We start from the raw sequence: 144,179 nt of genomic DNA, 5'->3' as shown, positions 1-144,179 counted from the left end.
GATTTAAGACACTTTTCTGAAATGTTGGTTCCACTTTGACCTGAAGCTTCAGGTGAGTTGCATGACTCACACACATAAAACAAACAGGCGCAAACACACGTGTGACTCGATCAGGAGGTGGTTTCACAGGGCAACAATGAATGAATCAGGGCATCATAGATACCGTAGCTTCTTCAATTCTTATAGTTATGAAACCGTGAAGTTGTGTTACCATGGTTATGGCAAAATCGGTCAATCCCAATGACACCAATGTAGATTTACAACTGTTTGCCAGAGGATGTACTGCACTATATCTGGGTAGGAAATCCTTAACTGACAACAGAGATCCATCCTGAACAAAAAGCTTAAGTGGTATTATTTAAAGCTAGAGAGTCTATGCGTATACTAATAATAATACTTCAGGATTAAAGTTGTAAACAATTACAAATTTGGTCATGTTTCTGTGGTCTAAATTGCAATGCAGACACCTTGCTTTATCTTCAGCAAAAGTTCACTTTTTCTATCCTCGCTAACCTTTTTTCTGCTCTGCAGCAGCAATTATTAGATGCAAAAAAAAAAATAAACCCACAGCATCATTTTGGGGGTTATCTCACAGAAACCTGCATCTATTTTTATGCAATTTGCTCCCAGCTTCTTTTAATCAGCGCAACCATGTGTCCATCATGGCAATGTGACAACGGAACAGGAATATTAACGTTTTTCTGCACATAAATAGATTCACTGAATTATTCTTCCAAAGCAGGAAGAATGAGTTCATCATTTTTTTTAGGTTTATTCTCAACTTTGGAAACAGCGGTTGAGAAAACTGGAGCTTTCAATCATACATCAACAGATGTGGAATTGTACTTACATTAGATTACAGTCATTTAGCAGACGCTTTTATCCAAAGCGACTTACAATTCATATTCTATCACATTTCTACTCCGTAGGCACAGCTACTTCACTTCGGTCCTTAAAATGCTCCGAAAAAAAGGTTCCATAACAGCAACTAAATGAGTTGGTTTTCTCAAAATTATTCTATTTATGTGGTCATAATTTGTGACCCAGAAGATTTACTTTATTTTTGCTCTGTCAATACAAAGTACAATATAGGCAACTAAACAACTGTTTCAAATTCGATTGCCATAGAATATAACTTATATAACAACGAATATTTGTTTTAAGCGTCTCTTCAAGTTTTAGAAATTTGACCTTTAAGAAAAGGTTATCACAATTCACAGGAATTAAATGTGATGCAATCTGGCAGGTGGGGTCTCTTTCTGAACCCACTGGAATCAAATCAAAGACAAACAAATACAGGGCAAAATAAGTCCTGATCAAGCAAAACTGTTAAAGCTAGATATACATATAGAACATATCTATATTTGATTTAAATGGCGGTGTGGTGAAAGTTACCTTTAACAACCGCGCAGCAGAAGGCTTTATGCCTAACGGCGGTACCGCATCGTGGTCGCAGGCTGCACGGTGTTAACCTGAGGATAAATGTGACCTTGGGCACTTGCCCTTGGCCGGTGAAATGAGGTGTGTGAGTTATGACTGGCGGTGAGGCTATATCAGATGACCTGGGAAATAATGACATTCACTGGGCAAACTCTCTCTCTCCCCCCTGAATTGTAAGAAAACGTGTAAGCCATTGTTTTACTGCTTAATATTTTGTTGGAGATAAGAAAGTAGCGATAACCCCAACCCAGTGTTGTCAATCACTACATGCACAAATAAATTGTGTTTAAAAGATATAAACTGACATATATAAATATATATGCTACTTTGGCTCTGATGCAGCCGACTGTCTTTGTCTGTGGTAACTACTCTGTAGCTTCACTCGGCTGTATCTGACTGGTTACACGTCACTTGTTATAGACCATTAACACCACTGAAGGCTACTGTGCCACAGAAGGTCAAGGACGAATGCAGAATGGAGCTGCTCCGGTGAGCGAGCGGAGTGGTGTTTCTAACGTTAGGCAGTTACATTAAACATTAACACACAATTAACCGTTTGAAATTTAACCGACAACAAGTATTTTTGGCCGCTTAATGCTCTCAGTTAAAAACTGTTGAAAGAAATATAATTTTTTTTTACAGTTGCAGCATTTATTCACTTACAAATAAAATGTACACATACTGTACTGCCACGTTCTCAACTATAACGTTAGTGCTAACTTCACACTCATCGCCACAAACTCTGTTAGAGCGGGACACTCATAGAGTCCCTATCTGCTGTTAATAACCGAATGTAACTTCCATTGTAGGAGTACAAGTACTGCAAAAAGAGGAAGAGGCAGTGAGACGGTACCTGGACCCGGGCAAGCAGTGGGATCCTTAACAACCTGATTAAAGGCATTGTGTTTGTTGTGTTATGTTTAATGTTAGGCTTTCAACAGATTGCAGGAGCCTGATTGAGATAAAGAGTTAGATAGAGAAAATCAAACAGAATGCAGCAGCTGACTGTAAATGAATATGGGTTCATAAAGATCTCATTTGTATTTCATGTTTGACTTTGATGGCCCTCTGGCTTCTAAAATATGCACATCAAGCGGGGAACATCTGAATAGCTCATAATGATGTCAAAATGTACGGCTCCATTGTTTAGACTGGAGAGGTCTCCTTTGGGCAGCGCACAATAAAACACACCAAGAGGTCAGTGAAACCCTGACGATGTTTGGTTTCTCAGTGCCTCGTACTTTTCTTCTGCTAACATAAAGCCCTGGATCCATCAAGGAAAGATATACATACTTTATGTCCTTTAAATATTAAGCAATTAGGCTCTCAATGTATGACTTTGTACCATGTAGGATATTACTTCTGAGATTAAATTAATCATTTCTCACAAATCCTTTAACTGTCAGGGTTAGAGATCTCCTTCTCACCCTGGCTTCATGTCCTGTTAACGCCTGCTTATTTAAGTCCAAGGAGAGATTTTACAGTGAAAACATCAAACTTTACTTCGAGGGGCGTTGACAGTATGACAGCAGTTTGCCACCTTCGCCTTACTCATACCTTTTTTTCTTCCAGCTATCAAGAGTAGTTATGAACTGTCACCTGATTCAAAGAGAGTGTCAGAATTTAGCCGGAACAGAGCTTAATGGACCTCAAGCTTTCATTTTAATGTACTCGTGGCACAAAGTTATTCTCTTACACTCAAAATCCAATCCTGCTTCTCCATACTTATTTGAAGTACTCGTCAATGCTTAAGTCAATTAATTTCACCAAAGGATTTTATTTTTTTCCTGCAAAGTGATCTCGGCGTACTTTTGATGGCTGTTCACCAGGACTTGTGTTTGCTGTTAGCTGTGTTCATGAGAGCCCACCCACAAGTCCCCGAGTATGTAGCAGATTGTGCTAGTTTGTTTTTTGGTGTCTGCATGTTGTGGCGACCCGCCGCGGGTCAGCAAGGTGGCCGACCTGCACTGATGTGCTCCAGACCAGACACAGCTGTGCAAATATTGAGCCAGGCCAAGCTGAGGCATGGCCAGAACCCATCACTGGGGCTGCGTGCTCTGGCAATCGGGTTGTTTGACTAGCGGCTCGGCAGTATTTTCCAACCACATGCCTCCTTACTTCCTCGTCTTTTGTTCTCCAGACACCACAGTGCATCACATCTTGGGCATTTTGTTTTTGTGGTGACATACACGTTTGTTGACATGCGCATGCGAACACAATCACTCAAGAACTCAATTCTCACACCGCAGGACCCCTCTACAAAATAGACAATTTGATTTAGGAGCACCTTCCTGCATTCATTTGCATTATTTTGCTTTTAATCCCGATGTAACTACATCATGCTTAACAATACATAAATTACATTAATATCACTTGGGTTATGCAAAAAAAGAGATGTTGACAAAGAAACTTTCCAATACGTGCATTAATTAGCATAATTAAGGACCTCGTTACCATAACGTTTTATGATTAATACATCATGGTGATTATGGCAGAACAGTAGGCAGCTGAAGTGTCTCTCTCTCTTTTCACTGTTTTAGGTTGTGATCTGAATGGAGTTAAAGGATTTCAAAACTAGACTTTCATGAATAATTTCGGGTTTTTACAACAGACAACTCATAATTAGGCCAACCGTGTGTTTTTTTTTCCGGCGCTGATACTCGCAGAGCACAGTGACTGGGGAAATGCATTTACCCCAATCCCATCTTTTTTGGGAAAATGTTTCATTTTCACCCTGTGACTTGACCAGTTGGCTTGGTGCATCCTGTTATACCGAGCCTCGGAGCATCCACTGGTGGTCTGCGAATGCGGGCGCATGATGGAATGCCATTATCAGCTCTGCAAAGCAATTTGGACTGTGCAAGAAGACGCAGCACAGGCTTTGGTAGATGTTTGTTACATAAAGCAGAGAGTGACAAGAAAACAACAGATACAAGCCTATTTTACTCCCCAGTCTGTCAGCGATGTGTCATGCTCTATCCTCTGCACTGTTGTCATGGCAAATGAAGACTCAAACATCTGAAGTGATGGCGTGTCTGGAATGGCAGGCGATGGGCACTGAGTCAGACTGTTGTGTAAAAAAACGAGTACTAGGACCAATTTACAATATGATGGTTCTTCAGTGTCTACTCGTCTGCTGAACTACTATTACAGATGGGCTCTATTCAAACAGAGACAGCAAAGCTGAAATTATAGAGACACGAACAAAATCCGGTTGACAGGCTTCTTTGACCCTTTGACAACAGACCAATGTAAAACAGATCTAAAAACACTGAAACACTTTGGCGAGAGCATTCATTTCACTCACTCGTTCACTTATGTCGTTCGTTTCCTCGCATTGTAGGAGCGCGATGACGTCTTTACCTTGCGTGCGGAGCATAACTTAATTAAACTATTAACGCCTTTGCATGCTGCTCATATAAATGATCATATGTGTTCTTATTATGCTTTTTTTTTTTCGTTTTTACATCCAGAATTGTTCATGGAAAATGTATGTAGATACAAGTGTTTCCCACAGAATATGACTATGATGGGTGAACCTCGGGCTCAAGAATATTCTGTACAAATTAAATGCATCAATCTGGTGCACTTTCAGGTTAGAATTAAAAGAATAATATGAATAACTTTGTTTTGTGCTCTTGTTATAGCAGGACTGGAATGTATTAGGATACTACTGTATTAGTAAGTAGTATAGCTTAGGTATTCATTATAAAAAAAGTAGTTCAAATTAGCTCCACCTTCCCCAGCTGCAACATTAAATGACGAGCACATTAATGCATCATTAATTATAATCCAATAATACAGGCCTACCGTAAATATATCATTGAAAACAAGCCATTCTGCATCTTTTACTTTTGGTACTGTAAGTATATTTGGATGCTAACACTTTTGTACTTTTATTCCAGTAACATTTTTAATGAGGGACTTCGACTTGAAACAGAGTATTTTTACACTGTGCTCCAGTAAATAATTCAATCATAAAGCCGCAAAGTTAGGGCGAGAGGTGGCGGAGCCGTGGGCCACTTTCACTCTTGGAGCCAAACTGGAGCTGGTCACTGCACAGCGCTGCGGAGGAAACGCGCCTGCAGAGCGAGAGCCAGCCAGCCCACCCGCTGACAAGTGTGAAAAAGCCTGGGTAGTTAATGGGAAACACTGAGATACTCCAAGAAACGAATAACAATGTAGAAACAGGGAAGATATTTCTTTTGCAGATGAAACTATCAAAACTGCTTTGCACTCTGCTCATAAAAATGAGCATATCTCAAAAAATAAATGAATACTTCAAATACCTTTGGAGTGTTCATGTTTCTACATTTAGAAATATATTTGGATCAGTATGTGTTGTTTCTACTTCGTAAAATGTGTCAGATTAGTGGATCTTGTCTTATTGATGACAATTTCAATACTTGGTTAGGTTGTACATATTTTAGGGAAAGGAAGCATTTGAAGATACAATAGGCAAAAATACCAATGTAGGCACAGAGTTCAACAGCAATCACTTATTCTTTTATGCAATTCAGTTCTGCATTAAACACATATGATAACAGGTCAACACACAGGCAAAGGTATGTTCTGAGTAGGTGAGCAGGTGAGCTGGAGACCGGTTGACGTTTATCTGCACGTGATCTGCTGCTCAGGGCCCCGTGCTTCAATGACATGAGGCAATTTATGCTGCCTTGACAAAAAATGTCTATGGATTTTGATTAAAAACAGGGGGAAGTGTAAGAATATGGAGAGCAGCTCTATTGTAACATCTTTAATTTGGATTTCAGGGCTAGCATCTTTTCCTTTGTTTCAATGTTCTCGGTCAATTAGATTTTTTGGAGGACGATTAATCTTTAAGAATAATTAACTAATCAATAAAACAGTTGGTGGACGAATCGAAAGAAAGTGAGTTGTTAGTGGTAGCCCTATACTTGTGTTTTGTTTTGAGGTTGATGTACTGATGTGGGTCACACACACTTAAAAGAAGCATCTTTTTTTTATATCAAACTGTCGTAGTCTTGATTTTTGAAAGCACCGTCTAACTACAAAGGGAGTCCAGATTTATCTGACTGACTGGATTAATTGATCAAAAGGTACCCATGTGGGATAATACAGAAAATTGATGATACCATACATTTAGATGCATCAAGAATCGTTGTGCGCGCGAATCGAGGCCAGTGAAGATTCCCACCTCTACTAAATATATCTCAGTAGTGTCTTGACAGGAGCTGTAAGTAACTGATGGACAATTATTTCAGAAAAAGGATTTTCTATACTCGGCACTGATTGAATGCATAACTCCCCGACACTGTAGGTCATGAAAGGCTGGGCTCTGACTGAGCAGTACATGTGGGTCTCTTTGAAAGAGACCAGTGCCTGATACAATATTCATCACGCAAGATTCATTTTTACGAAACTGATAGAGCCTGAGGTGTATTGCTCCAGATTCCTAATGACCTCAGTAGAAACCTGCAAATGCGATGCATGTTCACCGGATAATTCGGATGGCACCAAAAGTCGAAGCTCCCTTTGACAGCTGCTGTAGATGCGCTGTGGTGAAGGGAATTGGGCTGCTTTGATATTCAGAGTATCTCAGTGAAGGAAAATACTATCCTGAAAATGAGGTACTACTATTTGCTATCTGTTCTATTTGCTAATTACATGAAACGACAGAGTAAAGAACATTTGTCCATAACTCTAATTTATTGGGCGATTGTGAGTGATAATTGTGAATCAACACGCGGCCAACCAGATCGCGCCAAAACACTATTACCTGGTTTCTAGACCATTATCAATAAACAGTCAAAAACACCATCTGCACTTGCCGCGAATGGCGCCAGTTCTCATCTAAGTTGCATTTGTTTTTGAAAGCCATAAAAAGGAAAATTATTGCGGGTTCTGGAAAATGCCATCTGTTTGATGCTTCTGTCACTATAGTTTGCCTGTTGCCACTGGAGCTGCTCACCGAGCTGCGACGAAAGTGATAGCTCATACAAGAGTTTATGTCTTATGAAGAAAATGTGACGGCCTCGCCAGATTGCAATCATATTACCTTAGTTAAAGGTGAAGCATCTGAGAAACTGACCGTTATCACTCTTTCGACATTATCCAATTTGTAGGAAGCACTAGAATATCGGATCACCTTGTTTTATTGGGGTGAAACAGATATCCCATTAACATATGCCCGTTTTCTACTGAGGCTAAGTCGGGGCAATTAAAGCATCTTGATGAATGAAATCCCAATCCGTATCATATTACGTCTGGGAAATAACAATCCTATTACTTAGTAACAACTCTCATAAAATTTTATTGAAGCCCCTACAATTTTCAAAAGCTGCGGTTTAGTTTTTTCCTTTACCTGGGTTCAGGGACAACAGATAACAGTTTTCCCCTGCTCAACATGTAAACAGAAAATGATTAAATCTCCTGTTTGTTTGAGGGCAGACATGATGTGATTGCAATAAAGTCATGAAAACTACATGTGTCGGCGCTCTGCCTACACCGAGGAGTCCTGATTGATGACATTTATATGTGTTTGGATAAGAGCACGTATCCCAGCCCTGGATCCATCAAGGCAAAATACGATCCCGTCTTTGCAAATTGATTATTCATCACCTTAATTAGTCAGATGAGACCAGCCTGTATCCCCAAAATGTTGGGGATTCACTCAGATATTAGCTACAGGTTGTGAATCTCTCTCTCGCCGTATTCCAGAGTTTGGAAACGCTTAGTCAGCCTGCGGGGGGGGGGAAAGGGCTTTCATTTAAATAATCCTCCTGTGAATGGCTATATAAGCGTTCAAATGCATTAGAGTCTGAACACAGGCAGGGGCTATTTACTGGATGGCCGATCAGGTGAGCTGTTACAGCGTGTATGTGCATGTGTGTGTATAGGCCCGCCTCCGTTGGTTTGTTTGATTATTTAACTGCTGCATATTTAAGCATAATGATCCACATTATTGGCTAAAGAGTCCATACTCGTTCACCTTCAACCGGCACAATGTTAAACTCACTGTAATGTTATCACATCTGGGCGCTGGCCTTTTCATCGGCTCTAAACCCTCTTTGTCCAAATCCCTCTGCCCATATCCCTTTGTTATAACAGGCACTAATGCGACAAACTGATTAAGCACTATTAACTTGCAAATGAGTTCTTTTGTTCTAAACTTTATCCTCATCAGCTTTGTCCATTTAAACAGCCTTTGTCCAACCACAAGAAAAAGAACGATCGCAGTCAGTGATGTTGCTAAATTGTCCACTTCATGCTTCAAGTATGTCTGTATGAATAGTGCACAAAATCATTGAGAATAAAGTGCCGTTTTTTTTTGGCATCTTCCCATGCTAATGCATTTGAAAATCCAGATTGGATTGAAAGGTCTGCACTGCATTACCATACAACAATAGCATAGCATTGACAATAATAAAAGCAGACGCGCCGTTCACTGTTGATCGAGCACGCCTCTCTGGCAAGTGGATTTTCATACAACATGGAAATTAAAAGAAAGCCGGCATGAAAAACATGTCTCACATGAAGTATGAAAACAGATGCTGAAACGTGTTTTCTTTGCAGACTATAACATGCAACAACACGGGTCGGATTCTGCTGAGAAGCTTGAGGAAGAGGTTTACACAAAGGAGACTAAATTTGTAGACAAATAAAAAGCTTGACTTCCCAAAATAATCCCGTAGACAAGACAAAGAAAATACTTTGATTATCCCCAGGAAGTGCTGTTTGGAGATATTTAAAGTAAAAATATTCAAACATCTTTGATGGAGCACCTGCTAACTAGTCTGGTGTGTTAGTATAGGAGGCTGTACGTATATAGCTCAATCTAATGACGCTTAAAGGGGATCTAAGCTATACTTCAGGGGCCCGTTTCACCAGGGCAGACTTTTGCCAGATAGATGTCGAACTTCTTCCGTTGCACAAAGCCATTTAGTTCTTGACTATCTAAAGCAGGACTATGGCACAATGAACTGTGTAAATTAAGACTTTTTTTAAAATAAAAATCATGTCCGACCACTCAAAGTGTTTGTCTCTTGGACGAATTACAACAGCTACAAGAACATTTTACTTAGGAATTTCAGTGAAGAGTGTAACAATAGAAACTAGAAAATAAAACTTGATATGGAAAAAATTTGGAGCGACAGTGAACAGTGTCAATCCCACTGTGACGGGAGCATCAAAGACGCTAAAAAAAAAGAAAAGCTCATAAGGAGGAATCCTAAAACAAGAGGAGGCCCACAGGAAACAGAAATAGTGCTGAAGATATACGGCAGGCAATCGCCTCTTTTTTTAGGGGATAAACGGTGGATGGGAGAGAAGGTTTAAGTGGGGTCAACAGCCCTACAGCAGCCCACCGATTCAGGGAGAAAATGAAGGAAATGACAACCAATAACATCATGCCAATAATGTCTCCGGTGATTGTTTTGGTGACGTCAGTCAGAAGGAGCCAAAAAGAGAGATGCGGAGACCGAGTCGGCTGCTGCTGGTCCCAGAGCAGAGGTCCCTTCAGCGTCAGAGGGAACTACTGCAACTCTGCAACTCTGTCCATGGCGCTGAACAACTAAAAGCTAAATCTTCAAGTTGAAGAAAGAACATTGCTCCAGCAAGATAAATGGCAGTTGGAGACACAGTTAATGGAAGAGTGAATAATACCTTGAAGTCTCCAGTAAATTCAAGTTAAAACTTTCCTCAATTACTGAGACTGCGGTGCTTATTTATTTGTGTCACGTTATTCTGCTAGTGCTCAACTGCTCCCTGTTATTAGGGTTTTAATTGGGTAATTCTTTTTTTCATGTATTTATTCATCAGGATGATCTATTGAATGCACCTTATACATGTAGGCCTAAGTATATTATTGTTTTGTGAGAAAGCTCAAATGTTTTCTTGTAACACCTGAGTTTAGAAAGAGAATGTACTATTACAATATTATTTGTGACGTTGTGTGCTACTGACTGAATGGACAGGACAGGCGGGAAACCCTGAGGCTCAGTGTCATGTCGTTTCTTGTTGCGTTTTCAGGCAGAGAAAAGTCTGTCAACAAACATCTGTCATACATATCGACCAGTTCCATTCTGCCCCTCTTCTATGTTCTCCATAGTTTAATTATGACGTTCATCTTTGATATCTTCCGGGTCACGAAAACCGGAGAGCCCTGATTAATGAAGTAAACAACTTTGATTATAGCTGCAGCATTAATATGAAAAAAAAGTAAAAATTAGGTATTATTTCACGCATTGTAGTTCCTGTAATGTTCAGGAAGGGACTAAGGAGCCATCGCCTCAGAGGGTAATCAATGATCAGGATCACAGACAGACTGTTTAAAGCTGTGATATCCCTCTCATGCCTGGATCCTGACGGCAGGTTGGTTTGGAGACGTATTGTGGGCTCACTCGAATGTGCCCTCGGTACCCTGTGTTCAACCTGTGACACTGAAGATACGTCGAGACCCACAGCGTCACCAACACTTAGGAAAACTCGCTGTTCCACAAAAATCCCAATGCAGTGAAAACCTGCAGTACAGCCGGGATGCTGTGGCTCTGTCCGTGATTGTTACCATGGTTACATGGGGCTTTGGTAAGGTGAGTCATTTTTTTTGGCTTGAAATTAGTCATTATATTAGTCTCTCTGTCTCTCTCTCTCCATCACTCTCTCAACAGCTATATATAGATATATATGTACAGTCCATTCGTCGGTTGCATTATTTACTGTGCAGTAGAGGATGTTTTCCTTGAAATGATGCACTGTGTTTAGAGCAGCATGTAAATGTTCAATGAACTGAGTAGGAAAATGTGTCTGCACAGCCCTGATAATATCAAAACATTGCAGTGGCCAACACTCTTAACAGATTATATGGTAATGTTATAATTGTTGCCCTATCTGGAATATGCTTTTTAATCTCTATTAGACACAGTGTGTGTTTCCAGGATATGAATAGCATCAAGTCACATCCATTGTGCAACAGAGAATCAGTGTCGCCTGAAAGCCCTATGAGCTCCAGATCATTCTGAACTTCTAAATGTAATTAGTTGAGTGTTAAGGAAGGAATCTTTTGCCTTGACGAGAGTGGCTGACAACAAATCAGATGGTGTTGTCTTAAAAAAAGCCTGAGAGAGAGGTGCAATATTCTGTCCAACAAAGACCTGAATAATTGAAGGAGAAGAAAGCCACAGCAAAGTAAAGGCCGAAACATGGTAGCTGTCACTTACAATCATCTAAATGGATGCTAAATGTCACAACTGGGCTTGTAGTTGGAAAGAGAAACGGCCTTGTTTGTCTTAATCCAAGCCAATCTCGATGAGGAAGTGTCTTGGATACCGCCTCTTACCTGAGGTGCCCTTCATTCCAGTAGGACGCCTGTCCGCTTAGCCTGAGTGGCTGCTCGCTAAGTGCAATCCGTGCAGCTGTCTCTGGTATGTTAGTTTGTCAGGGGTAAGGAGAGCAGCCGCATTCAGACAATAAAAACCTGTTTTCGCATGCTTCCTCAGATAACAGCGCAGCTTCTCGGAGCGGACTGCTCCACATCACTGGCACAGCCTTGACATCATTCAGATAAGAGTGTTCTGCCCATGAAGCTAATGTTTGTAAATCTCAGCTCGACTTTTTTTTCCTTCTATATAAAGGCATTCCTCATGAACAGTGATACCACAGGTTGACAGTTTAATGTAACCCAACAATGAGACCCTCGGCTAATATTCAATTTCTGTTGAAAATGTAGATAATGTGATAAAAGACATTTCAACGAACATTATATTGACGTTGTACTCGTGCGGCATGCCGTAGACTACGATGACAAGTGGATGTTACGACAGGGAAAAAAAAATGTATTCACTACTGATTTTCAATACGCTTTGACATTTATTGTTCGCTTAGTTTACTGTAATAACTACATGCGGTCATCTACGCAGTGCACTGCTTGCTTGATTACATTCTCCCAAACCAATGAATATCCCTGTCAAACAGTAATGCATCTATTCATCTGGAGGGCAAAGGTCAGGATTTTAATTCAGTTCTTGAGACCTCACCACATTAGGCCGTGTTGTTTTATGGAGGTGCAGGAAAGTAACAGAATCAAAGCTCCGCCCCAACCTGAGGCGACCGAAACACATTTTGAAACATTGATCATAATGCATATAGGCTGTCGTCGGTATTGATGGATCAATTTTTACGGGAATGGTCACAGATTGCAGGCAACGGGGCTAACGCGGAGCCAGTGAGACCTGGTTGAATGCGTGCAGACGTGACTCATTGGTTGCCTCAGGCGGCAGATCTGCCACATGAGTTGAGCACTGGCACGACAAGGCAGGCACGAAGAGATGCGGTTCCCGGTCTGAAGACTCAACAATCAGAGGTGTCGGGCTGAGGATGTTCCTTGTGGATGGGGAGAGAACCATTTCTAACTAGTATTTAAGCGTGTGTTTCTAGCCGCAATGTCTCTATTCAGTATGCATCACAACACGGTGAACAGCACCACGGGTTACAGATGAATAGAGGTAATTACCTTTTTTCTGAGATACATTTTAGAAGCATCTGCACCTCGTGTTTCCTGGAGCTGAGAGTGACTTTAAGAAAAGGAATAAATATGAAAGTGTCTCCTTTGGATTGTGCCATGATGACACACGTTACAACCAGTCAGTTTGATGGGAAGGTAATTATTATCGCCGATCAATCAGGCAACACAATAGTCTCTATTGTAATACAATTGGTCAATGTGCATTTGAAAGCAATAAAGATGCCACGGGAAACACCAGGTGATATAAAGCCTCTGCTTTTGTAATGCTACAAAACAAAAAGGTCAACGCCGTGGTGGAAAAGGCAGGGGATTAAAGTCAGTAGTAAAGTCATTCTGTGGCGACCGTGACTGTTTAATCATTGAGAGACATTAATCAAACGACAGACTAACCTTCATTACTGCTAGTGTGGTGATACACACCCCTCAAGACAGTTTATATATATATATAAATATCAGACAATCCTTTTAATTAATCAGTTAGAAGTGTTTAAAATTTGAATCATAATCTGCATTTAAATACAACTGCCGATGAGACAAACAGACCAAAAGATGAACACACTTAAGGGACCATGAACAATGATGCGAGTGACAAAATATAGAGAGTAATATGCAAATAAAATGATACGCTATTCCTACACGGGCCTTCAGAATTCTCCCAGAGTCCATAACAATCAACTGATAAAATGTCAGGGACTGAAAGTTGCTAGATGGCTGCAGGTTTCTACATTTGTAGACTTTGGATAATTTAAGGCATGTCTCGTGCTGCAGTTTGACACGCAGTATCTTGTGTGTCCCCTTCAGCACCTCTGGAGTGTAGATAACCCGGCTGCTGAGCAACGACACATCAGCTTTCATCAAGCTTGACATGAATTCCAAAGTTTCACGTCTCACTTTGTCTGCGAGTCGGAGCATTGGCATGGGGCATGTTGTTTCATTTACAGTGTATGTCACTAAAAATAAGAATTTTAAATCCAAGATCATTTTTCCGTCTGACATTGTTTATACAATAGAAACCTTCGCTACGAGGGTCTGTGGAACAGAGCCGGATGGCTGCCGGACCCTGGTTGGAGATAGCCGATGCTACGCTATGACTGGCCAGTCTGCGTTGGAGCGGGCGGGACTTTGCGAAGGGTCAATTCGATTTGTAGCCGCGAAAGAGCAGCCATCGCCAGGATTCTGCCGGAATAACTGATCCGACCACGACCTTCACAAACCTATGAACTCCAGCATCCAAGGTTTAGAGACACGCGAAAGTCTTTGCGTTAACAGTACAGCGAAGCTTCAACCTAAAGAGGATGTCGGGGTGGTGAAGGGAGCTGCAGTAGCGTGCAGTGATGTAATAAATATATCAGGAGAGTCAAACATTGTGTGCCATGTGCACCTGTTAGGGGTGCGTGTACCACGCTCGGCTCTCAGACTTTTCGATCTGCATCTAGAACAGTGGTTCCCAAAGTGGGCGTTTTATGGATGAGCCAAAGGTGCCAAAAAGCATTTTAGTTTATTCGTGCATTGTATGTTGTAATTTGTACACCAGAAAGGTCATGTGCATGTTTGTTGTGTTGGTGGTAGTAAGCATGGGGTTTTATCTCTGTGAAAGGCTCCCATGGTTTAAATAATGTATGGGTACGACTGAACTAGAAGCATACATGGCTCACAATACAAAACAATAATGACCCCGGTAAATGTTTAACGACATGTTTTGCTGTGATTCAGTTTGTCAGTTTGATATGATTGAAATCAGCTGCGATTATGAATTCATTCAGGGCTGATTTAAAGGATTTTTGTAATACCAGTTCAGGAATTTAATCATCAGTTTCGAGAAACAAAACAATGAAAAAAGACATTTCAGTTTTCATTTCAAGCACTGAAACTCCAGAAAATAAAGGCCTCACCAGCAGTAGGAGCAGCAGGCGATGATTCGGTACACTGGGTAACTTTTTAGTCATCTAAGGAGAAAATCGTCACTGAAATGTTGCCGACTGAGAATCATCTACCTTGTTTACAAGGTCAGTGCCATCCCTCCGAATGTGGCACTTTCAACAATAACATATGAGCATGTGGTGTAAATAAAACGGCTCATGACTTCAGTTATTGCCTTCAACGGGCAGGAGTTCTGAGTCAGGGTGTTGGAAGTAGCGTAGCCTGCCAATGCTAGCATTACACGACTCAGGTTGACTGCTGCTGCTGGTAGTTTTAACTTCCTGCCTTCTGCATGCTCCTATTAGAACACATCTCAGTCATCCAGTATGCAATAGCTCTCCTGGTTGAACTCTGCAATGGGACTTCTGACGTTACACAGAAGCAACGGGACCTTAAAAAGTCCACTGTTGATTCAATGAACAAATAGATATCATGATTCTAGTTCACGCCATTTGTGTTCTTCCGTCTAATCCTAATGTAAAACAAGCATTCAGCACACCCAAAATGTTTGGCCGTGGACAGGATTGCTACTTTACTGTAATTAATTAAATCAACACTCTTTCAGTTGCTTTCTTTTCAGACTTTGAGCTCGGTGATACATCACCAGTCCCACAGCGGCCCCTAAACATTCCCATGAGCTATCCCGCTGGATAAATGTCCCGACGTCCACCAATTTCAACATTCCTAATTTTGAAAGCCCGCCAGTGTTTGTCAATAAAAAAAAAATAATAATGGCATTATGTAAATGGTTTACAGTTAATAAATGGGACCCTGTTTTATACGTCTTGCGTGTTTACGTGTCGTGACCTACCTGCATGCTGCGTATGTGAAAGTAAATCCTCATAATGACTGCATATCATGGCATGCTCATAAACATGGCATGAAGCGAAGGGGGTAATATGAGTGATGGCTGTTGTTCAAGGACATATCCATGATCATCTAAGCATAATGCCCCCAGTACTCCAAATAATCTCTTCTATTAGTGCGGTCATATGGCTGGAGCGTGTACAGTCATGGATCTTTAACTCAGCTATTGTAGGTTTAGCCTTTTTTTTTTTCCCCCTCCTATACTGTATACATCGCCTTGAGCTCAGCATTCCCTGCTCTCCGTCTCTCGCTATCTGTCGTCAACGGCAAAAGCAAACAGAGGTTAAATAGATCATCCATCCGACCAGCGAGGCGACAGACCCCGAGGTCCATTGTTTCATACAACACGGTTTTTCAAGAAACCAAACAGATGTTTTATGTAAAGGAGAAAAAAAAAGGGGAATTAATTGCTCCAAGCCAACAGAAATTTCCCAAACGCTGGCCTGATAATAGGGCACCCGTCATCATTAGGATTGATGGCACCAATTTATTATTAATGATTCGTAAAATGAGATCCAGTAGACCCCATTTTAAATACATTTTCCATTACGGAGAAGCTGACGAGCAACACTGCTGATTTCGCCACCAAAGCCTTTCACTGTCTCCCTTTCTCCCTCTGAAATACAGTATCCCTACTTCACCCGGCGCAACGTCTCACTTTGGTAATGCTTGGATTGTCCCAAATTGAAAGCATTTGTTTTAAAGCTGAGAGGTGAATGTCAACCCCCACCTGTCACAGTACCGGGATATTGAGGTGTTTTATTTTGTTTTAAGCCACTGGATACAAATGTCTTACAGTAAATTCAAACAGATATTCTCTTTCCCCCGAAATGTCCGCCATTGGCCTCAGTCTGCAGCCATCTGCTGCGGTATGAATACAATCAAATTGTCATCATTGCAACTAGTCATACAGTACAAATCCAGATGGCATTTGCATAATGATTCCGAATATCCAAATTTCCTTTTCTTAAAAAAAAAAAGAAAGACAAAAGTAGTGATGAAATCAAGGTGTAATACAGCAGACGGTGCAGATTAGTGCATGCACTGTAGTGTTACTATAACATCTGTCTGAAATAGTTGTGCGACAGTATCGAATGGGTCTTTCACGCCAGCTACAAAGTAATTGCAATCTAAATGGATACAAAATTAGGGACAGACAAAACCACCTAAACTTGCTGAGGCAGTTGCAGTTGATTTCAATACAGACAGCATTTAAACCGCCTGTGGGGCCACGATGAATTATTTCACAGACTCCCAAACCCGACATCTACCTTCTTACAGTAGATAAAGCTTCCTCTCCAAAAATACCATTAGCGACGCCTAGAGTGCGCTTAATAATTGATGAATGGAGCATCCGTGATAATTAAGAGTTAAGTGAGCGCATGTGTAGGTGTGCGCGTGCACTGCAGGGCCCTGTGCTTGCGTGCTATCGTTGTTTCTCCATCCACAGTTGGAGTCCATGTACACACTTGTGGTTGCACTCGCGTCGAATAGGTGGCGATTCCTGTTGAGCTGTGGAAACAGCACTGTAAGATCCTGGTGGCTTGCCACTTATCCTCCTTTACACTCACGCTGATGTAAAGGGGAGTTCTAGGAAGCCATTTCTCCAAATGACTAATCTTCCTGGCAGTAAAGGGTGCTGCCTTTCTGGGCTCAAAGCTGATAGAGATGTATCACTTTTTGAATGTTGTGAATTCCCTGCAGCAGCAAGACGTTTACAGCAAATGTGGTGGAATTCTGTTACATATGCAAATAATGCAAACTAGCCACAGACATCACACACACACACTCACATGGGTATTAATGCAAGATGACAGTAGATAAGTGTTGAATTGGGAGTTTATACCAGATGAGCTCAACACCTCAGCATAACATGTCACCAAATGGTAGTTGTGCTCATAAAATAATCATTCTTGCTGAAGCACAAGTGGCGTTTGTTTAATTAAAAACTCTTTGGCAGTCTTTGGCATCTTGAAAACAAAATATTATTCTTGTTATACTTAAGGCCAGTCACCATTCTCAAGTCTAGCAATCTAATTAATGAACTTGTCAAAAATGCTTTGCAGGCCTGTTGTTAATGAGCTAATGATGGCGAGGCCGTCAACACTACAAATGCTGCGAGCCACTGTGCTCTGAACGATCGTTCAAGTCACAAGTCACAAGTCTACTGCCCCCGTTTCTTTTAACGGCGTTACGGCGGTTCCTTGAAATGTCTTCCTTTTGATTTTCAGAATTTAAGGTAACACATTTCGCTCATGGCGCCGTGGTTATTGTAAATGTAGGTCGTCTGTAGGTGCTCAGAGACTTGTCACACAAGCATCACTTTGCTGCGGTCGTCAATGTTTTCTCGAGCAGATGCACTTGATTTAGATGTTGGGAACACCAACTCGGAGTTATCAATTTCCGACTTGCAATGGATGGCAGCAAAACACCAAAGATATTTTAAATAAGTGCTGACCAGAACATTTCTACAGTGCTAGTTGAGAGTGGAACACAGTGGGAATAATATTTAATCTATATCATTTATATATATATATATATATATATATATATATATATATATATATATGTAAGACAATTTGAAATGTCACAGCAGAAAAAGCACATGTTTACAATAACAATGATTGCCATGAATTTGCTTTAGCTACTTTGGTTTCTGGGTCCTTTCCTTGTGCTCGCTGGCATGTTCAAAAACATATGAAAGTTTGAATGTATAGGCTCGGCAGCACCCTTTACCGAAAATACATTCCTGAGTGCGTGGTTACATTTCATATTCACAAGAGGATATACCACCCGGCAAAGGCTGTGTTCAGACCACCATTAGTACTGCATAGGAATAATGTCGGCATCTCATTCACTCAAGGAGGAGGAAAAGTAGATCATGCTGCAACAACGCACATGCGAGCACACACTGCAGGCAGAAAGAGGGGTGTACAGTTTACGCATGCACTTATGCTCAACTATTTACAAGTACAAATGTGTATTTTGTCCTCATTCTCCCTGTAAAATGCAAGTACAGAGAACTTGTTTACATCTGTACAATAGCCTCCTTCCATTATTCATTTTGTGTGACTCACTGTTTGCCTGGTATTGTGCTCACTGTCACAGTGCCTTGGCTCACTGTGACGCTTGAATGAAATAAAGGGGCCGTTGGTAATGTTATTAGCAACATCTGTGCTTTTCCCACTATGACAATGTCATAATGCCTGCTCTTGAAAACAGGTACATTCATCTACAGCTGCTTGTAAAAGCACTATTGTGTCGTGGTTCGAGTATGAAAAGAAAAAGTTGAATTTGATAGCTGAACATGCACAGTGTAGGATTCTGCCTTACTATCCTGACATGCCCTCTGCTGAGAAAAACGCTGGTGTGAATGCTGTCTCACACCTTTGCCTCTTGTAAAACCTCTGTATGACAATTTCTCTGGGCCAGACACATCTTACGTCCGACTGTATTTGAAACGTGACGCATCAATAATAACCTCGTGAATGATACGCAACAAAGTAGAAAGCCACCCGCTCTTGTGGGCCAGTTTAAGATTCAAATATTCCACAGATTCAGATCGTACTGTTCAGGCTCAACTAAATCCTTTTTAAATTCAGATGCATTCCTGTACATCTCAATACAGTCCTGAGGGTGTGAGACAGCTCATTCACTCAATGCAGAGTGAAAGTAAAAGCTTACTTTGTAACTTGAATGGCTTAATTCTACTGTTTACCTGGTGATTGTTGCAACAGAGGATGAATTGATTGTTGCTGTGAGAACTTTTCAGAGCTGCAAAGTCCCTCCAGATGGTGTTATAGGAAGCTGTGCAGTGTTGTGCTCTCTGATAAGCCTTGAAACTAAAACTGAATCTAACACTCAAGCAGCTTTCCTGGACTGTATTTCATTACCCAACTGACACTACACACCCCGCCCAACGCAGCCCCCTGTGTTTTTCTAACCCAGGGCTGTTTTCAGTCTAAACGCACAGTAAATACTCACTGATTCATTGATTTTCTTTTTTTTTTAGCAACATCCCAACTTCAAGCTCACATCGCTTACAGGTATGATGGTAATTCTGTGAAATGTGACAGTAAACGTCTTACTCGCCGCAGCTTTAACTGTAGCACCACAACGATGCTGTCCCCTGCCACACACACACACACACACACACACACACACACCAAAATAAATGGGGATTACCAAATAAAGGCAATCAACTTCACAAATCAGCCGTTCCTCGTGCATTGAGGTGCGCTCGAAGTGAGTGACAGGCATAAATAGAAACAGGGCATCCAACAAAAGTTAAGGTCAGAACCGTGCTGAGTCACATACTGCCAGTGATTTGTTGATAAAAGAAAAAAAAAATAGAAAATACCAGGGTCCCGGTGTAATTAGGTGAACCATTTGTTTTTGAAATTGACAAATGTCTGAGAAATAAAATTGTATTTAATGTTTTATTTTTTGTAGGTATAACTTGATGATGTTATTTTTGAAGTTGCTGAGAATTGACAAATACTAAAAGCTTAAAATGTGTTTATTTGTGAAAGTTCAGCATGAACAAATGTTAACTTTTGCCTCCGTTTGTTATCATTATTGCGATCAGTTGATGTGATTTTTTTAAACATAAAAACATAATCTTGAACTGGCATAACTCTGCTTTCATGCCATAATCTGCCACAGCGCCTTTGTTGTGCACTGGGGACTGGAGTAGAACCTGAACGTAGCACCGCTATCGAGGATCCATTTTGGAAGATTTACACCCCTAATTAGGACCACAGTTCACTGAAAAGTAGATAATTGAAAATCCAGTACCTTCCTCAATACCCTATAGACAAACAATGCCAATCGGGTTTGCATTCAAGCATGTACTGAGAGTTAAATTGGAAATGTTACTTCCTCACACAAACAGATGTTCCCCTCGTTTAGCAGGCAGAAACAGCGGTCTACACTATATGCATGCGCATATCCTCAAATATTTACTTGCAAATACAAATGTGTCTTATCTTTTCTCCTCACTCTCCCGGGATTTTACATCTGTGCAGTAGCCTCCTTCCATTATTCATTGTGTGTGATTCATTGTGTTGGTCTGCCTGAGAAATGGAATGCATGAATTCAAAACACACTCAGTTCTGTACCGTGTAATTAGAGTGTATTATGCACTTAACTGAAATTTGAATAATACAATGCAAATCACATTTCTTTGAGACTTTTAAGGGAGGACACTTTACTTTTCACTTACACCCACTGAGACAGTTGCAGGGAATCAAAAATGAAAGGGGGGGGGGGGGGGGGGTCTTCCACTGAAAATCCCATTAGGAGGGTCTGGCCCTCTTCTTTTGACTCAGCTGTTAGCCTGGTAGCACTCTGTACACGCCACATGATGTGTCGGGCTAATCGCTAAAGAACAGCTGCAACTGTTCTGCAATGATGAAAATACACACCCCATGATGCTGACCTCAATGGGCTTTTAAGTCCTAAAAGCAAACCATCATCTACCCAAAATGCTCATCTCCCCTAATAGTTATTTTAACTGCAGTTTATATATAAAAGCGACTGACTTGAACTGTCGGAGGGTTTTGATTAAAACGCTTCTCTCAGTTTCACTTCCCATGCAGTCATAGCAGAAGGCAGACAGTAATCGTCTTTCATAATTCAAGCCTCATAAGTCCTAAATTGAATCTCTGAGATGCATTTCTCCTAATGTAATCCCGATTTATTGAATTACATATCTGCTTTGGATTTATTATTTGCACTAGTCACACGCATCTGAGTTTTTATTTCATAGAAAGCACAGAGGACCTTCAATGGGCTGGCCATTGAGTTACAATGGTAAACTAACATGGGCTACATAAAATACTGGACTATCAAGTACTCAACAAGTAACAAGTGAAAGTAAGGTATGTGCCAGGGCTTGATCAGGTTCCCAATAAGGAGGCTGTTCAAACTTGAGAGGAATGAAATATTGGCTGCACATAACTGAGACTGTGCAGCAGCCTTTTTACTGAAGCACGGAACAATTGATGGCAATATGAACACATTTTAATGAGTCTGATGATCACTGGAATTCAAAGCTAATATGATCGAGTATCACAACAAAATGCAGCTTTGGGAAATGTGAGGCAGACGAGCCAATGCCAAGAATTCCACATTAATCGGTGTATGAAATTAAATTATGGATTGGATTTTTTATTTTTTGGATTGGATTTCTAACCAGACGGAGAACATGCTATGAATGCCCGTGTCTAAAAAACCTTGACTTTTCTTCGTCTACTTTTTAGTCTGTTTACTTCCGACTCCTCTCGGACTACGAAGAATCTACCAGAAACGTATAAAAGGGCTCATATTCACAACTCACCTGTATGATATTAAAAAGGTTTACACTTGAATTTTAATTCCTGTTAAATGTGAAGATGTTTTACCAAGTTAAGTACTTTTACGTATTTATTTCAACACATTCAACATGGCAATTTTATACACGGATCGTCAATGTTGCGTTGTGTAACAAAAACTTGCAATTAATTGTAATCAATTAATGCTGCGAGATAACACTGTGGCACTAAAAGGTGATGTGAAAGCACCGTGCCATTAATCCAAATGAAATGCCCGACTAAAGAAAAGGTATAACACTGTATAAGATACTGTCTGCATAAGACTGACGCGGCACAGCCATAATGACATGACACCTGTAATGGACATGACGATCCACTGTAGTCGAGGTCAAGGAAATTATTCATTAGACAATTATAATGATCTCATGACAGCCAATGTCAGGACCAGCCACATATGACATTTGAAGTCCTGATGTAACGTTAATAACACATACAGCTAAAAATAATTAGGCCTGCTGTGGCATAATTGACCGAATGACACTAAATGACAACAGTCAAACATTTATAGACTCCTGCATGTCCGTGACAGGTGCCATGTCATGGTTATGCCGGTGTCGGGTGGGTCTTATGCACACCGCTTCAAAGGGAAACCAAGAATAGATAATTTATTCATATTATGCTAGCTGCAGGATGGTCTACAGTTTAGGGTACAACAGAGGACAGACTCACCAGTACGACTGCAGGAAACATTAGGAGGTTTGTAATCAGACCTTTCTTTCTTAAATAGCTTTATATTTTCAGGAGAATATGTAGTTGGTTTATTAAAACACAAAGGAGTATACAGGAACAGGAGGATTAGAGACGGGCCAGTAAGTGCTGGTATTATTGAGGGTAACTTCCATATTATTTAACCTCGATGCTATTTTCCCATGTTTGTCTTTTTGTCCCATTTCCTGTTTAGCACCCGGCAGCAGATGCAATATAATGGCATCGGGCAGTTGCACACCGATATTTGCATCCACTAAAAGTTATTGTTTTTGCCACTGATAGGCTGAGATTGTTATTATAAGTGTGTGGCGACATTATGTAAATGACCCTCAGGAGAAATAAAACATCTTTCTTATTGTTCGCTTTCCGTTTTTATTTGTGTCAAGTGGCGAAAAGGCAACCGTGTAAACATGAGTGACAGTAGGACAGAGCAGTGCCCCGGGACACCGGTGATCGGCGATACACGACCCAGCTGTTTGAGTCGGTATCGGCCCGATAGGCAATATCAGTGTAGGCGCATCCCGAACCACAGAGACTCTGAAAGCTTTGGGAACCAGCGCCAGGAACTTCCAGAACACTTTATCATATATGTCGCTTCCTGGGAGAGGCGCTGGAAACGGGCTATAAATAGCTTGGGTGGAACAGGGTCAAGAACACAAGTGGATGACTTCATCTTGCTAATTGCAACACTGATTGCATCTTCTGTCATCATAATATAGAATGACATTTTAGGTGGAGGTTCATGGACATGGAGATGCCATGCAGGGACTTGTTACATCCACATTACACTGATAAAAGGGACTTTTTGGACCTGTAATTATTACCTTGATTATTTGTTTAAATTCTACAAGAAATAAGCATTTTTTTAGTGCTTTTGTAATTCGGGGGGGGGGGGGGGGGATCACCATGGTGAAGTGAGACACACAAAGCGCTCTCATGTGCATCCCTTATACACACACACACACACATACACACACACACACACACACACACACACAGGCACACAGATAAGGTGTGTTCAAACTGTTTATCAGAGGTATTGGTTTAAATTGACTCTCATTTAAGAGGCTGTAGTTTGCCGCTCAATAGTACATTATACTGGGAAGACTACTGTATTAATTGTTTCAACAAGGTGGATCACCATGATCATGGGTTTTTTTATCGTTTTTTTTTCTCGATCAAAGAGGAGTTCAGAAGAATAATTAAAAATGTTGGATATTTCTAGACATTTAATGATTATTTACACTCAAAGCAAGGGAAGGATTCATTTAGAAGACTATTATTGATTGTGGGGAATAAAAGGCTTTTGTTTGATTTCTGAAATCATCTTCTACAAAAACAATACGATTATTGTTCTGGCAGAATTTGAAATAATGTAAATCAACATCTGACGATGTTAAACCTACATGTTCCATTCTTTGACTCTTTTCTTTGTGGCAATTTCTTTTCAACCTTTTTCTATTTGTGCAGAACCAACTGTGTCTGCTGAGAGCTGTAGTTTATTATCAAGATCTACACGGTCATCAGCTGAGTAACTGTTAGGTGGAGGAGTATTCACCACATGTGCAAAATGTAGCTATCGCTTCAATGTCAGGGTCATTTTATGTAAAAAGAGATTTTGCTAAAGCAGAAATAAGCAAATACAGTCCCATTGAGTATAAACTGTGCAGCTCTAATGTCCACAGCTAAGAATCTGAAAGGGGGCAAATTCACATAAAGAGAAGGTGAAATTAAAAGAGAAAACAGAGGCAATTCGGCATTCTTTTCTTTCCCGTGTCTGCTGGAGTACAAAAAGCTACAATTTGGAAAAGAAAGCCAACAAATCAAATACAAAGAAAGGCCATGCAGGGAGATTCAACCATTAATGAAAAACTCAAGAGGAGCGGTATAATATTTAAAAACTGTGACCTTCAGGTTTTGGTCTTCCCAGCAGAAGAACTGACTGAGTCAAACAAGGATACTAGCTCGTGTTCCGTCAACATCTTTGAAGTGAGACCCATGCTATTCTTTAGTCGAGGTACTCGTGTGTAAAACAATGTGTCTGGACGAAAGGAGTGAACTACGACCAGTAGTCGACAAGACCAGCCAAATGCACAACATCAGGAACAGGATTGATGATCTCAGAGGTAAATAATGTACTTTGTACTCATCTCAAGAGGTAAATACGAATAAAAGTCCTGCATTCATTATCTTAGTTAAGTATGTTATTATCAGCAAAATGTACTTTAAGTACCGAAAGTAAAAGCAGGCGTAAAATGTTACCTGTTAGTGTTTTACTATTATACCTGATGTTTCAGGATACATGTTATTACTGTATTAACGTGTATGCTGCATGTTTTTAACTCCTTTATATACTGTTGGTTCGTTAAATCTACAGCAATGCATCATATTCTATAAGATCATCCTATCTTTGAAGTGTAAGTACAGCACAATATTTACCTCTGAGATGGAGTGGAGTAGTGTTTAGTAATCATTTAGTAAATGTGCGGGGCCTCAACACACATGGATTTAATTTGTGCTCGCAGATTTTGACATTGATTTGCCTTCACAGTTGGGATGACCTTGGATGGGGGCCCGTGCAGCCCCCCTTTACATGATGGCTTTGTGTCATGTTGGAGGCCTGAGAAGGACGCGCATCTGGCTTTATCTCCTGAAGGCTATAGAGGCCAACATGTATTTGCCTGTGTGTCTCTGCAGTGTATAAGAGCTACCACCCAGTTGCTCTTATACACATTTTGAGAAATAAAACTACGGTTCCAACAAAATGTGTAATATGGTGAAAAAGAAACCCATAACAAAAACTAAAATATTTAATTTAATTTTTTTAAATACTTGACACATCTCAATTCGGTTGTTTCAAGGGCTCCAGATGGAAATATTGGACTTTAAAAAAAATTTGAATTATATTTTCGGTTAGTTTGTTTGTTTGGGGTCCAAACTATGACACTAGAAACGACAGTTTATAGCTTAGCTTCCGAGCCGGTACTCCTGTCTGCTTCTCCAAACTGGGACCGTGCAGACCACCATCTACGGTACTGTAGGTAATACGCTGACTATGGATTAGGATGTATGTGGATGCATATGCATGTAGCAACGTCACCAGGCAGAAGCCTCTGTCGGCCACGTGGTTTTTAGAAGAGCTTACGAAAATAGAATTTTGGCACTAAAACATGCGTACTTTGACCAACATTTTTATGTTTAAATCAGCCAAAATTCAAATCATTAGAACCCCATGATCCAAATAAAAAGGTCCCGCCACAAAAAAATCAAAGGGTGCTAATTTGCGCAACCATGATGACGTGATGATTGCCCCCACGTTGGAGGGACCGTTTTCAGCTCTAAGTGACCAAACTGGGAGCCAGTGAGCCGGTCACAGAAGCAGGGACTCACGTGGAGATGGGTCTTTGAAGGGATATTTCCTCCCACACTTCTGAGAGCTGGCCAAGAAGCTTACACCTACAGTCCTGACATACATCAAGGAGGTGAAGCACTTCTGGGACAAATCCTGCACACCGCAGGAATCCATCAAAGGGCTGGAGTCCATCATCTTTTATATCCTTCCCAATGTTCAATTAAACATTCTTTAATTTAAATCATGGGATACTTTGATGTATAAAGACGCCGTCATCCTGCCTCAATCAAACATCATACATTTTTAAATATTATAGTTCACTGTATAACTGTAAAACTGCTACTGGTATTTGTATAGTAATTGTGAGAAACTAGTTATTCTGGGAGGGTTTTTTTCAGATTTTATTTGATTGTGTCTGGTTTTGGCTGGTTCGCTTTAAAAGGACATCTGCGTCAACAAAGCGTCTTGTATTAATTATATATTACAGTACAATATCAATGTGAACATCTCAAGCTGCAAAACGACTTAAGCGATGCACTATTTGAAGATCAATATGTCTCTGTATATAATACGGTCAGTGAGAAGTGTGACCAGGCGCCTCATGGCTGACTTCCTTCATTGGGAGAGAGCGCGTCTTTAGGCAGCGTTGCAACACCTAGCAGTGCAACATCGCCTACTATGGCATGTTTTCTTTAGTCCATCTCCGTGATGGAGATTTCCCTTTTACCGCCTCCTCCTCATCGATCGTCTTGCTGAAGCAACACTTTTTTTTTTCCCCCATGTTTGTATCGAACCTTTTACCCTCTTTATTTCAGTGACACTATACGACCCTCAGGGGAGACGGCATTCAAAGCGCTCGTTAGTTTTAATCTCATTCCTCGGCTTGAGCAAGTTCCTTCATTTCCGCTGCTGACGGTGTGAAAAAGATTTTCCTTCGTTGGTTCTCCGATGACTAAAATCTCAGATTTTGTAAAGTTCTTCATGCTCATTGTCCATTTTCACGAACGCACGCCCCATTTACGCACAATGTGGCGTTCATCACGTGTGCTGATTATTTACACAGCGATCTGGAGTTAGAGGCGTTTTCTGAATCTCACGTGGCCAATGAAGCAAGAGAAAGTTAAGATAAGAATATGAGAATATGTTCTTGCGTGAGGCCCAATGTCTCTCAATCCCTTGATTGCGCCACATTGGCCCGATCCTGAAGCTCTGAGAGAATCCCCCACTGCTGCTCTAAATAATGGACACAAAGGGGAAAGCTCTTTGCACAGGTGATGGAGAAGCTGGGAGGACCGCATGTAGTGAGTTTGTCCTGCGCAACCTCTCACTACTCACTGCGCCGAAGATATTAAACAAACATTCTTTCTGTAGTTTTCAGCAAGCTCTTTATTGTGTGCAGTGATGTCTGACAAATTTGAATTTCAAATCAGCATCCTTTTGAAGATGGGGGGAAAAAAAAAATCCTCTTACATTTGAAATAAGTGGATATGCGTGGCGGGGTGCACTACAGTGATTTCCTGTGGTCAGACAGCCACACTGGGTCAAACATGTACGCACAGGATCAGCTCTGAAAGTGGATACTGATTACAGGCTCCTGTCCGGCTGGAGACATCTCCATCTGATTGCACCCTTGTCTAATAGAGCTAGTTTCAGACGCAGTGGCCTCCAAATGAAACACAAGAGTAAAGGTATGAAAGCTGCATAGTACAGACCTGATTCCAGCTCCTCTGACATGACCACAGATGCTTCTGGGAGGTAAAGAGCTCTCTGCGGGACAGAGGTCATTCTATGTGCACGTCTCTCTCCTCTCTTTGTGTGTTCTCTTTACCTGCTCGTCAGGCACGATGAGAGGCTCAGAGTGAGAGTGGACAGGGAGTTTCTGTGGGTATGTTACTGCTGACTTTGTCCGAATGTCCCTCACGAGTTGTATTCAGCTGTATTGTTGAGCACCGACAAGTTGAAAGACAAAGAGAAATGGAAGCGTAAAGCGTAAAAGAGGTATCCAAATTAGAAGGTAACACTTTAAAACTCAAAAAAAAAAGATCTAAAGTGAAAATGAAAAAGAAGAAATGTCTGGTGATACAATGGGCAGGTAATAACAGGCTCAGGATTGCTGCATTCGGATTCATAATACACTCTGATTTTTCCGCAATCTGACAGAAGGCACTCCTGACCCGAGATGTTCAAAGAGTGATTTAGAGTCAGCGGAGGAAGTGTGCATGAGAGCACATATTAAGTAGCAGCTCAAATGTCACCGTCACCGAGGAGCAACCAATTTAGCATGCAGACGCCTTGTCTCAGTCCCCGTCTACTGAGGACAGAGGCAGAGAGACGAGCTCAAAGATAGTATACGCAGAGACAATCAAGGGCAAAAAAACAATGTCTGTAGGGCAAGCGACCCCGTGTACATCGCTCTCCCAGGAGCTTTCTCAGCCTCCCAGAGGGTTTCCCAATCTGTAAGCATGGCTGGGCTCTGCCTGTCCTCGGGGGGGTGTGTGTGTATGAGGCCCCTCCTGCTGCTGTACAAATACTCATCCGCAGACTGCGGCCCATTTAGAGTCGCAGCCAGAAGAGCAGTGATTCTATTACAAAACAAAGTTGACAATACCGTGTTATCGCTGCGTGTCGCCAGCGGCGCGTCGTGTGCACCGTTTGACGGCCGCCACCGCCGCCGCCACCGCCCGTTTGAAGTGAGGACTTAATATTTGCACGTGCGGCCTGAGTGAGGAGGAGTGCATTGGAGTGCTATCTAGGAGTACAGCTCAGCAGAATAAACCGCACTCAGGTTTCCACACAGAGCTCTCGTGATTAGATTCTCCAAAGGCCTCGCTAGAGCTAACACTCGTGAGGATAAGCCTTTGCATGGCGGGACATGTACAGTGTGTGTGGGCGTGTGCGTGCGTTTGTGTTTGCGGGGCGGGGAGGAGGTGGGTGATGATGGCGGGGGTCATACACCTCACCTGGCGAGCATGTAATATTGTTGTCAAGGCCACAGACACCTCCACAGAGCACACGGCGCTCAGAGGAGATGAAGGCTGACGCGTCTCATCCGCCATTTCTAAGAAGATTATTTCTCCTCTGTATTGAACTCTTCCTGTGAGCTTGTTGAGCCCACACCGCCAGCACACAGGGCGCGGACTGCAAGTAATGGTAATCTGGAAAATTCATCACAAAAGGTTGGAATGTCACAGTCGATATTAAATGGAAGCCTATCCAGTGCCCCGCCGCTGGATCTGGTGGAGGCACTTTTGACATTGAGGCTGGAGCTGAGGCAGAGCCAGGCCTTACTGGATGCCTGCAGGTTAAGACTACCACAGTTCACATTAATGAAACTAGAAAGAAGAAGCTAGTTAGCTACGCTATCATCTTCAGCTTGTAGGTGGAGTGGCTGCTCGGAGCCCAGAACCTCGTGGGTCAAGGAGACTCTAGGTCCCATTAACACCACATTACTAGCATCTGGATGTTCACAGTGAAGAGCCTCTGACTTGAAAAATAAAGATTCATACAAACGTTTAACTAGAGGGTATAAATGGACACGGCCAACTGGAATAATCAAAATGAATTTGGGTGTATAAAAAACATCTGGTTTGTCTTCAGGCCTCACACCACACCATATAGTAACAGATTTCTAAAAGGAGCCACGTACACGGTTGTTTTCGCTTCAAAAACTCTTTGAACGAGCTGTCAGGTGAGATTAGAAAGACTTTAGTGAGGCAGAGTTGCATCCTTTCCGTTAAATGTTGTTGCAGTCAGTGTGTGTGTATTAAAGAGGCACTAAGCTAAGACTCTATGCACTTTGTTGTAGTACTTTGTTTCATCTTAGTTGTGGAATCCTGTGAAATATATATATATATATATATATATATATATATATATATATATAGGATTGTCTTGCAATGCATCTCTTGCATTGAATATCGCAGAATTGCTGCATCGTGATACCATCGTTATCGTGGGCCACTGTCGTCATTGTCAAGCATTGAAAAGCCAATTCTAGTACAAATACTGACATATTTAGGCGTCTCTGCATTTTCTCAATTTTAGTGTGAAGACACTGCATACTCCATCATAGTCGGTTGAAATAAAAATGTTTGAAACAGCTAGAGGACACTCACGCATCGACAGAGAAAGGTCTCTTCGATCAAAACTAATGTTCCAGCAGATGAGACCGGTAATATGCAAGCTAATTTGTGTATTTATACAACATCTTGCTTGATGATCATACTTCTATACTGCCTGAAAACAACTGGTGGTTTGGCTGGTTTTCTGATTTGTCTGTTACCTGGCAACATCTTCAGTATCAGCAACACTGTAGTAAAATATATGAATTAAAGAGCCAAAGAGAGGAGCCACACACAGTATTCTCGCCCTACTGTCGGCTATGTTTGTGTCCCTAGAGAGCCGCTGGGTGACCACAGTTGGAGGATGTTGGGCCATTTCTCCTCACTGTGGCAAATAAATAAGTTTCTGCAAAAAAAGTTTTGCAAACACTTTGAGAAAAAACAAGATTTTCAGGGATTCACAGTTATTAATTAAAAGCCTGCTCAGCTTAAAAAAACACACTGAATATGCATTTCCCCCGTGCCTGACCTTCTGAACTAATTGTATACTGTAAGCGATGTGAAGTGCACTCTTGCATGCTACGGCGGTGGAGGCAACCGGGGCCGGTGCAGCCACACACACACACACACACACACACACACACACCACGTCTCCATGCCGAGGCCCCAAGGCGGCAGTGTTAGCGCTAAATTGACAAAGCAAGTAGATGTGACAGGAGGAGTCATAAAATTGCATTTTGTCGGATCAGTGTTTTCTCCTCCTCTCTTGTCCCTCAGCACTTCAAAAATTAGATCATTGCTCAATTCAAACCAATATGATTTATCTTAGGCTGGATCCACGATACCCAGTCGTTGAGTGAAGATGGAAGAGGATGAACCCGGGAGCCTCTGGGGACAGAACATGTAGATTTGCTGTATAGTCCTGGACAGCACTGCAGTTTCTGTCCCATCCTTGACGAATACACATCATCTTTATGACTGTGACTGTAGGATGTTTCATCAGAGCTGAGATTTCACTGTCATTTAAGGCCATTTGTGGCTTTCAGGTACGGCATTATCTTTTTTTTTTTTTACCCCCCTCAGACATTATAAGGTAAGGCGATAACTGCAGCACTCTTGACGGCAGCACGGACAATCATTTTTTAGAGAGATTGAAATGTTTGCCGTCGGCATTAGATATGCTCATAATCTGAAAGACGGTCATGAGGTGAGCCACACCACAGTTTCGTTACAATGGAATAATTGTTGCTTCCCGGGGAATAGCCTATAAAAGCCCAATGGCTTAGCAAGGATTCGTGGCTCTTTTTTTTTCATTTCTTTTTCTGCAGGGCACTGGCTGCTAGGCCCACGGCTTTTTGATTGCATGAGAAAGTCAGCCCTCTGGGCAAAGATGAAATGTATCAATGCTACTGTAGCTCCCTCCCATCCCTAATTTCTTGGGCGCTACAGCGGAGAAGATTGCAGAGAGGCTCGGTGAAGCACGAAGCTCTGGCTGAATACTGGGTCAGCTAACAATCTCAGACCACATAGATACAGTGGCCCGGGTTTCATATTGGCCCAGACCTACTGTCCAGCACACTGAGAAGGGCTGTAATTGAAAACATTGGACTGAAGCTTTCTGTGACCCCAAAGTAGGGGAGGGCGACATGAAGGGATTTTTATGGGATTTTTTCAGCGACCGTGTAACGTATTATACAAGTGTAACAGGGATACGCCACTCAAAACATTATTCTGGCAATTTTTACTTTATTAGCAATGTGAAGGAAAATACATTAAGAATGTTTTGTTTTAGTTTTTTTGTTATCAAAAATTGTAGGAAAATGAGGAATAAACCTACAACTGTTTTGAGAATAGTTGCCTCTACAATATTGTAAATGTAAATGTGATTCAGTTAGAGTAACAGACATGCAGTTGTTTTGAGTTGTTGGTGAACTGCATTGCTGAGCAACCCTCTTATTTACTGTTCACCTCTTTTCATCACAGCCAAAATGGGAATTACTTCACACTTACATTTTCAAAGAAACCGAAAACTGACATAAGCTTTTACATCCCGCATGAGGAAAAAGTCGCAGTCGGACCAGTGCCGTACAAAAGATGCTGGTGAGCGGCGCGGCTGCGGGCGGCTCATCTAGAGATTTGGTGTGCTTCGTGCTTTTGTTCTCATCAAAAAAAAGCAAAAATGACTAAAGTGTCGAGGTCTGGCAGCAGCATGCATACAAGCCGCGGCTTCGCTGCTCACAGGCTTCGTGTGTGGCTGCTTTAACCTTTGAACATGGGCGCGGAAATGAGGAGCGAGAGATTCTGCAATGTGTGCTAAACCAACCATGTGTGTGTTTATCACAGTAGAGACGGTTTTGCTGAATCCATGTCGTGGCTGAACACCGGTGACGCTGATGAAATCGGCATACCGCTCACCCTCTACCTCCACGTTGTCTTCTTCTTTGGCTTTTAATATATGTTAAGGACACATTTCCTTTTGCAATTATTTCTTTTGAACTGAAAGCTGGACTGCCCCCTTAGAAAGCTTTTGTCTTGCATGTCTCTGCATTCCTTAAACAGTTCATGATGTAAAAGGGTCAGAACCTCTTGCCTTGCGATGATGAATTGCGCTATAGTCTGATCATGCAAATGATCAGCTCTTTATGCAAATCCACAGCCAGTTAATAGCTGCTGATTGCTACGCTATTACCAATTGTTGGTGTTTAACAAGTTCACAGTGTAATACCTCAGCATGCCATTTATTGTCCGCCATAACTTACAATGCATTTTCGCAACATTAATATCACAGGGCCTAATAAAAAAGAATAATGTGATGAAAACGACGTCTACACGTTTGCCCAGCTTTGAGACAGAGGACGATGCCGTTCCCATTTGCAGGAGGAGTCTCCATCGCTGCAAGCGTGCATGAGAGGGATGAAGTAACATTTGGCTGCTCAATTAATTTTAAAGGTTTTTACACTCTTAAACACAATTTATCCAGCGGCTATTACATCCTTCCCTCTCTCTTCCTTGTTGCTCTTTGATATTTTCGTTGCACTTGCAAAAAATACACACACACGCACACACACACACACACACACATATTCAGAATATGATGTGGCGACCTACAAATAAGGACAGGATTGGAGAACATTCACATTTGACACCTCTTGGTCCTTGGGCTTTTGACAAAGTGTGGTACAAAACACAGAGAACCCTCACACAGCTCAATACTGAACATCAATTAAACCTCACAAAAGGCATACGAGACCATCGATGACCCCTACGAATGCCCGTCATGACTTCTTTAAGCCGCGATGTGCTTCAGTTTGCCTGTATGTGAAAACGTCTTTTGACAAATGTGCCTTCGTGGTGGTCAGTTGCTGACTCGCCGTCGCCGTTGACCATTTCAACTTTTTGTTCCCGTTCTTTTCGTTTGAATGTTTGTTGAGTTTGGGTGAGGCAGTGGCTTGCTGGGTTGTGGTTCAACTCCAGCAAGTACAGAGTGCGGACCGATAGCTGGAGGGGTGCCTGTTTGCCTCCTGGGCACTACCGAGGTGATCTAGAACCTCACACTGCTCGGGGCGCCATACTTTGAGGCAGCCCCCTTGCTCTAAAACCTCTCTTTCATTGAATGCACGTGTCTACACACACACATGCATCGAGTCCTGTTTGTGCGTGTGAGTGTGAAAAGTTTAAAAAAAAAGAGAAATGTAATTTCCCCTCAAGGAATCAATAAAATCATGAAATTAATCTAAGTATTTGGAATTCAGAGGCAAATATTTTTAAAAATCTCAGCACATGAACTGACACCATGTGCAAGACTTGGCACCACTAGAGGTGAACTGACCCCGTTAACCCTTTCAGAACCTCACAGTAGAGGCCGATGTGCTAGTTGCACTTTGAAAGAAAATGTGCTTTTCAGCCATGCTGCAAAGACACTAGGCATGTCAAAATAAGATACATTATTCATCACATATAGTATCAGTCGTCATGTCCAATGTATGTCAGTGAGAGAACAAATGAAATAAGATGGAGCCACTTGTGAGGCACTGCATTTCATTCACATATGTGGTTGTTTTCTCCTTGCTAGTTCTCCTCCTCAGCCGCGCAGGAAACAAATGCAACTGATTCCGACCTGTCTTCAAGAACTGTGACAGCAGCAGGATGATTGCGAGGGTGATTTGGTTCCACGGAGTCTTGTTTATTGGCAGCCATTTAGCCAAGCGTGTCTTCCAAACCTCAACGGAATTATTTATCAGTTTGTATTATGCAGCGGTATTCTCACGGAGATACGCACCGGAGCAAAGAAACGGTGGTGCTGGCAGCAGAAGAGTCAGGAGATATTTAGTCTGGTCATACTCGTGTGTGTGTGTGTGTGTGTGTGTGTAACACTGGGAATTCAGCCCTCTACATTTTTTTATGGAAATATTCGAATTTATTTTCTGGCAATAATATGTAAACTTGGCTGGCAGCGACTTAAATAGTAACATAATCAATCTATACTTGCTGATACAAACCGATGGGCTTCAAAGCCATTCTTCTTATTGTTTCATTCATTATTCTACTCATTCTGACTTTGATCACAAATCATTAGAAAGAGCCCGGGCCTTAATCCTAACAACAAAGCCACATAACGGGACGTGGCCCATGTCAAGTGGCGCTGCAGCAAAAAGGGGGAAGATTAAAAGGATAAATCCTGCTTTTTGATTGGATATTTCACACAGTTATTCAGCTTGTGAATAGTCCAAGAACCAGATTAAACTGGAAAAAAAACAAGCATTGGGCTTCTCAAGAAACAAAACAAACGGCAGTATTCCACATTTGCCAGGTGCTTTGGAGAAAGACTCACCACAGCCTCCAGTGAGACGCGGGGCGACTTCTCGGAGCGGTCGTGGCAAGCTCTGCAACTCCCGCATCATTTGCATATTTTAATGTGAAGTAGTGCCAGAGTGCGAAGAAAAGACAAACTGCACTTTACGATGTGACATTTACTTACTGGAGATAACCTCCACAACACATCGCATGTGAACATACATCATGAATGACAGCATTTCTATTTACAGTTATTTACGACGTGAGGCAAGTGGACAAAGCAATCGCCCCATCCTGCCCCGTGGCACACAAACAACAGTATGGATTATATCTAGTTGGACAAAACATATATATATATATATATAAATAAATATGAATTTCCATATTGGACTTAATCTGTGACACCGCCTGGGGGCTTGGTGTCCAACCTCGGGGGAGCCCCGGCAATACCCCGACTCTCTCTGGAGACCAGCAGAGAGAAATGTGCAACAGAATGGAAATCACAACACTCTCAGCTCGCCCAGATTGCCATTGAAAGCATTTACAGTACACTGGGTAAGACGTGCAACCAAGCATTGATAATGAGGGAGCGAGTGAGAGGGGGGGAAAAAAGTCTTACTTGGGCGGGCAAGTACAAGGCGAGAGAGTCAACTCTTGTTTTCTTATTTAGCCCTCTAGTGGAGTTGGCCATCTGCAGGAGCCTTTGTGCTGCAGCCCTTTGATGCAGCGTTAGTGATCTTATGAGCGGCCGTCATGGGGTCGGTGCAGAGGGGGTTTCATATGCGGGGAGGAAAAACAGCCGTTAACAGTAGGTCTACCTGGTATGGGCAACCATCTGCCAGAGAGAGAGAGAGAGAGAGAGAGAGAGTCAAACAGAGAGAGAAAGTGAGTGTGGCCTCCAGAAAACAATTATCATAGTCAGGCCTGACATGCCTGGTAGGGCTGATTGCCTCCCCCGGCTACCAGAACCGGGGGGGGGGGGGGGGGGGGGGGGGTTCAGAGGGAGCACACTCTGTCGATGACTACAGAGGGAGCACACTCTGCCGATGACTACATTATTTAGAGATGAAAGAGGATCCAAAACAGAGCGATCAATGCACAGATGAGACCGGCTGCACGGCGACTCCAACCTGGGCGTTTGAGTGCACAGCAGAATAAGGCAGGTGCAGAGCTATTTTTAAATGGCTCCCTGACCCCGATATTAAAAGGCCACTTTTATTCTGACTGTATGGGGGGGGGGGGGGGGGCTTCAGTCTCGTCCTCATTTGGGAGAACCAGCAAATGAGCCGGGGTGACCATTGAGGAGTTACGGCCATTTGGGCGGATTCCTCGGGTGCCGTTTGCGGCCGTGTTTCCACATCTGAACACATTCCTGCACACAAGCACCCTCACAAATCTTTTGTTATCGCCAAAGTGGCCGCTGGGAAGCCACTGCACCGTGTGTGATGCGGACTGCTCGTGCTAGCCAGGGCGGCGCGGAGGGATGGAATGGGATGGGAAGTAGGACCTCAGAGAGTACATTAACCCGCACCGATCTGCCAAACACAGCAGCAATTTCACACCTGAGTGGATAAAAACATGACCATTAATATTTTTTGCTGGTGACAGGGAAAAACCTCACGGCTTAAATTCAACCACAGTGTGCGAGACATATGTTCTCAGTCATTCAAGAGAGCGGCGGCGGCGGCAGCTGGGGAAGGTGTTTATTTAATTAGAATGATCTATTCAATTATTTTCTAAGATCACTTTTGTTATTATTCTTCTGCTGTGTTTAGTTTTCATTTCACAGTTTAGTGTGATCACGACATCATTTTCTTTGTATGACTAACTCTAATTGGCCATGTCTGATGTGTGGGTTGGTGGAAAGCGGCTCTGAGATATCATTCATTCAAACAGCAATTGTAAACAAAATAGACATTAAGTTACGTCGGGGTGATCTCGAATGTAGCGTTAAATACATATAAATCAAATTGTATAAATATCAACCTATTAATGGTGCTGTTAATACAAAAAGTGTGTCAATGAATCAACATGGAAAGTAAGTTGCACTATCCTAATTTGCGGATCCATCAGATCAGCATCTTTGCGATTAAAAGGCCACATGACAACATAAGGCTACGGTTTCAAAAAGAACACAAGTATTAATCAGAGCAAACGTATGACTATCAAACAGCTAGCTATTCTTTTTTTTATTTCTTAACGATCCTCAGACTTGTTTATTTCTGTCTGTGGACTGTTACAATGTGGAAAATGGAATTAATAGTGGAAGTTGTATTTACAACCATGAAAACCGAGCAGAATAAGAAACAGCCTCGTCATTCTGCCGCTCTAGTTATTCCCCATAAACACACACACACACACACACACACACACACACACACACACACACACACACAGCATGATTTGACGATAGGCAAGACTTGGCCAATCCGATACGGCTATGTAAATTGTTAGTGGGTGGACAGCCCTAATGTTAAGTGTGGTGCTCTTTACTTATCTTTTCTACATTGATAGAATTAAATAAGAACTGTTTAACATGTACATTAAATGTATTGTGGTTTTCAGGGGAAGAGGCATTGCCTACATAAACATGGCGCCCTGCACCGTACATTTGCCTTACGGAGAGCAGGAAAACCGTGTTTCTTCAATATTAAAGGGCATGTGTCAAATCACATCAGAATAATAATAAGCGACGCCACTGTTTTGTTGCAGTGTGTTTGCAGAGAGGCTCTGCACACTCCTTTGATTAAAATAGTGAAGAACTTATTGCTTTGTCACTTCAGTTATTGTCGTTTGTTTTGGGGGGTTTTTTAACAATAAGACAATAAGACAAGTGTGTTTAATGTCATATGCTTCAGAGATAATTTCAGAGATAAAAAGGAAGTATTGAAATGAATGCTGTCGATGTAACGCTGACCTGCACTAATTTCTCCCTCCTCGCTCCTCACATTTTTTGACGCGCAACTCCTCTCAGGACCTCAGTGGTACCAACTTCAAGTTGACACTGCAGGAGAGAAGTTTTTAAACCCTTTGATGTGTGATTTCAAGTGAACAAGGGCGAATGGGATGTACATGCGAGAAAAGACACCAATTAAGGAAGTCAACACACTCGCGGAGACGTCACACCATTATTTCTTTGAGACTCACTCAAACTCTGACAAAGGGCATGAATCAAACCAAAGCCTTGGGCGAGGGCAGGAAAAGGAAAAGTGTGCGAGCGCGTGGTGTTATGTGACTGACTCAGAGTCTGTGTGTTTGTGTGTGTGTGCGCATGTGTAGAATGCATCCGACACAGTCGAGCTCAGAGACTGGGCAGGAACAAACAAGATAAGACGGCGAGTGAGGTAAAAGAGGAGACATTTCCAGGGGATCTTCAACAAGAGGAAGCTCTTGAGAAAGACAAGGTTATACTCTAAGCCATAAAGGCGCAAGGACATGTTCACACTGAGCTTTTGTGGCCGTTTTCTGTTTATTCTTTGGAGTCTAATTGGATGTTTAAGCAGGTGACAACAATGGCCTTATTTAGGGGGAGCCAAATACCTGCACTAGGTTTGCTTGAAGAGGAGTCTCCTGTGGTGCATTCCATTACCAGCCAGAGTGTAGTCAAAAGCAAACCGCACGGAGCAAAACTACTGCAACAAAAGGTATAAAGATCTTGACATTCAGTTTTGAAACCTGAGAAAGCTCAACATACTAAAATAAAACAGCCTAGACTGACTTGTTATTGATGCGTTTGATGTGAGCTACAGAGATGGTAAAATGGTAAAGTTCCATTTGAACCTGTCACACCAGCATTGCGGGGTCAATGGAAACCTAAATTAGCTAAATACAAAAATGATACTAAGTTAGTCTTTCCGTTATGATTTGTTCGAAACAACTCGTTAATGGGATCGGCAGAGGTTGGTCTACAAACCTACGCCGTAGGCTACTCACGTCACAGGACACTTCCTGGATTCATAATAAAAAGACGACCGCGGGTTACAGTAGCAATTGTAGCATTATAAATCAGGGACGGGAACTTTGAACTGCCAAGTCGTTTTAAAAAACGTCTGCTTCGTGAGAGCCAACTTCCCCCCAAAAAAACAGAAAAGAACGCTTTGTTAATGAGCCGTGTCCAGGTTAGCAATGGCTGGCTTGTGCAGCGGAAACGACGGCCAATCAATAACAGCGATGGCAGCTGGGCTGGTGTTATCTGTGTGAGACCAACACTCCGACTGGAGTAAGCTGGTGCTTATTATGCTTTAGTAAGTAGCTGAACTAAAATAGGAACCAGACAAAGCCACATCATATGGGCTCATGGTTACCAGTTGTGTAAACATGAATATTAAGAAAAAATTCACATCTCTGTTGTAAATATAAAAAGTGTTTCCCATTAACTACTGAGACAATTTTGTCCCACCACAGCTTCAAAATGAACAGAAAATATTTTACACTTCTCAACTTTCCTTCACAGACTGTTCTATCATTTGCCTTTACCCTCTTTGGTATTAGATCCACATTAGACCACAACCCTACAATATTGGCACAATATGGTAGTTTGTTTTTTTTTGTCATGTAGCAGATAAATGTGTTAAGACAGTTAAAGGCTAGGATCCCAACATCTTGTCATCTACCTTTTACTATCATTTTTGGAATGAATGAGTGTCTAATATCCTGTGCGATTCACAGTTCTGTGTGTCAAAGTGTTGTGCGACGCATCAGCTGCGAGAGAGTGTCACTAGTTGTCAAGAAGCCCAGAATTGATCGTGGCTCTCCTCCAGACACGGCGCGGTTGTGCAGAAAGGACATCAGATAGAAGTCTCTTACTACATTTTAATAGCCGACACCTTAATGAAGCAATGTTCTTTCCATATTCTACATGAAATTACAGGTCATTTACAAGTCAGTCAAAGTCAATTTAAATGGCTTCACTCGATCTCTACAGACCTCAGATCACAAAAGGGGATTTTGTGAGTGAGGGTTCACGGAGAGAGAGAGAGAGAGGGCTGGATAGGACTCGTAATAATGTAGCCAATTCTGGTTTTACTTCATACTTTCCTGAGTTTGAAAGGATAAATAGAGAAATAATAATGACATTTTTCTGAACCTCTCAAATGGAAGAGGTTTAGCAATTGCTAAGTTACGGTTGCTATGGTACAGAATAATTAGGGAGCGCGCACATGAGGGTGTGACTCAGCACTATCAGTGTACGAATGGGAGCCAGTGAATAAACATTAAGAGGATGTGAAATAAGGCATTGTTTATGCAGCTGGTGCCTCCGTGGAGTAAGCAGCCCATGCCAGCATCTCAATTCTATTCCTGTTCCTCAAGACTGTCCAAGGAAGAGGGAAGCGACAAGACCAGAAAGCAGCTTTTATAAATGCAGATGAGGAGGCCGGAGTCCTTAAATCTGTGAAGAGAGAAGAAGAAGAAAAAAAAAAACACCATGCAGAGGTTTGTGCTTTGAGCTGAGAGAACGCGGTGATCTGTTCACGGCGTCGGTATATTTAGCAGAGATTAAAGAACCACGTGGCAGCAACAGCAACACAAATGGTTGAAAGATGCACTTTTTGCGGTGTTGTGATTTTGTATGGCGCAGTGTGTCACTCTTTACAAAAAGAGGACATGTCGAGTCTACACAGTGCAAGGTAACATTCACAGATGACTCATTCATCACTTCCCCGCACGTCAACGTTCTCTCACACCTTTTCTCCTCTGCTTTTCTATTCCACACTTTAGGATGAACATTATAGTCTCATAATACACGTCACGTGTCTGAAGCCAGGTCTACATGCCCTGTCATTTACCCTTTTTTTGGTTTTAGCATGAACATCCTCCCTTACATTACATTTAATTTAATGGTGAAGGGAGAGTTTATGTCCCTAAGGCTTTTTTTTTTTCGCAGTGGGGCTGTGTAATAACCACACAGTGAAAGAAGCAGCTCCAAACATCCATCACTCCCTGCTCTGCTATGATCCCGTTTAAACACTACTGGGCTTTGGCAGCAAAGCTGTAATAAAAAGAAACTTGACATTGTCACACGATCCCCCTGCCTACAATGGGCTTTTCTGTGCAAGCTCAGCACAAGAGGGATAAATATGAATAAGCACTGTAAATATATAAACAGCGTTCCATGAGATATTTTCCAGGAGATGATATTTGACAGTTAGTTGAGTCTTTCCTGTGTTCCTGTCATGTAAACGACATAAGCTCGGGCGTTTTTTGAGGTTGTTTTGTTCATATCTGTGTATCCTCAGAGTCGTCCTCAAGAAAAGGCATGACGCACTTCGATCGAGGCAAATGGAGATCTACTGGTGCATGACCCGATCAATAAGTGAGACACGGACTCTAGGTTCTGTTGTTACAGGTTTCTTTGTATTTATCTATCTAATTCTGCCAGCGGCAACCGATGCGTCACTGTCAGTCTGCAACCGGAAGGCTCCAAAAGAGTAAGACTCCAGTTGCAGGGCACACGGGGTGAGACGCTGGACTTCACAAAACTCTCTGAACAGAACGAGAGAGAGAGAGAGAGAGAGAGAGAGAGAGAGAGAGAGAGAGAGAGAGAGAGAGAGAGAGAGAGAGAGAGAGAGAGAGGACCGCCAGAGGCAGTGCGGTGCAGAGCCTCGGATCATACCGAGGCGGAGATGCTAATTGGCCGGTAGTGTGTTGCAAGTGTAGTCGGCTCTTCATTTAACTCCTTCATTAATTGGCGCTTGCATGTATGCATCATCCGTAGAAGAGCATCGTGCGCTGCAGCAGGACATGCTACATTTTTAAAAAGGAGGGCTTCACTGGACACTGTAAAATAACACAAGCACACATTACATTTTGAGTGAGGACTGATGAATGTATCGGTTTGGCTGCAGAGATGGAACAACCAGCCTTCTTCTGCACACGCGTTTCCCATTATTTACCTGGACTGCAGCGGCCTGCCAACGTCTATTTTGTCCCGCCAAAATGTTCATTATGAACCGAAAATACAGACACACTTCAACGGGCTGGCTCTCTCCAGGTGCCTCTCCTCAGCAGCGGTGCACAGCTACCGGCTCTGGTTTGGAAATATTCAGTAAAAAATATGTTATCAGATCGGCATTCATGCTTTCTAATCAACGATCCCTGATGATGCTACATCCAGAACAACAAATCTGTGTTGAGATCGGCAGGAGGAGAGCTAGTAACGTTGGCAACGCTGGAGCTAACAGCTGAACATCTTTGAACTCATGTATGGAGGTTCAATTGAGTAAAATGATAATGTGTTCAGGCTCTATAGTAAAAATGAGTGTTGGGGAAAGGTACATGTCATAATGATACGTTTAAATATAATCTTGCAAAAAGTATTTTTTTGGCAAGACACTTGAATAAATACATTTACAGCAATATAAAGCAGATATAAGGGAGATAATAATGACTTGTTTGACTTCCTAACACCAGCTCTCTGCTTAAAATCCACCAAAAGCTATAACAAGAGCTCAAAAGTGTTGACAAGAGCGCAACGTTATTCATAGATCTAGCCTCTTAATGGTGCTCTCAACGTGCACCAGGTTGATGCATTTAACTTTTAAACGTAATACATTTCCTTCTGGGGAAGCATGCCCCCTGGACCCCCGTCCGAGGGTCCACCCACCACAGTCTGAAGAAAGTGCCGTAAGAAACCCTGACCATTGACAGACATTTTAACAAGGAGCTCCGGTCCAATTATTGACGGAACAGATGTATTCTCATTTCAGGGCACTGTTGTCATGTCAACCGACAGACCTCAAAGGAACTCATCCATTTCGCTTTTCAGACGAACACTCATTGAGGGACAAACTAATAAGCTTTCGGGTCGCACTGCATTACTGTTCCCGAGTAGAGGCCACTCTTTTTCAAGGCTAGCGTTTGCCTGGAACAGAAGTGGTGAAGAAGAAGTGCGATGAAAAGAAAGACACGATCAGGACGACGCAACGTGTTCAGAAATGGATATACGAGCGGCAGCCTTTCTGAATATATATCTGGACCCGTTTGACCATGCAGGGCCGTTGACCGGAGTTATTGCAGGTCAATTAACCGGAAAGTTGTTTTGCAGTCACGGGCACCGAGTTCAACATCGGTTACGATGTGCAGTGACGGCTGCCAGTGCAGCTGTCCCGCTGAACACCGGTGCAGTTCAGGTGGACACTGTGCTGACTATATATAGGCTACGGCTGACTGCTGCAAAACATTACATTTTACAAACAACACTACCACACCTCACTAAAACCTCATTTATAAAAAAAAACAGGTAAAACCAGGCGGCATCAAAGTAAATGAAGTCAATGAAGCCGGCCCGCTTCGCCGTTATCCACGTCCCGTCATAGGGGCGTGACGTTATATGTCTGAAATGAAGTAGGCTACACATTTATGCAAACGGTTGCTCCGTGTAACGTTTAATTCAAACTAGTGCCTGTATCACATATTCATAAAGGCCACTCAGCATGCTATGAAGTATTTACATTAAGGCCCTTTTGAAAAAAGCATTCTACATACTGGAGCACTTCCAAGTTAGTTGCATCGCCCGGGGCAAGAGCAAAGAGCACGAGGCCCTCTGCAGATGCCACCGACTCACTGATTGCCATGCGTCCGGAAGAAAAGCAAAACACTGCTGCTGCCGCTAGACTCGGCGTGGGGCGCTCTTTATTCTGCTGCACACCTATTACTTTGCACTCCGTCTGTCAGGGCGGAATCTATAGGGCCACAAAAATTACCCGCACGCAGATGTTTGAGTGTTTCTCCGAAGCATTTAAGGCTTGATGTATGCTATTATAAAAGCAGTGTGACGGCGGCTGCATTGTCAGCACTCTGCGCTGTTCTGCCGGCTGACGGGGACCGGGGGCTGTTTGAGGAAGCAGCTGACTGAGGATGTGACAAGAGAAAGAATATTAAAATTACACACTTCCAACAATAATCACTTTTCAAAATTGAGAATCTACGTATGAAGAGAGATGTTTATTTTGTAAGTTATACTTCCCTTTTCTCACTTGAATAAGAACTATTACAACATGTAATTACATCTGTGTGAAAGTATGTTTTTTTTCAGTTGACGGCCAAAATAAAAACAATTCATATTTCCTACAGGTTGAAGTTGCTGGAACGCACCGCATACATTTAACCGATCCTCTTGCATGACTGACGGACTTGATATCATCATGTCGGTCTTAACATGCTTAAAGAAAAAGAAATCCCCATTGGTGGCATCCACGGAGCAGTGAGGAGTAGTTCTAATGAGCCTGAATCATGTCGTAATATATGACTTCATCCTGAGCCTATTTTGTGCAACCGAATCAATCTCCATGAAAAACAGGATCGGACCGTCTGCGTGCACGCATGTGTGTGTGTGTGTGTGTGAGAGAGAGAGTGATGCCATGACAAGTTCACTCAACCCTTAGACAAATTTAATAGTACTCCCTTCCCTCTACTTTCATATTGAACGGTCGTCCATATTACACAGCCTTTCGAGGAACACGGAGCAATCAAGGCAAGAAAGCAGACACTCCTGAGGCACTCTTCCAAAGCAGAGCCTCATTTTTCTGTTGTTCTGTCTCCCACTTCATCAGAAATACAGACAGACAATCACCCTGATTCACTCACCCTGTAGAGAAGGTGGTGGTGGTGGGGGGGGGGGGGGGGGGGGGGGGGGGGGTAGTGAATGTACTAATCCGCATTTAAATGTGCGGGTGGTTTTCCCTCGGCAAGATAAATACTCCCTCCCTGATAAATACAGCTTCTCGAGTGTGCATGATGTCTGAAATCAGGCGTGGAGGAGAGTATACCAGGTCTCGCTGTGAGGCTGGAGCAGAGGTCACGGCGCCACGGCCACAGAGAAATTATTTAACATCGCTATTAATTAAGGCAGCGCAGCACAGCGGCTCATTACCATGGAAGGCATGAGTTATTCGACGAGCTCGGTTCAGTGCGCGTTTTCTGCGTGCCGTTTCGGGCTCACTGCGGAGCGACATGCAGGCCCACCACCCGCGTTAACATGACGGCAGTAATATGGGAGCCGACAGCCGAGTGAGAATAGCGCTGGTCTCTGCGGTGCATTGGTCTGTGACACCACAAAGAGATGCAGAGCAACTGCGGCACAGGTGTCTTTGCGAGTGCATCGTTTTGTTGTTTTGTTTTTTTGCCTGAAAGTTAAACTTGCCCTTCGTGGAATTCATTCGTTCTCGATGCGCCAGTCTGAGAAAAAGGACAAATGGTGCAACAAGTGAGAAACCTTTCTCGACATGAGAGGATGAAGTACTGTTGTTTGACACTGGAGGTGTTGTGGTTGGAGGTACGAATCATCTTCAGCTTCTTTACCTCGGCTCAACTCGCGACCTGTACCATAATTATTACATTATGCCTGAGGCTGAATATTTTTATTGGCCAAACTGTTGTATATGCAAAACCGTAAAGGATTATGCTGAATAATGTTAACCTGAGCCTTGCATCGACTGCAGTGGAACACAGTTTCCACATGACGCACAGATAGAATTAGACTCGTCCAATGTTGTGTTTTTGACACTCGTTGGGAAGCATCGGCGTTTAGCACATTAAATATTGAAATACACAAAGTGTTGACTCCCCACCTGAGGGCTGCATTAGCCACTTGCATTGGGATGCGGATCATTTAGGCCAACGCTGCAAAACCGCTGCCTGCCTTGTATAGTTGGCAGAGAAAAGCCCTCTTAGAGGAGGAAAAACACAGAATAAACAAGTGCAGTGTAGAGGGACAGGTTTCACAGCAGATAAAGTTGAGAACTGAGGAGGAATTAATGAGTGAATAATAAACTGCGTGCTCTGCTGCTGGATCCGTTGTTGTTGTTGTTGTTGTTGTTGTTGTTGTTGCTGCAGGTCTTATGCTGATTAGCATGTGACACCGGCATCACGGGGAAAGCAGCAGACCAATTTGGGATTTAAACCTTCGCTATCACACTCCATCACTCCTAAATTTGGCTCCCATCCCATCAGAAACAATTCCGGACGAATGTCGCAACTTTCCCAAAGAACAGAGGCGTGGTGACAGAGGCGACCGGTTGGATTGGTAAATCGACAGCGCTCAGCCCTCTGGTACAGCGATAACTGCGCTACATGCTCGTGCGAGGAGATCCGGTGTATCTGTGTATTGTGGCCCCTCACCACAGGGCCGACTCACTGCCCCCCCCCCCCCCCCCCCCCGAAACACACATCCATTTTTGTGGTCTGACTCTCGCCCTAATTAGCCACAAATCACTGAGTGCATTTGAAAATCATCACTAACCTTACCTATAAAGAACACCAATAAAAATGAGCAGGTCTTCGATTAAAGCATTTAAAGCCCATATGTAGAGTGGGGGAGTGGAGTACATTAAGTGATTGTAGTGGATTTCTGTTGACATAATGCTATGAAGAGAGAGAAATGCACATAAACACACACACACACACACAATACTGCAACCAATAACTGAGGTCCACGGTTTCTCTGCTAAATGACCCTATTGTGTAGCACCAGGCTCTCCAAAAAACATTCAAAGTATTGCTTCCTTTTTACTTCCCAAGGTCCAGAAACATTTCAAAGAAAGGACAAAACATGAAAAAAATACTTTTTCTATCATTTGGGTTTGAACAATGTCTGTGCACCATTATTACAGTTTTGCAGTACAGTCTGAAACACACAGCCAAATACTAAACCAAGATAAACAAGAGCAATATCAATATAATCAATAAATCACAAGCGCGTTTCCCAGCACCCTCTATCTAAATAACCGCTCTGGCTCCCTCTCAGAGCTCCCTGCAATCCTCGCGACCGGTCAAATCTGTGGACAGTTTGCGCGAGAACTTCACAAATAAGCGTGCTGCTTCACAGCCTGTTAGCACAGCGGAAGACATTTAGGAACCGTTCCCTCAATCTTCAAATAGGTCTGGGTATTTGATTAATGCTGCAGCTGGGAGCCAGATCTAATTGTAAAAGCAGGAGAAACACTCACTCCGAGAAAGGAAACGGTGCAAATCAGACCACTCCCCGGAGTATTGAGGAAGGAAATTGGTTTAAGGATGAGACACAGGCCTGCGTACCAATGTAAAGCCCCCGTCAACCTTCTCCGCTCCTCCTTGCGGCACCTTTGATTCAAAACTTTCACACACACAACAAAAAAAAGAAGATAATTCGGGAACGTGACGCGGCCGTTCTTCTTTTGCCTCCGTGGTTAGCCGTGCCCGTCTGGCGAGCACAGAGTCGGATCCTTGGATCTGATTGTAACTGATGACTTGAGGAGATATAAATCACACTTGAACTGCAGCCCTGAGATGTCAGCCATTAGAATACAGTGCCGGGTGTACCCGGAATACATATGAGATGATTGGTAGTCAGCGATGCAGTGTGACACCGCTGGATTACCTTATGCAAAAAGGGTGTTCAACTGAATGTTAAATACGTGTTTTTAAAAAAAGCTGCCAGGATGTATTTGAAGTGAAGCACGGGAGGGTCTCATTGAGGGAATGTGAACACCTCGGGTAATGGAAAGACACGTTTGAAGCGGTTCTTCCTTCGGGTTATAGAAACCACCTTCACACGAGAGAGGGCTGATCGAACAAAGGCCAGCTCAAGTAACTGGATTTAGGTGTTTGCAAATAATCCACTGGCCTTGAGTGAAGACAACGCCGTGCCACGAGGGAAAACCTGATGGCCGCAAATCACTCTCGCCAAAAGTCAATTAAAGAGCCCGCTAAAAAGCTTTTTACATCTAATTACATCACACAAATCGTCCCGGGCAGCACACACACAAACACACACACACACACACGTTCACCACAGTCATTTATTAGCAATACAATGACAGCAGCCCTCACTGCACTGCTTACAGTATTAGGCTTCTTTTTCCTTCTCCAAGCTTGCGTTGTGAAAGGAGTTTTTAACAAAATTACCTGTCTGTGCCGCTGCTGATCCTATTACTTTTTACTGACTTTTCTTTTCTTTTTATTCCTTGGGAGCTGATTATAAAAAGTGACTTTAAATGAAAGGATAGTGCCCTTTTTAATACTGGCACCATTTCACTAGATTACATATCATCCAACTATGTTTTCAGACTCAGGGATAAGTACCCTGGGCCTGCACTCACATTAGAAAGAGGTGATTTTTAGGATATAGATTTTTATGTAACTGGTCTCCATGAAAAGGAGAAGATATGAAATTGTGTCCCCATGTGTGTGAGTGGTCTTTATGAGGGATTTTACGAGGCACTTCCCCCGGAAACTTTACTCCTTCAACCCGGAGTCAATGTTTCCCTCTCATAATCATCACAAATGTACATTTTATAATGCGCCAAGAAAAGTCTGACTTTAAATGTGATGTCATTCAGTGACCGGTTTACCACCAGCACCAGGGCTGACAGGCTGAGAGAGTAGTAGGGCTGCATGTAATGCAGAGCTCCTTCTCGTCTTTAGCCAACATGCCATTGGCAGACTCGCGCCTATAAAAAAAGACTCGGCAGTCGCCATAAAAGTCTCCGACCGGCCAACAGGGGAGGAATTCTGAACTTTATGAGATGGGCGCTGAGGAGATTGAAAGCCCCGTGTCACATCACTAATTACACTTCTACGAAGGAAAGCAAAACCAAGTCCCCCAAAAGGACAATACTTCCATTACACATGATAAGTGGGTTACTGTGCCACTATAAACCTGACACAGGCAGGCCAATATACAATTCAGTGCATTACAACAGTTACCATTTCTCCAGCTAGCCCTCAGGTAATTAATGTTCTCTAAAAATTCCCAGCTCTCCGCCTGCAGCAGTGGCTTTAGGGGACTTCTGGAAACCTTTTTTTCCTCCAGACAGCTCCGGGCAATTCTTTTTTTATTTTTTTTGTATTATTAATGTGAAGACGCCATGGAAAGGTTAGACTCATATGGTCAGGGGGAACTGATCGAAGACCTTCAAACCGGATAAACTACATCCCACTTAAGTTTATACGTGTTGACTCGATGCCTCTAGTGTTTGCTGAATAGAGAGGCGGCCTCTCATTGTCCGTGCTGTGACTGTTAAGTAACTCATCAGACTAAACGGACCCGTTTGGTTTGATGTTGCTCCTGAAAACCTTCACCTGTGTAACGATTGTGCTACAAAGCAGCTCGGCACGACAAATGAAAGAGCCGCTCTGATGTGCTTGTAGAGCATGAAAAAAAAAAGAAAACGCACTCTCACTAAGCGTCCTGTTGAACTCGCTCACTAGACTCCTGGATCCCAGCTGAAGCTATTGACATTTTAGTAAGGACTGCCTTATTTGGCATGATTGCACTCTGGCATCTGTATGGCGCGGTTCACTGGTCCCTTCAACCAGTCATATTTAACATGTTGTACTCCGACAGGGCCAAGTCCATCTATCCGAGGAGTCCGACTTGGCACTGACAGATTTGCCAGTCCAGCAGCCTGTGTTTATTGCCAATTCTTTCTCGCTCGGTTCAGGGCTAATAATACTGAAGTCCCCGTGTTTATGTACAGCAAAGCTTGACAGCTTGAAGCCCAGCCTCCCTTTCTTTAAAGAACCGTGTCTCTCTCTCTCGCTCTCTCTCTCTCTCCTTTGTCCTCTAATTAAAGAAAAAAAAACAATGGGATCTCTGGGAAAACTCTATTGATTAAACTGTCACACTTGACCACTGTGATTGATAAAACTTCATTCAAACATGTCATGCGACGACAGAGGGGAGGAAACTAGCAGTGCGGGTGGGGGGTGGGGTGGGGGTGGGGGGGGGGGGGGGGGGGGGGGGGTGCGAGGCTGTCACCTTTGCATCATATCTGCATTCAAATGTCCCGTACAGCCACCTTGTATTGTTTCCACTCTGAAAAGGCCCCGGAAGATGTAGGTCTCCTGTCTCGCAGCCCGTTCTATTATTATCCGTCCACAGTCTCTGGGGACCAGCCATATTTACAGAGATGCATTCGTCTGGGGACAACTGCGGTGGGTTTCAGGCTGAAACGCGGGGTGAGGCGAGGTGAGAGCGATGAAACGCTAAAATCTTGTTTGAGAAAACTATAAACCCAGACGCATCTCCAACGCCAGTGTTGTTTTGCGGGAGCACCATTTTGCTAACAAGACTGGAAGTCTCGTCTACAATGGCCCGGATTCCCGAGAACAGTTGTGATGGGAGAGACAAAGCAAAAACCGCTCTGAAGCAATGCTTTGAAAAAGGAGTCCTTTTATCGGAAACTCAATTGAATGCCTTACAAAAGTCACTCATTCGGAAAAGTGGTTGCCAGGTTGGCGCCGTTATGTGCTCGCTTAATAATGAAAATGTCACATAAAAAAGGAATAAAACGGCACTGCAGAAACTGGACATACTTGTTTGTGGTTTGTGAAACATTACAAAATTTGCTGACAACCTTATTTTTTTTTGATGTGTTTAAAAAAATAAATAGTTGCAGTCATTGTCATTTCCTGCTTCCAAAAAACACTTTTATACAATTAATTAATTAATTAATCGATTAAGCTGTTCGTTGACTGACCTCACTGATCATTTCAGATGTATAGCTGAAGTTGTGCACTCAACTCGCCCCAATTCTGACTTCTGACTGAATCAGCACCACAGTAGACTGGACAGCGCCACCTCAAGCAAAGCACAGGTTCACTATCGGCCTACGATTAAACAGAAACAAGTGTTACACGTATATAAATGTAGAGCGGAGCTATACTCGTCTGGGATTGAAAGGTAGCCCTACGCGAACATGTATGTGAAATAACCCACACTCTGTAGCGAGACAGGAACACCGGATAGCTGCAGGGAAGAAAATGAATTGCAGGGCGTAAAAAAAACAACCTACAAATTACCTTTAAATTGTCTGATGGCCCTTGAGGGACACCATGAAACGAGGACAATACAGCAAAGTATTAACTGTATGCAAACAATGATGAAGAAAAGTCAAACGTTATTGCAATTAAATGTAAAGTCATATTTAAACATTCCCATTGTGACCTCTGAGGGTTGAAGACTGTTCTCCGAGAACAAGGCGGGCACTGATGGAGCAGAAGAACAGAACAGCACAGAGCTTTTTTTCGGAGCGTGACGGAAATCAATCACGTTCCCGGGAACCCTTTGCTTTACAATATTGTTGTCTGTACATTGTGTACAACTTTACGTCCCTGCACATTTCCTTGTGCTATGAAGTTTGTATAGGGTCTACCTGCATGGTTGAGTGAAAGTAATCACAACTGTTGACAGAGCAGGTTACTTGTTGTTGTTTTTTTTGTTTCATTTTCTTCACGCACTACAACACTCTGTCAACACAAGTCAAAGGCTACATCAGCGGACAGGACTCAGTGGAACACATGAGATTTATCACCACCATGCACTGATGTGAGAGGCCTTTACAGTTTCAGACTTTTACTGCTTCTTTCCTACAGGCAGACGGAATTAAACCGGCCTGGATATTAACATTGTAGTGGGGCAGATTTACTCCTTTACGTGCCGCCCCCCCCCCCCCCCCCCCCCCCCCCCCCCCCCCCCCCGTCGTCGTAATAGTCAGCGAGGGCCTACTTTACGCTGAGATGAAGTGGACGGTTTATATTTTAAAATTCTATTCATCATAATGAGTATGGGTTTATGAGAAGGGGTCATTATGGAACTCTGGACCCACAATGAATATACGGTCTAAGCATAAATGCCACTGGGACAAGTATGGCCAATGCTGACTCGGTCTTAACTCGGCACTTAAGACGATTCTTGACGACTAAAAAACAAACAACAAACCTCATAGAAACATATAGCTCTCATTCAGACACCACTTTGCAGACAGGAGCATCCCAGCTCGTGTGTGAAATGTGAACAAAAAACACATCTACAACAACAGAAGCACGAGAATACCAGTGGTAACAACAACCGAATAAGTCACGTTTCATTGAAACTGCCGAGGGGCAGCGAGCGTAGGTGTGGAGCCATCTCCGGATCAACTTCACATCCGTGCAGTCTGTTGAGCACTGCAGGTGATGTTTCTCTCAACGGGCCGCTGGACCCCCAGTCATGGAACTACCCTCGTCCTTCTGTGTACAGAGCTGGGGGTGTCTACAAGTAGTGGGCATGTGTGGAGGTCAGCGTCCACATCGGGCTGGTTGTGTCCACCGACGTCCCGGCGGTGAAGAGCAACCAGCAGCAGCGCTTCTCTTGATACCTGTTGTTCCGGCTAGTGTCTGTTTTCTCTGCATTACACGATGCGTGATTGCAGCGCAATGTATCCCCGCGGAGCAGCAGTAAGGGACGAAGCTATCCGCGTTAGCAACTGCGGCTAAGTTAGTTAGCTTCGCGAAACGTGACGGATGCTAAGCTACGTGTAAACTCTGCTCATTTCACCCGCACGTCTCGCTTCTATTTCCGCAGGTGCTACAGTAACTCGCGCTCGTGCTGTTTTTTTTTTTTAACTTTTGGGTCACGAAATAAATATATATATACATATATAAATATAAAAGTACATTTTTGAATCAGTTCGACAGCTAATTCGGTTTTGGCGGCTCCTCTCTCACTAATTGACCCTTCTCATGGCAGCCATTGTTCAATGAGGAAAGAGCACAGGCCATGTTAGTTTCAGTGTTTCTTATTGTCTGTCATTTTAATAAGTTGCACATGTAATGTTTCAATTTCTCAATCCCTGTCATTTCACAACAGTCGTTCTGAATCCTTAACATTAATATATATTTATATTTAGAGCAATGATGTGTTTTAGGTCCTCGCAATTCATTTGCCCACTTTTCTCTTTTGTTTGTTATCGTTTGTTGAATTTAGACAAAACGCTTTATTTGTAGTTCAAAGACAACACTGGGTCACAAGGTGCAATACTACCCCCAGGGACTGTAACATTTCCCCAGAAGAACTTTATTTACTGCTGAATCCCAGACCATCGAGTTAACAGCACCCATCTCACACAATCTGACAGGAGTGACATACACCGGGTCAGTGGCTCTGGCTTTAAAAAACTTAGCCTTATTTATTGGTGTCAATGTATTTACATCTGATGTGATAAAACAATCTGTTACTGAAGCGTTTGATTGCCAAAGTCATCAGGCGGGAGTGTGGAAACCCTCTCCCTCTCTCTCTCTACTGCTCTCCATCTATTCCACATCCATTTTCTGTGGGATGTTCAAAGTTATTACAAAAAATGATATGTGGATGTAGCGTTAGGGTAACTCAATTGAGAACAATCACAAAAAAACAACCAAATATAGTGATACCGAAACTGACCTGCCTGTGTAGGAATATGAAAAAGTGGATTTGTCTCCGTGATGGGTCAGACTGACCTCGAAAGCGCAATGACTTCAGCACAGACGACTCATTTCCAAATAGTTTCTTGCTTCAGACACATTTATCTTCCCGTTGTGCACACTCGGTTCTCCCACTGCATTTTCCTCACAGGCTATTGTTTGTTAAAGAGACGCCACCACAAGACCGTTTGATGTTAAAAGCTGCACTTTTCGTTTCAGGAGAAAATAGAACAACCCAATTACAGAAGTTACAAGAGCATACTGTATATAGCTCTCAAGTCAGTAATGCAGACTGTACGGGAGGTATGTGCACATAGTATAATGACTTAATTATGCACAGCAGATTGTTGGGGGGGGTGCTAAAACTCATTTTACCTTTGAGGGCTAAATCATTTATGGCTTACACTTTCCTTGTTACTACAACTGGTATAATGGCAAAACAAAGCATATAAGGAGAGTAAAGGATCACGGGAGGGTAGAAGACTTCAGTCTACCGGTAAAGAAAGAAGAGAACAGCAGTTTCATTTTTATATGTTTATTAAGATATAAAGCAGGCACATGAATATAAGAAACGTGTGCACTAATAAGTCAGCTCTCAACAACAACAACAACAAATTCCACCGCAAAAGTAGTTTGATATCACTCGGGATTAAAAATCCAAACTCAAATACAGCAAAAGACAAACTGCTGAAATGCTTGGTGCTACAGTACAGAAAGAGAATAATCACACATCCAGCTGTAGCTCACAGGTGCCAAACGAGCTAAACAAAGATTCAGCCCCAAAGAACCAAGCAGCAGGGTTTCAGAGCCTCGCTGGATGCCGATGCACCACTACGCAGCAGAGTACTATGACTGGACAAACACCGCACAGCTGTTACCTACAGTTAAACAAAAACAAAATAAAAAAAAGCTGTCTCCGGTTTCTTTTTAAAGCTCCAACTCCTGGCAACTTGTTACCGGTTTTCTATAAAGTTTGTGATTGGTGTTCAAGCTTAAGGACAAGGAATAAAAACAATAAGCAAGAGTTTTAAGTCGGAGAAATCTCCTTTCCTCGCCCACCTCGAAAGTTGCGGAGAGAAAACATATTGATCCCTCAATTTGGACACATTCTTAGACTGCTGGGGTGTTTGGTCTCGTCGACAGTTAATGAAGCTTGTCGGCTTTGGAGAGTAACGACACACCGGGTCCGCTCGTTGTTTGGCCCGCTGGGTTCTCCCAGACTCGGAGGAGCCGAGGCTCGTTTACAAAGTTTGACTGAAATGAGTGGATCTGTGTGCGTATTTACCCGTTAAGCAGCTAAAACTCTGACTCCTCGGTTCACTGCATGATGCAAACATGGAAAAAAACCCCACAGAAAATGAAACTTAAGATGCTCAAATAGTAAAAGAATCAGTCCAAAAATTAAATGGGTGGAAATCATTAGCTATTCAGCGCTGAAAATAGTGTTTAGGTCAGTTAAAACCTGTTTGAACCGTTTATAGTGGCATAACAAAAGGTGTGTAGAAAGTTAGAAAAAAGGGCAGGCACACATGGAAATATATTGACTTTGGTTCCCTTAAGGAACCAAAAACAGATTTTAAATCCCACCAGTGAGCCCGGCACATCCAAACAGTTATTGCTCAAGTCAAAGTAAGGCAGACAGAGATTTTGAATCGTTGATATTTGCAGTACAGAAGGTATTTCGCCATAATCGAACCTTGTAGTGGAAAACACCAGCGACCCCCAAGGTATTACTGTAAAACTGGTTAGAATACAAAATAATCACAAGCCTCTTGGAATTAGTTCTTATAACACGTATGAAATCGGCTCCCCCTGCCTCCCACGAACATGGGAAAAAAAAAGGGAAATATATAATAAGAATAATAAAATGCATTTGTCCAGTTGATTTCCCTCTAACTGCATTTTCCTTGAGAAGAGACAGTTAACGCGTCAGCACATCTGAATTTATGGAATAGAAATGAGGCAGTGTAGGAATAGAAGAGGTCGTACAGACGAGTCGTCGACGCAAAGGTGGAACAAACGCGCTAAAAACCGGTTCTGTTTATAGAATGACGAGCTTTATCTATATTTATATATAAACTCATTGGTCAATAATAGTGTGTTCTCTGTAAACCCTGAACTGGTCTAGATGCTATCCATGGCCTTGAACTCGCTCAGAGCCTGCACGGGGTTGATGTGCTTCTTCTGAGAGGACCTCTTGACCTTGTTGGTTTGGCCGTCATCCTGCTTCTCTCTCTTCACCAGTGGCTTCTTCTCGGGGGCTTTCATCCTCCAGGAGATGGCGGGCATGTTCAGGGCCTCCATGTTTTTGTTCTTCTGGTACTTAGTGGAGGCGACGTAGGAGGCCTTGACGGTGGACACCACCGTGTTCATCAGGTTCTTCGCGGCCTGGATGAGGGACATGGCGCTGTCCAACTGAGGAAGAGACGGGAGAGGACACGGTTAGCTTGGTAACAAGCAAAGCCTGGTATTTTTTGGGGGGGGGAGAAATTTACATATACGGAAGAATTAACAACCTTTCAGATTTCGTCTGGCATACAAACAGAAGCGAGGAAATTTGAGAATACGGAGAAAGGTCAAACTAATTTAATCTCCAATATTTAACAGCCTCAGAGACACAGGTCGCACTTGACTGAAGAGTGTGACGCATAGGCTCAATTCAGCACACAGAGAGGAATTCATTATTTCTTGCACACACTGACGACCTCTTTTAATTCATTTGAATGGCTAGTAAGTGGTTAACTAATGCTTAAAAAGGTTCTATAAACACCTGCCTTGTACGGTCTTATCTTAAGAAGTAAAAAGGTTTGGAAACATTGGTCTTTTCCAGCACACAGAGCTTTTATTTCCATTATCAGTTTTGTTCAATATTAAATATAAGCTGCTGATTATGGGACAAAGAATGAATCATTAACTAAGCACAACAACACCAGATAAAACTTTAAGTAGCGACGCATTCTATTGATTCGATTATCTTCCTAGCTACGGATTAAACTGAACAAACGCAAATCTGTTTACATGCATCGTTTCTCACCCAAATACAACGTGTGCATCCTGAAAGGCTCCAGAAACACACCTCACTTTACACGCTGACGTGAATGATTTTAAAGCGCAATGCAGGTCGTGACCTGTAGACACGGCGGCTGAACTTACCCCAGAGACAACAAGCTCTCCTCCCAGGTTCTGCACCTCGGCCTTGACTTTGCTGCAGATGTTGAGCTGGTGGCAGTACAGGGCGATGCGCTGCAGGTAGGCGAGCAGGTCCTGCTTACAGGTGGAGTCGGGGCACTGCGAGGGAGAGGAGACAAAAACGCGTGTCAGCTGACGTGCACGTCAATTGGTACACAAGCACAAGCGGGATGGTTACAACATCACCCGCCGTGTCGTGAATCAATTTGTTTTTGTAACTCGCTGGTGCTACTCAATCTGAATATTTATGTGATCCTGCAGACGCCATGATCTCACACTTTATCAAGATGAGTTAGCAGCAGTGTGACAGGTAAGGTAGACACCCACATTAGGGCCGTGCACGGAGCCAAAATGACAAACTTACGCCCACACCCTTGTAGATTGATAACTCATTTTCGCAGGGTTAAGCACGGATCAAGTCACACAGAATGCAAATTCTATTAGGAGGGAAACACGGCTGTCAATCAGCAACGTCCAGGTGTTGGTGATCGTCTCGTGTGAAGTCCCTTTTAGCAACGGAAATACTTGTCAAGTATCAACAGCAAGCCCTGTCCATAGATAAGACATGTTTTTAAAATGCAACCAAACGACTTAAACCAGGACTTTAGGCGCGAGGGTGGGAATAAGCGTCTTATTCTTGTTCCCAACAAGGCATTACGAGATCGTCAAAAGCCAGCTGGGGACGCAAAACAAAACACATCGGAACGTTTAAAAGAAGAATCCATCAACTTCAAGAAAAAAACAATAAATTATCATAAAACCCACTTGAGTAGAAGCATGCGAAGAGCTCCACAAATGCACGCCATTTAGCGTTGGCAATCTTTTTGAATTATTTCATCTCATCATAATTAGACCGGGGTCCACCTTCAAACACCACTCCCAATCTCTTTCCAAGTTTGCTAAACAAGCCCCCTGCCAGCCAAGTAATTAGACCCCGGCTCTCGTTAGCCGTTCGGCAAGCGAGGGATGTAAACACCTTTGCGTACCCGACACACGCCGGTACGTCGGCAGCGATCGCCACGCAGTTACACCGACCGCTCAGAGGGTAATCCCGTACTAAACTAACTTCACCTGTGAAAGGCACCGGAGGGGTGGTGACCATGTGTGTGTGTGAGAAAATACTGGCTCAAACACCGGTATGTGCAGGTACTTGGCAGCGAGAAGGCGCTGTCCTTTGGCAGCCGTTAATTCTGAGTGCGGGGAAAAGGTGAAAGGGAGGCGCTGGCAGCCAATCCTTTAATTGATGGATTCTCTGCAGGAAGGAGTCGGGGAGGTCAGTGCTGACGAGTGTGCTCGAGTGTTTGCGCGGCGTCTAGACCGACTGAAGAGGCATTTTGTCCGCCTGGAAGTGAGCAAATGACAGACCGGATCTCTCTGGATAATGGCTGTTAACCACTATTGAAGTGCACTAAATCCACGTTCTCCCTTTTCTCTGTGCAAAAGGGAAGAAGAGGAAACATCCTCGGTATCAAGATTTCTTTTTTTTTTTTTTTGACACTTCAAACAGACTAGGACTTGATGCCTCTAATCCTGCCGAGCGCGGCAGTATCCCTGGTGGGAGCGTCGAGCGCTCCGCTGAATATAGCGCGCTCACTCCCAGACATACAGCCATGCATGCATTTGCACACCGCCCCGGCCAGCTGTGCTCCTTCATACACATCCTACATCGGAGTGATGGGGTGCGATAATAGTACAATAAGGACACGAAAATAAACTAAACACACCCTATCTTCATGCATAAGGTCGCAAATGCAACTTAACCCATTACTATCATCTAATGAGAGCTCTACAGCCGGCATTATTAATAAAAATGGACCAAGTGGTGTCTCCCGTCACTACCAGCCTCTCCTGATTAATAGAAAGACGGGCTAAGTGGAGAGGAGGGAGATGTAAGAGTTGACATTCTATTAAAGGAAAAAGGTATGCAAGAGCAGATGAGAGGAAAGAGAGCTGGAGGGGGTCGACCATCATACATGGTTGAGAGACGAGAGAAAATGGGAGAGGCAGGAGGGTTCAACAAAAAAGAGAAAAGAACCAGAGAAAAATAAGTAGTTGAGGATGAAGAGTGAGCCAGAGGGGCAACAGTATGCAGGAGTAAATAAGGGGAGAAATCCAACTGGGGAAACGGGACGCAGGCAGGAGGATTCAACTGTAGTTGGGAGGGGGGCTTTAAGTAAGTAACAGTGTGTGTGTGTGTGTGAGAGACTGTGTGCACACACACACACACACACATGCAATAGCACAGACCTGGGATGAGGCTGAATGCAGCAGCCATGCTAATGAGGGCTTGGGGAAGTATTCAGACGGCTGAGAGCAGGGCACTGTGAAAGCATCACTTGTGCTCGTACTCAGCTCAGCTGCTGGCTTCGCTCAGCACTCAGGAAACTCTGCAAGGCTGCTGTGAGTGTGACACGTGAATACAGAAGTTATCCAGAGAAGAGACAAGAACACCTCGCATTGGGTTTTCGGGTTCACGCAAACAGCAGGCGCCTGACTCGCTCGTCAATACAGGAGCTTGAGAGCCACGCAAACCAGATGCATCGGTCGCTAACTCACAGACACCTTTCTCTCCTCCAACACCCAACGGGATGTGGCGTAGATGTGTCGGTTAGTGTTTCTGCAGGTTGTGCAAACACCATAACCAAGCACTCGGGTTGAAAATCACATCTGGCCTCACTATTTAAACAATTCATTTCCATTTCACAAAACAAAAATTTGCTCTGGCGTGGAAAAGAAAAAAAAGGATCGTCGCTAGCGAGATAAACTTGAATAAATCCAGCTGTTTGAAGGAGATATTTTCACAACAAAACACACAAATAAAACACTATAGATGACTTTTTTTAGACGGTGACCTTGTAGACCAGCTGCTTTGATCGAACAACAATATCAACAATGATCAGCAGCAAAGAAAACATGTTCAGGGATCTCCAAAAGTTATATTTCCTCCCTTTCTTCTTCACGCGGATCCGATCCGTGACTCTGAACCGTGAGTTTTATGATCTGTTGCACCACTAATCGTCGCACTTGTCCCCAATGAGTGACGCTCTCCTCTAATTGTGACTTCAACCATGAGAGCCCATCATTTTTTCTTTCCTCGTCTCCTCTGAGTGCTGCTGTACAATGTTCAACCCTGATGATAGAGCCTCCTGCTCTCCCCTCATGCTGTGTGGTCAGTTAACCTTGCGTGGTCAGCTATTATTGAGAGATGGCAAAGCAGAGAGGGGGGCATGAGAGACTTCATCACTAGACTCTGGGGGGGGGGTATCTCTTCAAGGCAAACTAATAGAAAAGGTGAGTCACCATCTATCAAAAAGGAGCCAGCAGCACAGGTAGAGATGGCTTTGCCTCTTTAAGTGCCTTCTCAGGAACATGAAGGCGACGCATCAAAGGTGGGTCACAAGGGGAGCAGATCCTTATTTTCATTTTCTAATTGTACCTCCTGAGTTCCATATTCATGTGCGTAGGTAGCTCGTCCATGCCTTAGCATTTAAGCTGCTGCCCTAGAGAAGGTTCAGACGGCAGAGTAAAGCAAAGCAAAAAAAAAAAACACAACACAGCCGACAAAATAAGAAAAAAGGAAATGAGGCAATAAGAATGAAAGAGCGGGATGTTGAACAGAAGCACTTCACTGCGTTACGCGTCGGGTAACGTCCATGATATAAATGATGATGAGGAAGGTCAGATCCCGTCATTGGAAATGCCACGCGGCGCCGCTGAATTCCATCACATAGACAGCCAGCCAGCCAGACCCCCCCCCCCCCCCGGTGCTGCAGCTGCCCAGCACTGACCTTTCAGGATGCGCATCACCCACAGGAAATGCCAATCTCCAATATTTACTGACAAGGCAGCATTCTAATGCGCCAGCAACCTGTTGGGTGAACGTAGAGGTATTTACTGACGGGTTGTTGTTTTTCAGTCACTTCCTGTCATGAGATGAAAGACGGAGGGGAAAAGATATTTGATATTTCCACTTTCCTCACATCCCAGTGAGGGGATTTTGTTCTCATTGGACGGACTTCGCCTGTTGCTTCATGCTTGGAGAGCTAGAAACAGAAAAGGTTTTTTATTTCTAAAAAGTATACGGATAACTGATGTACCATAACCCTGTAAATCAGCCCATATATCGGTTCACCATGTGGCTTTACTGCTCAGACATAAAAAAAACATCTAGCAGGGGGAGAGGGGGTAAAAAAAAGAAGAAAATGTGACATTTTTGTGCGGTAGAGGGCTGTGGATAATTAACTGTGCCTAAGCTGGGAAAGGACCTTCAGGGCAAGAAGCCACGGGGAACTTTTATCTGCCACTACACTTCAAAACTGCCACGGGGGCTAGCAGGGTTACAGAGATATACGTTAGTGTTACAGTGTGATGCCACTGGGGGAAATAGTGTGACTGAAAACCATGGAAAAGTTTAAGGAGATACAGGAAACAGGAAAGATCACTCCGTTACTTTAGGCGAGTGGAGTAGAAGGCCTCTGATGGAGTTGGGTGTGCAGGTATTCTGTGTGCACAGCCCTGTTAACAGGCTTTACAGTAATGCGCTGTACATTAGATTTAGTCAAGTCTGCTGCCGATTATGTTACCGTTGATGGCTAAATATAAATCTGCCACGGCCGACCGATATCAATCAAGATCCATTACAAACAGATTGATGATAGCCGGATCTCCTGCTGAAAAGATGCTCCGTGTTTGTGTGTGTGTGGGGGGGGGGCAAAATTCAATCACACCGGCACTCGGGAGCGTTAATGTGACAGCGAAGCCCGACAGAGTCTGGGTGTGACAGGGGGAAATCAAGCTGGGGGCGAGCCAAAAAGACAGACTTTAGAGGCAACCACAGGGACCAATTAAATGGCTCTCATCCATTTTTAATGTTCACGCCGCACCTGTCAGTCAGCCGCATCGCTGCAGCACTTGTCAGCTCAAACTTAGAACTTAATACGGCGGCTACGGAACAGGTACGAACCAACAGGCATGTTAAAACATTTAGAAATGAGTGTTTGACATTCAGACTGGTATTTGGCCTGACCCTTTACTGCGCTTGGCTCACTTATAAAAACCAGACGGCTCAAAAACGAAACTCAGATTTCAAACGGCAGGTTGAGAGTCAAAGGAAGCGCCGCAACTTTCCAGTGAAACCAATTGGACGTTCCCACAGCGCTAACATCTGCAGGGGGCTCACAATCTTAAGCTTTAGTTCCAAATATGGCAAGAAACCACACCGATGATGATATATAAATGATATATTATATAAGATAGAAATGATATCATTCTGATCAAATATGCACTCCATGCTTTTGACTTTCCTCCGCTCTCTCCCTGCTGAGTTTCAATCCCCCCCGTTTCCTCAACCACATGGATTTTAACATCCATCCGCTATATTTATCAGAAAATTGTGCAGCAATTGCCATTGCGTGGCGCTTCACAGCGCATTCCGTGTCCAGTGTGACCCCAAAGTAAGGCCCTTAAAGCTTTCAAAAAAAATGTATTTAACAGCTATGCACTATTTATCATCCCCAAATCATGGTCATACAACCATCACTGATGGATGTTTGGCTGTCCTTTCCGTGCTCTTCCCAAAATGATGATACACCTCTGGGAGCTCTTCACCTCCCGGAGGCGGCTCTGTCAAGGCCGGGCCGCCTTTCACTGGACATAAAGCGCTAGAATATTGAATCATCACGGGTAAACGGCTTTCAAAACAATCAATTGGGAGTTGATACATTTCCTCAACCAGCAAATAAGGTGGGCTTCACTTGGTCGGGCTGAGGGGGGGGGCTGACCCTTGAACTGCTGAGCTGAGAATTTGTGGGCTCTCTGGGTGATTTTTTTTGCTTCCCCGCTGCAGTGGGTGATTTACAACCCCGTCTGCTGTAGAGCGTCTAGGGCCGGAGCCGGGATTAGACTGTGACCAGCACCAGAGCCCACGGATCACCATAAATCTCCGCTGATTGAATGCAAATTGGAAAAGCGCACCATGTATGTCAGTATACATCATGAGAATAAAGCTTGCACAACAAACGCACGCACACACACGCCATGCACATGCCTATTCTCCAAATATGTAAGCCTTATTTCATGTGCATGTTTTTTCGTACGTGTACATGCGAGTGTTTACGTGGGGAGCAGGCAGAAATTTATGGGCTACATGGTGGCGAACACATTTGCATTATAAATCTCAATTACACAGCATTATTTGTTTACCAGTCGGCTCCGATGGAATTCTCATAAGGTGCCCTGCAGAGGAGGCTCATAAATTCTTAATAGACTGCAGTGCAGACCTTTGTACGGCACTGACCTAAATCCTGCAGCTCGTCTCTGCGCCGCACTCGTTTCTTTAAAACTGTAACGAGGCTCCGTTACACATGTCCGACTGTGTTTTCAGAAAAAAAACGCCCAAAACCAGACCCGCGTCTCGGTTGAAACACGATACGCACGCGAGAAGAAAAAAAAAAAAAAAAAGAAACACGAGATGACACGGTGCCCGCCAAGGAGAAGCGTGCGGTGAAGATGCTGTGCTATCAGTCTGGGACCATCTGCTGATGTGTTTTATGTGAGGAGTAAACCCTCACAGGCCCTCACAAGGCCAGAGGCACAGAGCACAAGTGATTAATATGCCTCGGCTAATGAGCAGTCCCAGCATTGCCTTCGCTCCTCTGACTCTACAGTCAGTGTGTGTGTGTGTGTGTGTGTGTGTGTGTGTGTGTGTGTGTGTGTGTGTGTGTGTGTGTGTGTGTGTGTGTGTGTGTGTGCATCCTGGTTGGTGATTGCTGCTCCAGTATTTGGACCATCCCAACACGCCATGCCTTCGCTGTAAGTGTGCGCCGGTGGCCTCTCCTGCTTTGTTAAGAGAGACGGCCCTAAATATAAACCGCCTGTGTAAATAAATACTTTCTTTTATTTTTTTTAAACTGCCACCTGGCAATTACACTGCTAATTAAAAGGCGAAGCACTCTTAATGGATTCGTCTCTCAGGAGGGACGTTCCTCACTCCCCCCCACCCATCTACTATCTCTCTCCATCGTTCTCCGGCCCGCCCCGTGTCCATCCCCGGGAGCCCCGGCTGATGTGTTAACGGGTGAGTGTCGCCTGATCCGCCGGTGTTTTGGTCTCTGCTCAGATGGAAAGGCTACGAGGGGGACAGCTGGACGGGTTCAGAGGCTGGGGGGGGGGGGGGGGGGGGGGGTCCTCATGCCTGGCAAAGGCTACTGTTCCAACAGCCAAAGCTCTTCATTTATTCATACTTTGAGTGCTTCAAAATCCAATACCCCCCCTAATAGTGTACACACTCGCAAACATATCTGCACAGAGGACGACATAAAGCAACGAGTCACCGACAAACAGTCGCACAAAGCTAACACATCCGTACACATGTGCCAGTGGAGAGGCGGGCCAGTCAACAGACGTGTTCCTGTGCAGGCACAAACACACACACACACACACACACACACACACACACACACACACACACACACACATCTGTTTTCTTTGGGGGATAACACTGTTTTTCGTTAAAGTGAATAAGCATCTTCAAAAGCGGCAGTGAGGCATTAAAAAAAGTCACTTTCCAGAACGGCTTATTCCCCATTCAGATGATGCGGATGCAATTAGGTCAGAACAGATAAGATTTTTCACTTTGTGATAGACACGGGCCTGTAATATCAGAGGTCACCTTAAATAAAATATCTGACGTGCATGACAATGTGCAGATCTGAGCACACAGTTGGCAGAGGAAGAATGTAGACTCTAATGAAAATATATATATATATTTTCATCAGACTAGGAGGGACTTAATCTACGTCTTAAGTCCTCTTGGAATAGGAGCACAATTTATGGAAAACAGTGTTTTATAAGCCTGGGATTTATACCCCCCCCAAGTATCACTACATGTGGAATATAGTTCACAATTGCCCCAGAATATCTCTGCTCATTACACAAAGAAACCGTAGAAAAAAAGCTTTGATTTAAAACTTGAACTACATAATGCTGAAATCAATTATTAACCACTGCCTTGTGTAGGCAAATCTGGGCTGTTTAGAGATAAATATGTATTGTGCTAAGTGGATTCAAACTTGTGTTAATGACAAATGCATATAGCATCAGAATCCATGTGTCGCAGTCAGCCATGAGACATTAATCTTGAGTTACTTAAAGAGGCTTAAAGCTGTTTGTTTTGCCAACATATCAGCGGAGATGTCAACAAAACCAGGACAAGAGACACCGACAAGAGACACCGACAACGCCTCCAACGCTATCGAAAATTGAAATCTTACAGCAAACATCTAAAGCCAGTGTTTGCCTTTTTTCTGAGCGACCGTGTGCGCGTGTTTGGATAGAAACGGAGGGAACCCGCACAGCTGCTTCCATCTGAACCACGGGAGCAACCAAATGACGGGATAAGACCTCGATCTGACAACGTCACAACTTAACTCTTCCGTGATTTAACAACAAAGTGTGTCCACAAGGTGCAGACAACGAGACCATAAGTCCCCGCTGAAGAGATGGCGAATGAATAAGTTGGGGGATAAATCATGTACGGCGTCTCTCTGGGGGAGCGGTACAGTGCAAGTATTTAAGTGAAATATGAAGGCAGGGATAATTGAATGTGTGTTTCCCCCAATGTCAAGGACCATAGTCTCTGGGGTAAGGGAGAGATGTGGAGGGATGATGGAATTGGGAGAGTGGGAGATGGAAGAACAAGAGGGAGAGGGGCGGGGGTTTGATCCTGAAAGAAATTGTCAAAGACTGGCAAGGGGCGTCTCATGAATAACACAAATCATAGCAGTGGTTAACATCTGAAGCGCTCTGATGTGCGAGCCTTCACTTGGAGATGCTCCAAACGGTGCAAATGAGACAAACGTGAATTAAAAATAAAATGTGTGCAAAACTTGCAAAATTGCACGATGATTTGTAACTTGTTTTTGTATACAGCTCTTAAAGTATTAAGATGACAGAATACGCCGAGAGAAAAGTTTACCTCCTACTCTTTAAATGTTCCCTTATTTGTCCCATGTTATCGACTCTAATCATCGAGCGGGGCCGGCGGCACAAAAAGGTGTAGTCTACATCAAACCCTGTGGGACGGAGGTTCATTAAGGACTCACGTTGTCAGCGATGGTGCGGCCCAGCTTGTCCATTCGTGATCCGGCCTCGGCAATTTTCTTGGCAGCGCTGATGACATCGGAGGTATTCTTCAGAGGCCCTTTCCCCCTGGAGGAGAAAACAGTGGAAAGGTCAGTCACCGCTTCTGATCTCATTGGATATGCAGGCGCAGCGTGTTATTCACGGGGCGGCTGTTTGTTGTGGATAGAGAAGCGCGACTTGTGGGACCGGTTCAGCGGGACGAGTCACAGATATATACGTGCACATGCTGGCGCACAGATCGCTCCGCACACATAAAACAGTAACAGTCTGGCACCGTACTGTTCAGTCAGAGCTGAGCACGTTTTATAAGCCATTAAACGCAGAGGGGCAGCCTTCACTGTCGGGGCCGTCCTTAAAGATCGGGACCATGGCGCTGTACTACCAGTCTTTTCGAGCACCATCAACCCACTTATAAAATTAAAGGTGTTTTGTTTCGTATCATCAAGCACATGATTGATAAAACATGTTGGTATCATATTCAGGGATTGAAGAGGCCATCGTGTTATAGTGCCGTATGCTTTCTATCATAACAGAAATTCTTACTTTGTACCTTGTATTATAAACTATGAACAAAAAATGATAAAGAGCAACTTAAAAAAGTGGAGCTCATCTTCTCCATGGTCAGAGCATTACCTGCAGCAGATGGCAGACTGCACACTCACAGTTTGGAGAAGCAGACTGGCACAGAAGCTCAGCAATGTGCTGCTTGGCCCCTTTTATTCAAGCAGCTTTGAGGGGTTTTATTAGAGGGCTAAGACGCAAATCCCACTGGTGTTCGTGTCTGTTGGTGGAGGAATGTCGGTTGCCCTCAAAAAAACGCTACAAGCACACCAGCAGGTCGTTTTGGGCCAAGTAAGGGGACGAAGAGGGAGGAGAGAACCATTCAAATTTACTGTGGGCAATGTCCTCGTGTAAAGCATCCATCGTTGACCATTCGAGAGCCGAACGAGGCCCGTCCCGAGTACAGGTCAGTTAAGCCCCGACCCGGCCCACCGTAAAAGCTCGTCGGCCATTTGAGTTTGTTTTCTGCCCCCACAAGGGACTCTGGGACACAGTTGGCATGAGGCTCAAATTGGATCCAAAGCTGCTCTCTCCAGGCTAAAAAAAATGAGCCATCCAACCCAGAACAGATGGATTTCTGTGTTCTGTTCTCTCGCTTCCTCTTCCCTCCCCTCCCATCCCATCCCCGACCCTTCTCGCGTCTCGCTCTCCCCTCTGCTGCTCTGCTGTAAAGCAAGTCCGGGTCCTAGCGGGAGAGGCCACGCGTCAGAGAGCACAGACTGGAAGCTCTCCGGGGACGAGCCAACCCCTGGAGACAAAGCTGCAGGCATTGTGATGGCTTCTGGGAAGGGAGGGGAGGGGGTTAGTCTGCATGGAGGGAGTTTAATAGAGTGTCACTAGTGTTTTGTTGTAGTTTGCCTCAATAGAAAATCACAACATCATGAATACAGCAACCACTGTTTTCTCCCTAAACCACTGTTGTCCCTCTTAAATGCCTTTCCTGAGCCCTTAGAAATAAAGAGCCAGCTGCCGAGTCTCTTCACCTTCTCCAGCTCGGCCTCGGTGGCCGAGTAAGAAGCAATGGGCGAAAAAGCACAAAGAGGCCACGGAGAGGGACAAGCAGGCGGCTGACAGGAGCACACCCTGGTACGACTTCCGTAGCGGGTTTCGCACACGGAGAATAAACCGGCGGACTTCAGGTCCGGTGGCAGCTGCAGGCGTCCAGATGGGTGTAAGCCACATCGGGCACAGAACGCCACTCCGAGACAGGTGGCTCTCAAATATGTTGCGTGTTTTCCAAAAGCCACACATGCCTTATTCATGAGTGCCGCCAAAACAGCCACGAGCGACTCAGGAGTCGCAGAGAATGCCTCTCACTCTCTCTGTGTGCAGAGAGGTCCAGAACGATTACCTCACACGGCATTAACCTTGGCGGGGGCTTTGCGCCGGCTCGAGGTTGAGGGGGCAATAATCGGAGCCTGGCTGAATTAGTCAGCGACTGACCTTCCATGCTCCTCACAATGTGAGGATATATATTCCTCCATGTGTGGCTCTTCAGCCGCTCACTGGCATAGACCAGCGTCAATCCAAAGTCTCGCAGCGCTACATAAGAAAAGTCACAATACTAAGTTCTGGTATGAGCCCATAAATTATAATAACTGCACCATTAAAAACACAGGAACAAAAAGCCTTATTAACTCCTTTTCTAGTGGAAATAACCGTGGAGAATAATATGTCCTTAAAACTGAACACGGCCATATTGATCTTCACTAAGGTCGGACATAATAAAGCTCGACCTCAAACCCGGCATGAATATTACTCAACATTATTGTTTTGAGGGAATTAAAACCTCTGCAAAACCCCCCCCCCCCCAAAAAAAACATCCTTTAGAATTCTATATTTTTTCAAAAAAATGTGAGCCCAGATGCTAATTGGCTTCTATGTGCACATGAAATCGGCTCGGGGAAAAAGAAATAATGCATTTCCAATACATGTGTAATTTGGAAAAACCTTAGCCACTGATGAGATTGAACTATGAAATGGCATTCCATATTAAAAACATCTGGGGGGGGTTTGGAGAAGATTGAGGGTTCGTTATTAAATCCTGGATGAAGTATGCAGAGGGTGAGAGGCTTGGGTGCTTTTTATGGTTTAAAATCCAGCCACTGCCTATAAAAATGCCTCGTGGCGCATCCAAAAGAAATGAGCATGTCACTACTTGTATCGCTCGAGCGTAGGCGACTGAAGTCGTTGACATGTTGATGCATCTCAGTACTAAAGAAAAACGCTGACAATCGATGTTGTATTCTCAAAAAATAGTTTTTGTTTTGCCAATCTAGCTTTGTTGTTTTTGATTGAAAAAAAACAACCATTTATGGAATCATAGAAAATAAATAAAAGGTACTTGATTAAGAGTAATACAGTGTTAGGCCTGGAATGGCGTATATAGAGAAAATGTTTTCCCACAAATGCAGTTTGAAAAAGCTTCAACGGGTTGTTTTCCTTGTTGGAACGATCTGTTTCATTTTAACTCCGAGGTTCTGCTCTGTACTGTACAACTGAGAAAGAAGGAGCCTTGACGTTTGATATAAAGATGTCACTGCAATCAATAACCTCTTAAAATATATACACACAGCTGACGCCATCTAATAAAGAAACACGGAGGAGGGCACTCTTCAGGTGGAAGCAGCGGCATTTGCATCTCATTTACATGCGCGTCTCTACAGTCCATGTAATGCGAAAGGCAGCAATTTCTTCTTCCTCCCCCCCTTCGGTCCTTTGGATGAATGAACCGCATATAAGAAACTGCAGGGTTCTGTGTGACCTCAGTCAGCGCTAGTATTTAAATCTCTGCCACAGCTTTCCAGTGTTGCACTTCTTTGGCCGGGGAGACGGGATGTTTGACCCATTCAGCAGCCGAAGACGTTTCATCATTACGGATGTGACTCAGAGGACATTTTGTGGCCAACTCTGACTAACTCACTTGGAAATGTAAAAGAAAAAAAAAAAGGCACAGTCATACGAATACAGTCAGCCAATCAGAACGTCTCCTCACAGCCCACACACACACACCAACACATTAACGCACTCACACAGTTTGAGCTAGACATAGCGATGCTGTCCAACCCTGATGAGGAATTGTCATATTGGCGACAAAAGCCAATGTCACGTGCACACCTGCGTGCACACTATCGCCAACAATAACAGAGCCAGTACCTCCTATAATAAACATCCTCCTAGTTGTGTCTATCCTGTTTTTTAAGGGTTTTACAAACACTACTTGGCAAATGAAACATGTTACAATATCACAAATCATTACATTGATGTCGTCAGTACCAAAGTATTGATTCATTTGACATATCTTCTGTTTCTATTTCGTGCCCTCCTCTCCCTTACATTTGGATCACTGATGTTTGTAAGGCCCCTGTGATGTTGATTAAATCCAAACACATTTTTCATCTCCCTCGAGTAGTTGGTTTCACTTTTGAGATTTGCCAAACAGCACTTCTGCAGAAGTCAATATAATTATCTGACACATGAAACAAGTTTGCAGCAAATAACTCTGCTTGTAACCGCGGATGTCAGACACACTTAATGCTTATTTATTCACCGCAAAGATGTTTCTGGTACAAGTGCAAATAGTGATTCCTGAGATGTTTTCCTGTTCACCGTTATTCTACCGGTCTTAATTGAACCACTGGCGAGGGTGAACGTGGCCCCTTTACAGCAGCTCTGCTGAGTGAGACGGTCCATTTACGATTTTACAGCGCACGCCCGGCTTTATTCCTGTAGCAGCGTATTAAGATTAGGGGGAGGAAGGAAAAATAATCAAGGAGGAAATCCTACCTACAGTGCTGCTTAAGGAAAATGAAGAGCGCTGAAGCGTGAACAGTAGTGTTAAACCGGGTGCATAGTAGTGTGCAGATATGGGCAAATGTTGGGGAAACAAATGTGGGCTTATTGGGCGATTGTATTTGGCTTAACTTAAACGTGCATTCTGCTTGAGTTGCACAACTATTGGAACGTTAATGCGACGACGGTAGAGTGGCACGTGCGTATCGACCCTGTGACACTTCAAAAACACACAGCCGTACTACAAACCATTCATTCAGATCTCTGAGGCCAGAAGAACGTCTGCAATTACCAGAATGCAGACATCATTTGCGATGGGGAGAGAAAAAAAGGAAAAAAGGTCTCTGGATGTGCGCCAAGCTGTTAGTTCAAACTCACCTGGTGAAGTCTGTCATCTCCATCATGATCATGCACATCTGCTTGGCCAGCACGATGATGTCGTTGCCGCTGTCGTCCCACTTGGATACCTCGGCATCCAGCTTGCTCTTCTCTTCCTGGAAGCTCGCCACCTGTTCGGCAATCTTCGCCCTCTGCTCCTGGGGCAACTGGGCCATGATAGCCTGAAGGAGGAATTATGGGAGAGCGTACAGGGTTTAGGACACAAGACCTTGGCTTACTGTTCCCGAAGCCATTTCTGTCTCCGGGGCATTTTTTTTTAGTTTGACAGCATCCTACGGCTTCTATGGACGCACGTGCGTTTTCTCGACATTTTATATTTTCTCCGGTACAGCTCGGCCACAAATGTGTCCTGAATAAAGCTTATAATGTTGAGTTTTTTTATTTTACCTTTTTATGAGGACACTCACTTGGTTATTTCACTCTTAGAGCTGAATTTTAGCCATCAAAATGAATGGCAACAGGCCTGCTGGAGACTGAAAAATGACTACTGTCTTTTCTGTAAATAGATGTCGTCATCACAAACAGTGCTCGGAGATGGACATTTTGCTGATTAGTCCAGGTTAAGTGGGGACTGTGATTTATTTTTGTTGGTTTCAACCACAAAAGCTGGGGTTCAAAACAGGGTTCACCGCCGCTAAGTAATAGCACGTGACATCTTCTGGGGAAAGAAAAATATACATTTATTGAACTCTACGCCTCTGGTCACTGGAGAAGATCAATAACAGGGCATTTGTCTTGCACTACTTAATATCCAGCGCAAATGTGTTTAGCACCATTTCTATCCATCCTCTTGGGCTTGACGGTTAAAAGGGCAGCTTCCAAACAGGCAATCAGACATTCGATGAATGAGCCTGTGAGGCAGAAGCGGGCCGACACTTAAGAGCAGGAAATGGAATATCATCGCGAGAGCGTCAATTCCATTACTGGTTAAAAAGGACTCCAGAGTCACCTAAGCTTGAATAAAGCAGTTCGGTGCTAAGATGAAAAGCCTCCGCCTAACAAAGCAGCCAGATGATCTTTGGTGAACACAACAAACGGCCACGGCGGCTTACTGGCGGATCAATCGGCCAACAGGGATTTCATTTTCGATTCAATTATTACTTCGTGTTTTTCTAAACACTTACTTTCATTTCTTATGAAGAGGGCAAACAATAGAGAGTCTTTTCAGGTCTAAACGGAACATTCAACATATCAAATTCACTGGTTCAGACGTGGACATGATATTTGAAAAATAATAACGGCTTACATAATTGAAATTCTGAAAAATGTCAAAAAGGTCTGGAGGATGTCATCCACAAATAGCTACTCAGAGAGCTGCTATGACGGTCTGTTATCGGACTAGAGGCTACGGTTTAATGAAGCCTTCTAAAGTCTTGAACTGTACCTACCTGAACCACTCTTTTTAAACACCATACACGAGACCCGGCTGGAGGAAACACTTGGGTCACACTAGTTATGGAGGCGCCAAGCTAACTGTGCGTGAGCCATTAACAATAAGGATGGGGAGGGTTTGAAAGAACATCGGCTCTGACAACACTAACATGAGCGTACACTTACAGAAGAATGTACTATTACTTTCTACCACCACAGCCTTGAGAATGAGAAATGAAATTGCTCTTTTGATGACAATATTCAACTCCACAACGCTGCTAGTAAACATTTAACAATCTTCTTATGCTATAGGAAATATTAAAGTATGTGTACTTTTAACATGGATGTGTATTTTCATTTGCACCTATCTCACATGATGCTATTTGACAGCTAAAGATTTTTTAAAAAGGCAAGAGATGCGACTCAGGCATGTCTGGAAATACTACAGAAGGACGTCGTCTGACAGCTTACCCGTGCACTCTGGCCGGCAAAATGCTGGTCATCCTCCGTCTGCACGCTGGTCCTGCTGCGGACGTCAAAGTCTTCAGTCTCAAAGTCAGAGTCGTCCAACTCCTCTGGAGTCTGTAACGGATCCACAGAGAGGGGCAAAGGAGGAGAGAAGAAACAAGGGACAGGGGGTCAGGAAAAAAAGCTGTTAGTCGTATGTGGAGAACATTAAATAACATTGGCACGCTACGGCCTTTTAAGCACTATCAAAAAACCAACCTGCTTACTATCTGTGAGAAATGCCTCGACGCTGCCAGCCAGGGCAGCCTCAGATAAATTGTCTTTCGCTCGGGCGGCTTGGTACAAGAAACCGTAAACTCAAAATGAATTTGTAAATCAAGTGTAATGTGCTGCCTGTGCATTTTGAGAGGGGAAAAATGAAGGTGCAAGCTGGCATGAAACATATTGGGAGCAAAAACGCCTCAGAGACCCATCTGTTGCTGCTATCTGTAGAGAGGCGGGTGAGGCGTGAGTTGTGTTCTTGGAAGAGTGTCGCCGCTTCACCTCGTCCCTAACTTTGAATCCAAAACGAGCAAAACGCATTTTCCCATGACTACTAATGTTCAAAAGAGCGTCTCTCTCTCTCTCTCTCGGGCTTAAGTCAAAACACAATACTGATTGACGGGGAAATGGATTTGGTGGCAACACGGGGGGGGGGGGGGGGGGGGGGGTGATGATGGACAGATAAAGGTGCATTATCACGCCTGTGCCGCTACTTGTGCTTATCCAGCTGTCTCAATACCTCCCTTCTGTAATGGATTTGGAGCCCTCGCGTCTAAAAATAGCTAAAGGTCTCCGAACAACCTTACACTGCTTTATGAAATGTAGAGATGCTCTTGTTCTCGAGGGAATAGGGAGGGGGGGGGGGGGTATAGTTTTCAGATACAGAGATGTCTGTGTGTGACTCACAGGCGTCTCTTTCAAGCCAGACAATGCTGCTCAGCGGGGCAGAGATATCACCCGCTGTGGCCCGTGCAACAGATAACCTGCGAATGTGGGAGGCTCAGAAATGAAAGCTCGCCGTGGGAGCGACGGGACACTATACTGTAGATATGCGACAACAATAGCCTGCAGTTTAATTAAGGGGTTTTGTCAAGGTGTGCCGCTGGCACAGTAAGTGAAATTTGAATGCCGTCTTTCATGCCGTGGCAAAATACGCTGGTCAATATTGAAATTTTTCGTAATGTCCAGACCCTCCACCGTCTGAAATGTTCAGTTCCAGCGGCATCAGCCTCTGTGACCACCCCACGATATCGTGACAGGGTTCAGAGCTGAAATTACAATATTGTGACAGTTTAGTATTGTCTGCTGACATAGATGTAGACACGGCATGGCATTTTTTGGTGACATTCTCCTCATCGCCTCTGTAAGTAAAGCTGTTTTTTCTTTTTTTTTTGAAGGGCAGAGACGGCACAATCACCTTGGGCCGTGACGCACCGCACAAATCATAAGGTAACGACAGCTGCCCCCTGTATCTCTCCGTCAGCAGCTCCCTGACTTTGAGACAGTTTGATGTCTGGCAGGCATATTCTGTGATAGTCGCTGGAGGTGGGGAGAGGGCTCTGTCTGCCTGTCAAATATCCGAGGGACACCCGACGGAGGCTGCCCGGGCACCACTTACAGAGGTTAAAGACTTGTCCATCTTGAGTAGCCCCAACCACACACTTGTCTGTTCTGATTTAAAGAGCGGGGCCACTGTGTCGCGCATGCATGCGAGGGTTCATAGAAGAGCGATGTGTGTGTGTGTGTGGCCATGCCCTCTGGAGAAGTTGTCTCTCGGTGTTTCTCTCTGATTTGCCACATTCCATATTTCTTTGGACTCGGCGCAGAGCGCGGTCAGTTTCACATGTGCACGGTGCCGCTGAACGGCAGCTCAGCCAAGCAAACGGTTCTTCCAAATGGAAAGGATCGTTTTTGATACACTCGTCTAATCTCATTACAAACAACAGCAATTAAGAGTGAGCTTAAGTAGATCGCTGCGCAGATGCTGCTGGAAACTACACACGGCTGAGCCAACCGAGAAACTTCCCGCTGAATTAACACCAAGAAACCTGTGAGGATTATCTCGCACACCTGATCACGAAATCCTGGCAAATCCATGAGGAACAGCAGCTTTTTTTTTTTTTTTTTTTTTTAATGGAAAACATTTAAGTTGAATCTCATCACTATCTCCGGCTCATAGTTAAGTATGGCAGAATTAATTATAAGAAAGCAAGATTTTTTTTAATAAATCCTTTCAACTCGCCCACACACACACACACACGCACACGCACACGCACACGCACACGCACACGCACACGCACACGCACACGCACACGCACCAGGTAGTGTTCAGCCCGCCCCACCGGCCCAATGTTAACAGCTTAATCAATCTGGATAACAAGAGTGAAGCTGGGGCAGAAGGAAAGTGAATGGAGTTCTCTTGCTCGCAGTCCAACTCAAGAACGCTAATTAAAACCTCCATTTTAAATCAATTGCTTATTATAATACAAATGCTGCATAATGCCCCCCCCCCCCCTCCCCCTTTCCTTTGGTTGTTGTCTGTCGAAGCAGCATTATTCATGGGAGCCCGGGCACAGTTTTGGAGCACCATTGTCAACACGAAATGTGCTGTCAAGACTAATGATTCCAATTCAAAAGATTTACGTGTTGAAAATAATGGAGGATGGCATAATACAACCAACCAGCACATTGTATCTCAACGGAGTAAATACATAATTAGCTGCTGCTACACATGAGATGATGTTTAAACTAATTCATTCCCTTCTTAATATATACAAAATCTAATTTGGCGAGTGTTGTGTAGTCAAACTATTTATACTTAAAAGCCTTAAGAACTATCAATTTCTTTCTTTTTTTAATAACTGGAGTAGGGTTTTTTTTTGTGTGTTAGCGCATTGTCAGTCAATTAGGTACCCAACTAACATCTGTCTCAGTTATAGTTCTACTCAAGCAGAGGCCATTAGCACACAGACAACGAAGGCTGTTGTTGCACTAGATTGCAAGCCGGGTCAATTAGGTCTGCTCTTGCATGAGACAAGTTAATCATTGGCTTCTCGGACAGCACGCATACACATTCTCACATTCCATTAAAAGCAGCATGTGGTGCACAGAGCAATGGAGAGATACGTATGGCGAGACGTTTGAAATATTTAAACAAAACCACACTCCTATGTGTGATTACGTTTGAGGTATCCATAATAACTAGTCCTAGTCAAAATTATACTTTTACTAGCAGGTCAGAATATCTACAACTTTGATTGTACTCGTAAATTTAGGATATCTTTAAATCCTTAAAAAGTATAAGTGGCCATTTTGACAATTAATAGCTAGACAGATATCCGTTATCTCATTCTTGCTATCCAAAAGAACATTTCAGATATCCACAATTACATTTTCCTTATCAATATATTCTAAATGACATCATGGATGTCTGGAATGTTTCTTTTTTTTTTCATTTTGGATACATGAAATCAAAATCATGACCGTTAATAATTGGATTGTAGATATCTGAAATTAGAGTTTTTCCTGGTAAGAATTCTATTGCAGATACGCAGAATGTTCATTCCAGATACCAAAAGGGCAATTGTGGATATCTCAAATTGAAAGTCCAATAAAACACATCAATGGCAAAAGTAGCGTCACTTTTCACAGGAAGGATGACGTCGTGGATACATGTCAAGGATTGAATTACGGATATCTGCGATAAATTCAAGTCTAGAATTTAAAAAGCCATTAAAACAGCTTTCCACAACATTTATATATCATTACATTACACTACAATAGCCACGGACTCTCAAAAGGTTCCTCTTCCTGTTAATACATACATAAAAATATCTGTTTTAAGCTCACGGCCGAGTGCAACTTACTCTGATCATGAGGACAGCCTTGCGAATGTCGCGAATGCCATCATATACCAGACGGGACGCGTCGATGAACTCGTTCTCATCCACGGGTAGTGAGGGGTTTGCGCTCAAGGCCTCCACCGCAGACTCCACCTGCTCCGTGAACCGTGGCATGACTGACGGAGGAGAGATGAAGGATGGGGGTTGGAAGAAGGGGGAAAAGAAAAACAATATTGATGAAGATTCACTCCAAAAAAAAACAAGAAGAAAGGTCAATGACCAGTAAGTAAGCACGGCATAAAAGAACAGACAGCAAACGCATACACCGAGTGAGAGACGACCCGTGTTATACCTCAGCTCAGCTTCCTCACTAGTTCATATCTACGGCATTCGTCCTCAGATTGAAGGGTCTCAAAAGCTACTTGACACAAACAGAGAATAATTTCTGAAATTATTACAAATGATCCCCTCAAAGAGACTAGTAAGGCCGGTGAAGATAGCGACCTCTAAATGCTTAATTAGAAAGTGTAGTTATTACATTCAGCTTTCGACAGATGGAATTGTGCACTGTTGGTCGGCTTACTTCCAGCCTTCTTGGGTTGCATGAGAAATAGGGAACAAAGTGCCCAGGGGAATATATATATATATCCCAGATTTGGCATAATAGAGTTTTCCCCAATAGAAAAGGTTAGGTTTCACAAAGCTCTCCCAGTAGGCATGTACTCTGCCCCATCCACGATATAATAACAGCTCCAGAGGGCTCTCCAGCAACATCTGCTTTAATACTATTTTAAATTCAGTATTAAGGATTCAGCTGAGCCTTCATGGGAGAGGCATGGATGCCAGGATGCAGATGTGGAGGCAGAGAGCAGCAGGAGGAAGAAGAAAATAAAAAAATAAAGAAAATGAGCTTTGGGTTCTGTGCTTGCAGAGCGTTTGTGACCTGCAGGCTTCTGTGTGGAAGTGATGTTGAAATTGAAAAATCTGGCAGGACTTTGATTGCTGACAGTGATCATTTCCCTCAACCTATTACCGATGAGTCTTTCACATTCAAAAAGACAAAAGAGCAACCAAAATGTCTTTCTGGGCTGCAGCTTCCTTTTAGTTGCATCTTTATTTCTCTCAGTGGCCCAATCCTTCGCCCAAACCCCCCACAATGTGCTTTTAAATAGAAGCCTGGAGACATCATGTGATTGGTTTTTTTTTACTGCTTTCAACATTTTGTACTCAGTCAGCCATCTAATTAAGACAAATATTGCCGTTTTTATTATTATAGTGTGTGGTGTAATACGGTCATACTTTGGATTAATCAGTGTAATTAACTTTTTGCAACTAGAATTCTTAATAAATGAACAAGGCATTTAACACCACATTTAAATACAATTACCAGTTACTTTTTTTTTTTAATTAAAAAAGAAAGAATATTTTTACTCTGAGTTAGAAAGCTTTCAAACCAGTGAAATTACATCCTCACTATTGAAAGCAAAATTCTTTTGATGAGTCTCTTAAACTTGACCCCAAGTAAACCTATGAAGATCTTAAGATTGTCGCCTGGTTACTGGTGCACAAATACCTGCCTGTATTTGTCACACCGTTGACAGTGTGCGTCAGTGCAGAGATTTGACATTAAAGAGCGATTCTGTTGAGTTGGAACCTGAATTCCATCACTTTTTTTTGTGTAGCCGACATGAGAAAAAGTGACAAAAAGTCTCACGACTGTCTTTGTCTCCAGAGCTCAGCCACAGAAAAACATCTGACTTAAGCTACAGGCCGCATATCAGGATTTTTTTTAATGGGGCTCACCCTCAAGAGGGCCCAGCCGTTTCCAAAATCTGACAACCAACAAATCCTTCTGCCGACTTGTTAGCTTGCTAGTGATGGAAGCTAACACAGATACTGGCTGATAATGAGCTAGCACAGAATATGGACAAAAACAACGTCTTGATATAGCTTGTGTGAAGATATTCGGGGGGGCTATCCGACTACTGAGTGGTGCTGACTGTGCAGATCAGTAGTGTCAGTCGAGTCGGAGCCTGTGGTTGGATCTCACAATGCAGCATTCATTATGAATACAAGTAAGGCTGTAACAGAAAAATGCACTTTCCGGAACAATTCTGGAGGTATCTGAAAAATGTTTAGTTTTTTTATAACTGCCAATAACATTCAAACTTCAAACAGCATCCACAGGAAATACAAAAAAAGCTCTTTAAGAGCAGACTTCTGAGAAATAACTGAGTGGACAGATCTGGGTGTGGTTTGGCTGGAACACTGCATCCGGCGTAGAGTGGACACAGAGCCACCCACACTCATCCCACAACGTGTTCGGCTAATTTGACACATGCTGAATTCATAATGAAGAATCTAAAATTAGCAAAATGCTCACCACGCCCTCCTCACTGACATAGATGGGAATGATTGACCCTCTTTCTCAGCACGCTGGTTTCATATACTCTATATAGTTGCATTGCTATAAAGCATAGCGTCTCCCTTTAGAATGCACCCATGAGCTTTCTCGTGCATGTGCAGAATTAAAGCAATAAAAAGAACTCGGACAGAACATGCTAAAATAATTCAAAAGCTGGAGAAGAAATCCGGGTGTGTCCAAGTCTGAGTTATGACGTTTGTAATCGTCTTAATACACATCAGAGTTATTATTTAAGTGTATGTAAATGTTGTTTTGGCAGAAATAAACTGGTCTTGGCCTCGTTACATAACTCAGTTCCTGTGTTACCTGTGTTCGTCAGCAGCTTGGTGGCCTCCAAGACCTTCTCGGTGTAGATTCCAGGTTCATAATTGTCCATTTCGCAAGTGACCACATGGACGACTCTGGCGGCGCGGCCTCGAATTGCGCCAGCAGTGCGATCCAAACCGTCGACATCTTTCTCCTGCAGAGCGATGACGCACTTATTCACATCCTCCAGGATGTGGTTCTCTGGGGGACATAAAAACAATGCAGCAGTTAGCGGTGTATACTTTTTTTTACACTACGCAAACACTTGAATCCAAACATGCCACCAGACCCAGGCCTGGATGCAGAGTGGTTAGCGAGGAAGTTAAAACTGTGTTTGGATTTGTTCTCGCCCAAGATTGGCTTTTAATCAAAGATGGAACATGTTTGTACTGGCAATAACTGAGAAAATGCCGTTAGTCAGGAAGTCCTCAGCCTTCAGTCTGTGTTTGCATAGTCCTCAAATTAAGAGGGCCACTGGGAGGCTCAAGTGTAGGATGGGGAGGGCGGAAGACAAATTCCCAGACTGCTTATTGATGTGGAGCCTGTAAAATGCAAATGTCCGCTGTGTAAATTACAGTCTGTCCTTGGCTGGAGGTGAGAGAAGTCACTCTGCTTAATGCTTAACGAGAACGCTTTGAGGGTATGCCCGACAAAACCATTTGTGCGCTTTAACACACGTGACAGGATGTCAATTTCAGACATAGTGCTGCCGACGCTTCAGTGCTTTCCTCTGTGGAGCCCAATCAGCGCCTGTATGTATGGCTCTCATCAGAAAGGACTAATACCACAGATAAGTGCCGACTGCAAATCCATCTAAATAACCGACCAAAACCCCAACCCATCCGTCAGGTTTCACATTTAAAATACATTTGAAAGAATTCCTAAAGCATCAGTGATCGAGTACAACTCACCAGACACGCAAAGGAAGTCGTCAATGGATGTGATGTCATCGACGGCGTCGGTGAGGACGCGGACCTGCTTCTCCCACTGCTCCTTGAACAGATCCATATTGTCCTGGGCCACCTTACTGTTGGGCTTGGCAGCGAGGGCTAGCGCTGCATTAATCACCTGTAATCACCCAATTACAGCCATTAAAGCTCCATTACGACACAGCCCTCAGCCACAACATTAGCATAGGTTGATTGCGCGAAGGGCCCCCCCACCACCACCACCACCACCACCCACTGTCGCACCTCAATGTTGGGACTGCAGCATGAAGCCAATTCATTCTAAGGAATGATTATAGATGGCGAGTGTTTTTTGAAGGATTGAATGAAATAAAATGAAAAGGCTGCTTGTTTTGGGAAGGAAGAAACATCTGTGGATTTCAAAGCTCAGGATGAATGGGAGTCATTAGAGGAGATTAAAAAGCAGCAGTGGCAGCACAGTGGAGGGAGCTGGTAACACTCAGGGGAACAAATGAGAGACGGACGGTTAAAATGGGATGGATGACGAAAAGATGGGCTCAATGGTGGACACGTGAACAACAAGCAATTGATGCTTTTATTCTTACTCTACGCAATTTGTTCATCTATATCCACTATAGTGTATGCACAATGTCCTGTAATTTAATTCAAATGAATGTAAATAGAAAGAGAGATAGCCATTTCCTCTTTATGAGGGAAAGGGGGGTAAACAGGTTGCACAGAGGCAATTTACAACCTCACCAACAGAGACGTGGAATTCAATTCCAGCTGGCGTTACATTTGGCGTGGTTGTATGTTCCAACCCACGACAAAAACTAGGTGGGGCACCTGTGGGGGATCGTGCCCTTGTCGCTGCCCTGAGGCATGTTTGTGACTGTCACCCATATCATAGTATTGTTAAAAATAATACAGTTTTGTGTCTAGTTCACTGCACCATTTCTAGTACCTTTCGAGCACAAATGTAGAATACTGAAAGAAATTAGCCGACGGTGTATTCATACCACCCTGAGACCAAAGCTGGAGAAGAGAAGCAGATCCTAATCCGGTCATAAAAATACTTAACTGTGAGTAAGTATGCCTGAACAGTTTGAGTCTTAATAGACAATGTGGAAGCCTCCCAAAGAGGTGCACAATCAATGAGGTGGGTGGAATTTGGGGGCAAAACAGCCACGTACCTGGGGGCAAAGAGCTTCCAGTTGAGATGCTGCCATGCGGACCAGCTTCACTCCCTCTTCATTGTTGGAGATGGAGCATGCCAGGTTGGCCACCTAAATGGAAAAACACACACACACACGCGTCTCTTTGTTAGCCAAGGACTTTATTTAGAGAGAAACAAAGACAGCATATTTAATCTTAGAGAAGAATCCCAAACCCAGGCTACCAGCATGCATTGAGCTATCAGAAATGGAGCAGCTCTGCAGTACAACCAATCCCTGTGGGACTACAAACCTAAAGCTTGAGGATTAATTCATAAAGCTGCAAAATGACACGATATGATAGCACGGATATTCACATTTCTCCAAATGTGAATGCGCGTTACAGCTGGAGACTCAAAGAACATGGCTATGTTGTGAATTAATCACAGCCAGATTGACATTACGCTCCTGAATCAGACACTTTAAAAAAAAAGAAAATGGAGTGAGAACCGGAGTGCTGAGCTAAGCACGTCTTCCTTCCGGCCGCACACATTCATGTTTTGTGAGTATATTTTCTTGTACCGATCAACAAATCATGCTCTCGCACAAACATTTCTAAATATTCTAGCATCTTCCCCGAGTAACATTATGCATCTACTCATATTCAGAAAAATGTAGGTCAGAGACTTTGAATATTCCCATTTGTTGGTAGGGATATGCTGGCAACAATGCTGAAGCAGAATGCCTGGGATGTGAGGAACAATGCCAAAGCGGGATAATCCAACAGACAGAAAATGTGCTGAACACCAATCAACTAAAAAGGTAAAAATAAACTCTTGATTGCACTGCAGCAGGAACAAGGGCTGAAAAGTTTGGGCTTGTTTTTTGACAACCTGGGTCTTATTTCCGTAGTTTCAGTGACGAATCCGTCATATTTGAGTCATTTACTGAGATCTGGGTCACGCAGCAACATAAGCGGTGAGACTATCGCATGGGCTGTAAACAAAACCGCAGTTTTAACAGAACATAAAACTGAGTGCAACAGAACCGTCAGTTATGTAATGTCTAAATGCATTTAGACATTACATGGGTTCACAAAAAAAAGCCGAAAGCTGCGTTTGATCGTGCTATAATGCACAGCTTGGGTATTAATTTGAATAGGTTTAATGAGCTTTATTCGGAACACGTGTGATCTTCCGACTGCTCACGTTGGCCTTAATGAACTCTACTGGGGTCTGGGATCTCCAGATAGAGATAAAATGATATTATTATAGAATAGAAATGTGGGGCAAAGCTATGGAAATAATAAGGAGGGAAAAACTAAATTGGTGGTGGAATAGACGGCTGGGTGCGAGAGGGGGCGGCGTGGATGAGCGTGAAGAACCCTCGCCTCCCCCTCAGTCTCTCCAGTTCTACAGGAAGATGCCCCCCCCCCCCCCCCGCCGCACAATTTCCGAAGCAATTTTGCTGATGAGAAGCACTTCTTCCACCGCGCTGGTGAAGCACTGAAACATTGATATAAACATCCTACATCACTATGCAAACACATGCGGGGACCACAGGGAGAGACTCCAGCAACCAGAGATGAAGGTTATATAAAGACCAACTGGCACTTTATTTTCACTTTTCATGATCTTACACATGCGCCACGATGCTGGTGGTAAAGCAGCCGTTTTCCACATAAAGAGACTGCGGAGGAAGCCGAACAAGAAGAGTGTCGGGGGAGTCGGAGTTTACCAAATATCTAAAACGCAGCACACAATAACACAATAACAGCTTTATTGGGCTACAAAGTTATACAAATCTATTTTCTTTCATTCAGTGACTTTAAATGGGTACGGACGAGTGATTCAATCATGCTGTCTCTGCAGATCCACGAAGGAAGGAGAACCCTATAAACTCTCTCCCTATGGCTTTATCACACCGGGCCGTTTTTTTTTTTTTTACCACACCATCTCCTTAACGACCATTCAGCGCACACTGCCTTATTAAAATGCTATGTGTGCGGGATGGATATTGAATATCGTGTTTATGAATATTAGACTCAAAAAGACGAGATGACAAACACGTTTACCACTACCATCTCATTATTCCAGCATTATACAATAAAAAGCGGGCTCAATGAATCACGGCGTGTCACGGATATTATGATGGATAATACGCATCCTTCTTCATGAAGCAACTTTGAAAAATGCAGACAGAACGCTCAGGGGAGGTAAAGCCAAACGGAGGCTAGATACACGATCGTAAATGTAGGAGAGGAGAGAGGACAATATGCACTGTCATCATTGTATTGAATAAAATCAGAGGTAAACATCTGGAGCTGCATTTCCTTTTTTAACAGCTCGCGATATATAAAAAGGTTGGAAACTTAAAAAAAGTAAAAGTCATGTAAACACGTCTTATGATATTCGGGTATGCGTCTACTTTCTATGCATTAAAAACAAGCTTTCGGCACAGCTGATTACACATTCCCATTGGATCAGTGGTCACACCTCAATGGAGGCACGTCTCTGCATCTGGACATGTCATGTAGCAAATCTCTGACTTACGGCGGCTTTTCACTCCAAAGCTCATAATCAAAACAGAATGTGCACTCAGAAGAACCATCAACATATCTAAATAATGTAAACCAATCCCCTGTCTAATGTCACTACCATCCCTTCGCCTGGTTGAAAGGCTCAAAGACAGTACATGACGACATTGCAGATGCTATATATATATATACAGGACTGTCTCAGAAAATTAGAATATTGTGATAAAGTTCTTTATTTTGTGTAATGCAATTAAAAAAACAAAAATGTCATGCATTCTGGATTCATTCAACTGAAATATTGCAAGCCTTTTATTCTTTTAATATTGCTGATTATGGCTTACAGCTTAAGAAAACTCAAATATCCTATCTCTAAATATTAGAATATCATGAAAAAGTATACTAGTAGGGTATTCAACTAATCACTTGAATCGTCTAATTAACTCGAAACACCTGCAAGGGTTTCCTGAGCCTTGAAAAACACTCAGCTTGGTTCAGTAAACTAAATCACACGTATGGGGATTATCACAATATTCTAATTTTCTGAGACAGTCCTGTATATATATATATATATATATATATATATTCATTAAGAGTCTACATTCTTCCTCTGCCAACTGTGTGCTCAGATCTGCACATCGTCCTGAGCACCCAGGCAACAGCACTAAGCTCAGTCTATTTTCCCTCTTGCTCTTAAGATGATGAATTTCTCTGCTTAAAAATAAGTAACGTGGGACAAAGAAAACACTAAACCATTGGATTTTGCGACAAATGGCAATACGAACATTTATTGCCATTGCTTCCTTTCAAATGAGAGTACATTTGAACACAGACGAATAACATTACGAACTAGAAAGGTGCACTCAGTGGAGTGGAGATCTCCGCCAGGTGTGTCTGCAACAACGCCTGCTGTATATGTGCGATTGAATGAACCCCCCCCCCCGCAATGTGCCAACCCCCGGTCTAGACACCAAGGCGTCGCAAAACACACTTCATTCAAACTCAAAGACACGCAGCAAAGAATGCTGGGGAGTGGATCCAAGTTCTCGTATAAGACACAAAAAAAATTTTATTAAAAAAGGAGCCGTTTTTTAGCGCATGGAAAGAAGAAGCAGACAAATACCCTGATGTAATGAGATACTTTTAGATTTCTCAATTGAATTTGATAGATGACTCACTAGCCGTGGACAGACAGAGGCGCACACTCACTCACGGGCGGGCGCACACGTGACCGATCGCATTATAGAAGATAATAAAGTGAATAAATTATAAAACGCAACGCGGAAGATTTTACGGTAGCCTCCAAAGAGCAAAGGGCTACGGTGTCTTGTCAGGTCAACTAGTCTTTAATTAAGTTAGAGATGAAGTGAAATCTGTCCTCGCACATTACAGGCTGTTGTCTGAAGCAGCATTTGACACTTCCAGTAAATGAAACCCATGAAGTAAAACCTCTAATTATGCATTATAAAACGATATAAAAGCATGACGTTCTGACAAACAAGCGGAGAGGAGCTGCTTAAAAGAGGCCTACGGATAAATGTGGGTCAGTAATGATGTAGCTTTCCAACAAACGTGTGTGAACTAATGGATCATTTGCCTTCAGGCAGCCTTCACATACACAACTCATGATGCCATGCAAACAGATCTGTGGCTCCTGCTGTTCCCTGAGGGACATTTTACATTTAGAACATATTCATTCCTTGTGCGGTGAACAACCAAACCGTTTGCTACTCCTCGCTCTGGACATCGCAACTCTTCATTTGCATCTATAGAGTTTGGCAGAGGGTCTTTTCCAGAGCAACCGTTGATGTATTTGAAGGGAATTGTCAATCACTTCAGTGAGAGGTGACGAGCTACTTTGACTTATTTATTGCCAAGACGACTGCATTAATGATGGCTTGCTCTTCAGGAATGTTCGTGCTTGACTGTGTACTTTGGCAATTATATCAGCTAGTTAATCTAAAATGATAAAACATTAGCTGCTCCTTAAAACATCGCAATTCTGAGCCGCAACAAAGGCATTATAGCAAGCATCTCCTGTATATTTACATATTATGATCCAGGTAATGAGCACTACTCTATTAAGTTACTCTAAGAGGTGGTGAACTTGAAATGTGTTGCTGAAACCCTAAAACAGGATTTATATTTCTGAAAAAGCACGCATTTGTCCATTTGCTGATAACATAATCACTACATTAAAGCCACGCTGACGCACCTTTGCCTCTATTTCCTGCCTCAAGAATGACTCGCAGCATGTGCTCATGTCTCTACGCTGCTTTTGGATGTTATCACGGCGCCTCTAGAAGTCACTTAGCATCTGAACATCGCGCGAGATAGTGCTGGGAAGTAGTTTAGCTAGAAGTTTAGTTCCACTTTACATAGAGATACTATTAATATCCTCCTGCAGTCCATCTTTCCTTCAGTTTGTTGACGTCTAATTGGTTTATTGAGGACAGTTTGCTTGTTCTATGACAGTTGAAAAACACATTTAAGGAGATTGACACCACACAATCTCGATCACATCCAGCTGTGTTAAATAGATGACAAAAAAAAAAAAAATGGATTTTCAATTTAATGCCATTCATACTTAACATGAGTCATTTCTAATCTTCTATCCCATCCGAGTGTTCTAAGCAGATAATAGCCACAGTGCCTCAGCACTAGGGGAGTCCACCAATGTCATGCTTTAATGCCACTTCTGACACTCGGGCCTTCAGGGTCTACTCCCGAGAGTGGTCCCCTTTTCCCTCTGATGCTTCAGCGGTTTCCCCAGTGAACGATCTGGCTACACTCATGGTCATCTGCCCATGGGAGGAAGTCACTTTCAAATGTCAGCATATCATGCTCTGACACGGGCATTCACCGAATTGAAGGAAATACCACTACTGAGGATCGCTCAGGTTTTCTGTCAGCTTGCTACCCATCAAAGTCCACAACATTCCTCTGTTAAGACACGAGACCGACCACAGGGAGGGGGAAGAAGCGGGATGCATTAGGCCCCTTTTAAAAGGGTATTTATCTTCGTAGGTATCAAGCACACGTGTGGAGTTGTCCAATAAGGAATAGTACATCAATCTGCTGTGGCAAGGACAACATTTTCCCAGGTGGGTATTTCATTCCTTTGGTTCCGCTTGAAAATGTGAGCTGTGGCTGTGACCACACAGCAATGTTTGGCTTGTCTGCTCACTGTAGCATCAGATTAGAATCAGCATCACCTTCCATTTACTAAAGGCGTGTGTTTGAGAGGGAGTGTGTGTGAAAATAACACACAGATTGAAAGACAAAGACAGCAACCAGAGAAAATAACTTCAATGTTTACATCTTTGTTTTCATTAGGGGGGGGGAGGGGAGATCCCAGATTGCTGTTTTCTGAGGCACTGTGATCCTTAAGTTGCATCACAAGGGAATCTCTGAGAACAACCCCGCAGAGAGAGAACAGAGAAGCTGGAGGATGTTTACTACAAGCTAAGCTAAAATGTCCATAACTGGTGGGATGGAAAAGCAAAAAAAAAATAGGAATGTTCTGTATTTGGGTCACACTTGGTTTTCGACTTGGAAGGCATTCAAAATCCTACATTACCTCGATCAGCTTGTTGGCGTGCTCGCGGAACACCTGAGCATATTCCTTGACTTCCTTCTCGTTGCCATTCTTGGCCGCTTCGATCAGGACCAGGAGGGGGACGTTGGTCTCCAGGAAAGAGTCGGAGACATGGTCCATGACAGCTTTACGCAGCTGTGAGGTAAGACATTAAAAAAAAAAAAAAAAAAAGAGGAAAAGGCACTGTTAATATAATGCATCCCCCTAGTGCATGAATATTTATAAACACACATATACACGCAACCTTACCCATCTGGTGCACGCGGCCATAAATAACAGTGAGCAAGCAACACCACGGTGAGCAACACCAACTGACTTCAATTGATTGCCGTTGGCTGAGTACTTTAAAAAGATGAGTGATGGTTCGTTTGCCACACTTGTTCACATAGAGCGCCGGCTTTGCCAAGACGATAAATACGGTCGGGTAACTTGATCATCCACGTTCTGCCGCCACCATTCGGGATGAATGAAAAAATTATAATACCTGTCTGCGAAGGTCTCTGGTCTTCTTGGTCATCCTGTCAATGGCGGTGTTCAGAGCATCACTCCTGTCCTTCCTTCCAGCCTGAAACATGAAGAATGACAGGAAGTAGTGATGAGCATGAGGCAGTGACAACGACATTGCAAGATATTTTCTTGTGGACGCTTGTCTCTCACGCGCACGCACTTCAAAAATCAGATTAAAGTATGTTTGTGGTTTCAAGTCATGAACATTTGCTTCATCTTTTGTGGGTGCTGTTCTTTTGTTTAGCTTTTTTGGGGGGAATATTAGTAGTCAGACAACCAAATTGTTATTTTTAAAAGAACTGCAATTTGTGGCCATTGTTGTATTTTTTTTGCATATGTAAAAAGTTCTAGTAAGAGCTCAAAGTGATCTTCTCATTGTAGTGCATCTAGTGTTTAGCAGACACCCATCGTGATCCATCTGCGATCCTTTTATTCGTTGCGGTAGAGCAGCTGTCAAAAGCGCCACGTTGCCCTTTGTTGGAACTCTGGAATATTTTCCTGACTGATTGCACTGCGAGTGAACCATGGAGCACACAAACAAACAGCGGCCAACCGTTTCAATTAATAATACACACACACACACACTTAAAGCACGCATCAGTAAAAGGCACAGCTGCTTTGGGTTAAAAAACAGCTGATTTGCATCTATATCAGTGCTATAATTCATGGGCACCACACCCTTTTAATTGCTGCTGTGGCAAACTGCATTTAAAATTTGAATTCATACGGGGATCAAAAGAGGCGATCAAAATCCCGTTCAAGGCTTCCTGTCGCCACAGCTCTCTGGACAGAACACTGTACACCAACAAAGTCAACCTGTGAGGCAGCCTCTAGTTTCCTAATGAGATGGATAAGAGCTCTGAGATTCCTTTATTCTAATAACTGATTCTTATTCTAGGTGTGTCTTGGTGTTTTTTGATACATTTCTAATCCACTGTTGCCAAAACTATTTTCTGATGTAAGAAGCTACTTGTATAGCTTAATAACAGTAAGAATTGTTGAAAATAAACAGCTGTTGAGATTATAATCGGGAGTTAATCATAGGCACACAGATATTTCAGCAAAAGTCATCATGTGTATGGAGCCTCTACGTAACAGTGACGTATGTCCCTGCATTACGAGTGGAGCCCAGTTCCACTGATAAAGTTTTAAAACATCCTCACTGCCAGATGAACCGGCCAAAGCGATTAATCGCTCCTCTAGCAGAAACTCTGGAGACACTATTCTTTGTTCCCAAATAATAAAAGCAGCTGTAAAAGGGTTAATCCCCATGGAGCTCTAATAACGTAAAGTAACACTGAAAATACAATGCTAATCTCTTCCCCACAGGAGCATTTTGCTCATACTCAATGAGAAACGTGTGTTGATTAAAAGGTTACAATTTACTACACATGGGCAACACCGTTGGCAGTAGTCACACAGTTTAACATCATGCAGCCGTCGAAGCCCTAACTACTGGGCCCCACTGAGAGCAGAGGCATGTTCAGGCACATTCTGCAAACATGGAAAATCCAAAAGTTTCAGGAAGGAGAGAGCGAGCGAGCGAGAGAGACAGACAGAGAGACAGAGAGAGAGAGAGGGAAATGAAAGAGCGGGTGAGAGACGGACAGATGGACAGACACTGGAGAATAATAAAATTAGTGCTAAATTAGATGAACAGCAAAGGGCAACAGAGAAAAGGCAAAGAAGCAGCAGGACTCTGGGCTCAAATCAACTGCGACATAGCACCATGCATGGTGGTGGCATTGACCTGCCCCATCCCCCATTGCCCTTTGCCCACCGGGGGGTTGTGTACATAGTTAGGGGGCCGGGAGCTCCTCCGGCACTAATCCCCTGTGATTTTGTGCTGGTTGGATGCAGAGCTGTGGTCGGGGTTTAGTCGGCTCTGCCCCTACTCTCTCTCTCTCTCAATCCTCTTTTATTCACGCCTAGCCTATATTTCATTTCCACGCCAGAGGGTTCTGAAGCACTTCTTCAGGTGCTTATTATGGAGTCGGTTTCTCTGCGGCATCTTTTTATGATACTCAAGTGAGTCGCTATCCATCTCCTTTAGGACAGATTTAGGAACATCCCTTTCCTGCAAAACCACTGGTCCACCGGATTATGGAAATATTCAATGGAAACAAAGTCGGCTTCAAGTGGAAAACGATCCCCGGAGTTCTAGGACGTTGTTCTGCGATACTTCAGCACGTTCACCAACATCTTGAATCACAAATGGGAAGCCAGTACACATCGAATGGAGGAATTATTCCTCACATTCTGCAAAAAAGCCCCAGCAGGAGATGAAGTCTACCACTATAAATGTGGAGGACGACAGCAGACTGCTGGTCATGTGACCTGGAAAGTCAGGCGGAGGCGTTGTTCTTGTCTTAAGACGTGAGAATTATGAAATGAAATTATTTAGGAAGTAACAATCGAGCAACATCATTTCCAACTTCTCCAAACAAATACGGATTTGGATTATAGAAAACGTGTTTCAGTTAGTCGTTCAGTGTCATCTACTGCCAAAGAAGATGGTGCTAATGTAGTTTTTCTGCTTCCATCAAGTACAATGTATTGCCTGTAACAGGTGCATCAAGAGTAAAAGTACCAAAGCACCAGATAGCAGTACTTCATATTGTCTTTTGTATCTAGTCTTCGGCTGCAGCCGATCTAGTTCATTGAAATTACCCTCACACCCGTCTCCACCCACATTAAATAATTAAGGAAAAGTCAGCATTTTCATGCACTGAAGCACAGATACCTCCTTCTGTTTGGCACTCTAACTGGTGCTGAAATATGTCCTTTGAACCAAACCACAAATTAATTTAATTTGCAAAATCTATTTTTAAAAAAAAGCAAGTATTCGGTCATGTCTATTACATGTTAAAAGCTAGCTTAATTTAGCTTCAGAGCAGCTGACCATACATCAAATGCCTGTGCTCAGGATATGTAAATTATGAATATGTGCCAGACATATGTTGGCATCGCTATAGCATACTCGCTCCTGCACACAGATAAGGGAGTGCAGCCCGTCTTTGCTCACCCATGCACATGTTTGTGTTGTCTGGAGCCACATGTTACGAACTACATTGCGCTTGGTGCATTTTATATATGTTTGGTGCACGTCTCCGGCATGCAATCGTACACGGCGCAGTCGGAACAGCAGCGAGGCGGAGATTTACAGCTGTGTTTAATTTCAACAGCAAGCTGCCGCAACACGTTCAAGATATCAATATTCTGATGGTGACGAGCCAGTGGGAGGAAAGTGGGGATGCAAAGAGGGAGGTGGAGGAAGACCGAGGTGCACAAGCAGTGCGTATGAGGCAGAGAGCAAGTGACTGAGCAAGAGAGAGCGAGAGGGGTGTTCGCGAGTGTGGGAGAGAGAGAAAAAGAGAGAGAGAGAAACAGTAGTGATGATCGACGCCAGGCTGCCACCACTCTGTAGCAGTGAGTGGCTGCAACAAAAAGCACAGAATAACATCGCCGGCTCCCTGCTCGGCTTTTTTCTCTCCCTGCGTCTCAGCTAGCGGACGAGGGGCTCCCGCTCACACAGCTCTGCAGAGGCTATGCCGAGACTGAGCCGCCGTCGGAAGCAGGATCTCTGGCTGCCATCAACAAGTTAGGGTTGGAAGACCGCGGTCGCGAAAAAAAAAAGGGGGGGGAAGACGCTTGATCTCCAATTAACCAGCTGAGCTGACATCATTGCGGTGGAAGGGAAACAAAAGGGTAAAAAAAAGAAAAAGAAAAAAAGGAGAGGAGAGGAGGAAGGGAAGGGGGGGGGGGGTTCTGTTCACCGGAGTCGCTCTGGATGCAACTGATCAACTTAAAAAAAAAAATTATATAAATATTTATTTCAAGGATTTCGTAGGATGAAGGAAAAGATTCAACCCTTTCTGTGAGCGTGGATTTAAAAAAAAAAGGACTGAACAGAATCACAGGAATAAACATCATCTCGGGACATGGAATTTCATATTTTGTTTCATCTGGGTGGGCTCAGAATTGCTTTATTTCCAAAGAGGCTGATTCCTTTTGTGCTTACTCAAAAGGGTTTTTTCCCTTTGGATTTTTCTTCCATCTGGTTGCTCCAAGAGTCTGCGGAAAAGGACAGTTGAATGCAGCCTCCGATGTGCACAAAAGAATGGGTAAGTTCGTCCCTTTATACGGTGGGTCTGGACATGAATAGGGAATACAAGTAAGAGGGAGGCTGAGGACTAAAAGCTCTTCAGCCTCGTCCATTTACTGCAGTTGCCCTTTATTTTTCCCTCTACACCGACACACTAGTTGAGAATATATCTATATTTTAAATACCATTTGTGTTGTATGGCAGACCTCTTAAGTGATGAAGATGACTCAAGAAAAAAAGAATTCAAAAGGGCATCTGCATCTTTGAGCTGGTGAAACGAGGGGGGGGGGGGGGAAACATACGCAATAAATGATGAACGACAGAAATCAGCAGAAAAATACTCATTGAAAACGAAATGTGAACAGAAAAGGCTGTATATAAATAGCAAGGATGTCGAAACAAAGTCCAGCTCTGGTATGTAATTGATCTTTAAATGACAAACTAAATGGCATCTCCATTAAAGCTAAGCTCAAAGAAATCCTGCTTGCGTACAGTGAAAGTTAAAGTCAATGTAAAATATCCAAACTGCAGTGCGAGAGCACCCTGGAAAAGCACAATCGTCACCATGAATTAGTAATAAGTGCTCTGCAGAGATAAGCTTTCCCGCCCCGCAGTTCATTTTGTTATCTTTGAACCCACCCAGGTTTCCATTCAAGGTGGCCATTGGTGGGACCTGCACCAGCGGCTCTGTGTCTGAGTGTGATCAGCATGCTCCTGGTGTGCCTCCTGCCTCCTGCATCGTGCACAACCTGCCCTCAAAAATGCCGCTGTGAGGACCTGCAGTTCTACTGCGACACCCAGGGGCTTCAGGCGCCCCCAGACTCTGTGGACAAGGGGGCCCTGGGGCTGTCGCTGCGCCACAACAGCATCACCGAGCTCAGCCCCGATCAGTTCTACGGCTTCAGCCAGCTCACCTGGCTACATCTAGACCACAACCAGATCACGACGGTACAAGAGGACGCCTTTCAAGGGCTCTACAAGCTGAAGGACCTCAACCTGAGCTCCAATCGTATCACCAAGTTGCCCAACACAACCTTCATCCACCTCATCAACCTCCAGATACTAGACCTGTCCTTCAATCAGATGACTTCGCTGGAACCAGAACTGTTTCATGGACTGAGAAAGCTTCAGATACTCCACCTGCGCTCCAATTTACTTCGCACCACACCTGTGCGTGCATTCTGGGACTGCCGCAGCCTGGAATATTTAGGCCTGAGCAGCAACCGCCTGCGCAGTCTGGCCCGGAATGGATTTGCGGGGCTCATTAAGCTTAAAGAGCTCCACTTGGAGCACAATCAGCTGACCAAGATCAACTTGGCCCATTTCCCTCGCCTTGTTGCCCTCCAGTTTCTCTATCTGCAGTGGAATAAAATCAGCAACTTGACATGCGGCATGGAGTGGACCTGGACCACTTTAGAGAAGCTGGACCTCACGGGAAATGAAATCCGTGTCCTGACATCTGATGTGTTTCAAACGCTGCCAAATTTAAAGATCTTGCTGCTGGATAACAACAAACTCAGCAGTCTGGACCCCCAGGTGATGGATATGTGGCAGTCTCTGGGTACCATTGGGCTGTCCAGCAACTATTGGGAATGTACCAAAAGGATTTGCTCTCTGGCCACGTGGCTTAGCACCTTTAAGGGAAGGTGGGAACATTCCATTCTCTGCCACAGTCCCGAGTATGCCCAAGGGGAGGAGATACTCGATGCCGTTTATGGATTCCAGCTTTGCCAGAATTTTTCAGCGCCGGTTGTTCAGACCATTAGCACGACCACAGACGCTACTATCGCTGCAGAATTCACAAGCTCCTTGTTTGGAATTATGCAGCCAACCCCCACGCAGGACTATGCAGAGGATTTTGGGAGCTTTACCACAGTCACCACCACGACAACCACAACAACGACAACAACCCGACGCACTGCTCAAGCGACTACCGCTACGTTGGAGGAGGCGGCTGTGACGGAGGACTCCTCTGCAATGGACAACACTGTAATGACTCATAGGGTCATCATCGGAACTATGGCCCTTCTATTTTCATTCTTTTTCATAATTTTCGTTGTGTATATCTCACGGAAGTGCTGCCCTCCCACCTTGCGCCGGATACGCCACTGTTCGGCTATTCAGAACCGCAGACAGATGAGGACCCAGCAGCGGCAGCCTATGGCAGACCTGGCTACACAGGTGCCCTACAATGAGTACGAGCCCAGCCATGAGGAAGGGGCCCTCGTGATCATAAACGGCTATGGGCAGTGCAAGTGTCAGCAGCTGCCTTACAAAGAGTGTGAAGTATGAACTCTTATTTATTCCTAGAGCATATGGTTTGCCATTTGACCATTTCAGATGATACAGGGTTTGCTTTTTTTTATTTTTTTCCAGTTTATGTATAAAAAAAAAAAAAAAAGCATAATTTCTACATGTGAGATTTGACAATATGTGAGAAATGTTGAATGCTACAATGACAGAGGTTGGACCTGACAGTTTAGGGGTGATGTAGAGATAGTCACAAATTTATTTTTCTATGAATGCAAGGTTGTTCATATCAGGCAGGGGCAATCATTTTAAACGAGAACATTGTAAACTGTGAGATTTGTCTCCACATTGTCTCTATATTCTGCAGCACAGAGAAAATACTTAGCCAAACGGCCCTCTGCTAAAGGAATATATTAAGTGGAGAAATGTGATTTATGTCTTATTTCTTTTAAAAAGTAAGTATTTGAAATCATGTTTCTAACTGCACCACAGGCACTGTAAACCAATCACTCAATCACTGGGGCAAACTATTGGACCAATTATCAGAATGTTCTTTGTTTTACAGTTTCATTATGTTGAGAACTACTATACATTTAAAGACCACCAAGACCAAAATCTAATTCTGAATTATAACTCAAAAAGAAATAAAAATCCTCTCTTGAGGAAAGAAGAGCCCTGAAATTAGATTCAGTCTACACACATTTTAATACATTAACCAATTCAGACATGAGTCAATTCGACAAGTCTATAATCTGCTATCAGATCAAAGGCTTCAGTGTTTCCTGTTTAATTTGGGTGGCCCACCCCCCAAAAAAGAACAGCTAAAAAAGGGATTATTTTGCTTAAATTTGGATTTATTCCAAAATCCATGTGTGTGTAAATGCAAGTACAAGAGTGTACCGATTGAGAAGACTGCCAGAGTTCAATTAATTATATATATATATATATATATATAGGGAAAATGACCTCTTTAATCAGACATTAGCTCGTAAATTAAATTATGTTTTGCAGCTTGTTGGTATGTTGGAGCTCTCGCCCACACAAGGGCCAACCAACACAAATAAATTCTCAACTTGTGGGACCCACTAAGCATTTTTCATCTGTGGTCAATCTCCAATATACTACACTGCTGAGCAAGATACACGGATGTCTTCCTCATCTTGGACATCGAGAACATAAGGATTTGACCTTGTAAATGTACAACGTCCTGTACATGGATTCTCTAGCAGTCCCCCCCAAAACGCCACAAACACTGTGACCATATTATTTACAGCTTTACAGCTTAACCTAGGAAGTACAGTTTGCTGATATGCTATTATACTAGGATCAATACACAGACCTACTAGTGTGAGGTGTGAGGGTAGCAAGTGAAAGGGTAATGACCAGTGCAAATGCCAGATAGAGGAGAGTTTCATTCTGAAAATAAAACCTTTCCCCAGCAGCCAAGGCTCTTTACTGCTCACACACTAATCAGGACCGACAGGCTCAAGATTGAACCAATTAAGGCCAGGCAAAAAGAATCTAATATTCTGTCACCCACACCAGTGATCCAGCAACATTAGGCTTGTTCAGCCACTCAAAAATAGTTCTAGTAGAACCCCCCCCCCCCCCCCCGTACTACATAAAAACATCGTTGAACCTTTTACTTTAGGACAGTCTTCTTGTTAGGGACACTGGGTTATCATTTACTGTATTAAAAAAAAAGGGAAGGGGGGGGGGGGGGGGGGGGTTGCGTTGAATAATGCATATGATAACAGTTCCTGGGTTAGCAGTCACAAGTGTCAACTTAAATTGCGGTCAATAGCCTGAAAGCAAATGGAGATCCAGTGATAAGCAAACAGCGAGCCAGGGTCAGGACACATTGGTATGCAGGGGAGAGGATGTGCATTAGCATCAGACTAAAGCTGCTGCCGCAGCTCCGCACTTCTTTGTGTTCAGTTTGGCGGTGGGGGCAGGGTGAAAGACAGGGACTGAGAGGAACCGATGGGAGCAACGCCGGGGAAATGTCCTGGATTATTAGCAAAAAGGTGGTTAAGAATGAAACGATGCATACCGACAGACAGCACCGTGGGCATTAAATGCGCTTTGATCACACAGCAACAACTATGTCATTACAAGTAACGGAACTACCCAATGTTTCAAGAGTACAACAAGAGCAATTCCTAACAGTTGAAATCAAAATATGGCATTTTTTTCAATTATTTCCCCAGGAAATTAGCATTTTTTTAATTAACATTTAAAATGTTTTGGTATGTTTAACCAAAATCAGTGATTACGACATTAGGATGCTTCTGACCGCACAGCACCGGGAAACGAGTTATGTGGCTTTGACCAATAAGTATGTAGGCTGGTGCCCCATGGAGGTAGCAAGGAGGTGCCATGTGTGGCTTCAATGCTCGTGTTAATGCCTCTGTGCACATGATCATAAGATGCCGACAACTTCAAAGAGAAAGTGTTTGTGTAACCAAAAAATGTGTTACACTTCACATTTGAGTAGAAGACATTGCATACACTGGTAGTACTGATTTCCAAAGTCAAGCAACTCCACTTTGTTTCTAATTTTTGTTTTCTTCCAGCTTCGCACTGCTTTTACTACTGCCCTTCTAATCTGTCTTGCATGTTCAAAAGTCAATTGAGTTGAATATTTCTTCATGTCATTCAGCAAACATTATGAAGAGACCTCTTTTTTTTTTTTTTTGATAACACCAAGAACGGGGATGTGTGTGGAATTCCTATAAAGTCCATTTGACATTTCACTGTTTAAGACTGCGGTTGTACTAAGTGACTGAAAAATCCACAGAATTTGTAGAAATATGCATCCCTTTGCACTCTGGCTCTTTGTAAACTGTTTTTGTTTCCTCTTGTCACCCTTCAGCCCTGGTCCCCACCCTGCCTAAAAATAAAAAAAAGAAGAAAAACAAGTGAACCAATCCCCTCTCTCTTACCCAACCTCTTTGTGCAAAATGAATGCTTTTTCTCTTCCCATTTTCCTTTTGTATTGTAATATGTACAATTTCATATCTGTATAGTGGATAAGATGTGCCAAACTGAAAAAAGAAGAAAAAAAAACATTTTCCCCTCAAAACATATATTTTTTAAATAAAATGGTTATAATTTAAAGAATGTTTGCTAACTGGTGGCTGCTCACAGCTTGGTTTGGTCTTTCATTACAGAATGGTTTAGTGTAGCAATCCTAAAGCAAACCAAACCCTCGACGACGACGATATATGCTTCAGTGTATTGTCAAACAGTGTGTGTTCATTCCGTCAATGCATCTCCACATAATGACCAGCTCATCTACTTTACAAGTCGATGAGATACAAATTGTAATTACGCCGTTGTTTCTGGGATTCACAATGTGAAGCAGCTGCATTAAGGCAGAGTGCTGCAGTGTGTTTACAGCTGAATGTGAAGAACAGTTGTGTCTACCGGAGGAAGTGGTCAAAGAGGATTCAATAGAAGGCTTCAACCATTGATTCTTTTAATCATCAACTATTCTTCCAATTATTTTTCTTAATGAATTGCTTCATTGTTTAGTCTATAAAGTGTCAACATATGGCGACACGTGCACATCACAAGTTAAAGTTAAAGAGCCCAAGCTTGTGTCTTAAGATTGCTAGTTCTGTTCAAACCTGGAGTGTATTGATATTGAAAACAGAAAATCTTTTGAGAACATGGAAGCCGCATACGTTTTACAATGTTTTGCTGGATGAATGACTATATTGACTCATCGATTAACAGACTATCCATATCAGCACTACAATAGTTAGGTTTGTCATGCAGTGAAAAAGCTATATTCACCCTTCAGATGAAATGTGAGATTATGAAATGAGTGCCTATTAGTCATCAGGGTGTTTGCTGACAGGTGTCAGTTAATGCTCCAGTGAAGTACATGTTCTCTGGTGTATTGCAATGTGGCAGTACAGAGCCGTTTATATGAATTTGGGAACAATCTATAAAAGATTAACAATGACAACCAAGCCTGTATTTCCACCCTTGTATAAACTTTGGGATGAATGTCAAGTTTCTAAGCAGTTACGTTTCTACGTAAAAAACAAAACTGTGGAGCTAACATTAGTACGTTAGCACAGCATTAACTAGCGTAAGCACTTCTATGCTGCGCTAGCTACTGATCGCCAGCTTCCATCTTTATCTTTTCTCTGCTGAATCCGTTTGACATCCTTAATATATCCTTCAGACAGATTGGAAACCTTTCAGTTCGCTTCTCTCTGGAATCACTTTGTCCTTTTTCTTATCGGATCATATATGGACGAGTGCGGGGATTTTTGAAGATTGTTTTTCAGAATTAAGATGTTGTATAAATATCCTCTAGAATCTGCTCCCTAATGTGGATTTGGAGTTGTTTAGTCTCTTCTCCAGGAGCCGAGACCTCGGATCTCACTTCTGTGTAGCCCAGCTCACCAAAACTTTGCTCTGTGCTCCATAAGAACTGTTAACATTATGGATACGATTGTGATATTAAAGATAATACTGTTAAACTGAACATGATGCTGTGATATTGTTGCATCAAGCACAGACTTTTAAAAGTGAGAGGTCTGAATAGGGAAGAATTTGGCAATAAATAGATTTTTTTTAAATTTTAAACACATGATGTCCAAATGAATGTTTATTCATGCAACTTTAACTGTATAGTTTGTAATGCTAAGACGCTGGGCCAAGCTTGAGTTGCTTATTCAAAATCTTGATCAACTATAATAAAACAAATGCTAAACTGAATAAATTGTTTCATCAAAAACTAATATACTAATACTACTATGAATGTTACTAATAAGGTAACATACATATTTCAAAAGAAGAAATAGAATTTGGATAAAAAGGAACTATTACTTATTCCTAGAAATCCCAAACAAATTTAAGATGACTAAGTCATCAATGCTGGCATTTCATTGGTGTGCTGTGACGCAACTCCCACCAACCCCACAGGCTGTCGGTGACTGCGACACAACTGGCTGATGTGAAAATAAAAGTACAATGTTGTATTAAGAAATATCACACTGCAATATTTGGTTTAGCCTCCTTTAGGATGCTATAAATATAGAAAGCTATAAAAGTTGTGATTCAGCCTATATCTTTTATTGCACAGTCATTCTTATGGCAAACATTTTTTGATAAGACAGGCTTCACACATTTTTATATTGAATACTCATCTCTATAACATTTTATAGAATTATATCAGATCAGGAGAGGCATAATATTTTAAGACTAATCCGACCAAGAAATCTCCAAATAGCTTTTCCAGTTCTTCAGAAAGTTCACATAACAATCCTAATGTTCTCCACAGAAAGACAGCAGCATTTGAAGGAGATGTACTGTACATGAAGCAGTTTGATGTTTCTAAAGATGCAAACACTGAGGAATATAGGCCGACACGGCCATCCAACTGTAAGAACCACTTCAATCCTACCTGCTCTCTTTTGATGAGGCATACAGAAAGCAAGCTTCAGTAACTGAAGGGGGGGGGTCTACAGGGTTCAAGCACTCCGGGCCCATGTATGCTTCACATACTCAGTATGTGGCCTCCATTGAATCCAGAAAATGCTTACCAGGAAGCGCATATTGATCTGGACTCGCCTCAGCAATACCTCCCCAATATGTGAATTGCTTAACCTTAAAAAAAAAAGGTGCCGAATTCAAATTCAGAGCATATCGATCGCCTCCACACGGATCTCAACAGGACGCTGGCTGAGCCGGCGGCTCACACCCAACGGTGCTAACAGATAACGGCGGGAGTGCTGACAGAAATACCAGTGTTAACCTGGAGGGGGTTAACACTGTCATTTACATTTTCAAACTCCTCTTCAAAAAGAGATGCTACATGGTACCATGAATGTACTACACTAAAAACATTTTCAGATTTCAATAATCGATTTAGTATGTAATAATAACCTATTTCACCAGTCAATTGGGACAGACCGCTGGACAACAAGGAGACGATCGACTACACCCGATGGCAGGAGGCGGCTTTACAACAGGTAGAGTTACTCAGGTTCACAGAACTCGAGGGGGAGGCTAAATGGTGCAACGCCGGAGACTTCAGGCTTTATGTTTCCTCGTCATCTCAGAGTGCAGCAGGCCGGCTGCTGGTCTTTCTAGTGGGTTTTTTTCTCCTTCGAACACCCAGGAGAAAGCGGGGGTGAAGAAATACATAAGGGGAGAACTGCCGATTTGAAGGTCAAAATGAAAAGCTTATTTTTAATCTATTTCCGTGACACATTTTACCGTCACTTCGACGATTCAACTGTGAGATTTGCAGTGGAATCGGACTATTCTATCAAATAGATGATTATTCGGGGTCATCTTGGTTCTTTTGCATTCTTAATAAATGAATCGTTCCTCATGTCAAGGGTAGGAAAAAAAGACCCAGACAGAAAATTATTCTTCAACAGGACTAGGTTTGGTTCTTGAGGAGTTGTAGCATTTATTCACCATCAAAAAAAGACCACCGCACTGCTACGTTCACAGCTATACGGTTACTGCTGCCAGCAAATATCCATATAATTACCCTGAACACCTCCTCTAACTGCCTCACTACAAACACTAGTGCTTTGCATTGTTTTCACACAGCTAGACTGGGACTCTTCTGTGTGGAATCTGCATGTTCTCTCCCCGTGACTGCTGGGGTCTCCTTCGGGTGCTGCAGTTCAAAGACATGCAGGTCAGGTGAACTGGAAACACGTACTTCCCCCGCGGCACCGACGTGTTCGTCTGTAAGGACGTGTGTGAGAGAGCGGTGACCGCTTCTCTCTGAATGCATGCTTGGATAGGCCGTCGTCCCGCGGGCCCTGAGCGGGATATAGGTTATGGCTGGATGGACACCGTTACATGCAATACAAAATAATATTAAATAAGTGTTATTTGTTTAAAGATATAATTAAGTAAAGCAATCACCATTATCCTTTGTCGGGGGGGGGACACTATTCAGCATTAAAATGCTGCTGTTGATTCTATTTGGGCATGTGATAATTAACTAAATGTATTACAGTTCTTAAGTCTGTATAATAATATTTAGTGTACATACAGAAATGCTAAAAAGTCTGCAAATGCAACTAAATGTGAAAGATTGTGTGCAATGTGTTTCATACCCTGTGTGAGAGGGGTTTATCGTGTCATTGACATGAGTTTAGTCAGAAATCTTTCTGTAGATCTCACTCAATCATGTGGCTCGAGGTTTTGAACAGTTCAGATTCAGATTATAATCATAGATTTGAACCAGCAGATGTGTTTTAGATTGAAATATGAGCATTACATAAACAGATTTGTTATTTCAGGGGCTTGAGGTTTTGAAGAAACATTCTTCTGTGTGTATTTTCTAAATTGCTTATGTAATAATTGTGTACCGTAAAATAAAGGCTGAAATGATGTCGTAAAAACCAGAGAAGATGAATAGTAATAAAAGGGTTTCCTTTTAAACTTCTAAACTACTTTTCCTCACTTCTCAGGGAGTAATAAAACTTTAAAACTAGAATGCGAGATGAACCAGACTGCTCCGCAGCAACATATCTGCAGTGTGAGCACAAAAGGGATATGCGGAGGAATTAAGTTATCCCGAGGGACAAAACAAGAGATTTTTGCATTCTTAAAATCAGTACAAAACATTCTGCCTCCGACTGTACAATAAAAGATCAGACAGGCAAACTATTAAATATTAATCTGGTGAAATGCATATGCATTAACAGAAAAAGGTTGCCATGATGAACAAAAGCCACAGACAAGGCTGTAAGAACATCAAGCATGGTACCATGGTTAAGATCATTCATACAACCATAAAAAAAAAGGAAATTTGTTTCAGTTGTGACATCACAAAATAGCCATTTATGAGACCACGGCCTTCTTTTATGGTTTAACTTTGCCGTCTTCTCGACCCGACAGCAAAGCCAATCAGAAAGCCCAGAACTCACCAGCTGAAGATCAAGGGGCCCAGGTCTGGGAAACGTTGCCTGACGGGCGGTTACTGACAGACCAGTGTTTTATGGAGGCTGTAAATATACGAAAAGCCTTGGGGACACTAAATCTTTCCCCTGTTACATTTCGTGGAGTGTAATTCCTTTTAATTATGCATTTAGATGAGATTACAACTAGATAAATTGAACTGCTTTCACGCCGGTCTTGAACCTTCTTCCAAAAGAATGGGTAAAAACACATATCGGACCGTTCCGCTATAGTCATACATTAGTTTCCGAGCCCTGGATGGACACTTTATTCTCTCACTCGGAGATTGACATCACACCAAAGGTTGGTTGTTTTTTTACAGGCAGGTAAAATGCCCATTCGAGGAAACTTGGTGCGCAATTGTTTTGAACTTGAAACCAATCATGGTTTTCTATGTTAGGTTACACATGGATCATAACGGGATCAGGTAGGCAAGGCAGCCGGTCCCAAGATCAACTCCACCTAAAATGTGTGGCAGGCTCAGAGGACAAAAAGCCCGACACTCAGTGTAGACGCCCGAGGCCAAAAGACGGCGGGAGTCGAGGAAAGAGCGAGCTTGTCGAGAGGGAAAGGAAAACAAACGGGAAGGGAAAGATGGAAAAAGAAAGATTCAGAGAGGAGAAAAGGTGTCTTATGTTTAGGTGATGTTTAGGTGCTCAGAGTCGGAGGACTACAGAAAATCACTTCAAGTTGAAGGAATTTAAACGCCAGTTGTGTGACACGAAAGCCCTGACAGATGCTGGGAGCTATTGATGCATTATTAATAAAAAGTGTCAGAAACAGTTACACAGCAAACTGTCATGACAATATAGAATAATTGAGGCCAGGCTTTGTGGCAGCCTGGCCCCTTCACTGGCCGAATAGACAAGCGTTAGTCTTGTTCAACGATCATCGTAGCACAGTACACTATCACTCCAGGAACCTTAGCCGCACCCCAGTAATACTACATCATGTGCTCCGTCTATTGGACATTTGCCCGTTGGGCTGGGTATCGCTACTAGTTTCCTCAGAACGATTCCGATTCACAATTTGATTCAATATAGATTATTAGGTATGTCTCAGTTACAATACAACGTTTTGCATGAATATGAAAGACATTGTCAGAGAACTACTGCTGTAAATTGGACCCTCTAACCTGGAGCATTATCAGAAATATTAGTGTTCACGTTAAAGATTTACCCAATTACAACACGACCGCAGTCAACACAATCAAGTGCATAAGACACAAGTCTTCTGTCTTCATTGTTTCTAAACCCAAAATGATGACGATTCAATCGCTCATGTGGCCAGATGTTGTTGCATGAAGAACAGAAGGCTGGCCACTAGACACTAACAGGGTTAAAGGTCACGTATCTGTGAGGAAAAGCACATTTTAAAAAGATCAATCTCTGGATTTTATGAGATCGGACTGAATGGAAAATGGTTTTAGCCCCATCCTTATATCCCCACTTTTTTTTTTTAACCCAAATCTGAAGACGTAGACTTCCCCTACATGATAACAGTTTAACCCGAGGGCACTGCCGCTTCTCCAATCAATGTGCTTCATGGAAGTACATTAACTCAAAGCTTGGAGGGAACATAGAAGCGAAATGGGTTTTTAGCCACTGTTCCGATTGCTTTTATTAGTTTAAACCCTGATAAATTATCAATTGAGTACTCTTGCAAGAGTCTGATATCTCCTTTTCAACAAACAGATGTAGTTGGAACACTTTGTTTCCATTCATTGATTTTTTCGCTAGTCTTCTTTAAGAGGCTGTAGCTGTGTGTGTGCGTGTGTGCGTGTGTGTGTGTCTCATTTGATCATTGTCTTGACATCGCCTTACTTCTGCCATGGCAACAAATGCGATTTATTTCTTTGCCGTCATAAAACACTTTGAAATGATTGAGAACTTCTTGGTAAAAGCTTAGAAACTATTCCATTCTCCAGCAGGAAGCTCTGTTAGTCTACTGAGCGCTCAGAGCAAAGTACATCAGCTACGTACGAACAAATCATAAGATCCAGTCCTTGAACTTTCTGAGTGAAAAGATGGTGAGGTAAGGATGTCGAACAGACGGTTTGTCAAAGAGTCTCAAGGAGAGGAAGAACATTTGAGAAGGGGGGGGGTGAACACAACTTGTAGCTGGAGGGCGTGAGGAAGCAGAAGGGATGGGAGAGAGAAAGAGAATGAGTTGGGAGTCCATCCAACAGCCTCAGCTGTGAGTGTAAACCCATATGCTGCAATGGCAGCATACGCTTTAATGACTTGCACGGCCCCATCTACGATGATTAGAATAGATGCGGCCAAAACGGTGGCCATCAAAGCACGTATAGCCAAAGCAGTATGTATGGTCTCTGCTTACGGAAGGCATTTCCTTTCCTGCATGAATTACATATTTCATCGCTCCTCCACAGCTCTGCTTCAGCATGAGAGCACACACATCCTCATCGAGCCAATGGGAGGCGGGATTGGTCCGCCAAGTTCAATCACGGATACAGTCAGGTTACCCGTCACACGGTCTGCTATTGTTTTAACGGAGCAGCTATCTCACTTTACTCAGGACTAACTTCTCCACTGGTGCCACCGACTTCCTCAGTTTGGTCGCACCAGCACATGATTTGGTCGCACCCTTTTTTTTGTGGTGGACAAGTACATTTACTAAAGTACTACTATATTTAAGTAGAATTTATAAGCTATACTCTACTCCAACACATAAAAAACACATTCTGTGAGTATATGAGATACAACGCATTGTAATACAGTAAATTAAACTAACCAAACAGTATACAATTATTAAAAATAGCTCTATTGCAGCCAGTTACTACATTAGCAGCAGCTGATGTCTCCGATCCACGATGATCATCGTGCACTCGCACGGATGTGAAACTTTAATTCGCACGTGTTGACCATTTTGGTGGCAGTCTGGAGCCCTGTGACTTCACGTCAGCCGCAGTTCTGAGAGGCTGTACCGGGCCATTAAATGCACGAGGTGGACTCAGACATATTATGCTTCTCATTGGTTTCCTTCCATCTGGCCCAATGAGTTGCCAAATCCCTGTCATCTCCACTCACCATCACTGCGGTGATGAGACGGGCTCCTCCGTGGATCTACGACCTTAAGTCATACAGCGGCATGGAGGAGTCCAGTCAAGGAGAAAACCTGTTTTGAGCCAAACCAGAGATGCTGCATGAATGGCCCGGACCTTAAAATAAACTGGCAGTGTTCTGGATGAGCAATGAGAGCAGACTGTGGCCGTGTTGGCCGAGCATGGGCAGCAAGAAGAGAGCAAATGACATGCAGACTTAGTTGACATCTGACTGGTTGTCCTTTTGTCCGTTAATGTCCAGTGAAAAACAAACAAGTACAGGGTTTTGTAAGCGAGCAGCTATCAAATCAGACACGTTTGTCAACAGACACCATCGTTTCATTCAGCAGCTCCGAGACGGTTTAAAACAGTTTCATGTGATAACTCTCCACAGCTCTTATTGGAACATGCTAATGAAAAACGATATGCAAACGTCTGTAACAGTATTATGACAAATGCATCCCATTAAATAAATAAATACGACCACAAGACATCACTGTGGGCAACTGTAAACAAGTTCCATTTGGAGCAAAAGGACAAAACGCAGAGTTAGCCATGAGTGTATCCTTTTACTATCAAATACTTGCCCCCAAGGACTACCGAACTGAGCAAAACTGCGACCGTACTACTATGAAATAATACTTTAAAACCCTGAAACCACTTTCTCCAAACTGCAGAGCTGCAACCGTCATTAATATTTAAGTACCGTCTTGATTTGCAGTTATCATATCTGCCAAAGAGGTTGTTTTTTGGTCCCGTATGTTTGTCTGTTGCTTAGTAGAGTCCCTAAAAAAAAATCCTACTTGAAAGATTTCAATGACATGCCATGGAGGGTTTGGTGAAGAGCCAACAAGAGACAGATTACCTTTGGGTGCAGATCTGCCCACTTATAAAGCAGGCAGGCTGAGGACATTGCCCAATTCTCTCCGATAGTAAATAACCTGGCCCGGCAGCCATGCAGCAGATGTGCCGGTCCAAATTTGACCTATTTATAAATTCACCTAAAGACCCACAGAATACTGCATTTCGATAATGTGAGGTTACCTCTTGGCTTAGGAAGATTATTACTATAGGCAGTAAGCAAGTTAGCCAGGCACACGCTAAATTATTAGCGGGCCACCATTTAAAGCCTATAGCAGGTCATTGCACAAATTGGAGATCAATTTGCAGCATTTGCATTACGCAGAGATTTGTGCTCTGGTAGAATTACTGCGGTGTGCATGTGTGTGTGTGTGTGAGAGTTAGAATCTGTACTGCTATCACACCCCGGCTGGCCAGACATCCATTACAGCCACAAGACCCAGTGCAACACTCCACTAATGAAATGGGAAAGCGGTGCGCTTCATGATTTTACCTCTAAAAAGAGACAGCAGGAACAGCAGAAAACGGATAAAGTTCAAGCTCATAGATGGTGATAAATAAGGCATTAGCACAGAGGTGGGATGTCTATGGGTGACTGGGCTCACACTGACGCTCTGCTGCTACAGAGAGGACATTTAGGAGTGCTTTAAACAGAGAGAAGAACAAATCTGAGCAATAAATGGGCACACGGAGAAATAATGTTTCGTTCCAGAACAAAAGTCTTCGCCACAGCGAGACATTATCTCTTGGGGAAGTTTGAGTAAGACAAAATCTAATTGTCTGATTGGAAATAAAAAGCCCTATGTTTTTGCTGCACTATAGGAACTATTACATCAACTAGAGACACAGGACTTTTGATTGCTTTGGCTGAATGGTTAGAAAATGAAAAACCCCGACAGGTGAGACGGCAACACGGTCCATGTTTTTGTTTTGTGAGAGCTGCCTAATTAAGACTCTCACCCATGAAAAGTGATGTTAATTCCAGTGACATAGTAGCATATAATTTGTTTAAGAAAAAGAAAAAGAAAATAACAGGATAGACCCCATTTGAACCTCTGCACTTAATGCGGATTGGATCTGATCTCAAAGCTATGTTTAAATGTTTCTGAGAAGCACTCAAGACCGACTGAAATCAAAGGAAATCTGACAGATGACAAAAAGGTGCGAATGTGTCCATCTCTCCGAGGCACATGTGCCATGTTTTATCGTCCCCACAGTGTAACTGTGTCAGTGTGAGCAGTCTGTAGAAACAGCCACTTACTGTCCGATTTTAAATCCATTACACTAAAGATATAAAGAAGTTAGCTGTTCTCCGTCTCTTTTAAGCAACATGCAATTTCAACACGTGATCAAATACAAGGTGCTCTGAGCTTTATCTGATCAGTTCAACGACTGCTATGTATGGGTGAGGCAGCCTGTGAGGATAATACAGCCTGTGACTCACTAATAGCTCAGAATTTGGAGTCATTCATGCCCTTGTGTTAGGTTTAGTTGGTTGTTAGCTAATGCTGCCAAAACCGTTATTGTAACCAAACTGCTAGAACGAATGAGGCTTTTTGCCGGTTACCAAACAGCTCAGGGTAACTGACTTGCCAATGAAAATGCTGTATCCCGCTAGCCGTGTAGTTTTAGAGAAGTGTTCACTAACTGTAGTGGCACCAGCAGCCACACAATTTGAGAAGTACCACCACATAGCGGCTTAAAACCCAACTGGATCAAACGCTCCCAACAGTTCACATGAAAAGCAGCCCAAACAACAGCACATGTCACACAGCCTGCTAGTCACAGAGGCAATTAAGAAGTGATCCGAGGGCTTCGGTCCCCCCCCCCAGAGGTGGCCTCGGGGGTTTCAGGGCCTTGGATGAGCCACCAAGGCAGACCTTTAGCTCAGCTGTTGAGTATAAACACAATCTCCTTTTATAGAATGTACAAAAAGCCTAATCGCAAATATAGCCCTAACCTGACATCTATATCGTAATGCATTGTATTTTTATGATATTATTATTAGAATATTAAGTATGCGCTGTAAGAACCAAATCACTAGAATTTTGATATTAAGAAAAATAGCATTAACCTAACATTTACCTAAAAAGAATTGGGTTTTTTTTCATGCTACATCCAAACCTCTGTGTATGCACTTCAGTGGACCAACAGTCATTTTCCTGAACTGAAAAATGGTCCCAAGCACAACAGTGTCCCAGAGAGCCCAACACACAACAGTTTGACATATAGAGTAAAGACTCTCTCTCCATAAATACAGCAGTGAGGCTTCTTTATCTTGGCTCATTGCTGTTTGAGCATTGTACAACTTAACAATAACTAATGGTTGATTTTACCGTCATATGCAAACTACAAAGACATGATTACCAAGAGCGACTGTTGGTTGCAGCCTTGTATATTGACTTTTTTCCAAGGCTGTGACGGTGTTAATTCCCATAGATTATTCATTATGTCATTTAATAAGCAGGATGGCGCTTTTATGAAGACAATGACAGAGGGATTGTCATTTGTATGACAGTATTTGTAAAGCCCATTAACTTGATCTAAAAAGTGTATTTATTAGGTTCAACATGGAGGTAATGCTTAGTTGTGCTTCTACGTTTATCTGGTCTGAAACTAAGACCTCATGAGAATTAAGAGAGCCGTTGTGTTGCGCATACAGAGGGAATGGAAAGGTGAGACACTTACATTGCCCATATACTCAGACAGAAGGTCCTGAAGAGCCTGGCGCACAGAGTTGCACTCGGCCACGATGCGCTCCCTGCGGTCATCGCGTGTGCAGGAAGAGTCGGCCATGAGGGCGGCGCCGCTGATGATGCTCTCGAGGCGCTCCTCCAGGGAGGGACGGAAGCGCTCCTCGCTAAACGCCAGCGGGTCCACGATGATTTGTTTCTGTAAGGGGGAAGAAAAAGGTCAGAGGGGAAATTACACGGGGAGAAAAAGAAAATGGCAAAAGTCAAAAACGGTTCTCTCCCTCTACGAGCCCGAAGAGAGACACCCGACAGGCAGAATGAATGAACGTGTTGAAGGTGCAATAAAAGGCCAGATTTGGTGTTTAAAACAACATTATCAACAGAATGTGAAATAGTAACAGTGATGACGTGGCTGCATTGATTTGCCTCAGCGCCGGCAGTCTGATCCCAGGGGGGGATCCCACAAAGTGTGCTCCATTCGCTTCAAAACAATTTATGACCAAAAGAAAAATGTCTTTATTTAACCAAACGCTCTAACCCTGATGAGCAAGAGCACGAAAACAGGAAACAAACGCGTCTGAATCCAAATTCTGGTGTCAGAAGTACTTCAACCTTCCAAGAGGACTCAACAACGTACACTGGCTTCTCTAAATTAAACTCGGGAGCGGCCTCTGTTCCATCTGTGTCATGCAGACGAAAAGACAATGGCTTCTCCAAAAACCCACGTCAGTCCCAAAGTACAAAAGAGAGCCCTGGTGAAATAGTTTATTTTCTATATCCTCTTTAAGGCTAGGCCTGCTGCTCCGCTCTGCTGATAATCACGTCCTCGACTTACTGAAGAGGAATACAGCTTCAAAAAGACACCTTTTCATTTTTTACAACGTGGAACCAATCACCTGAACCGGTTAAAAGCACAGCAACAGAAAGGTTCCTCCACAGACCCGATGAATGAATCATAAAGAAAGCAGTAGTCCCAACGTAGACTACAAGATTAATTCTAGGCAACAGATGTGCGTATGACTATGTCATTATATAAATATATAATCCTTTGTGTGGAAAGGATTTGGACTTTATAGCCTTTGCTGCCTTTTCTTTTGGAGTCAAAGGAGTGCCGTAGAAAACCGCTGTACTCTCCTCTATGTCTGCAGGACGAGAGAGAGAGAACACTTAAGACGTCTGATTTCACAGACTGCTGAGAGAGGCAACTAGTTGACATGCTGGAGAGGCACTGCAGAGGGTTCAGGTATCACTGAGATGCTCGTGGCAGCTACAAGAAATCCCCCCCCCCCCTCTCCTCCCCCACGACAGACTTCACTCGGGGCGTCCACAGATGCCTTGTTGCTACCAAAATATTAAAACAATTCCTCTGATAGAAATATGGTTTATTAGGCAGCCCGCCCTCTGTCAACGCCCCCCCCCCCCGTCTTCATCTGACCTCATCTGCTTGCGTGTCATATCACCATGGCAACAGACACATAAAAAGACATGGAAGAAGAAGAAGAAGAGAGAGAGAGAGAGAAAGAGAGGTTGGGGGGTTTTTGGACTCATTTGCTTTTTTTTTTGTGCCTTGCACTTGAAATCGGGCACCAGAAAGGAGCCGGTCTGGGAAAAAGGCTTGCGTCTACGTTTTTCGGGGGAGAGACTTTCTGCTCGGCTACCTGTGAAATAATCAATCTGAGACACACGTGTTATGTAGATGAATCACTTGACATGCCCTCTTGTCAGAGAGAAATGCTTTTATAATGTATGCGTAGCATAGAGTTCCATGACTGTAATCCATTCAGCCTGAATGGTCATCAGCTCATTAGTGAACCCAAACACACACATGGGGCTGTTACTTAGTGCTGTAAAGTACACCAACGTTCCCTCCCTCAATCCATTAGGGATATCGTTTCGCTAAAAACACAAATTTGTTGGAAGCTATAACGGCATGCTTTTATGTACTAAGTGTATAAAAGAAATGTACACTTGATGAAGGATGCTTTAAGCGGAATGCCTAAATACCACGTTTGCTCCTTAAAAAAAGCTTAGCTTAAGTAAATGTTTCATTAGTCTTGCTAAGAGCTACCGACTCAAATAAGAGGACCGAAGCAGTTTTACTGACGGTAACAGGGCATGAAAATCAAGCACGCAACTATTTCCCTTTGGCCCGGTTACTCTGGAATAAGATCATTTATCTCAAGAGACTTCCCGGTTAAGTAAAGGTTTCTATTTTACGGTCATATAGGCTTTGAAGTCAGCGGCAAGAATCAACATTTTAGAAAAATAAACCTACATAAGTGAACTGTTCAAATTGTCCGCATGTAGTTTGTGATTGCCGATGAGCTCACTTCAGGAGCAGCATTGCCTGGAAAGTGAAAGCCTCACAGATCCTATCGCAGCAATGTGCACGGAGGGTTTACACGTGTAAATGCACATCGCATGTGTGAAACTTGGCATCCGGTAAATCGCCAGAGATCCTATCAATTAATGATCATAAACCTCTATTTACTATAAATAGTTGCTCTCCTCTTGTCTGTGTCAAACACACACAAACTTCCATCCCCAGTCTGCACCAAAAGAGAGCCCTTGATTTGCAATAACCACCTTTAAGATGCATGCCAAAAAAAGGGTCATGAGTAATTCATTTAACCGTGCGTCATGCGGCCGCGGGCACGCAACATACGAGTATGCAGATTGCATCAATCCTGTGGGCAAACGGCGGTCACAGCAGGATTAACACGTCAAGTTGCACACGGCTACATGACTAAACAGCTGATCGACACACGATGAGGGAAGCGTGTGCTTCTGCAGAGCGCACTGATCAGGATTTCATTTGTCGTTGTGGATCCGTTCAAAGTCTTTGGAAGCGGTCTGGATGTTAACAAATATGGAAATAAAAAAGGTGCTTTGCAAGTCAGACGCAGGAGTAAAAAAAATAAATGGAATCAAGTTAATCGTCTTTGCATTTATCACCGCGGGCAGCATTTAGATGATTAGCTCAGCGTTTTATCCAGCTGCTATCTTCATGTGGTTTCATATCAATATTATGACTAGTACGTCATACGCTTCATACACTTTTTGTTTCATATTCTTATTAATGCTAGGATATATTTCTTATTGAATACATATGAACATCATAATGTACTTTTCGGTTGAGTGCAGTTTTGACCCCATCACAGCTGTATGAAGAATTAGAGAGCATGGGGAATGGAGCAAAAACCAACGAAATTAAGTTTGTGTGAGTCCACTGTGGATTTTAGGGATACGCTGGACATGAGTAGATGCTGGATGACACTGACTTTCAGAGGTATAGAGATTTTAAGCATGAATATATGAGGGACCAGACAGCAACATGGAACGTTTGAGTTTTTAGTAGATCAAGGCTCCGCCTTGTACTAAATGTCAAAATTAAGGACCCTTTTGTTTGCATCTTAAGCACCGTACAGTGCATGTTCTCACATCTTCCCCATATGAAAATATGAAATGGTACCATTTCAGTTCCATCCATTTCTAATAACGCTGAGGATAAAATATGCATCAGCTGTATTCTTTAAAAACGGACCAACCTAACAACAGAGGAGCAGAGCTCAGAGTCTACCAGCAGAGAAGTGGTGCAGTTATTCACAAGATGTGTGCAAATCTCCTTCATTTGACATAGATGCAAAACCCAAGGAAAGGAGTGGTAGTGACTCAAGAACATATACAATGTCCCCCAAAGCCATGTCCCAATTTGTCCACATATCTTGTCCTTATTTCCACCTCAAGCCCTTCAGGGGTTTTGGTCATTTTATGATTCAGCTGGTAGGTTCTACAAACTAAGAATCTGACCTAAACTCAACTTTCTGTGCACGCCCTCGTCCATCTCTGTAAATAAATAGTTACTAAAATAGGCAAACGTAAGCCACTCATTGGACTTACATCGAAGTTGTTGAGGGCGTAGGCGAGCTCTCCGCCGCCTGCCGGGTGATTGAGCGCCGAGTCCTCGGAGGCAGTGGCCTGAGCGGCGTTGGAGATGCCGGAGACGGCGTGCTGCAGCTGCTTGTAGATCAGGTCGCGGTTGGCCTTGTAGGCCGCCACGTCAGGGTGCTGGAGGCAGGCCCGGGACGCAGTGTACAGCATGGGGATGTTCCTCTGGAGCACCCCGCGAGCAGCTGCCATTTGGTCCTTGTGGTGGACGTCCTTCAGCTCCTAGCAGAGAAACAAAAAACAAACACACAGGGTTAGACTGGAGGTTAGTACATAGAGGGTGGTAATGTACTCTGCATTCAGAATGGGCCTGACGTGTCCTGATGGAGACACGAAGTGTGACAGAGTTTTGCTCTGGATGACCCAGATTTAGTTCTGTCCCCTGCGGTAACACAACACTGTCATAATCAGGCCATTATAAGATGCTATTCAAACCTCAGCATTATATTGCAAATATATATTCATAGAGGGGGGAGATAGAGATCACTGGCATAGACTTAAAATACCAGCTTGCATTCACAAAACAAAAAAAAGCCTCTTCTCCAAGTGGAACACTCCCAGGGCTTTTTCTCCCCTCTATTGCTTGAGACACGCTCCGGGAAAGAAAACAATGGTCTTTAAGGCCCATTACCTTCTGGAATTCACTTTTTTGCCATCCATAAAAAAAGTGCAATGACAAGTAAAAAAGTAATTTCATCACAAGATAGCCAGTGATCATTTTGGCAAGTCTTCCATTCAAAAAGGAGGAGGACATGAAGAACAAGCGCTCTCTGGGCATGAAGCTGGTATTCATCACTGCTTCAACCAGCGTAGTGATTTAGTGGTGAGAGTTGGTTTGAAGCGATGCAAACCAAATGTTAGAACACAACTTTAGTTTGTAGTACTGCCGTTGTTCTCAGTGGCATGTTGCATATCAGAAAAATATCCATCTACTGTATTAATACACTGCTTGTGCACGCGCGATAGATCCAGGTTTATACTCTCACATTCAACTTTAACTTTACAATTGAAGTTGATGATGCTGCTGACCGTATTGTGTAACGCTATTAGTTAACAAACACTTACGTCCTACCACCATTCACTGTGGATGTGAAGGTTAAAGACATTACTAAAACAGACACTAAATGCTTCGCAGTTAGTTTAATGAGAATTCTGACAAACATTCTTGAAAAAAAAAAAAGCTACATGTATATAAAATGTGTATTAACGGAGCGTTCTTTATTTCCGTTTATTAGCGGGGCTGTGCATCGCCTAGATCTGCACCAACAACCTTAAGCAGTCGTTTCATCTTCACACGCTTTAATGTTGACTACCACTTTTATCACAGTGGAGAGACATGATGTGCCATTTCTCAAGGAAATGGGTTTCGTCACATTTGGAGTCAGGCCTTTTATGCCGTTGTCCTGCACCCCTGGCCTACTTCACTGCAATTGGTAATAAGAAGATTGTCCATGCTTACTGCATCTAATCGTCCAGCTCAAGCATGAGGCACTCTTCTTCACGCTCGCTCCCCTCTTATTGTTTTACTTCCCATTTGCTCTGCCAGAGCATATTTTTGTTATGAGTGAAAAGACCACTAACACCCATTTAGGTACATGATAACCTCTCAACCCAATTAAATCCATCACTCCCCCCCCCCCCCCCCCCGAGTCTCTCTTTTTTTGTGCCAACTGTACATTACCTGCTGTCTCTTGGAGGCCATCATGTTCAGCTTATCCACCTCTGGTTTTAAGGCCTTATATTGGATGCCAAGGTCCTGCTCCGTTCCTGCGTTACGCACTTTCACAAGATTTTCTTCCACCTGATAAAAAAAAATAAAGACAATACTTTAAAAATTACAGTTCTTTACCGAAAGTTAGAAGATTTAAATCAAAATGAACATTAACCTGGAACTCATTGGGAACATGTTTGCACTGTTTTATTATCTCCAGGAGTGCACTGGGACTTAACACAGCAAGGTTTCAAAGAGCACATTTTCAAGATTGCAATCAAATCAAGCTGTGATTTTAATTTGCTGCAGCCCGTCATCTTATGTTTCAAGAGGTGACGCGTTCCAGCCAGCTGAGGTGATATCAAAGAGAACAACTTAATGCAGGGATCGTTGTGCAAATACACTATTGGTGCAATTTCAGTGCTCAAATAACTAAATCAGTTGATAATACTGTTCTTGATAGAGGGGATACATTATGGTGTTGTTCCATCCAGTCGATAATTGCATTTTCTGAAAGTATAACTACGCTTGTGTGTATATTATGCAGAATCATATAACCGTCTCACCAGCTTAAGCTGCAGTAGCAGTTTGTAGACATCAGACATGTCTGCCAGCACCAACAGGTGTGTGACTGCTGACAGCAGGGCTCTGGCAGCACGGACCATGTTGCCCCTCTTCACGGAGGAGCAAGGGTCTTCTGCAAAGTCCCCAGAAGCCTGCCGCATGGACTCACCTGAGGAGGAGGAGACAAAACAAAAACATCTGCTGTAACTTCAAGGTTTAAAACGGAAACTTCAAATGAAGACGGGTTCAAAGACAGACTTTTGAAACGGCAACTGTTCAACACTGCAGCGTGAATCAGAAGTGCTAAACTGTGTATTTAATCCCTGGTTGTCGACCAAAAGGAAACGTTTTCTCATCTTCTACAATCAAACAACAAGTGTCCCACTATAAAGCTGTTCATATTTAAATTATCTAGGCATGTGCCTCACCAGCAAGTTGTGATACGGAAATATGAGGCACAAAAGAACAATTTATTAATGTATTTTTAAACCTTAATTAAAGACTAAATTCTTCCTGTTTAAATCTGTTTAACTAGTAGTAGTTGTAGTAGTAGTATTAGGCTACACTAGTAGTAGTAGTAGTAGTAGTAGTAGTAGTAGGCTACAGTAGTAGTAGTAGTAGTGGAGGTAGTATTAGGCTACAGTAGTAGTAGTAGTAGAGGTAATATTAGGCTACAGTAGTAGTGGTGGTGGTAGTAGTAGTAGTAGTAGTAGTAGTAGTAGTAGTAGTAGTAGTAGTAGTAGTAGTAGTAGTAGTAGTAGTAGGCTACAGTAGTAGTGGTAGTAGTAGTAGTAGTAGTAGTAGTAGTCGTAGTCTGCAGGAGCTGACAGCAGTCACAGTCCGTTCCAGGACAAGTTAATTGCGTCAAAGTCTTCCTGTGAGACAAAGACGAGTGTGCGGGAGAGAAGAGACATCGTGACGCATTTCCCGGCCTGCTTAGGGCCAGCACATGCCACACAGAGCAACAAAGACACACACTCTCTCTCAGACACCTCTTCAATGTCCAGTAATAATTGCTGCTTGCACACGGACATGCACACACAGCCCTCTTAAAAAAAAGAGGTCAAAGCCACGACAAAGGGCTCAGTGTCTGGTTGGTCCAGCACCGTGCTTTGTCCCACATTGGATTGGCCTGCACAGTCGACTGGGCACACAAATAGACTTTGTAAGCTCACATTATGAACAGGACAGTAAGTCCGTAAATAGTTTACTCCAGTGGAGGCACGGCCAAATTCAAACTCTGGACATTGCCTTAGAACACCTTTGTGTGTATTGAAGAGTACTTTTCTTGTCCACTTTCCTATGATGTGGCACAGCTTTGTAGAGACTGCACATAGAAAAGTTTACAGGCAGCAACACAAAAGATTTTCTTACAGGAAGAGAAAATATAAATTTTTTTTGGGGGGGGGGGGCTTTGTTGTTAGATTGCACAGGTCTGGAAATGAGTCCAACCACAATGAAACTAAACAGCGTAAGCCGTTTAGACAATTATGGATGCTTTCAAAGACAATATGTTAACACAATGTTGCGGCATGATATTCCCTAAAACAAAAACAACACAGCGAAATCGCAACATGAACTAAATCTTATAAACTGGATATGTGAGCGCTGCAGAGTAGGATGAGAGGTAGAGGTTTTTTTCCATTCAATGTCAAAGTGGCAGGGGAACTTTATCACTCCAAGATAAGGAGGATTCTGGATTTAGATACAATGTTAAGTGACTTTTTGGCGTCGCCCTCTGGAATGTTTCCTGTGTGCTTCTGGCCACAAGCGGCCGATGGACGAGTCCCCCGGCTCAGGCTTGCCCTGAGAACAAAAGGCGACTGTATGCGTGACAACTCGCATCGATACGATTTGCTAATTTATCAGGAGCTCCAGTTTCTCTTATTTCCCTCAAGCCATCTATCTTCTGCCCCCGGTGTCTTAACATTCATCGAGTCACGCAACCCAGAATAACTACATATTTTCACTCGAGTGGGAACATTTTTAACTTGAGCAGACATAATTGTCCTCCCCCCAATTCCCTCTCCGGACCTTTCATACAGGACAGCGAAGCGGAGTACCTGCTCGAGAGTCAGGCTACGTTAAAGGGGCTTATGTTGGAGTCTATCTGCTGACTCGGATCGATGCTGCACGCTTTAATGCAGCCGTAGCATTCGTGTCGATTCTTTAATTTCTATTTAAAAATCAAAGTGAAAGTCAGTGTTTGCTTTGGAAATTTGGATTTGTCACCTGACCGATGTGCTTAGATAACAGCGGTGAAACCAAGTTAATACATTTGCTCTTAACGCTCGTGATCGAGCCATGCTAGTCAATCTTTATGCTAAGCTATCTGCCGCCTGGCTCCAGCTCCGCACTTAACATACAGAGTGGTATCAATCCTGTCATCAAGAAAATAATGGCTGAAAAAAAAAAGATATATATTGAGTAAATATCTTGCAACTAGTAGCTATATAGATATTCATTTAAGAACTTTAATTACATTGATATTTTTAACACTCTTCTTTTCTTTACCAGCATCATATTGCATAAATATCGTTATTGGTAATAAAGCCTTCAGTTGTGAATCGAGATGCATTGTTTGACACCTCAAATGAGTTCCACTTCAAGTCTCTGTGAATATGTAGCAACAAGCTGGAGACTGTTTAAAAGGTATGAGCTAACGTTAGAGGCTTGACTGGACAGAGAGAAACAGAAGTTACTCAGCTTAGTAAATTAATCATTAACACACACACACACACACCACCACCACCCCTTCCGTAGGATGGGTAAACTGACAACCTGTGAGAAACCCTGAGAAATGTTGCTTTCTTTGCCAACACCCCCCCCCCCCCCCCCACACCCCCGAACTTTGCTAACGCCGGCATCATGCATGCCCACTGGCCCTTCCAGTTCAACACGTACTTACTAAAACTCTAAAGTCTCTTACTCAACAACTAGAGGAGTAGATGTGTGCACTGCTACCAACAAGAGGAAAACTATTCAAACCACAATGTTGCACTTCAACAGATCCATTGAAGACTTTGAGACTCAGGGGACATCACAACGTTACAAAAACAAGAACTTGTAAGACCTTTCAAATGCTTGGCAGTTATAAAACAGTTTCTTTAAACTGCCATTTCAGTGTAATTCCAATTCCTCAGTAACACATAATTTCCCTTACTGTAGGCTTGGAAGGTTTGCTTCAAATTTCTACTTTAGTTTGTCCGCACATCTTTGCATACCGAGTGTTTTGAAGACACTTGAAATTAAAAGCTGAAGATGAAAAAGAACAAATGAGGGGAACAAAGATGGAAGGGACTACAGTAGATCTGTTCAGCCACAATACTGCTGTGCAGCATGCGTCAAACTCACACAACAGGGCTGCAACTACCAATTATCATCATTACCAGCTCAGCGAGTAGTTACTGAAGCAACTTTGATATTTGAATTACAGCAATGTGAAAACGAGTAAAGCACCACATCATCACATTGAGACACAAAGATTCAATTACTTCAACGACTCGATTGATTGTAAAAACGGTGTATTCCTTTGTTGTTGATCAATTAATCAACCATCTTTAATCCAGCGAGGAAATTGTTTTTTCTTCCAATTAGGCATTTTGAAGTTCATTTTTTAAATTCAGTAAGTTGCCCTCTCAAACCTGTAGAACAGAGATCTCACACAGATTGTGATCACCGACAGAGAGCTGAAGCAGTTTTGTGCAAATGACAGACAACATGGACCTCAGACACACTCCGCACCTTCAGGCTGTTAACCCCCCCATCCCCCCGTGTACAAAATCAATAAGGCCATTTTCAGTGGGCCAGATAGTGATCAGTGCTCCTTTAATAAACTTCCATCCATCTAACGCTCACCTACGGCCAACAGAGTGCCTGATGAAATGATTAAAATGTATATCACACAATAAGCCCAAACAAAAAGGCACAGACAGCGAGGGGACGGCGAGACAGAGAACCAGGACGAGAGCGACAGCAGCGGGGTTAAGAAGAAAAAAAAGAGTCTGCTGATTACACTGATGCATGTGGTAAATCAAATAGGATTTAAAATATTCAGACAATATGTTCGGGGGGGGGACATCCATTTCATTTCAAATGATTTGAGAAAATTAAAGAAACTAGTCGCCATGACATGCTTTGTTTGGCAATCTTAATGATCATGTCAGAAGTTTTTCCTTCCATTTTAAACAGCTGGTAAGACACAGCTGGGTGGAAAATGCTTTCTGAATCCAGGGGGTGGGGGTGGGGGGGGGGGGGGTTACTCTACTCAATAGCCGTATTATCAGTCTAGGCACGCTCCACTGAGCAGCGTGGCATAGCTGACAGCCAGGCCCGAGCACCAGCTAACAACAGTCAGTGGATTCCGGCCCGGTGACAGCTTACCACGACTACAGCAACATTCCTGGGCACCGAGCACCGCACAGGCTATCTAGCGACATGTCATCTACCTCCCAACCACTCAGAGCGGAGCTCGAGCGAGGGGGGGGGGGGTGACACATCCAGGGGCATCTGCGGAAAAACAACATGGTGACACAGATGTCACTTCACATGGCGGTAACAGCCACCCCTCGAGTCTGAGCTCGGTGGTCTCGGTGGTCCGCTAGTGTGTCAAGAGACAGTCGGGTATCTGGAGCGGAGAGGAATAAATTAGATTTGCAACCGTGGTTGTCAGATGATGGAATCAGCTATCACGATCCAATTTGTAATTTAATTGGGTAATTGGCTGGTGATTTTAGGGTAGATTTTTGGTCTCGAGATGCACAAGTTGTTCGTTCTGTCACACAATGAACTGGTACTCCACTAAGCAGCCCAGAGAGATAACCTTCACAGAACGCCAGACACAGCTCGGACCACCACCACGCCGCCTCATAATCCAGATGGATGAAATGACCAGGGACGGGTGCACCAACCCCGGATTAAATGGGCAGCGGGGCTAAATTATTGAAGAGCAGAGTATTGATAGGCTCAAAAGTTATCGATTCTTTTATCAGCACTTTTTAAACTTTTAACTTTTTTTTCCTCATGCGGCAGCGCACACTTCCTCTGCACCGGGGCTAAGCTCCTCTACCGGGTTCAGGTCCGGGCTTAGCGCTGCAATATAAACTGCGATGTCTTGGAGAGGGCGAGGTGATGACAGGGTATTGTGGGTATAAAATGTTAACCGTTTGCATGCCTAAATGAAAAGTCTATTAATAGGCCCTCTAAATACCCCCATAGCAAAATCTATCAGGCTCTTCCACCGGGGCAGAGGATATTTACATAGCGTATGATTTATTTATCAGCCCTCCTATCTTAAGAAGCACTCTGTACACGCTGGGAACCACACACACTGTTGCAATATGCATTTTCACTATACCTTGCTTGCGGACGTCTTCCACGGCGGCAATAAGCTCATCCTTGAGGAATTGACTTTCCTTTGCAATCTTTTCTCCCTTATCCAGGAAGTTCTGGGTGGCGTTCTCCACCGACGCCGCCAAAACATGAGCCTTCTTGGAGCGGCCCTTCTTCTTGTTAGACGGGCCTTTGTTGCTGGAGTTTACCAAAGTGGTGACCTACATCAGGGGTACAAAACAGGTTCATCAACTGACGCAGTAGCTCCAGGATAACGTGTCGCTTGCTACTAGCGTTACATTTAAATTCTTGTATTTTATAGTACTTATTGTAACCAAGACCCTGCGGTCATTCCCCCTACGAGCTATCTGGCCCCGTCCTGTTATTCTAAATAATAGATTTACAAGTTTACATTACCTGTGTGACCAGGGGCTCCAGCAGCCTCTCCACGGCCAGAGTACGGATCTCTAGACTCTTTGGGTCCCATTTAAAGTTGATGTTAGCGGTGTTGATGTTTGTCATGGTGTCTGGAATTCTGGACATCAAAAGAAAATTGGCAAAGTCAGAAGAAGGAGAAACAAGAAGAAAAAAAAAGTTGAAACAGATGACCGGGGCTGAGTCAGCTTCAGTCTTCGGATGAAACGATTAGACGGCACCAAACATGGACATCTTTGTCATAAAAAGGTCCTTCTTTGGGACAGCAATGCTCTAGCCCTCGCAGAATGAAAGCCAAAAGTAACACTGTGGCCCAATTTCGATTTTTTTTCTTTTCAGGCAGCGAGTGCAACTCCATTGATTAGCTGTCTGACAGGGAGGGGCCGACACTCAGCCGGCCCTGAGGGAAGAGGGGCCTCAACTGAAATGTTGGTCAGCTGTATTATGTCTAGATAGCCACTAACCTACATAGTCAACAAAGAGGCTAACATATTAAAAACAACAGGAGGACATTGAACGATTACAACATAATGTGATTATATTGAACTGATATTTATAAAATGGGCGTGCTTTCAATTTAGCCTAAAAATTCAGCGTAATGTCTGCATTTGGATGAGGTATACTTGTTATGATCTATGGTCCCTTTTAATTTTTAATCCCCAAAAAGCCAGCCAGCAAGGATGGATGCTGATTGTCTTTTCATTTAATCGTGGACATAAATCTAGAAGCACTTCCCTACAACTCACAGAGACTTTAAACTTTAAAGTACTTACAACCACTGCAAGGTTTCTCCCCCACTATAAAGCTAAAGGTCACTTCAAACCTCAACATATTGTCTAACCATGCAGATCGTGTTGGTGGTGTTTGCGGAGGTGTGGACCACGTCCATCGAAACTACTTCTTCCTGAGAAACTGTCTCATCTAGAATTGGTTGGTGGGTTATTCAAACTGACGATCACCGGGACACGTGACTTCCTCTCACCTCCTCTGTATGGGTGTGGCACAAGTCTCAGATATCTCAAAATCTGTTCAGATGAAACCAAAACTACCTGCAAGGCCAGAAACCACTGAGGGGTTACGATACCTGCATTTGATTTAAGTAAAATAAACCATAACTCTCAGCAAATTGACATAAAACCATTTGTACTGAGGGGCAACAGCACAATGGTGTAGTTAGTGATAACTGAAATGTCGTTCCCGAAATAGAAACGCCCTAAATAGAATAATAACCCGTTAAAGCTAACAGTAATTACTAGTGTGGGTCTAACTCCTCACACACGTTAGCTGGGCGCTAAACCCTACGGGTAATGCTAACGTTAAGTAGCTTAAGTTGCACCTGTTGCAATGTTAGCTAACTTTATAACATAAACGTTGGTTTTACCACACAAACTAAAGCAACGTTAACGATAAGTGACACGTAAATAAGTAAACTAGTAGAAAATTCGGGTTGAATAGTTGCTGACTAAATGAACCGATTTTAAACAGTCGTTTTCTTAGTAATATTGTAACACTTGTTTAACGCTTATTTATCTTAACGTACGTTACCTGCTAACGTGCAGGGGTCCAAACACGGCACCTTGCTAATGCTAATGCTAGCCGACACAACAAACATTAACGCTATCTCGAATAGCTTTATTTAATGCTGCGACACGCGTGAGCTGTCGTGTAAGTGCGCTGTCCAAGGACCTATTCTACACGATAAACAGAATAGAAATGCAACGTTGTAAACTTACTGGAAACAATCCACGGACAATAGTTTAAAAGTTCAAAATGGAGGAATGGGAATTACGGAGTTCCTTGCTTCAAAACTTTTCCTCCCTTTTCCTCCCTCAGTTGTGTTGCGATCCTATAACCGCGCACGGTACTTCTTCACGAATAAATGTCAAAAAGTAGATACAATAGCAGCCCTAGAGTGATCTCCAGCAGCTAGTTACCTGAAAAGTTTCGGTCAAGATTGTTTCGATGTCGCAGATTATTGCCCAACAATGGATGAGGCGGAGGGGTGGGGGGGGGCTGGGGCGGTGACCGAGTTCCTGAACTTCCTGCAGCGGGGCAGGGCGACCACAGGACACAGCAAGCCCGCAAACGAGGAGGTGTTCTGGGCGTGGCACCAACTGTACGTGCCCATATATGGATTAATTGTTGCTTCCATGAATCTAGTGTACGTGCCAGGCCGAGCTGCGGGACACCCGTTTTATCTACTTAACATGTAGTCTGAAGAAATGATAAACCTGGAAGTTAAACTGTTGGAATTTACACATATATCTGACAATGTTTGAATATGTTCATGAAACATGTATCCGGTTTTTTTTCTTCCCGAGATGTTTTTTCTGCGCTTCTGATCTCTGCAGACAAAAGTGAGGAGCTCATTTAATCCTGATCGCAGCAGTTCTCACGGTGTCTAGACTTTGAGTCAACTGGTGTTTGATCAATAAATCATTTAAGGTAATCTAAACAGGGAACACACACAAAGAACCACATTGTCCATGTGTTAATCATGGCGAGAGGTTGTAATTCTTTTCTGTTGTAGGGGAATGTAATTGTGTCACTGTCAGTTTTTCTAATACTGCCCAGCTGTACCATGTCAAAACTCACAACCCAAATTAATCAAAAAATGATCCCATTATTCCAGTCTTGGGATAATGGGATCATACATAATATGCTTTAACCCTCATTACACTTCATTTGTCCACCACAATAAAAGGATGTAGGTTAAGGATTTCATCCTCAAGCAATATGTATCCACTTGGGGAAAATCGTACCTTTGGTCGATTATTAAATATTTTCAAATCACGTGACTCTAATCTTCAATGTATTTCCTTTCCACATACAGTCATGTGGCTAAAAAAAAATACACATATATCTATATATATATATATAGATATATATAAACAATTTATTTAGTGGTTTACAGTCCATTCTGTTAGTTTGCTAATAAAAGGTATGGAATGATCCCATGATCTTTAATGAAGGTTATTGTCATTGGGTTCATGTTGGATAAACAAATTCAACAGAAGACCCGAGAGAAAGACAGCATCAGGTGCACACACACAAACACATGCACAATGAGCTGGCTGTGGCTTCGGTTTCTCATATTTTATTAATATGCAATGAACATCCAACTACAAGCAGCACTGACATTTGAGATAAGACTTTTATTCAGATAGCTTAAGACGACTTGCAGATGCCACACATTTTACAACATCAAGGTCAAGAAAAACTATGCACACTGTGATCAGTATGCAATTGTCACACTTTAATGGGTTGTTGCAGCCGTGACTGATAACACTGAGACATTTGATAAACATATTCCAGAGACAAGTATTTAGGGTTCGGGCCTAATGAAGCGTGAAATCCTTAAATAGATTATCTAAAGAAGCCAGGTGCCACTCCTCCCACCTCACTTTTAAACCTCACACACACACACACACACACACACACACACACACACACACACACACACACACACACACACACACACACACACACACACACAAGAAATACACTGTCTCTTTAAACATTGGTAGAATGCATAGGTTTGACCATGATTACATAAAGTTACTAAAGTCAGACAGTTGTCAGGGTGGTGCTTAATTAAAACATATCTGAAAATATATCATAAAATATGAAAAAGCAACACAAGTAGATAAGTCATAATTCCAATTTTATATATGTAGAGAAAAATACAAAAAAGAAGAGGAGACACAGTCATCGGCAATTCAAAGAGGTGGCCACAAAGAACGCTACAAACAACAATGGTGTTTTGTTCTGCGGGCAAGTACAACCAACACACTTCTATTTGTTGGCTGGAGTAGGTGTTAATTAAGAAGCTCCACCAGTGCAGCATGAATTACAGCCCTGAAAAGAACGAGCTTATAAATGCAATCACAAAGCTCTCCTCGGAATATAATTATCTTATGGAAAGACACTGCTGAAATTTCCCTTTTTTATTTTTCATGCAACAATAATTTGCCATGTAATTGTTTTCTCCACAGGGTTTTGACCATGCTGAAACTGAAGGGTCATGCATTAAATAGGCACGTTAAACTCCTGCAAACTGAGACACCTCAGCGAACTATCTTTGTGTGCAATATTAATTTCAGTCAGACACAGGAGGACCTTCCACTTTCATAATGTAGCAGAGATGCGTTTATCCAATTAATACTCTGCAGTGAAGAGGGGATTGGATGCGCTGAAGTTGTGTGCTTGAATGATGAACGTTTGTCCAGGTAACAGCTTGCTCGGAGGACAAATTCGGGTGTCCTTGAACTTCAATCTTTTTGTACCTTTTGGGCCCGACAAAATGATAAGAGCACAGCATGCTATAAATAATTCCTTCTCATTATGAGGAAGCGCACATGTTTGTCACACACTGAATGTATAATTGAGCACATGCAAATCTGTTGCATGTGGCACTGTGGATAACAATAGTAGAAGAGATGGTAACTGTGTCATTTGTTGTGTTTGTAATCATAATCGCATGTTGTAAATGTTGTTTTAAGTCATTAAATGTGTTGTTTTTTTTAGCTTTCTGCTCAGTACTATAGATTAGTTTTCCATTTATATTCAGGAAACACAATGTCCAATCGAATAGTACTGCTCCGTGCTGATAAGAGAAACACTCTTGATCGCATGCCACAGGTGAGCTTCCTTCATAATGGTGTTATACTGTTTGTGCAGATATGGGGCTGACTGTACATTATGGCTTCCTGTCACTACTTCTTTTGACACTGAATGAATTGGAAGCTCCCTCACTGAAGGGGGCTTCTGCTCCCCGACATAACGACGACTTTACAGCGACTTTCAGTCTGCCCACATTCACCTGACTCATGCTGACAGCTGTCCATGGAGCTCGCATGATGTCATCTGCAGGCTCTCCCTTCCCGAGTGAGAGACCCGGACCGCCGTGATTAGAAATGAGTGTGTGGCGGCGGCGTAGGCGTCACTCTCCCGCGGCAACACCCGGGGGTCGGACGGGAAAGTCAACTGGTTAGTCACACTAATGATCGTCCTCGATAGCAGTCGTTCGCTGGGACTTTCTTGCAGAGGTGAAAGGAAACATACATTGTCGCGGGGATTTCACAAGCGCGTCCCACGGGGAGGACATGTTCACAGTTGGGTGTTTTGGGACAGTGATTGCGTGGTTTGGACCGTCGAGAAGCTCATGACTCAACTTCGTATGAAATCCTGACTAACTCAGGTAGCCGGTAGTCTGAGCTCCTCCTGCTGGTTCGGACCGTGCTGTCAGACTGTTGTCTACCGCTCAGGGGAAGTAGCAGCAACAGGAAGTTACTGTGATTTGAGGGGCACAACCGGGCGGGTTGTTTGAGGGCCCCGCCACTAGGGGCGTCTGCTGGGGCTGCGTTTTATGGGAGCGAGTTGGAGCATTATTATTATTATTATATATTTATCTGTTCAGGTTTGATGTGCTACGCAGGTTGACAGTTGATCCAATGTTTGCATTCATGCATCCAGAAAAATGTAGGTTATGAGGTTTATTTACCGGATATATCGTTGTGTTATTGTTATCTTTATTATTCTGTTAATTGCAGTGTAGACATTTTTTTTATTTACCAGGTCCCGTTATTTTAATACTTAAATGACAGACAGTTTATCAATTTACCTTTATGTATATAATGCTGAATGTTTATTTAATAAATGTCTGGCGAATTCCTTGGTTGTATCAGCCTCGGATACTTTGTTAGTTTGGGTGTTGTAGCTACGTTGTAAATTATTGGACATATGCACCTAAGGCTATGGCATTTATTATGAGTGAAATGTTGTTAACGTTTACATTGTATTGTTTACGTTTTCAGAACTACACACACACATACACGTACACACAGGCAAGTGTGTGTATAGCATTAAAGTGCAGTAAATTGATCATCGGCCTCAGGCATCATTATTTACATCAAGTCTTTGTGGAACATAGGGAGAGCATTGTAGCAGATTGTAACTGTGAGTAGCCAGCCTGTAGCCATTGAGCCTCAGCAACAAACCGGATGGCATGCCTGTTGTGGGACCACTGAGTGACCTTTTGATGGTGAATCCTTTCCCTCAGTTGGTCTGTTTTCACTTATAAAACTCAGCTATGTAAGGGCCCATGTCAAGCTGTATTTAGTCTGACAGGGGGCTTCAAAGTCAAACAAGTCTTTTGTTGCAGAGCAAGAGTTCTGCCTGAAAAGATGATGTTGACTTTTCTAGGAAACCGTGTTGCTGACAAAAACCATGTCTCTCCCTGACATTGTTTACAGATCATATTACCTCTGTTTCCACATGTGTTTCACAGACGGGGAGACAATAACATGTTTATAATATAATTTAGTGATAATGAATACTGGCTGAAATGCATTTACCAGCAGACCACCGACTGAAAACTCACTCGTCACTCGCAGTGCACGCGCTATTCCAGAAACCTTGTTTTATTCCAAAGTCCTCCGGGGAGCTGCTGCCCTAATTTCTTGCTTTCCAAATGGGATTCAAGTTAAAAGGAAGGTGAATAATGTGGAGGAAGCCACAAAATGAAAGATAATGCTTTTTGAAAGCGGTGACGAGTTACATGTTCAGACACCCTCACAAGCTTTTAAACCAGATGCTTCAGATGTACAGTGTGCAGTGTACACTTATGTTGTTGTAAGCACTAAACACGCACAAAGTCACAATATTACTCGCACTCAAGAGCTGAGGACAGTGTATATAACATCAGACGGTACATTGCGGGATGGATTTCATTTATTAATAAGGACCTCTGAGAACATCCGTCTGCCACAGGCTTCAGAAATAACATGTTGGTAGCGTCTGTATATGTAGATACAAATGTATCTTTTTAACTTGTATTTCTCAATTGAATAAAAAAAAAAGATGACATCATAATATGTCATCAGACTTTTGTAGAGTACCTTATACCCAGGATCTCAATTAAGTAGAAAAACAGGTTTGTAAATAGAATAAAATAGAATGCACTAATTAAAAATAGAAGAATATTAACCATGTTTTTTTTTACACTAACTCATATGATATTTCTGCTTAAGTTCATTTTTTTTATTATATGTGTGACATCGTCAGTATTTTGAGCATCAAAATCTCTTTCGGTCAGTTTTTGAATATATTCTATCCACTGAAAATCGACTTGTGTCAGAGTAGCAGGAAAACAGTGGGTGGTGCATTGTGCTGCCTCTGCTCCATATGAAACAATAAAAGAAGTAGTCAGCTGGTATCCAGAGGAACACTGTTAGGTTGTCTATTCCCAGATAAATAGCAGGAATGACCCAGGCAGTCTTGTGGCAAATTGGAAAATGAACCCAGCATGTGATAGACACGACTTCCAAGTAGGGGAAATGACCTCTCAATATTAATGATGCAGAGCGCCATGACATCATCATGACCTGTTTGGGGCCATGTGATCCATAGGCAATGAATAGATGTGACTTGAGCGCCAGCTCATCCACGGCCCCATTTATGCCATATTTGCTTTAATAAAAATGTATCAAAGCAACTACCACGCTCTCAGGTTGGGTCACTCTTTATTGAATGCAGCAGCAGAAGTGTAGTAATTCAATGAGAACATCCTCCCACTCTCCCTGCAGCTGATGATGTCTTTTTGAAATGCAGCATTTTTTTTCTTCCCCTCTCTCTCTCTCTCTCTCTCTCTCTCTCTCTCTCTCTCTCTCTCTCTGTCTCTCTCTCTCTCTCTCTCTCTCTCTCTCTCTCTCTCTCAGGCAGAACTGATACCCACGAACAATAGTTTGTTTACTGGCCTGCTTAGAAACAACTTCACACAATGTATTGTGGAATCAAATCTCTCTGAACATAACAAATGCAATCACCTTCGCATGACAACGTACATTTCCTCCAGGCACAGAACCAGCGGAAAAAAAGGGGGGGGGGGGGGAGTAACTTTGCTCATTTTTGATACAGTGGAAATCACGGGTCATTGAAAGCAAAAAAAAAAATCCTCACACTTCACAGAAGCTGCAGCGAGGGAAAGTGATGCTCCGTCGGTCTGACGTTGATTCTATCCGATGGAAGGAGTCCGGGTGGGGAGGGCGTCGGTACCATCATTTATTTGGGGTTTTCCATCTTGAGCTGCTGCCAGTCACTTTCACCTGATGTGCTGCTGTGATTCGAATGGATAATGAGGTGCAGAAGTTTTTAGCAGCACTTGATAGCAGCAGGGCTTTAAAAGTCAAGAAGCATTTCTTGCAAAAGATAGCTGCGTTTTGAATAATGAATAAGAGATTGAAGAAAAGCTGAGCCACTCTTATGCAGAGATCTTGTACGAAATAAAAAATACACTAGCTACAACCGAAGTGATTATCCATTGAATGTTTTATGTGCCTACCATTTCCCAATACCAACATGGCATACAGCGTTTCTTTATTCCTCTAAGAGTGCTTATAAACCTGAAGGGAATTCAGCGACGATGTTGATCGTCAAAGTGCGATGCATAATTACCCATAAATTATCCAGAGTGACATTCCTCACGCTCTCTCTAAATGCAATATACCTGCAAGTGAAAACATCAGTTGGAAGAAGCGACAGCACCAGCGAACGCAGCAGGCCTGTGCTGCAGTTTGGTAACAAACCAGCACTGCTCACTCGGATGTGTGTGTGGCTGCATGTGAACCTGCTTGCTGATGGCTCTGAGGAGTGAGATGCAATGTTGAAATACTGCTGGACCAGACAGCAATAAACGCCCAGTCGTTGTCAGGGTCCACCACAGTAAACAATCGCCGGGTATGTGTCAGCTGGATGTCTAATCAATCATGGGGATGAGTCCACTTTAATGCACTGTCACGGGAGGTTTATGGATTCCTATTTTGACACGTCAATGTTGCCAATAACAGGGAATCCCATGCGTCTATTATCAAACTTTCACGATAATTCATAAGAGGAGATAAATTGTGCTGTAGCAAAGAAATCAATCGACAAATAATTCACTGACTTGGAACACCATATTGCCGCATCCAACCGTTGACGTCGATAGTTTTTGTTTTAAAAAGTTTTTACTCCTATTGTACACATTACAAGTGCTGCAACTAACAATTATTTTCATTATCGATTAATCTCCTTTTTTTTTTTTTTATTAAGCATTTAGTGTATCCAGAAAAAAATCAATGCCCATCACAGGTTCCCAGAGCCTATGAGGAAGTCTTAACCGTCATCCTACCAACGTCATGTATACAAGGACTACCGGCTGAGTCCCTGGGGACCCCAAGAATATACTAGATTAGAACACTGTATTAACTCCCAGTGGGGAAACACCAAAAACTCATACAGACAACAATAGACTCATACAGACAAACTACTGTTTGAAACAACCATCATAGCAAAATGTGTTTTGCTTCACAAAACAATAATACTTGTAATTAATGTAATCTGGAAAAAGAAAAATCGACAGATTACATGAGGAAATCTGTGTGTGCTGCATCTGTCTCCTTCCAAATGTCTGTCAGAGCGCCCCTGCAGTTTACAATACTTTAAATTAGTAACATTGTATCAATGCATCTTTTCTAATTCATCCATTAAATCTGCACAGGCTGCAATTGGGTGCTTTTAACTGGTCGCCAGGGACCCCAATATATTTGTATATTTAAGAAGCACTAATTAAAACAGCAACAGAAAACAATGATATGTAGTCATTATGACTTTATCAATCACTTTGCTCCTGAGTCATTTGGATGATAGAGTAAAGCATCTATGAGATATGACAACAACAATATCTCTGGGATCCTCGAAAAAATACTTCCTAATTATTAATCCATTATCAAAGATGCAGAAACACTTTTTGACAATTGACTAATAGATTCAGCTCTGTAGCATACTGCACACAGTACACAGCCATGAAGCTACAAGAGGTTCAGTAATTTACTGAGACACTTAAAAGGTGATAAATTCTGTATTTTTAGTGAAAACAATGTTTCTTACTTGACTGACCAGAAACAAGACTCCAAATTGATGCCAAAGCAACTGTTTGTTGGCAAGTTTAGTAAATCTTTCAAGTTTAAAGAAAGTAGAAATTCACTTCATGGTCTAAGATGAAGAGGATGATAAGTACAGTAAATAGTTTTTACAAACAGGCTCTGTAAAACCGTATTTGTTATAATATACAAAACACAACAGTCAAATTGTGTAAGAAAAGGAAAGTCACCATCTGTAGTCATGTCTTACTTCTATTGTACTCAGTTTGAAAATTGAATCCCAATTCAGATTTCTTGAATAGGTTAATTGCCGAAGTCGAAACACTGATAAACTGTAATCATTTGTCCAATAATCAGGGGTGTTGCAAAATGACATTTCATTTTGTGACCTTTCATTGAAAAGTCTTTGAGTTAATTACACTTGGATGCGTACAAACAACAGGGTTTAATGTCCAGAAAGAAAACCCTGTCAGATTACATCTTGTGTGACAGAGCTGTGACCCACTGTGTAGCCGCACATCCACAGTGAAGTACATGGCAGCGAAAACTAATCCCAGGGTTAAACTCCAGTTGACTGTGGCACTGACGTGTCTTTGAAGACTGACAAAGACACGACAAAGTGATAATGAAGACACTGTCACATTGCAATTTCATCTTGGAAAGAGACAATGTTGCTCCATTTAACATGCCAAGGTCATCTAGTGACAGGGGACAAGCCTGAAAAAAATACAACCAGCCTGTGATGGATACAATGTAAAATATTCAATAATGTGTCTTCTCTTAAGTATCATCAAGCCATTGACTATGCAGCATGAAAAGATGAGAAAAACAAGTGCAACGAGAAGGATGACCCAGCTGTGATGCAACAGAGTGAGAGAGCGGCGATGGGTTTGAAGGGGCCGAATACGGGTCGGCAACACTGACAGCCCGTCCTGTAAGGACTCCCTCTAAAGCCACTCCCTCAAAAATGATCATCGTGAACGTAAACAACATGGCTTTAGTTATTACTCACAGCTGCCGGCACCGGCAGAGTGCGATCAGGTAAACAGGAAGGCAGCCCGTCCAATTATTTCAATCAGGCCCAATTAAATGATTGGACGGGCTTATTACAGTCCTGTGAATGTGTTTTTTTTTTTCTTCTTCTTTTTTTTTGTCAGGGCATTGGATTCATTGATTGCTGTTGGGATGTAATGATAATTTCAACTAATACAACAAAAACAGTTTTTGAAGAAGATTATGAACCCTAGCATTAAGGGTGATCAAAGCGCAGGCACATGTCAGGAATCTGCGGCCGGCCTGGGTGCAGTATCAGCTCTGCGGTGCGTGTACTGAATGTCAAAAAGCTTTGGTTGGCCCTTTTCTCACATGCAGGACCACAGACATGCACCTTCGACTCATTTCTTGCTGATTGCTCAGCTTCATTTTACTGATTGTGGTAAATGTTTCATACACCATTGGAGAGGGTATGCCCACAAGGAGGGCTTCCTTATGAAAAATGCATCCCAACAGATGTCTAGGTCTGCTTCCACTGCCACGTAACGCTCATCTAAGCCAACAGAGAATCGATTAGAAAGCTATCTATGCTCACTGTGAGGACACATTCTTCAAATGCTGCCTTGTACCCAGTTGCATTTGAAGGACAACATTATAAATCATTAATATCAAAGTTATTATCAAAGCCAATAAGTTGAAAAATTGCCAATCGATTATGATAATCGCAGACATGCTATTTCAAATATATCTTCTAAACGTGACTAAATTCATGTTTCTGGTATCAACATTCATCAAAATACAATTAAGTATAATAACAAACTAATAATAGAGAAAGATTAGCTACTAGCTGGGGAAGAAAATTGAAGAAAACACCCAGCAGCTAAACACCCAGATATTTTTCTCTAAACGGAGACTTAATTGCATCAGTTTTACAGAAACAATCCCCAAAGGACTGCTAATCAAAGTATTTGATCCGATATCACGTAATCATATCATCCGCACTGGTGTCGGATCGATACTCGGTGTGGGTCGATACACAAGTTCAGGTTAGGAAAAATGGTATTGGAACATCTCTATGCTGATGTTGCCTTATGTCTACTTAATGTGTAAGTAGCAATTATTTGTTAATAGGTTAGCCTCTACAACTATATCATATAATAATGTAATATGGCTGCTCCCTATTGGGCAAAAGTCAGTATTAATGCAGTTTAAATGCATTCCTGGCGTCATAGTATGATTCACTTCAATGTTAAGTAGGTTGCACACTATAATATTCTATGCAGAGAATGTGTACAAAAAATAGAGACATTTCATCACTTATTCTTTAAAAAAGATGACCAGCTTCAATGACAACGCTGGTAGTGTGTGTGGGAGTGTGTGTGGGTGTCTTCTGAGCTGGTAGATTGAGTCAACACATTTTTCATAATAAGTGCCCTTCACTCGTCAGCAGATGCCATTCTATACAGAAATATGAGCCACTTCCTAATCTCTTAATGAAAAAAAGTAGGACAGTTAATACGCTTGACAGATTCCAGTGTTATTTAATTTTTGTCCTTCCTTACTCTCTAAACTTTTAAAGATAACATATAAAATAAAAAAAATATTGTTCTTAACACCCTATGTGCCGTATTAATACATATGACAGAGAATTAGCACTTTATTTGTACTGCTATGTTATACAGCATTTATGACAAACACAAAAGATGGACACTTTAATATGAACTTATCATAAAAAAATTTAAAAACATAGCATCAACTCCTAGGTAAGTTTCCAGCGCTTTATTTACAATTATTTTTACCTCCGCCAGGAGAATATGCCATCGGGGCTGCGTGTGTGCATGTGTGTGTATGTGACTGAGTGAGTAAGTGTGCACCTCTGTGTCAGTCCACGTCTGATCTCGCATTCTGCTGCAACAAACTGCACAACGCTTTGTAACTGCCTGTGTGCTCAAGAACCTCTTGTGGTCGCGCTGTCTCACACTTTCTCAACCACCTCTCATAGAGGGTTTTATACTGGCATCGACTGCCTACTTACTCCTCAGTCGCAACTCTTAGCCGACCCCCAGCCGGTAGGGGCCTAACACTGCTGAGAGCATCGATGACCCTTAGCAGCTTCTGTGCTGAGTGGGGCAGAAACAGTTTGCACACTATTATGGTTTGGACGATGTGTTTGCCTAACAGCTAACAGAACTTTCAGAACACACACACACTGCTGTACTTCTAATCTTAGAGATGCACTGAATTCAAACTAAATGTGTCATAAGGGAACAGACATTATGCTTACTTATTTTGACATTAGCAAGATTTCCCAGATAGCCTCTCAGTTGTTAGCATTAGCGTCTCACAGCAAGAAGGTCTGAGGGCGGTTTCAATTTGGGAACTGATCCTTTTCGTCACAGAGTTTGCATTTTCTCCCAATATCTGTGTTCCTCAAGATGCTTTGTTTCCTTCCCACAGTCCAAAGACATTCAGGTTAGCTTGATAGGACACTGGCTACTATTCCAGGGGTCTTATGTCTAATCTTTGTTGGGAGGTGACATGTTGGAGCAGCTAGCATACTATTTAACAGGTCTTGTCGGATCATATACACTGCCACGCAGGGTCATTGGTATCAATCAATGCCACCAGGTAGCCTTTACGACACTCCCTTGCATCAGAATGGTCTGTCTGTTGAGCTCGGGGAGGCACATTGTGTAGATCTCCTTGAAGTCGGACTGAAAATGGTATTTATTTCCCCTCTAATGTGGTCAGCCTCTGCCTTACGCAGTTACTGTAATTGACTCAGTACCTCATAGTTAGCATTAGGTCAGGTTCCTACTGATTGAAATTGATTTTGACTTTTCTGTTTTCCAGTTCTGTGTGTTTCTGTTTATTATAATGTATACATATATTTGTGTGCGACTGAGGGTAAAGCAAAAGGCGAAAAGCGTCTGCTCTCTGCGTCTACAAAGTCACCGTGTATTAATTATGATGCAGTGTTATTAAGTTGGCCAGTGCTGTTGGAAACGAGGCATGATTAAAAATACATGTTGTAATGATTGAGTAAACGGAGTTAATACGCTTTCAGGCTTCTAATAAACCTCAGAACATTATCTACAGTGTATGATATTCCACCGAACGATAAGGTTGCTATTTGTAGTTGTGAATCTGTGCCATGTCTAAGCACTGTAAACCTTTACATTTTAGCATTTCAGATTATTTGTTTGCATTTTATACTTTGAACCTGTGTTGCAAAAACTGCAGCAAATCCATCACAACTATGAATCAGAATCAGAAGGAACTAAAGAAATATCTTTACTGATATCTGACACCGGTTTGCTCATTGATAGGATTACAGTATGTTCTTTGTATGACCTTCCTCCTGCCACTGCGCTGAAATGCATAAGTTACCAATAGCAGAGTGGTCAGGAATGTTGAGTAGCAGAGTTGAAATACAGATATGGTTGCCAGAGGTATGAGTGGGAGAAAGCATTGCCAGCATTTTCAGTGCTTGTTAGCTAATGGTGTTAACATTTCTGCTAATGGATTGCAATAATCTGTTGTATGAGAAAGAGGATAAATATAGCATGAGGTGATAGGTAAATGATTGGCATTTTCTATTGTTATAAAAGTAATGATGTTATTTTTATAATGATATCCATCTTGTTATGCAAGTCTTCTATACACGTGGAAACACATACTGGGTTTTTCGACAGCAGTCAATGATGTGTTGTGATATCTGTCTGGATCCTGGCATGAATGTGTCAATTTAAACCTATAAGAATGTGGCAAGAAAATAATGCTGTTCTGGTGAGTGTGAGTGTGTGTGTGTGTGTGTGTGTGTGCAAAAGAAAGGAGGAGTTCTCTGCATGCATTACTTGAAGCTGTTTTTCTGTCTCCACCTGTGCATCTGATGAAACTGCAGTTATATTACACCTAATCATATTGTATCTGCGATGGTGTGAATTTCATTATCAAATCCTAAAAATAACTATTGAAACTTTTCACAGCTAAAAATGAAATTCCACATCAGCGCATACAAGATACAGCAATGTGTCAGATTGAATATCACCAAAAAAAAAAGGAATTATGTAAACCGACACATGACTTGCTCACGGTGATGCTGATGATGTCTGCCTCCCAACACTGTCAAACCCGCAGCAGAACAAACTGTGAGAGCAAATCTGACATCAAAAAATAATTTTGATGGCGAAGCATCCATCATGCTCCAACGCAGGGCTATTGTGGCGCAATCATGGATGCGTTTCCCCCGGTCCGTTTACAGTGGCCGTGAGGTAACGTCAATTTGTGTGCTCTACCTTGAGGTTGTAAATGCATAGGCAAAGGGCTGTGTCCATCCGCTGAGGAGCCGAGGACATCATAGCTGGTCTCAGCCGTGCAATTTGCAGTAATGTGCTGGGTTATTGTAAACAAATGACTGGCCTTAGGTATGGGAAGCCATTTGGACACAAAGACACAAAGAGCACGGGTAGGAAACCTCAAAAGCAATCACACAAATAACTGTTACACAGAGAGCATTTTGCTCCTTTTTCCTTTCTTGTTTCCTAACAAACAACTCAAGCATTTGATTGTTATGTTCTGGCCTAACAAAGATTGGGATTTATTTTTCATTTCCATTATCTGCCTCTTGATAACAAGGTCAATTATTTGGTGATTACGGTGGATGGGGAGGCACAGAGTCAATCAGTTTTCAAATGGAAAGTGGAAGGAGAAAATATAAATTGAATATGGAGAATGTGTCTGGAGGGACACAGCCGATAGATAGACGCCTGGTCAAGTTCTGAGCATGCAAAACTACTTGGATGGACGGCACCCGCCAATTCAGCTGACAGTACAAACAGCAAAGGTTAAAGCTATGTTGAGACCCTGTGAACCAAAATAGCTGGGGAGAATTTTCATTAAAAAGCAAGAGTAAGCTAACCACTTTATATGGACCCTGGCTATAGTCATGGTTGAAATTTCCTCACAAAGCTCTCATCACAATGCTCCACTGACTTTGATAAATTCCATTCCACATAGCTTCAACCCAATGATGCCCTGGCACACACACACACACACACACACAAACACAGACAATAGTGTAGCATGCACGTTCACGGAAACACACAAGAGGATGGAGAGAAAAAGAAAGATAGGCATGAATTCAGTGCCCTTAGGAGGGTGAAGAAGAATGATCCCAGGCTTCCTTGCTCACCATTTCATTGCCAGAGAAAACACACTATCCTGTGGCTTTTTTCTTTTACTGTCACCCGGAGGGACCGATGCTCCCTTGTGCATGGTACTGTCTGTCCTATATTGTAGCTTTTTTTTTTTTTAAATATCTGGTAAGTATCTGAGAGGACACACTATTGGGTGAAATCCATTTTTTTCCCTAAACCTTCCCTGAAGAGCCTGCATGCCATAACTCACACAGCCACCCATGCTTCGCAGCCAGGCCCAGGAGGAGCTTCCTCGGAAAGAGGAAAATTCGAAACGCATGGAGAAACATTCGCTGCTCTGAACACTTGTCTTTGCCCTCAAAAGGAAAACACATGCACAATGACATATGAAGGCAGAGGTAATTGCCCACATGCACATGTATGCAAACGATGCTGCTGCAATGCTGATGTGTTTTTTTTTTTTTATGAAAAACAATACAAAAACCGATTCGTCCACTCCTCTGTTATGAAGACGCTTCTTCCTCTCAGCTATCGGTGCGAAGACACGGGCCTGCTAAATTAAATCCAGCCTGTTGAGAATAAAGCTATTTTTACCAGCATCGTGAGACTGAGAGTCAATCCAAGCTGGAGCTGCCTATAAAGAGGAGAGGCAATCTCTGTTCTGAATGGGTCTGAACGCTCAATCAGCAAATACACTGCACTCCAAAGGAAATAAGGCAACCGCTTCAATCCTGACATTGATTTCTTTCTCTCTCCTCTCAAACATTGTCTTTGTGATCACAGACAGCCACATAACTCCGCAGACACGCACGTAAATGAGTGTCTATGATTTTTCGCTCAGATAAAAACACGCGGTGCTGACGATGCACTTAGCATTCTTCCTCATGAATTGTAGATTGCGATGCAGAGCTCAAGCTCAGTATGGTTATCAAAAGCTCTAATGACCTGGCACAGTTCAGGGCTACAACAACTTCAAACCAATGTAATATTGCATCAAACCACAAGAGGGGGAGGCACCACCTATTTTATTCCCAATAGCGGAACATCAGAGCAGGATGACAGGCTTAATGCAGAATCCACTGCAAGAATGGCTTTCATGCTGTGGCGTCCCATTTGAGAGGACATTTGCAGAGTGGATCAAAAAGGGACACACCGGACAAATTACATGCAGATACACCAGAGAACAGAGGCACAAATCAACGCAGGCCCGTCTCAGCCTGTTTTGATAACAGCTATAAACCCCAGAGGCTGCCAGTGATATGCTCCACTGACTGCAATCTATTATATAAATATGCTAAAATTGTACATGCATGTCTACTATCTGCCCAAATCTCTATTTTGCAGCAGTAATTTAGATTTGTATCACACACACACACTGGGAAATAAAAGGGACGAGGAGGATGTGCAGTGTTGTCTGTTGACCAGTAGGTGGAAATATATGCATATTAAGTGGCTGAGTCATTGCCAAAGAGCTTTTTACTGCAGTGCCAGGAGCAGGAAGAGGAACCTTTAAAGCTTTAAGGCAAACACATATACTTTTAATTACAAACAATATCAATTATTGAAAACAGGCATTGAGTCTTGAATGGTTTGACATGTGCGGCCTACTAATACACAAAGTATATTCACGATGCCACTGAAATCACTATGTTGTTTCTGGTAAACATGACTCAGGGGTTTTCGGTAATTGCGGTAGTAGCATGAAATGAACCTGAACATTCGACAAAACAATCTCGTCTCATCAGGTCTTCAGCTGTTGACCACGTCGCATCATCCTCCTCACTAGTAGATTTAGTTTGTTCTGTTGCCATGGAAATGCAAATGTCAAAACTTTGCATGATGTAAGCGCCTGCAAAAAAAGTGAGCATGCCCGCTCTATAATCTCTATCTTTACTTGTTTTTGTATGTTTAATTCATTGGTACGAGGAGTATACTGGTACGTTTTAATGTGCCATGAAAAGCTATTTATTTATTTATATATATATATATATATAGGAGTTCATATCCATATAAGAAAGATGTACAATGTTGCACAAAACACAGCTACCTGATGAATTTGTGATCCACAGGACCATGCTGTAATGGTGTTATATGAGGTGGACTTGATGCCAGAGAAGAAATCGTTTGTTCTTGCCCGCTCCCGTTTCTGCTGTGCCTCAAATCACTAAAGTGGGTCCATAGTCACATTTTGAGGTGAATTAATGTCTAATAGAACAAAGATTGACACTTGTCGAGTATAATCCTCCCCCCCCCCCCTGCGGAGTAAGAAAATCTATTATTGATTCCCACTGGGCTTAGTGTTTGACCGTATCTCCACGTCGAAATCACTGGAGTTCGCAGAGGATTGTGTTTAAGGTTGGCCGCAGGTCGATTTGCTTGTGACCGTCTGCACTGATGCAGTACTTACTTCTGCAGAGAAAGGAAGTGAAGAGATGTTATCTTGAATCACATTTTGTTTTACATGTTCATTTAAAAAAAAAAAGAAAAAAGAAATCTTACAAGCTGATATTTGGGCAGTTTGGACAGACGAACAAGATTGTATCCTTTGTTCCCCAGGTTCAAGTGTGGTCTGTTAACGCGTTATCAGCACAGTATATTTAAAAAAAAAAAAACTAATCAGATAAACCCACTTGACCACCAGCTCCGTCTGCATCAGCACCTATTCAAATTACTCATCAAATTTTATGGCGAGTGGGGAAAAGGAATTTGCACAACCCCCCGGTTGATTGGAACGACAGTGTTGGAGCCTGTGTATTACTCATAAATATAGCAATAAAGTATAGATCAACAAAGGGGCGGGGTGGGTGGATGAGGGGCATGTCACAGAGTTATTTGCAGACCTGTAGGCATGTGTGCTGCATACTGATAATGCCGAAACCCCACAGACACTGTATGACTCCCCAGATGCTACAGTGAGGTGAGAGCTCTCGCTGTGGAGACGGTGAGCACTAATTCATAAAGCCCACTGGGCTCCAGCACGATCAATACAGCATACAGATTTCTTTTTACATCTTCGAGGTGAAAATAAGCTGTTTGAAATTTGTTTATTTCCCGAAAGCTGACTGATGGGCATTCACACTCTTTACACAACCATCAAAAGACTTGCTAGGGATGAACCGCATGGAGACATTTTATACGTTCGAATAAAAACACTTTGAAGACTGTGGAAAAAAAGAATTGGGCGCCCGCCCTTGAGCCTGAAGAATATAGTAATTATACCATTAAAAACTCAAAATGACATAAACAGAATGGCACTAGAAATGTGTCAGTTCAATAATACTGGGTTTGGCACTCCACATGGTGAAACAGCAGGAAGACAAATTGTGATTTTGTTCTTTAATTTCAGCTGCAAGAACAAATCGATCTTTAAAAATCTGTAACCAAATGTTGCGCACACTACTCCGCAGGTTTACCGACATATTTGCCACATCCGGCGAATTTGGCAGACCTATTCAAACGATATAGTTTTTTAAAAATACGGGAAGAAAATCAGTCACTCCTCGGTGCATTGATGGGTCCTCAGGAGCCGGGACATTAATAGGAGCCCAGACAGGAGGAATAAATATAGAGAGATGAGAGAGGCTTGCTCTGAAGCTGTGATTAAAGAGGAATGAATCAAAGTTCTCCATCATTTGCCTTAGTGACACAGATGTCATTACAGAGTAGTGTCAAAGTGAGTCAGGCAGGAGTTAAATCATTTGTTACAGTAAATATCTTTCTTATTTCTAACACAAGTTTGGCAGATTGCCACATGCTGTTTTCTTTTTTTTTAAACTCCACCTCATTCTGCCCTGTCCTTTTACTAGAATGTCATCCTCAGACAGCTTTGACACACACAGACATATTGTCAGCCCATACAAAACACAAAACAACAGATTCTGTATATAAATATATATGCTTCTCTATATTAGATTATGGGTAACAAAGTTTACTGCGCTGTGGACGGCCGTAAATGCTCATTGCATGATCAATAGGACAAACAATCCCAGGGAGTCAGTGTTCGTGCTCGTAGCAGAAGGGCTATTTTCGTTTCCCATTTTCCAACCGACAGTCGACGTTGTTTTTCTTTTTTATCATGATCACAATCGTCCCCTGACCTTATCCAAGTTGTGTAACCATGTCAACAAAGAATGTAAGCTTTCCCAAACTTAAGCAAGTTGTGTCTGTACATAAACCCAGCCAAACCTCATCCGTATTTGTCACATCATAGTAAAACTGATTTACTTTTCCAACAATTATTTGTAACCGTTTTGAAAGGCAAAGACACATGATGATGACTTTGGGTTGGGAAACTATGCTGCTGATCCTGGTTTAGTATCTGAGATATCAATATCTGGGCTTCTCCAACATACCTCAGACCAGTAATCTTACGGTTCGGTTTAGTTACAGGTTCACTTGGTTATCTAGGTTCACTAAATTCACTTGGTTCAGTAGATTGGCAGTAGCACACTCTCCATAAGAGCAGTACGTGTTAACATGAACCAACATGCACTAAAAGCACGCGCTGCTGGCCAAGTCAACGACGCAAGGAGAAGCTCCGAGTAGAGCACACACAGATGTAGACATTACTACACTATATCCTTACATGGACAGTAGTTGTTTGATGCTATATTACAACACAGTCTCACTGCAGTTTATGAAAAAGTCACAAAATGTAATTTATTGGTTTTGTGTACAGGCACATGAGTTGTCCGTTTTTTGCTTGTCGCTCGGAACGACTTGTTTCCCGCGACAACATTACGGTAAAAACTAAAGTTAGGTTGAGGCAACAAAACCACTTAGTTAGGTTCATGAAAAACATCATGGTTGGGCTTAAAATAGCTACATTCAGTTTAGGCAACAAAACCACTACAATAAAACCACAACCTGGTGTCAAACATGGTCTTCTGGTTGAAAATCGTGTTTGTTGGACCCATCCACCTCCACTCCCACCTACCAATACCCGCCTTTTTTGGATATCATAAAGTACACAACTAGCTCTGACTGTTTCTAAGTTACGTGGATGCATTTCATCTGTGTGTCCACAACGACTAACGCTCCTAATTAACTCTCCATTGGCATTATTTTTGTCCTAAGCGACACAAAAAAAACCAGACAATTCGTGACCCTGTACACGAACCAATAGATTGCATTTTGTAATTATTTCACAAACTAATATAGTGGGCTGTATTTTAATGATCAGACCGTTAAATTCGGCTCCTTTAATATGTGTTTGCTTGATTTAGTCAACGTGCTCAAACAAGGGCAGCGTCCTTCCCTCCCTTTATCGGTCATCCCTTTAGTTGGCAGAAACACATGAATATCGTCCTCTCTCAAATTGTTATATAAAAACCAAGCAAAGAAAATATGAATAATTATGTATCATATGGTAAACATACCAAATGGACTGAAAAAATAATAATGCCAGGAATGCACTGTAGGGTCGAGATAATCATCTAATTCAGCATTTCTCCACAGCTGCCTACATGTATGAAGGCCTCTATACAGTCATATAAAGCTGGAGGGTCTGCTCGCTCAAACCAGGTCAGCAGTGAACTGCACGCCCGTATTCTGTTATTCCCATCACTTTAGTTGGCAGAAACACATGAATATAGACCTCTCTCAAATCTTGCATCGTGATCATATCAGCTGCGACGCCAAATCGGGCCAAGGGACTTCCCCCCCCCCCCCCTTACTTCTGGCCGCCTTGCTCGGACCACGCCCTTCTTCAAACTCCGGTCTCATCGACACGCCTGTAAAGTTTCGTGACTACATTTGCACAAGTTGTGACCCTATCGCGTTGACAAAATCTGACAGACAAAATAATAATAATAATAAGCAGCAAAGTACTCAATAACCGCCTCTGTGGTAGTTCTCACTGCAGTCTCCACGACCAAATATTGCCATGATGACTCACACACACACGCTCACAAAGTGAAAACAATACCAGTGTTGCTGTCCCGGCTGGTAATATTGACAGGAATGCACACTATAGATAAATACCGACTTCAGCATATCTCCACACAGCTGCTTACATTCTGAATGGAGACTTTCCCTTTCAGTCGATTCTCTCTCTTTACACTCATATGAAGATGGAGGGTGTGTGTTCCCACCACAGTCCCTGATCAACACAAAGCCAAAGAAATTGGAACCCAATTGGTTTTCAGATGCTTTTGCCAAAAAAGAAAAGTGCACTGATTTGGTTTTCTTTTCTTCTTTGATACTTTGCAAGGAGCTGGGCCAGCTGAGTGCCTGCTCTGAATGTTCAAGGCTCCTCCAAGTCGTCTGAGGGCACAACAACTCCTTTAAGTGAACATTTATTTCTCTGTGTCAAGAGCAACATTTTAAAAATCAATCCTATAAGTGAGAGTGAGCGAAAAGTCCTTTTTAATGGCAGACATTTTGACTTGTCATAGCAGGAAAAGCACAGGTGAAACAAATTTTCATAAAGTGTCGTTAGCCATGCCAGTGAGCCCGTGCGCACAATACCAGGACCCTAAAAATATAGCACAGCGGCATGGAATGCACTCGTTTTTAAATAATTTACACTTGTGCTTTTCCTGCAATGATTAGCGAAAATGTCTGCTGTGAGAAGAGAAGCTAAAATTGGAATAATGTGTAAACGCCGAGCAAAGGGGAGGCATGACTGACTTAAAGCATGGAGGACTTTAGCAAAGTCATTAGACTGTCTACTTTACTTTACCTTTCTGCTGCTTCGCCCCCCGCAATGTGCAGGCTGGTATACAATATATATATATAATACAATTTAGTTTGACGTCTGTACACGGACAGTCGTTTTCCTCTGTTGTCCTCCTCAGTGTTCCGCTAGCAGCAGTATGGATTCTCTTCAGCACTTCCACACTTTGAAATCCGATCTGGTTGGAATCGCATTTCAAACCTTGATAGGATTTGCAAAGAAAATGTATTTCATGTGTTGTTTTTTTGCTGTCCAGACTTTCTAAAATCAATCTCAAATTCAAGCTGACAGTCTTTCAAATTATGAAATTGATAATGCCATAATTCCATTCAGCTGCTTCAGTTCCAGCGTCCTGACTCTGGTTAGTGTTCTGTGCTAGTCCTGCTTGACCCTACAGGCCCTTTTCACAGCGGACATTTTTAATCACCGTAATGGAAAACCACAAGTGTAACCATAACGTTAACAATGGCTCTATTCATGTGTCTCAGTAAGTCGTGACAGTGACGGTGAGCTAGCACGCACAATACCAAGACCCTGAAACCGAGGCAGCTAAATGGAATTCAGCCGTCGCCATTGTATTATTTACACCTATGCTTCTCCTGGGTCTTCATCACTGGATAGGCTCGGAATTAGGCAAAAGAAGTTCTGTGCTGCATCTCTATAAATCCTCTTGTTTCGTCAATTGTTCAGAGGGCGAATGCTTCCCGGCATCGCCATTGTAGCTATGTAGTTACTGACGCATACGCCGTCACCACAGCAACCCATGCAGTCTGAACGTAGCCAAAATGTCTTTATGTGAAAAAGGGCCTCTTGTGGGGGGTCTCCTGCCACTCCACACCTGCCCACCAGCTGTCACTAACGAGTTTCCCCGCCTCTGCTCATCATCTGACCCAGCTGTTCCTCGTCAGCAATCAGTTCCAGTTGTTATAGAGGGCAGCACTCTGCTTGCATATGCCGCAGTGTTTCCTTGTTACCTGCCATTCCTCCTTTAAGATGTTTTTATCACACTTGTTCAGCCTTTTAAATCGACTTTTTGGTATCGCAATTGTGATCCAGGGTTAAACTG

At 42.8% G+C, this 144,179-nt stretch overlaps 2 protein-coding genes across 4 annotated transcripts; one reads left to right on the top strand and one right to left on the bottom strand.

Moving 5' to 3' along the window:
• Window positions 1-53,742: 53,742 nt before the first annotated feature.
• ctnna1 (catenin (cadherin-associated protein), alpha 1) lies at window positions 53,743-122,368 on the bottom strand. 3 transcript variants are annotated; one of them, XM_079167705.1, is made up of 18 exons: window positions 122,300-122,368; window positions 120,348-120,465; window positions 119,956-120,151; window positions 114,602-114,768; window positions 114,006-114,125; window positions 112,277-112,546; window positions 108,372-108,575; window positions 87,431-87,511; window positions 86,929-87,081; window positions 80,855-80,947; window positions 79,665-79,821; window positions 78,754-78,954; window positions 76,047-76,198; window positions 72,142-72,252; window positions 70,279-70,460; window positions 65,508-65,613; window positions 56,371-56,505; window positions 53,743-55,632 (listed from the first exon to the last, which is right to left on the bottom strand). In XM_079167705.1, the coding sequence occupies exons 2-18, from the start codon at window positions 120,450-120,452 to the stop codon at window positions 55,342-55,344; spliced, it is 2,724 nt and encodes a 907-aa protein (XP_079023831.1). In that variant the 5' UTR covers window positions 120,453-120,465; window positions 122,300-122,368; the 3' UTR covers window positions 53,743-55,341. The 3 variants fall into 3 exon arrangements, with proteins under 3 accessions (XP_079023831.1, XP_079023833.1, XP_079023832.1); XM_079167707.1 differs by lacking the exon at window positions 122,300-122,368 and adding an exon at window positions 122,095-122,266; XM_079167706.1 differs by lacking the exon at window positions 122,300-122,368 and adding an exon at window positions 122,099-122,266.
• On the top strand, window positions 90,676-93,850 carry lrrtm2 (leucine rich repeat transmembrane neuronal 2; the record flags this gene model as incomplete). Its single annotated transcript, XM_079167729.1, has 3 exons — window positions 90,676-90,736; window positions 91,482-91,577; window positions 92,202-93,850. The coding sequence occupies 3 exons, from the start codon at window positions 90,676-90,678 to the stop codon at window positions 93,848-93,850; spliced, it is 1,806 nt and encodes a 601-aa protein (XP_079023855.1).
• Window positions 122,369-144,179: the final 21,811 nt, after the last annotated feature.

The sequence above is a fragment of the Pholis gunnellus genome (genome assembly GCF_910591455.1).
Source record: "Pholis gunnellus genome assembly, chromosome: 10".
In the NCBI taxonomy this organism is placed as follows: domain Eukaryota; kingdom Metazoa; phylum Chordata; class Actinopteri; order Perciformes; family Pholidae; genus Pholis; species Pholis gunnellus.
This window is presented reverse-complemented; position numbering and strand designations above follow the sequence as displayed.

Bases quoted from the DNA above. Each gene is read 5' to 3' on its own strand.
- ctnna1 (XM_079167705.1), bottom strand. From the start codon at position 120,452: ATGACAAACATCAACACCGCTAACATCAACTTTAAATGGGACCCAAAG. The intron at 80,948-86,928 runs GTAATGTAGGAT...TTTTCCATTTAG, and splicing joins ACGCCAACAAGCTGATCGAG to GTGGCCAACCTGGCATGCTC. The intron at 76,199-78,753 runs GTAACACAGGAA...CTCCTCCGTCAG, and splicing joins CAAGCTGCTGACGAACACAG to TCATGCCACGGTTCACGGAG.